Source organism: Centroberyx affinis, unplaced genomic scaffold (genome assembly GCF_046629955.1).
Source record: "Centroberyx affinis isolate AG114_WGS23_722 - 3 ecotype Tasmania unplaced genomic scaffold, CSIRO-AGI_Caff_v1 ptg002520l_1, whole genome shotgun sequence".
Taxonomy (NCBI): Eukaryota; Metazoa; Chordata; class Actinopteri; order Beryciformes; family Berycidae; genus Centroberyx; species Centroberyx affinis.
The window spans coordinates 1-118,391 of NW_027280741.1; the positions used below are offsets into that span (position 1 = coordinate 1).

The 118,391-nt window shown below is 42.1% G+C and overlaps 14 protein-coding genes, 12 non-coding genes and 2 pseudogenes across 28 annotated transcripts; 13 read left to right on the forward strand and 15 right to left on the reverse strand.

Annotated features, from left to right (window-relative positions):
• Positions 1 to 681: 681 nt before the first annotated feature.
• btg4 (B-cell translocation gene 4) lies at positions 682 to 2,951 on the forward strand (the record flags this gene model as incomplete). Its single annotated transcript, XM_071534323.1, is given in 5 exon segments — positions 682 to 746; positions 749 to 821; positions 1,939 to 2,059; positions 2,061 to 2,222; positions 2,739 to 2,951. Coding segments are annotated over 5 exon segments (634 nt in total), but the record flags the coding sequence as incomplete, so codon positions are not given.
• Positions 2,952 to 9,514: 6,563 nt separating this feature from the next.
• LOC139656707 (heterogeneous nuclear ribonucleoprotein A/B-like) lies at positions 9,515 to 19,801 on the forward strand. 2 transcript variants are annotated; one of them, XM_071534324.1, is made up of 9 exons: positions 9,515 to 9,586; positions 11,370 to 11,564; positions 13,357 to 13,525; positions 14,546 to 14,704; positions 15,229 to 15,360; positions 15,562 to 15,664; positions 16,142 to 16,291; positions 17,153 to 17,243; positions 18,599 to 19,801. In XM_071534324.1, the coding sequence occupies exons 2-8, from the start codon at positions 11,395 to 11,397 to the stop codon at positions 17,224 to 17,226; spliced, it is 957 nt and encodes a 318-aa protein (XP_071390425.1). In that variant the 5' UTR covers positions 9,515 to 9,586; positions 11,370 to 11,394; the 3' UTR covers positions 17,227 to 17,243; positions 18,599 to 19,801. The 2 variants fall into 2 exon arrangements, with proteins under 2 accessions (XP_071390425.1, XP_071390426.1); XM_071534325.1 differs by having other exon boundaries at positions 17,156 to 17,243.
• Positions 19,802 to 22,402: 2,601 nt separating this feature from the next.
• On the forward strand, positions 22,403 to 22,475 carry trnav-cac (transfer RNA valine (anticodon CAC)). Its single transcript has one exon. It is a non-coding gene; the product is annotated as a tRNA-Val (tRNA).
• Positions 22,476 to 25,508: 3,033 nt separating this feature from the next.
• trnav-cac (transfer RNA valine (anticodon CAC)) lies at positions 25,509 to 25,581 on the reverse strand. Its single transcript has one exon. It is a non-coding gene; the product is annotated as a tRNA-Val (tRNA).
• Positions 25,582 to 26,728: 1,147 nt separating this feature from the next.
• On the reverse strand, positions 26,729 to 78,772 carry LOC139656713 (uncharacterized; annotated as a pseudogene).
• Positions 28,147 to 28,471, reverse strand: LOC139656718 (histone H4). Its single transcript, XM_071534337.1, has one exon. It carries the CDS (start codon positions 28,456 to 28,458, stop codon positions 28,147 to 28,149), a length of 312 nt encoding a protein of 103 aa, XP_071390438.1. The 5' UTR covers positions 28,459 to 28,471.
• Positions 31,621 to 32,049, reverse strand: LOC139656710 (histone H3). The gene has a single exon (XM_071534330.1). It carries the CDS (start codon positions 32,029 to 32,031, stop codon positions 31,621 to 31,623), a length of 411 nt encoding a protein of 136 aa, XP_071390431.1. The 5' UTR covers positions 32,032 to 32,049.
• LOC139656714 (histone H1-like) lies at positions 33,859 to 34,482 on the reverse strand. The gene has a single exon (XM_071534332.1). The coding sequence runs from the start codon at positions 34,480 to 34,482 to the stop codon at positions 33,859 to 33,861; it is 624 nt and encodes a 207-aa protein (XP_071390433.1).
• Positions 40,599 to 40,671, reverse strand: trnav-aac (transfer RNA valine (anticodon AAC)). The gene has a single exon. It is a non-coding gene; the product is annotated as a tRNA-Val (tRNA).
• On the forward strand, positions 43,258 to 63,677 carry LOC139656712 (uncharacterized; annotated as a pseudogene).
• Positions 45,683 to 46,397, forward strand: LOC139656717 (histone H4). Its single transcript, XM_071534336.1, has one exon. It carries the CDS (start codon positions 45,683 to 45,685, stop codon positions 45,992 to 45,994), a length of 312 nt encoding a protein of 103 aa, XP_071390437.1. The 3' UTR covers positions 45,995 to 46,397.
• LOC139656716 (histone H2B) lies at positions 47,011 to 47,385 on the forward strand. The gene has a single exon (XM_071534335.1). It carries the CDS (start codon positions 47,011 to 47,013, stop codon positions 47,383 to 47,385), a length of 375 nt encoding a protein of 124 aa, XP_071390436.1.
• Positions 48,172 to 48,243, reverse strand: trnad-guc (transfer RNA aspartic acid (anticodon GUC)). The gene has a single exon. It is a non-coding gene; the product is annotated as a tRNA-Asp (tRNA).
• On the reverse strand, positions 55,113 to 55,185 carry trnav-aac (transfer RNA valine (anticodon AAC)). The gene has a single exon. It is a non-coding gene; the product is annotated as a tRNA-Val (tRNA).
• Positions 58,658 to 59,281, forward strand: LOC139656708 (histone H1-like). Of its 2 annotated transcripts, XM_071534328.1 has the most exons (2): positions 58,658 to 59,215; positions 59,258 to 59,281. In XM_071534328.1, exons 1-2 carry the CDS (start codon positions 58,658 to 58,660, stop codon positions 59,279 to 59,281), a joined length of 582 nt encoding a protein of 193 aa, XP_071390429.1. The 2 variants fall into 2 exon arrangements, with proteins under 2 accessions (XP_071390429.1, XP_071390427.1); XM_071534326.1 differs by having other exon boundaries at positions 58,658 to 59,281.
• trnaq-cug (transfer RNA glutamine (anticodon CUG)) lies at positions 62,607 to 62,678 on the forward strand. The gene has a single exon. It is a non-coding gene; the product is annotated as a tRNA-Gln (tRNA).
• Positions 64,631 to 64,702, reverse strand: trnad-guc (transfer RNA aspartic acid (anticodon GUC)). The gene has a single exon. It is a non-coding gene; the product is annotated as a tRNA-Asp (tRNA).
• trnav-cac (transfer RNA valine (anticodon CAC)) lies at positions 65,219 to 65,291 on the reverse strand. The gene has a single exon. It is a non-coding gene; the product is annotated as a tRNA-Val (tRNA).
• On the forward strand, positions 70,125 to 70,436 carry LOC139656720 (histone H4). Its single transcript, XM_071534339.1, has one exon. It carries the CDS (start codon positions 70,125 to 70,127, stop codon positions 70,434 to 70,436), a length of 312 nt encoding a protein of 103 aa, XP_071390440.1.
• Positions 74,487 to 74,559, forward strand: trnav-aac (transfer RNA valine (anticodon AAC)). Its single transcript has one exon. It is a non-coding gene; the product is annotated as a tRNA-Val (tRNA).
• On the forward strand, positions 75,039 to 75,110 carry trnad-guc (transfer RNA aspartic acid (anticodon GUC)). The gene has a single exon. It is a non-coding gene; the product is annotated as a tRNA-Asp (tRNA).
• LOC139656715 (histone H2B 1/2) lies at positions 75,509 to 75,883 on the reverse strand. Its single transcript, XM_071534334.1, has one exon. The coding sequence runs from the start codon at positions 75,881 to 75,883 to the stop codon at positions 75,509 to 75,511; it is 375 nt and encodes a 124-aa protein (XP_071390435.1).
• On the reverse strand, positions 77,203 to 77,514 carry LOC139656721 (histone H4). The gene has a single exon (XM_071534340.1). It carries the CDS (start codon positions 77,512 to 77,514, stop codon positions 77,203 to 77,205), a length of 312 nt encoding a protein of 103 aa, XP_071390441.1.
• Positions 78,773 to 80,272: 1,500 nt separating the features above from the next.
• Positions 80,273 to 80,683, reverse strand: LOC139656711 (histone H3). The gene has a single exon (XM_071534331.1). The coding sequence runs from the start codon at positions 80,681 to 80,683 to the stop codon at positions 80,273 to 80,275; it is 411 nt and encodes a 136-aa protein (XP_071390432.1).
• Positions 80,684 to 97,003: 16,320 nt separating this feature from the next.
• On the forward strand, positions 97,004 to 97,076 carry trnav-aac (transfer RNA valine (anticodon AAC)). Its single transcript has one exon. It is a non-coding gene; the product is annotated as a tRNA-Val (tRNA).
• Positions 97,077 to 97,614: 538 nt separating this feature from the next.
• Positions 97,615 to 97,686, forward strand: trnad-guc (transfer RNA aspartic acid (anticodon GUC)). Its single transcript has one exon. It is a non-coding gene; the product is annotated as a tRNA-Asp (tRNA).
• Positions 97,687 to 99,973: 2,287 nt separating this feature from the next.
• LOC139656709 (histone H2B) lies at positions 99,974 to 100,348 on the reverse strand. The gene has a single exon (XM_071534329.1). The coding sequence runs from the start codon at positions 100,346 to 100,348 to the stop codon at positions 99,974 to 99,976; it is 375 nt and encodes a 124-aa protein (XP_071390430.1).
• Positions 100,349 to 101,934: 1,586 nt separating this feature from the next.
• Positions 101,935 to 102,261, reverse strand: LOC139656719 (histone H4). The gene has a single exon (XM_071534338.1). It carries the CDS (start codon positions 102,259 to 102,261, stop codon positions 101,950 to 101,952), a length of 312 nt encoding a protein of 103 aa, XP_071390439.1. The 3' UTR covers positions 101,935 to 101,949.
• Between the last annotated feature and the right edge of the window lie 16,130 nt (positions 102,262 to 118,391).

A 118,391-nucleotide genomic window follows, 5' to 3' on the forward strand; every position in this document is an offset into this window, starting at 1 on the left:
GTTAGTGTGAAAAAAGAGTGACTCTTGTTCTAAACTGGAGCATGAATTATGGTTTTAATATAATGGTTTGCAGTGGTGAAGTGTACAAATGTACTGCTAGAGTAGAAATTAGGAATATGCTGTTGGGATATTTAAGTCTATTTAAATTTCTGAAAGTGTTGATGTATTTCCTGTATGTACTGCAGTGCAGTAAAAAAGGATATCAAATATAGAGCTGCAACGATTAATCGATTAGTTGTCAACTATTAAATTAATCGCCAACTATTTTGATAATCGGTTTGAGTACTTTTTTAAGAAAAATAAGTCAAAATTCTCAGATTCCAGCTTCTTTAAATGTGAATATTTTCTGGTTTCTTTCCTCCTCTATGACAGTAAACTGAATATCTTTGGGTTGTGGACAAAACAAGACATTTGAGGACGTCATCTTGGGCTTTGGGGGAAACACTGATCCACATTTTTCACCGTTTTCTGACATTTTATAGACCAAACAACTAATCGATTAATCAAGAAAATAATCGACAGATTAATCGACAATGAAAATAATCGTTAGTTGCAGCCCTAATCTAATATAACGTCTTTGAGTTTCAGCTCCCTGTCTCCTGCAGTGTGACTCAGCTGTACTCAGACTGAAGCTGAAGTGTTTTCCTCCCTCATGCTGTGTTGTGGCTCCTCGTGTTCCAGGTGTCTGCGTATGAACCGTGTGCAGCTCAGGGACCCGGTCCTGCAGCAGGCCTGTGTCCCGCGCAGCCGGTGCGGTACGAAGACCTGGGTCTGCCCAGAGAGCTGACGGTGTGGGTCGACCCAGGAGAGGTGTCCTGCAGGTCAGACGGCTCCACCCCCCCCCCCCCCCCCCTTTCTAGTGCATACCTTAATCTTAATATCTTAATCTTCTTAATCCTCTCTAGCTCGTCTTCAATTGGTGCAAAATGCAGCGGCTAGGCTGTTAACAAAAACTAGTCATCGGTCCCACATCAATCCAATTCCTCCCTTCATTGGCTTCCAGTAAAACATAGAATTGATTTTAAAGTTTTACTAATTACATACAAGGCCTTGCATGGCCTGGCCCCTGCATATATAGCAGTATGTAGGTATGTTTGTATACTTGCATTTGTATGTGTGTATTTTATATGTGAAGCACTTTGTAACAGTGTGTTTTAAAAAGTGTTTTTAAAAAGTGCTATACAATTAATAATAATAATAATATAAAGCAGAAAAACAAGGCTCTTCCCCAATGTGTGCCACTTTGTGCAGCCCGATGTTTAACTGCTCCAGCACACTAGGTGGCGCTGTAGTAGCTGCTAACAGGGAACCACATCAGGCTAAATGGTAGCAGGAGCTAAATCTCTACCTTCACCTGCTCAAATGTCTTTGTAACAAACCTGGTAGTTCAATCTGACGGCCGACTTTTCACCATGCAAATGTGTTTTGGTCTCTGTAAGCCTTTATGGAATTTTTATAGACCTCGGGAAAATCTTTTGAGATTTTTTTCCTCCATTTTGGACCGGCAGCTGTACAGTCACATACCGGCCTACAGTAGTCGGCACACGGCGGGTTCAAAGTTCAACAAGTTTGAACTTTCGGCATAATCGGCGCAGAACTGTAGCCTGCAAAAAACTTACAGTCAAAAAGTTGAGTAATAAGTTGAGTCAGTGCGCTCTGTCACATGTGTTTCTGCATGAAGTATGAAGCAGCCTACATGGTTACTTCCCAAATGGAAAATATTGTATCTTTGACTGGCTGCTTTTTGAGCAGAGTTTTTCTGAAGTTGAGAAAAGTTAAACAGGATGCTGACCCCTTACTGTTTCTATTAGCAGCTACTCTAGCTGGTCACTATGGAAACAAATTTGCTTTTCATTAACCGCACAAAATGTGGCTAAGGGACAGTTTTTTAGAATAACTTCCCTGTGATAAGCGGATGAATGGATCCTTCCCCTGCAGGTACGGTGAACACAGCACTCCGTTCTGCGTCTCGGTGGTGGACCGCTGTCGCCGTGGAGACGGGGAGTTTTCCCGCCGCATCCAGAACGCCGTGGAGCGGGCCGGCCTGGACGTCCAATCGGGGAGCCTCTTCGGACGAGGAGGAGGGCGGGGACAACAGCATGAGCAGCAGCAGCAGCAGCAGTAGCGGCAGCCTATCAGCTCTCTGCCCCGCTCCGGCCCCGCCCACCAACCCAGAGCCCAAAACCATCCCGACTGTCAGCAACCCCAACAGTGTCTACCAGGTAGGCTGGGAGATGTATTTTTACCTCCACCAAGGAGGTTATGTTTTCGGTGCTGTTTGTCTGTCTGTTAGCAGGATTACGGAAAAGCTACTGGCCCGATTTTCATGAAGCTTTGTGGAAGGGTGTAGCATGGGCCATGGAAGAACCCATTAAATTTTGGAGCGGATCCGGATCCGACTCACGAACAAGCAATAATAGCACGAACCTTGGCAGAGGTCTGCGCTCTCTGAGTGCCCTTCTAGTATTAAATATAAGATATGATCCACCTCTGACCACATCTAGAGAAAAAGTCTGGAAAGTCTGGAAAATAATTCAGTACTGTTTCTTGTAAATGAATTCTTTGTTTAAAGGCCTAATCTGTTATTCTGGGTTTCAGTGAAGAGTTTTAGTGTCCCATGATGCTCTAAATGTTTCAGAGGCTTTCCACCCTGATAAGAAGAAAAGTAACTGACTACTTTTTTGGGCATAAAAATGGTCAAATTCAAAGTTACTGAATATCTGCTCCTCTCTCCTCAGTTCAGTGAGTTTGCTCCCGGCGCCCCTCAGACCTGGGTGACGTACCCGAAGAGGAAAGCCTTTTCTGGGGATGGGTTTGCGCCTCACGCCCCCCCGCCTGGAGGCCCGAGCTCCCAGTTCTCCGGACAGAAGGGCTTCAAGCCGTACCGGCCCTCCTTCACCTTCACCGGGCCGCGGGTTGACAAGTACCACTGGGTCAGCAAGACCCGCTAGACCCAGCAGCCAATCAGGTTACTGCTCAGGACCGGCTCAAGATGGCGGCAAACACGGCAGCCATGATGCCAGATCTGATGATCATAGAACCTGTTTTCACGGGAAAAAAGAAACAATTCTACCCCCCCCCCCCCCCTAAAATGACGACAGTTTATGTATTTTAAAGGTTAAAAGTTTAATGATATATTTGTGAAATGGTTTAAAAGTAATAATGATTTAAATAATGCTGTTTAAGCATGTTTTTAAACTTTCAGTAACATATTTTAAATAAAACCTCCTTCTAAGTGTTGCGTTTTAAACTAAAATGAAAGTGTAACTGTGAATAAAGTAACATTGAACTGTCATTGGAAAAAAACAAAAGTGTCATGTTTTGTGTCTTTATCCCTGTTCTCCTGCTCATCTTGTGTTTCTTGTCATTAATGTGCCGGTGTTTGGGTTCCACATCCAGCCAGGTTCTGTCCCACTTCTGGTTCTACTGCAGGAACATCTAAACATCAGAATACTTTTTGTTAGATGGGGACATTTGGCTAAATATTACTGTCTTAATTTTCTATTATCTCTATTGGTATTTTAATCTTTATTTATTTGTCTAATCAAAGTTACAAAGTGCTTTATAATCAAGATAAATAAGGTGGAATAACTGACTGATCAATGAAAGAAAAGGACAATGAGCAGGGATGAAAGAGAAGTTAATAAATGGTTCCAGCTGCAAGGACACAACGAATGGAATAAATAAGACAAGACAAATAAAATAAAGTAATTTGTAAAATGTAAAGAGACTAATAAATGTAATGTGTACCTCTGTAATTGTTTACAGAGGAAAAAAAGGACAACACAAAAACAGGACAATAATAAATTAGTTGATAATGAATAATGACAAACACATTTTTTTTTTATTTTTTTTTTACAGAAAATGATTTCATAAAAATGGGTTTTAGGTAGAGATTTAAAAGACTGAACAGACTTTCTAACCTTAGTGATTTCTTCACAGTGAGGAAATTCATTCACAGAAACACTACTTCACTAAAAACACCTTTCTCAAAACTCCTCTTCTCATTGGACACTGAAGAGAAAACTGCAAAGTGCTCTAGACGCTTTATTTCTGGGTCCATAACTACATGAACTTTGGACAAACTCCACATCTGTATTTAAATGTAATGACATTTGTAATATCCCAGTGTTTAGGTGAGACTTCAGCCTATTTTCCTGTCGGCCAAAAGGCAGAACGTGGTGCTCGTGTGGCGGAGCGGCTGTGTGAGGCGGAGCGGCTGTGTGTGGCGGGGCGGCTGTGTGTGGCGGTGGTTGTACTGGTGGTGTTGTTAGTGATTGGTGTGTCAGAACAATCAGCTAACAACACTGCCTGCACAGCAACCCCATCAGAAACACGGGGAACACACAGGAATCAGTCTTGGTGATAGCTAACCACAGAACGGTTCTTCCACTCTTTGTCCTGCTAATTTGGCTCGTGCAGCATAAAATGGCGACTATGGAATTTTACGTGTTAGTTGCTATGGCGACAACACAAGTCTGGACATTAAAGGCCCATTCACACCTAGAGCGATAACTATAAAGATAACTATAAACTATAACAATACATTGTTGCTCAAGCATTCACACTACAGCAATATTGTCATATTTTCATGCCGAGTAATCGGAGCAATATATATTCAGAGGATGATTACTTTACAGATGATATCATTGTAGTGTGAATGCTTGAGCAACAATGTATCATTGTAGCTTATAGTTATCTTTATCTTTAGCTCTAGGTGTGAATGGGCCTTAAGGCTGTAAAGTCTGTCACACTGTGAAAACTGAGCAGATGAGTCTGTTAGCAAACTGTCAAAACTCAACTGGAAGCTAACGTTAGCGACGAGGCTAACGTAGCTTTATCACAGACTGGACTTCTCTCTCTAGCTCTTCTAGTCAACATTAACATGTTAGCAATCCATGGCAGCAAGGAGACAGAGAAGCTGCTTTGGTTCTTGCTGTAAAACCTCTCAGCTCAGTGACTTGCTGCAAGTCGCTTTATACAGAAGCAAAATGGCCGCTGCTCCGACCGTCCAGGAAAGTTGATTTGAATGGGAATGACCATTCTATTCATTCAAGTTCTGTGCAGCTAACATAGTACAGTACTGACTCAGATGCACATACAGTGTAAAGGGACAGTGAGAGACTGTGCTGTATCACTTTAAATAAATCCATCTAAAACGCAGTCACTTGTGTTTACAGTTTCTATGGGGATTTAGCTGTGACTGTGTTAGGCTTATAATTACTCTAAAGGCCCAATCACATCTAGAACAATAACTGTAAACTATAATGATACACAGTTGCTCAATTATTCACACTACAACGATATCTGCGATCAGTTCCTGAGCTGCCAAAGCGGATCATGTTACTGATTCAAATTTTGATGAGGAAACCGGTAACTGTCATGGACCCAACCAGCCTGCTGCTGCAGAGCTTCAGACCGGATCTGTGACTTTAGCAGCGTCTTCTTCCTACTAGATTTCCTGTTGGACTCAATGGGGAAATCGGTAGGACTTGATTTATCTGGAGGAGGTTTTGCTGAGCTCCATTCTCTTTTTCAGACCCGTCCTAACAGTCGCACAGCTCCTGCCTGGTAGAGCTGCGGTCTTCAGGGGTTTTGGGGTTAAAGCGTCTTGCTCAACGGCACGTCAGCAGAAACTGTTGAGAGAAGGGAGAGCGTTAGGGATTCAGTTTCTCAGTCCAGAGAATCGAACCATCGAACCCTCCAGTCACAGCCGGCTCCTCCAGCCTCTCGCCTCTCTCACACTGCGAGCCACAGGGTCGATGGGTCGCTCTGTTCTGACAGATTGTGGGCGGGGCCAGAGCTGCAACGTTTTGAACAGGCAAACCAGGTATTTTCTCTGCTCTGGTATTACCTTTCATAATGTTATGTTGTTTTAACGAGGTAACAGTCAGCTGGCACCTGCTAATTCATGAAAAATAAATAGAAAAAACTTAGAGCTTACCATCGACCCCGATGATGGACGCACCCGTTCTCCAAGCATCGTTTCATTTCCTGTCGTCTTTCATATAAAAGCTGTAGAAAACTGAGGAGCTTTGAATGTCTGGAATCAACTTCTCCGTCTTACACTTACCGAGTGGCACTGTTGTTCACGAAAAACAAGAAGCAGAAATCTGATTGGCTGTTGACGGCCGACGTCCATGGAAACTTTTCTCAGCTTGTTGAGCGTCCGCACATCGGCTGAGTTTCCCCGGTGGCTCAGCTGTGAGAGAGATGAATGTGTTTCAGTGCTGCTCAGTGTGAACACAGTGTGAACACAGTGTGAACACAGGCTCGGTACCAGCAGTATGATGATTCTAGTCTTGACTCGGCCTGTCCTCCTGTGTTAAACCTGAACAAAGTGCTGTCTGTCTGTCTGGAGGAAGAGTGTTGTGTTCCTACCTGCTGCAGCTTGACCACTCTGTTTACAACTGACCGCTACTGAGGAAACACAACCGTCTCCACAGTTACACTGTACTCTGTGTGTACTGTGTGTGTGTGTGTGTGTGTGTGTGTGTGTGTGTGTGTGTGTGTGTGTGTGTGTGTGTGACCTGTGCCCGTGCCTCAGGTCATGCCCAGACTTGCCCCTGGCAGCAGGTAGTTGATGTTTCCAGGGTGAAGCAGTCAGCAGCAGTAAACACTGTAGAGCTGCAGATCCAACCAAGGTATTTCTGTCCCTGCTTTGTTTTAATCAGACTGCATTTACTCAGCTTGGTCCCACATGACCACATCACTGGTGTGTTTTAATGAGTTAAAATGAGAGATAAGACCAATTTCGCAATAGAAATAAACATGGAAATGAGAAGAACTACAGAGTCATCAGGATCTAGATCTGTGCGACTGGACAGATTTCCCAGTATAACAACAGCTCACTAAGAAACCACCACATGTTTAACACCTTTAAAACCAGAGGTGTGACCAAGCCAACTTTGCTCGAGTCCCAAGTCAGTCTCAAGTCTTGAGGCACAAGTCTCAAGTCAAGTCCCAAGTCTAAATGTAGATTACCAAGTCAAGACCAAGTGAAGTCCATGTCATTAATGTCAAGTCTCAAGTCTAAATGTAGAACAGCAAGTCAAGTCAGAACAAATCAAGAGTCCAGTATCAATTTAATATCTTAAAGAAAACTAAATATCTAGGACTTTTCAATGCAATATGGTTTTAATAGGATAAAAACTTGGTAAGAGCATCATGAGTTTGATTTCTATAATCAGTTTCAACTTCAATAAATTCAATCATTCCATACAAATTCAGTAAACAGAATTTAAATTCAGTCGTCTGCTGGAACAAATCTCATCACTTTCAATCTGAGTCATTTACACAAACACAAGATCTCAAGTCAAGACTTTAGAAACCTTTTCAAGTCATCAGAGCACAAGTCAGAGTCAAGTCCCAAGTCACCAGAACCCAAGTCAAGTCCAGTCTCAAGTCTTCTCTTCATGTATCAAGTCAGTCAAGCAATTAAAATTGTGACTCGAGTCCAAGTCGTGACTCGAGTCCCCCCCTCTGTTTAAAACCAAATATAGGACTACTATAGGACTTGGGTTTAGAGAATATACCTTTTCAGGACCTACAGACAATCTTTCAGTCTACTTCTCTTCCCATTGTCTCATGTTTCTGTAATTAATCTCTGTGTTTATTGTGATTATGTGTTTAAGACATGGCTCTTTTTGGCTGAGGCCCTTGAAGCCCTCATTAAGCTCATGTCACTTTGTATTTAATAATAATAATAATAATAATAATAATAATAATAACTTTATTTGTATAGCACCTTTTAACAAGAATGTTTACAAAGTACAGAATAAAAAGGCATAAAAAACAAAGAAATAAAAGGAGTAAAACAATAAAAACAATAGTAAAAAGGACAACAAAAGATACAATTTAAATACACAGAAGTAAAAGAAAAAAAAGACACTAAATACATGTAAACCAATTTACCACCACCTAATTAAAAGCAATGGTAAAAAAATGTTTGAATTTAATTTATTACATTTTATTTTGATATCCATGCAGTATGTTATAGTACATTTTTTTCAGAACATTTTGCCTGGGGCCTCCAGCGGTTTAGAGCCGGCCCTGCTGCTGCTTCTCCTCAGCTGATATAATGCTGACTCCAGTGATAACTTCATAACATCACATCACCATAGTCTTTTTTTTTTTTTTTGTTAATATATTTTATTTTGCGGTTTAACAATAGACATACAGACGTGTAAGAAAATAAAAAAATACATGACAGTACAAGAAAAAAGAAAAGAAAAAATACATATGTATAAATAAATACAAAAAAATAGAAAAGGGTGTAACATGGGCTGACAAATCAAATTATGGATTATAAATACACATTTACAATTTGCAGATACATTAAAAAAACATCACCATAGTCACCTGGCATTAGAGCTGGGCGACATGGTTGAAATCAACATCTTGATAATCATAAGGATTTTTTTCTGATATGGATATAGCCTATATCATGATATGGCTCCCGTATGCAAAATCACATGTTAAATAATCAAATTAATGTTCATCCCATTGAACTGAATGGTGATGTTAGGATGTGGTGTCAAACAAAACTTAAATTTTCAAATAACATTCCTTAAAAATGTTTCATACCTCATTTTGTCCGTTTTTAAATACAATTTGCTTGTTCTCTTCAGTTCAGACAACAGAATTGTGTCGTGATTTCCCAAAATCACCATATTATCACCATATGATTCATTGAAAGACAATGAACCAGAAGATTGAATTATCGGCCAGCTCTTCCTGACATAAACATATCAGTTACTTTGTAAGATCCATGCAGCCTGACTGTGGGCCAACATGACTGCTGATCAGTGACTTTAGTTTTTAAGAATGCTGTGTGTGTTCATCTGATTAAAATATATTCCTGTACGTTTAATTTAGTTGATGATTAAATTGAATCTGATTCATGTAGCTGTCTTATTTTTTACAGAGAGAACCTAAGTCTAACCCTCAGTCTGACTCCCTCATGTAAACTGGTTTCTTAAACTGTGGCCCAGGACATAAAACTGATGCACACTGGTCTATATATGACTTCAACTTCAATCCCATGATAAGAGACTAAATGTTAACTTGGCTCCCGGCTGTTCACTGCAGGCTGAGAGTCGGCGCTACATGAAAACTGCGCACACTTGAAGCCCCAGGTACAAAAACAGTTTCACTTTTGATGCAACGGAGGAAGTTTTTCTATTTTACTGAACAAAATGAATCCACAGAAATGAAGCCATTGCCGATATAAGACTATATAATATCATATCATATATAATATCACCGCATCGATTACAATCACATGCAAAAGAACAGACGGAAAGTCACATAACGCTATTGTGCAAGTGCGAAGGACTGAGTGAGGAGAACAGGAAGGAGGAAGGACTTTGTTGTATTTGTTTTTTTTGTAAGTGTGTGCAACCAGCCAATGGGGAGGCTCCTTTATCGATGCACGGGATCAGACTGGCCAATCACAGCCGTTGTCATTACGACGTCCCCTGCTGCTCGGTCACATCCGGTCGTATATATTTTGCCACGAGTTAGCGGCGAATTTGGAGAGTGTCCATTTTGACCAGCGAGTCACCGTCTCCTGCATTTATATAAAGTAAGCGCATGTTTTTGTTGTATCTGTGTATTGAAATATACGCCATTGTGTTCAGCACTGCTCGCTGATTCGTCTCATTATGTTTCCCGTCAGCTGCTTTTCCGTATTATCTCACTAATAGTAAAACTAGCCAGCTGCCTGTTGTGATTAGCTAGAAAGCGGCGCTAGCTAAGCTAACGGTTGTGGACAGAGTGAATGGGCCGCAGCGTGATTAGCGTAGAAGTTACCTGATAAGATTTTTGTAGATTCAAATCATCACCCTGTGTTTAGAAAGACGTTTAGCTCAATCTGGAAGTCTGCTGTAGTTTTCGTGATGCGACCCGGTCGCGGTGTGGCTAAGCTAACGGCTAGCCGGGCCTGCATCCTGCGGTGAGCGGTAACGGAGCAAAGCGCGCTCGACTTGAATACTCAACATGGAGATTAGCCCGGTGTGTCCCCTTGTCTCTAATGTGGATTCACCGTGAGGCCACACGCCGTTAAGACGCGCGGCGGTCCACCGCGGCCTTGCTGATCGGCGACATGGCTCAAGACGCTTTTTGCGTGTGTTTCTGGCAGCGGCGCTTTGTTTATTTTAATCCAAATTTAACCTTTTATGATCTGTTCACTCTGCTCGCTGCCTTCCATCATGGCGTATTTTGCCTTTTTTTAGAAGACTGCGGGAATACATGGCGAGCTAATTCTTAAATCCTAAAGTGTTAAGTCTTGTTTTACGAGGTATTTTGCCGAGAAGCAAAACTAAATTAAACGGATTTTTGAATGGAGTTTCGCGTCTTTCCATACGAGGGAACGGATCGGGACCAAATTCATACCAATCCCGCTAAATATTCAAATTTGAAGCCAAACTCACGTTTCGTTTGTCAAAGTCAATTTTAATATAATGTACAACAGTGTTAAAACTTGAATCCTCCCTGTGGGGGAACGGGGCAACTGGCTCAGCAAATTGTAATTGGATACAACATAGAAACATTTTTTTTTTTACAATTAAAGTATTTTAAGAACATACTATTTATATAAAGTATGAATGAAAAGTGAGGGGGGTGGGAATCAGCATTATGCAGCTGTGCAAAATAAAACTGCAATGGAGCTTAGTGAGACGAACAGAAAATATGAAAATGTGCTAAAATGATATTTACAATTGAAAGTACATGCAGAAAACACAGGCTAGATGCAGCTTATATACACGATGAATGCTGAATGTTTAATGTCTTAAATGTTGATGTATATTGTGGTATTTAAATCAATTTTAAAACACAAAAAATACACGAACCAGAGACGCCAAAGCATCATTCAATGTAGAAAATGGAGCCTGATGGTCATTTTTCATTTAGTAGAGATGTGAAATTGTTATCAGTATAACATGTTTCAACACCGCTCTAAGGGTGTATATAAAATAAAACGTGAAAAACCTGTATAAATTAACCTGTTTACCATCTGTCCCATTGATTTTGAGTCCATGTTTATACATTCAGTCAGAGTAATGGGAAAAAACATGGTAGTAGATTGTAAGTGTAAGATATCAATTCGGTTCATAAAGTGGAGATTTTAGTAATTTTTTTTTATTGTTTTTTTTTAAAGCCATCTCCTGTTCATTTCTTTTGAGGAACAAATGTCTCTTCCTCTCCCTTCATTCCCACAAGGCAAATATTCACCAAACCAGATTCTGATGGCACACCTAGGCTCCTCTGCACCTTGATCTGGTTTCACTTCATGTGTTCTAGTGTATGTAATCTTCAGCTGCGTTGGTTCACAAATGATTTTAAGTGTCTCCTGTCCCCGTCTCAAGTCTCTTGGAAGAGCCGACCGTCAGCATGGCAGACGCTGAGAACCAGTTCATGGAGACGTCAGAGGAGAACGGCAACGAGGGCGCCGAGGAGGAGCAGAACGGGGCGGAGCAGGAGTTCGTCGCCGCGGAGGAGGCGCAGGACGACAGCGGAGACGGAGGCAAGATCAACGCCAGCAAAGGAGAAGATGACGCTGGGTGAGGAAGAGGAGGAGGAGGAGGAGGGGGGCTGTGGAGCAAGGCACTAACACTGCAGGGTTAGGGGTTCAACTCCTAACCCTGCACTAGTGTTTGTATGAGACTGAAGTAGGGCCGGGCGATAATTCAATATTAACGTTTATTGTCTTTCAGTAGAATCATATCGTGATGATATGAAGATATTTTGATATCGTGACACATTTCTGCTGTCTGAATTAATGATGACAAGCAAATTTTACTTAAAAACTCTCATAAAATGCGATATGGTAGGAATATTATTTAAATATTTCAGTTTTGTTTGACATCACACCTAACATTACCATTCGGTTCAATGAGATGAACATTAATTTGATTATTTAATGTGATTTTTGCATACATGAACCATATCGTGATATATATTGATATTGCAAAAAATCCTTAAGATTATCATGATATTGATTTCAACCTTATCGCCCAGCCCTAGACTATAGGGTATGTTTGGTTAAAAAAAAAAAAAAACTATATTAGTGATGGGACAATCTGCTTATCGTACGATTCAATACACAATGTGAGGTTCAGGATTCAATGCAACACAATACAAAGTCTTAAATAGAACTTAAGTGACAACAAAGTCTGAATTCTGTTTATTTCTGAGACTCAAATCTTTCTAGCGATGCCATTGGCTGCTAGAATGTAAACAACAATTTAAAAATGTCATTACAAAGTGACAATAATACAATTTGGATGGAGAGCTTGTGATAAACTGTGATGGTCAAGAGTCTCATCAGTGATTACTACAGCAGAATAACATGGAGCTGATATGTCACATTGATATATTGCTAATGCGGTGGAGCGGTTTTGGTTCCATGTCAGTCTTGGTGTTTGGTTGCAGGGTTTGTAGGTTTCACTGCTGAAGTTCATATTAGTGACGACACACAATTTTACAATGCAAAAAATTTGACGTTGTGGAGCTGGGAAGAAGTTTGTGATTTCAGCTGCGTTCTAATATGAGAAATGTCGTTCAGAACGGTCTTATTTCTTCCTCGTCGCTTGAACACCAGCTGACTTCACTGATGTGTAGAAACAGAAGGAGGCGAGACGGACTCAGCAGACTGAAAACTAGATGGAGTAAAGTTTGGCCTGTGTGCCGCCATTTTGGCTTTCCAATTAAGGAAGAAGACAACTGACAAGATGAAGACTGATAGCAAGTATTTATATCATAAGAGATGGAGCAGGTCAGACTGGCACCATGCTGCACCAAACCTGCCGTCTCCCTGTTGAGATGCACTGATGTTTTTGTTTCCCCTCAGAAATAAAAGGATTTTTTAAAGTCGTAATTGTCTTCATTTAGAAAAAAAATACCAAAATAATAGCAAAATACTGTGATATTGAACCTGGGGCTGCAACTAACGATTATTTTCATTGTCGATTAATCTGTTGATTATTTTCTCGATTAGTTGTTTGGTCTATAAAATGTCAGAAAATGGTGAAAAATGTGGATCAGTGTTTCCCAAAGCCCAAGATGACGTCCTCAAATGTCTTGTTTTGTCCACAACCCAAAGATATTCAGTTTACTGTCATAGAGGAGGAAAGAAACCAGAAAATATTCACATTTAAGAAGCTGGAATCAGAATTTTGACTTATTTTTCTTAAAAAAAGTACTCAAACGGATTAATCGATTATCAAAATAGTTGGCGATTAATTTAATAGTTGACAACTAATCGATGAATCGTTCCAGCTCTAATTGAACCATGACTGGGTGTTTGTTGAACTGAGCTTTGACCACCATGTCCCGTCTGTCTCGTCCCTGCAGGAAGATGTTTGTTGGCGGCCTCAGCTGGGACACGAGTAAAAAAGACCTGAAGGATTACTTCACCAAGTTCGGCGAGGTGTCGGACTGCACCATCAAGATGGACTCCAACACCGGCCGCTCCCGAGGCTTCGGCTTCGTTCTCTTCAAAGACTCTGCCAGTGTAGACAAGGTGGGTCCGCTCAGTGTTCGGCTGCTACAGTTTATTTAAAACATGAACCTGATTTCTCCAGCGCTCTCTCTTCAGTGAGGCCGGTCCAGAGGCCTGGTGACCTCTGACCTTTACTAGTTCAGACGGTGGCTGGTTGGCATGTTTCCAACCACTTTACTGCTGATTAATTGTTGAACGTCTCTTATCACCATTATTACACAGCTTTGTTGAATACTCTATTCTGATTGGCCAATGGAGGCATTCTGGCGTCTATTTCTGAATATCAGACTGCTGTTTCACATCGCTCTGGTCAAGAAGTCCACTCCATTTTTAGATTTAAAATCATTAAGTGGCTCCACCTTGTGGCAAAATGCATTACTGCAGACAAACACTCTGCTAACTGAGGGTAGAAAACATGGAATAATTTTCCACTATTCATTTATTCAGAGAAAGAAACTTGTGATTGCTGATTAGAGGCAATCTTAACAGATTGTGTTTACGTCGCTATGGTTACAGTTCTGCCACCGTGTTGCCATTGATGCCATCTGCGGACATTTCTATGGTTACTGTTCTGCTAAACTATTTAGATTTCGCGTTTTTTTAATTCCTTAAGCTTTTAATAAAATCATTTCAGTGAATATTTGGTGTCAGATGAGTAATGTCTTTTGTAAGCAGCGATACTGTACAGCAGACTGCTTCCTGTTGGCCTCGACTCACCTGGTTAAAACTTATTTTGTGACAATGAACGGCCGTCTGCACAGTGTCCTTGTGTTTTGTCAGATTAGGGAAAGCTGTCATTGTGTAGAAAAAACATTTTGTACAAATGAAGTCTTTATTGAGCAGAATCTAAGTAGAAATGTTTAAGTTGCATTGTGGAAATTTATCTTGTACATCTTATTTTAGACCTGACTTTAAACTCCCGCAATCCTCTTTGTATGTAAATGAATTAAAATTACATCACATAGTTGTCTTTGAGTTCTGCCATACAGCGTTGTAGACTGACTGGTGTGTGTGTGTGTGTGTGTGTGTGTGTGTGTGCAGGTGCTGGAGCAGAAGGAGCACAGACTGGACGGGCGTCAGATCGACCCCAAGAGAGCCATGGCCATGAAGAAGGAGGCAGTGAAGAAGATCTTCGTCGGGGGTTTGAACCCCGAGGCGTCCGAGGACACCATCAGGGAATACTTCGGAGCGTTCGGAGAGGTCCGCTATGCCACATAGACCCACAGTAGACCGGATAGACCCACAATAGACCACAGACCTTTAGAATATCAAATGAAAGGATTTATTTATTTTTTTTCTCCTCAACCCATTTTTCAAAAAATGTGTAAATGCTGAAAAAGAACTGTACACAAAGCTAGTCCACATGTATTAACAGTTCAAACTACAATATTCCAAAAACATTAGTGAAATGGGAGCAGTGTGTGTCCCAACCTTGGGTTTGAGTCTGTTAGATGGGACGGAACGTAAATGATCCCGGTGGGGAAACTGGGTCGGTTCAGCAGCAAAAATAGACGAATGGGAATGAAGCAAATGGGGTACAAACACCAGCACACGTGTACAAATATGAGAATAAAGAGTTTCAGCATGCAGGCCGGGCAGAATCACAACAGGGGGAATTATCGAGGCAAAGAAGATGAATGGAAAATGTTTCAGAAATATCTAAACAAAAGGGGGGAAATGTGAAAATACTGAACTGCTCTCCTCCCCCTCCCTCCCCTTTCCAGATTGAAACCATTGAGCTTCCCATCGACCCGAAATCGAGGAAGAGGAGGGGTTTCATCTTCATCACATACAAAGACGAGGCCAGTGTCAAGAAGTGTCTGGAGAAGAAGTTCCACACCGTCGAGGGCAGCAAGGTACACACACACACACACACACATGCTGCACACACACACACAGAGAGAGAGAGACTGAAGTGTTGATAAGAAATGCTGCAAAGAAACATAATTAAAAGCAACTAAGAACAAGGCCAGTGTCTAGAATTGAGCATTTGTAGGGAAATAAAACTCTGGATTGAGACTTGAGTGTGTGTGTGTGTGTGTGTGTCTTCTCCGCAGTGTGAGCTGAAGATCGCCCAGCCGAAGGAGGTGTACCAGCAGCAGCAGTATGGAGGAGGCCGGGGGGCTTATGGAGGCAGCCGGGGGGGGCGGGGCCGCGGAGGTGAGGAGGAGTCTACACCTTTCATCTCTCTCTTCATCCCTGTAGTTCTTGGACCCACAGACAGTATTGTCTCTTGCTACTAACAATGAGTCCAAACTGACTTTGGAGATGTTTCACCGCACTTAGGCTCATTGTTTGGCAGCAGGAAGGAATGGAGCTCGCTGTTGAACTAGAGCTGAAAGATATTGCTGCGATTCATATCATCACACGTTCTTCTTGTCATTAATTATTTACAACTTTTAAATTGTTTATAAAAAAGAGGTTTTGGTTAAAAAAAATAAAAAATAGATGTGAGTGTGCAGATTTACTGACTCTGAGTCTGATGAAAGGTTTTGATTCTAAAACTTCTTGTTCACAAATACAGTTTGGACCAAACTCTCTGAAGAAATTAACTGCAGACAAATTAAATGTAAAGTTTTTTTTTTATTGAAGCAACTGTGATGGACTCTCCAGGTTAACTGTGTGTGTGTTTGTCAGGTCAGGGTCAGGGCTGGAACCAGGGATACGGAAACTACTGGAACCAGGGATACGGTAACCAAGGATACGGAGGATACGGCAGCTATGGCAACTACGGCAACTACGACTACTCTTCTGGTTACTACGGATACGGTGGTGGATATGACTACAGTAAGTTGAGCGTGTGCACACACACACACACTAGGGATGCACCATACTCGTATGGCATGCTGGGTAAATCTGACACCCTGTTGTAGCCTGAGACCAGAACCTGATACAACAGCCTGATGGAACCTGGGTGTTCGCGTCAGTCTGAAATTATCTGTTGGCTGGTAACACAAATAAAATGACACCTCCTGAGGATGGTTTTTAACGGTGTGACGACCCACTTTTACTTTGGCGTATGTCTCCCCTCATTACTTCCTTGAGCCGGGTTGTAACAACGGACAAAATAATTTGACATTTGCCATAGAAAATGGATTTATCCATTTTTGTCCAATAAAGCCAAAACCAAAGGTTTATATTGAGTGGTAGTTTGTATTGGGGTTTGACCAATATGGGTTCTTGAATATATGATATATTTCTGAATCAAATTTGCTGATAGCCAATGACTTGTGCCGATATTTAATATCGTTAAATTTGAGCCTTTTCTTTTTTGTGCCATAAATCATGAGGAATCAGTGTTTCCTCCCTGAACTTTCTTCTGGTCAGGGTGGAAAAGCTCTGAAACAGAGTTTACACCATCAGGGACACAAACTCTCCATTCAAACCAAGACAGCTGTAGGCAACGTTGACCAATATACAGATTTTACTAAAAGGTTTGTCGGCCCCATATGTCACACCAGTACATTGGTCTAACCCTGCTTTGTCTTGTACTGGGTGTTTCATCTACAGATCACACTGATAATGGAGCCAGCAGTGATGCTGCGTCCCTGGTGTAAACTTGATGCAAGCTGAGTGTGTAGCTGGATGGAAACCTGTCTGTCTGTCAGTCTGTCTCTGTCTGACTTGTCCCTCTTCCACTTCTTGCAGCAGACCAGGGCAACGCCAGCTACGGGAAAACTCCCAGACGGGGGGGTCACCAGACCAGCTACAAGCCATACTGATCACATTGGAGTGCAAGGTATGACATGTTCTGGTCCAGACCCGCTGCTTCATCCTGGAGCCACAAAAAACAAAACTACAGGAAGGGGCATGGTTCAGTGTCAGAGGTGTGACCAAGTCAACTTTGTTCGAGTCTCAAGTCAAGTCCCAAATCTAAATGTAGAACAGCAACTCACGTTAGAACAAATCAAGTTGATCAATCGAGTCCAGTATCAATTTAATATCTTAAAGAAAACTAAATATCTAGGACTTTTCAATGCAATATGGTTTTAATTGGGGCTGGGAATTGATTTTAATAAAAAATTAACTAAAAGCAGTTTTCTGTGATTAATCACGATAATCGCTTTTTTTTTTTTCTTAAGACTGATGCTTGTAATCAGATATTTAAACATAGAATGACCACTAAATCATCAAAGTAATGTAGAATCAGCACAAAAATAATGTAGAATCAGCACAAAGGAAGTATATTTGAAATCAAATGCTATTGTTTAATGGCATCTTTTTAATTGAAAACAGTCTCCCCTGTGAACTACAGATCAGCCATTTCTATCAAAACCATCCAGATTAAGCTTGAAAGCCATTTTTCTTTATATTCACTAACTGAAATAATTTCTCTACAAGCGCAGCTGAAACTTCCAGCCTAAAACTCCATCCTGTCCTCTATCATTAGCCAGGATGACTTGGCTGGTCCGCTGCTACCGAAAAAACTCCCAAAAAAACAAAACAAAGCACAGCTCCTGTACAGTAGCAGGCTCACGGCGCCCTCTAGAGGCTGTTAAACTGGACGGCAGACAGACGGCAATAACCAGCAGACCAGCAGCTGTGTATTCAATCCATTGACCAACTTTTATTTTGCCTGTGCATGGGAAACGCCGTGCAAAAAAGTCAATGCTGCGTCAATTGCGGACATTTTTTTAGCGCGTTAACAATCTTTGCGATTAATTTGAATTGTTTATTTTTCCCAGCCCAGTTTTAATAGGATAAAACCTTGAATTTTACACGGTTCCCATGGGCCTCAGAAGTCTTGAAAGTGTGTTTGATAAAACAAAGTGTGGGGATCCAGTTTCCATTAGTACTGCCTTTTGAAAATGCGTCTGCCTGGAAAAACTGAAGTTTCCGTTCAGGTTCTGCAAAATTAGACGCTGTCCAAAATTTCCCAAGTATGGCTTCAACCCCTGATGGGAGGTCACCGAAGATCATTAACAATTCTCTCTCTCTCTCTCTCTCTCTCTCTCTCTCTCTCTCTCTCTCTCTCTCTCTCTCTCTCTCTCTCTCTCTCTCTCTCTCTCTCTCCCCCCCCCCCCTCTCTCTCTCTCTCTCTCTCTCTCTCTCTCTCTCTCTCTCTCTCTCTCTCTCCCCCCCCCCCTCCCTCAGGACTCAAGTGATCCGGTGGGACTGTCGGCTGGAGGAGCGACACACTGGGCTTGACTCAACCTCTTTTATGACAGAAGACCATTTGTACAGAAACCATCAGAATAAAATGTAACTTTTCCACGTGTTTTTTTTTTTTTTTTGTTTTGTTTTTTTTATCCTATTGTTTTTAGGTTTTATTTCATTTTTTCCCGTTAGTGTGTGTTTCTTTTTTTTTTTTTTTCTTTTTCCGTTTTTTTTTTTTCCCTCCACATTTCCAGCGATGGAAGTGTAATTTTTACTGTACTTTTTGGTACCTGTTTTGATTCTAATGTATTGTAAGGGTTGTATTTTACATGTTTGCTGGCTTTACAGGAGAAACCTTGACGCTGTAAAGGAGCTTTTTTTGAAAAATAAAACAGTTTTCAGTAATTTTTCGTTCTGGTGCTTCCAGACTCTGGGGTCGCAGTTTAAAAAAAACAAACAAAACAAAAACTAAACTTAAAAGTCGTCACTAAATGGCCATAGGATTGAGATTCAGCTTCCTGGTTTATGGTTTATTAATGGACCGGAGGGATACTGCAAGAGGCACCATTACCCAGTGAGCCAGTTAACAGAAAAATGAATTTGTCAAATGTAACGTGGATATTGGTCTGTCATTATGAAGAATGTGAATTTCACTAACTATGTCAAAAGTCGACTGGCTAACTGGATAATCGTGCGTCTTCACATCCCTCTAGGTGGTAGATTGGTGATTTTTTTTTAAAATGTGGGATCCAGTGTACCGAGAAGGGATTTTATTTTGAGTGATAACTCCTTTAAACCTGAAGAGACTGTCTGCCTCCTGCCCACAGCCTGCGGGCTTCGCTCCTTCAGGATGCGTTGAATTAACCTGGATCTGTCATTTCTAGACGCATGCAGATGTGTGGGATGTAATGGAAAAACGGGTTTTTAATAGCAATGCAGCGGTCTTAAGCGCATGTTGTTGGGGACAACAGATCCTGCTATTTCAATGCATCATTTAAAAAAAAAAAAAAAAAAAAAAAGCTAATTGTTTTAGTTTCTATGCTGACTTTAATTTGTGTTGGTAAAGTGCCATTGGTCTTAGAAATTACCGTTCTGAAGTTTAATGTCTGCTAAGTTTCTCTGCAGCGAGCTCCGGCCCTCCGGAGTCTCCTCAGCTAGTGTCTTTGGCAATTTATTAGTAATAAACATTCTGGTTTATAATGATCTGTGTATTTCTAATGCTTAATGTTACTGTTAATGATAATCTGTGAATACTGAAGATTAATGGTTTGGGTCCTTTTAGTTTAAATTCACAAATCTTTTGGCATTTAAAGGCACTTGAGTTACTGTTGTCAGGACTTTTGTTTTGGCACAGACATTTAAACTTGGTGTCCAATATTCCCTCTTTCTGTGAGTTATACATGTAATAAATAAACTCTGGTAGGGAAAAAAAGAAAAGGTTACCAATGTAAGAACCTTAACTGTAAAAACAAATCTACAACTTGGATTTTGTTTGCCACAAAGGCCTGAAGAATTAATTTGATAATTACCAGGTTTTGGAAAGTTACTTGCAGAAAAATCTGGAGCAATGATGAAAACGAATCGCCTCTATACACAAAACACATTGTATGAAGCTGTAAACTGTCACTGAGGAGAGATTTTAGTGAAGTGTGGAGTGATGTGGTCCAGTTCAGTCATATTGGTTGTAATATCTTCAGCTGTAGTCTGATGGCCTAGTTGACCGTGTGATGCAGCCGGTCTGCCTTCAGCCTCAATGATCTGATCAATGCTCTAACCCTAATGCAGAAGGTCCTGGTCTCCAGTCAGGGTTTACTGTCCTGTCTGCTGCATGTGGTCTGCATGACTGAGAACAGACACTCAGGTTCCTCAGGGATCTGTTCAGTTCCTCAGGTTCTCCTCAGGGTAGGGCTGCAACTAATGATTATTTTCATTGTCGATTATTTTCTCGATTAATCGATTAGTTGTTTGGTCTATAAAATGTCAGAAAATGGTGAAAAATGTGGATCAGTGTTTCCCAAAGCCCAAGATGACGTCCTCAAATGTCTTGTTTTGTCCACAACCCAAAGATATTCAGTTTACTGTCATAGAGGAGTAAAGAAACCAGAAAATATTCACATTTAAGAAGCTGGAATCAGAGAAATTTGACTTATTTTTCTTAAAAAAGTACTCAAACCGATTAATCGATTATCAAAATAGTTGGCGATGAATTTAATAGTTGACAACTAATCGATTAATTGTTGCAGCTCTACATCAGGGGTCAGCTAAGTTCCTCAGGTTCTCAGGGATCCGTTGGGTTCCTCAGGTTCTCCTCAGGGATCAGTTGGGTTCCTCAGGTTCTCCTCAGGGATCACTTTGGTTCCTCGAGGATCAGTTAGGTTCCTCAGGTTCCCCTCAGAGGTCAGTTAGGTTCCCCAGGTTCTCCTCAGGGATCAGTTGGGTTCCTCAAGTTCTCAGGGATCAGTTGGGTTCCTCAAGTTCTCAGGGATCAGTTGGGTTCCCCAGGTTGTCCTCAAGGTTCAGTTAGGTTCCTCTAACTTGCCTGAAAGTGTAGGGTTTGGGCCTGGAGAACATGCAGGGAGCCCACACCTTTCTGACAGCAACACATCCAAACTGTTCAATCAGATGTTGGTACATGATTCTCCTACATGATGTATGAAGAGGCTCAGGCTGTAAATGAAGGAATGAAGGAAACTGTCAAAACCTACTGGTGAAGAACAAGTGGTAGGTTTAATTTCTTAAGCATTCACACCCTGCAGTGACTGAGAACAACATCAGCCATGTTTCTCTGTGAGAAGGTTTGTGGTGGAAACAGAACCTCCTGACACCCAGCAGGAAAATGGTTTTACAGTTGTGATTATTTTTACATGTTTGGTTATAAAAACAGAGTTTAAACACACAGTGAGTCAGGTGTCCACTATGTGTTCAGTAAGAAATAGCCTATTGCACATTCCTGAAAATCCACTTAGCTGTTGCTAAAATACCTATCTTCATAAAACAATTTGATAATACCTTTAAAAACATTAGACAGTTGAAGTCTCTTTAAGTCCAGTAGATTTTGTTTGTCTTCTTACCTGGATGACTGAAGTGAATCCGCACAGACGGATAACGTGCCTGTACTGATTTCGGCCATTTTGAAGAGGAGAAAACATGATTGCCATGGTTACAGCCCCACGTGACGGACGTCTCGCTCTCTAAAAGCCAGTTTAGACCAAAGATTCGCGACGAGACGAGTTGAAACTTGCAACCACTTGCAGTGCTCCGGGTCTGCGACGCTCTGAAACCTGCCAGTTTACACCAATGCGACTAGACGAGACGGTGTATCGTTTCCATAGCAACGACTCTCTGTACTTCCGTTCTTACTGCCGGTTTTTCAGGCTTTTTTTTGCAGCTGGATAATTTGTAGCGTCTTAACATATGAATGAGGATAGTGACAGTGAGTTACTTGCTACAGCTGCAGTTCTAGTATTGATGAAACGGCGTAAAAAACGAGAGGGTGAAGAATTTGGAGCCGTCCATGGGTGCTTCAACGGAATACCCAGGGGGCTTATGCAAATTCATGCCGTGAATTTGAGACAGGAGATCTGCCCTCTTTTGTCACTTTCTCCCGTCTATTCCCGGAGCAGTTCCGTCGTTCAGAGGAGTTGGTGCGAATCTTTGGTCTAAACTGGCCTTTAACCTGCATCGGATTTTAACAGAGTCATGAGGGCTTTACTTCTAATACTAACCAGAGACCGACGTGATGTCCACTGCCTCATGATGTGACATTCATGTATATGTCATCGGGTGGTGCAATTGATATCAGTTTCCGTAGTGTAGTGGTTATCACGTTCGCCTCACACGCGAAAGGTCCCCGGTTCGAAACCGGGCGGAAACACTCTTTATGTTTCAGTCAGGTCCGACTTCTTTTCTCCACACATGTAGAAATAACTCAGACTGTCACGTCTGCATGGACAGTGCAGTACTTTACAGTCACTGGTGGAGCAGAGAGCTCCAGCAGCCATGTTGACTACCGTGACCCAGGAAAACACGGACACTTTCGTAAGGGATCAACATCGTATTTCCGCTATTTCCACTTGGAGACCACGGAAGTATCGCGAGATCCCGGTGTTTCCCCGAGACTCAGAGTTTAGGCTAATTTCTATGTCAAAATTAACACGAAAAGACTTCAATCCTGTCTGTCTGGATGTATTGTTTGGTTTTTACAAATTATAGGAAAGAATTAGAAAATGATTTTTTTCTGTGTAATCTCATCATATTGCTGGCCAAGTTTTATATCCATGAATGTAAGGTGTTAAAAACTAAACCCTTTTTTTTGTACCTTTAAAAAGGAAGCAGAGTCCTACAGTAGAACATGATCTACCTCATGCAATAGAAAAGCTGTGAAAACCTTAAATTTGTGCTCCAAATGTAACATCTTGATATAATTTTTACTGCACCATTTTCATTTTGTATTTGTTTGTGTCAAGCTTTGTTTGTAACCCCTGACGTTGTATATTTATATGTCTGTTATTCTTTGTTACTGTTCTGTTACTCCATTTATGCTTTTGAATAATTTTGTATATCTGATGCTGATGATGATAAAAAAAAAATCCTGTCTGCCTGTCTGTGGCCCAATCCCAGTGCCCCCCCTAAGCCCTGAACCCTGAGACTTAATTGACGTCACCTGTGTGCGCAGCTGTAGAGTGTGAGAAGTCATGAGGCTCGAAATGGTTCAGGAGGAATGGGACGGCACTTTGTGGCATCACTGTTGCCTTGACAACGTCAGACGTTACTATCCCCCATCAATTAATCCATTTGTAATTTACTCTTTGTTTGCGCTTTTGTCTAAACAGCATTATTAAGCTAAAATGAAAAAAATGTTGATGAATAATGTTAAATAGGCCTAGGTATATGTTTTGCAACATTGCAAAGTTTATACTGTGCTAATGGATGTAGAAAATACATTTCATTCTACTAGAGGTTAATCTGCACTACATCATTACAATATGAAAAATATGTACAAAAAAAAAAAAAGATTACAAAAAAGAAACAGTAGGAGGTACATTGAAAACAAAAGGTACTTTTAATAAAGCTTAATGAGCACAAATAAGCACATAAAGGCAATATTACATGCTGCTTATATTAGCGGCATCTAACATCCTTCTTAAACGTTTAGGAAAACTTAATTTTCTTTTTTCTCAAATGAACTGTTTATTCTGTTTATTCTGTTTTAATGTTGCAATGTTTTCTCTTTTAACTGTATCTTGCATGTAGTTTCACCCTTTCATTCCTGTTTGTTTTTTTTGTGTTTTTTCCTTAATTATGTTTTTTTTCTTTTGTATCGGTTGTATTGGCTGATATATATATATATATATTTTTTTTTTTTCCTTAGTTTTTTATTTTTTTTATTTTTTTATTGTCAGCATCAGATATACAAAGTTATCCAAAAACATAAGCCTATACATGAATATTAACGTCACACACGCTATGAACTGTGGGTAATCCCCTCAGGCAAAGTCTGCAGAAATGCGGATTTACGGAAAGTCTGCATAAAGGACCCATAAAGTCCGCCAGTGAGCCCTCGCGCACTCACCGATTTCACAGTGGGACAGTCCTGAACCCTCGTGGACTTGTCGGGAACGCGCGTCAAAGTCCGTGAGTCTGTGAGTGTGGACATTGATTGGGCCTGTCTGTCACGCTTCGGGCTAACATGGCGCCCGGCCTGCTGTCCTCCATCTTGTAGTCCGTCGTCATAGCAACAGTTCTGTTCAGTAGAGTTTTATTCTGTTTTAGCTTCCTGTTGGTCAGCAGCTTCAGTTTCCCCACGGAGTCACAGTCCATCTGGTCCGGCAGAAACTCGCATGTTTATATATTCGTATCGGATTCCGTCCAAGGTGATGTGTGTGCGGGTTTCTGTGCTGTTGTGGTTCGTTTCCTCGCGAAATAGATAGATAGATAATTTTGAAAACCGCGTGCTTTATTGTCCACTCTACGAACCACTAATCCCTTAAATAACCTGCATTTCCATTACTACATTAATTCAGCCCTTAATTCGTGCAAAATCCCCTGGGAGTTATTAATGGAGGAGATTAATCGAAACCTCCTTAAAGTCCCCCTTAATCTCGACTCCTTACTTTCCAATTTAAAAGTAAAATTCAGGGAGACTGAACTTTTCCATTATTTTCCACTTAACCTGTAAACCTGCACAAAAGACTTGGAAAATCCCTTAATTTCTAGTGTCTCTGTGAATCAACCCATGAATAAATCCCTTACAAACTCATGATACTAACCTTACTTTATAATGGAGATATTAAGGACATTTCAGGGATACATGTGTGTGAAATAAATGTGACAGTAAATTTATGAAAGGAGTTATTATTTCATATAGTTTATCATTACAGTCTAGACGCTCTAGGCTTGCAGTGTACTGTGATTCATAAAATATATTAGTTGGCTAGAAACTCTTCTCTAAGACCGACAGAAACAAATCTATAGCTGCTAAAAACAAGTGGGTCCATGTCTGGTTTATAGTTTATAGTTCATAGTGTCTCGTGCTGTCTGTCCTGACCTTCACAGTTCCAACAGATCAAATTCTGACGCGTGTCGCCCTCTGCTGGTTGATTTAAAGACTTGATTACTGAGCCTCGCCTGTTGCGGGAGAATTTAATTAGTCTGAGAAGCTCCAGTCACTCAAATAATCCAGATAAAGATCCATATTATCTGCACAGTTCTAAGATTATAATGATTCGTTCAGGATTAAGACATGTTTATCATTTGACTATTAAACATAAAGTTAAACCAATGACTTTTGATGTGTTTTATTTGTTGTAATTGTTGCAGGTGTTTTTGAAGAGTCTTTGCAGAAGCTGCAGGTTGTAAACTGGACTGAACAGTTTTGTTGAAGGCGGCTGTTAATAGAAATAGAAAGTGTTTCCGCCCGGTTTCGAACCGGGGACCTTTCGCGTGTGAGGCGAACGTGATAACCACTACACTACGGAAACTGACACGAGGAACCTTCCGGAGCCCCGCTGCTGTCTGTGTTCAGAGGATCATCACATGTAGAAGAGTGAGGTTCTACTCTTACGGTGGAAAGGAGTCTGGCTCAAGGAATCAGACTATCACAGGTGGTGTGTCCATTAAAACACAGGAGCAATGAGTCCGTTTGTCCTTTTAATGTAGATTGAGTCCATACAATGATATAGGATAATGCTTGCAGTAGTTGAATGAATTGTTGGTTTCTATAATAACAAACCAGAAACACCACATATTATAAAGTGTACATTAATATATTTAAATAACATAGCCTACTACAAAGCATAATAAGCTAGACACTTGACTTACGTTAATATATAATACAAAAATATACCGTTTCTGTGCTCTGAACACAATTACAAGTGACGTCATCATTTCATTCATAAATATCGGCGTACGTGTAATGTGTTACACTGGGTTTAGCGGCGCCGATTGGCAACAACTTAGAACAATTTAATCATCATACAAATAAGCTTAACTTACATTAATCACAAATAAGCTTAACTTACATTAATCACTGTATAATGTATGGACCTGATTAATCAAGGCCCAGCGCGCACCACAACGCGCACCACAACGCGCGTGACCGTCAGAGCTGGCGCGCTGCGGCGCAGTGGAAGGGCGCGCTGAAGTCCCGAGATTTTCCACATATGTCTGTATCAACAGAAAATATTACTAAGAGCAATATTACAAACTAAATGAGCGGGCCATCTGTACTGACAGACACTGCTGAGCTCATGAACACATGATGCAGCCTACACACTAGTTTTCAAATAGAGTTGCATTTACCATTATTATTTGGTTTATGTGCTACATTATTCCAGCATCAATGGGTGTACTTTGTATTGGAAACAAGTAACATGAAAAACACAATATCACTAAAAAAAACATTATGACGAGTAAAGCGAGAGTACAGCAGTTTTACATGAAGTGAATTCACTCTCTGGTGAAGTATTAGTGTATTAGCGTGTATTATGTGCAACTCACAAAATGTAGGCTAATTTATACCCCCCCCCCCCCCCAGAAAAAGTACTTAATTAAAAACCTATACCATAAGAAGATTAATCAGCTCTTAATTGAAGTAGTGTGTGGCCCTTAAAAGGACCTTTGGGTGGATGTGTCTCCAGGCGGTTTACTTGGAGCTGGTGTACTTGGTGACCGCCTTAGTGCCCTCGGACACGGCGTGCTTGGCCAGCTCACCGGGCAGCAGCAGGCGGACGGCGGTCTGGATCTCCCTGGAGGTGATGGTGGAGCGCTTGTTGTAGTGAGCCAGGCGAGACGCCTCACCGGCGATGCGCTCGAAGATGTCGTTGACGAAGGAGTTCATGATGCCCATGGCCTTGGAGGAGATGCCGGTGTCGGGATGGACCTGCTTCAGCACCTTGTACACGTAGATGGCGTAGCTCTCCTTCCTGGTCTTTCTGCGCTTCTTGCCGCCCTTGCCGGCGGTCTTGGTCACGGCTTTCTTGGAGCCCTTCTTGGGCGCTGACTTGGCGGGTTCAGGCATGACGAGATCTCGGTACTTTACAGTAGAGAATGAGCTGAGAGGAGCAGAGCGGATGGCTTTTGAGGCAGCTGATGCAAATGAAGCTGTGCTGTTCCTCCTATACGATTGGTTGAGTTTTGCAATCACTCTGGGCATGCGCTGAACAAGGAACCCTCTCCCACAGAACTAGAATGGGTAGAACTGATATGCCCAGTCAAGTAACTAGGCATACGACCGTGTAGTTGTTCGGCTGTTGAAGCATTTGAGCATGAAATTCATAAAGTCTTTGCGTTTTCATGATGAAATCATCAGTTTGTTGAACATGTCAGTGTCAGTTAAACGTCACACCTTTCTGAGTCTCACACACTGAAGAGAAAGTCCAAACAGTACTCATCATTGCAACATGATGAAAGATCAAACTTCTGATTTATGCTAGAGATTACTATGATAAATCAGTAACATGCCTTTCCATCTACGATATTTCTGCGTCTCAAAAGACTTTGTGACTGCCCTTCAGAGTCCAGAGTGCTATTTACACCATGGAGCCACAACACACTGAACCTGCTGCCAGCTGGAAGGATTTCATGTGGCACCACAGACTTACTGAGATCGCCACTGTCATTCAGTGTATAGCCTTTATTCAGTAAGAATTGCGAGATGGGAGGATGACATGCTGGAGCATGGGAGGATTTCATGTGGCTATTACTATTATCGCTGTCGATAGCGTATCTTACCTTTAATACGAATCACATAAGCAGATGTGATGGTGACTCCACATACTGGGAACTGAAATGGGATGATGGATAATCAGTGCAGAGGGGCTGAACAGTGTTCTTTTATCTCGGGTTTTCTCTGTGTATGAACGTGTAATTTAACAAAACTTCATGTTTGGGTGTTTTGAACCACAGCTGAGAAAATTGTAGAAACATCCAGAATATTTAAGACTTTTTGCATTGGAGCTGAAAGTGTAAATACGGATCGACTCTTTTTAAAGCAGTGGTTGGCTCTTAAAAGAGCCTTTGTGTTTGGTGTTGTCCGGTAAATGGCGTTAACCTCCGAAGCCGTACAGAGTGCGGCCCTGCCTCTTCAGAGCATACACCACATCCATGGCGGTGACGGTCTTTCTCTTGGCGTGCTCGGTGTAGGTGACGGCATCACGGATGACGTTCTCCAGGAAGACCTTGAGCACCCCGCGGGTCTCCTCGTAGATGAGACCGGAGATGCGCTTGACTCCGCCGCGGCGAGCCAGACGGCGGATGGCGGGTTTGGTGATTCCCTGGATGTTATCACGGAGAACTTTCCGGTGCCGCTTGGCGCCTCCTTTACCGAGTCCCTTTCCTCCCTTTCCGCGGCCGCTCATTTTCGATACGTTTTCTTTCGAAGCAGAAAGAAACTGAGACAGAATTCCAGAAAGCTTCAGTACTTAAACCTTCTTTGCGGACCTAAATGAGGAAGGCCAAACTCCCTCAAACGGTCCTTCCCCACATTTTTTTCAAAGGAACTTCAGCTGTGGCAAGTTAGCAGAGACTATCAGCAATCGCGTTTCCGGTTATGCGACTTTGCCTTGAAAAGTAAAATTCTAACCAATAAAACTAATAACCAATAAAATAACCAATTTTATGACTTGGTGTTTGTTATCGTGTCTAAATGTGTCTAAATCTTAATGTTTAATCAACAGTTACATGGAGGAAGTTGTAGCTGAGTCATCAGGGCAAACTGACTTTTTCAAAGTTGAAAAAAGAGTAACTAAACATGAGGTGTCCGGAACAACAAAAATCATATGAAAAAACTCAGTGGAATAATTACATTAAATATGAAGTGAAACTGGATAGATGGCATCTTAAAGAAAGCAACACTGTTGAAACCAGTGGTTCACAATCTGTCTTTACATTCTGTCTCTAATGAATCACTTTCTGACTGCAGAACTTATGACTTCAACATAACATGGTGACAAATTATTATTTTCAGAAAGATAGCAAAGACAACACAACACAACACATTTTTGGTGTGTCTGACATGATTTCTCCTCTTAATGTTTCAACACTAAAAACACACAACTTGGTTCAACATAACCTTTCAACAAAACATTAGAAAATGTGACTTGAGTATATTTGTTTAACTTAACTATATTTGAATAATTAATTAATTAATGATTAATGCAATTAATTAATTGCATTAATAATTGCAATAATAAATGCAATTAATTGCATTAATGTGATTAATGCGATTATTGACTGGAGGGCTTTCACCCACAAACAACAAAACTGACACAATTGCTTCACACTGCAACTCAGAGTAAAGTTATACGGTTATAACCTGAAATTGTATCTTAAAAAGGCTTGAATTAGTATAATTATGATAAAGCCTGAAACATATCTAACATGCAGACACAAGAATCATGACATTTTCAGCATGCTGAAATAACCTGAAATAGTGTGCAGCATGTTTAAATCATCCCACAATATTATATTTGATTGTTGCTTTATGTTTATTTCATTGATGTTGTAGTTGTGTAAAAAACGTTTAAAACGCGGGATATTTTAAATTTGAATGATGTATGACGTCAAATTGGCGTCAGGAGACAAAGCAACAGAGTTTGGGCTCTAATGGTCCCTCATTCCCGTTTTAAATGTGGAGCTCAAAGCAGTTTTGTCTGTGCATATCCCACATTACACAATGTTAAACATCAACCTTGTTTCTCGTGAGCTGAAGCTGTATAGTTAAAGTAAGGCCAGCGTTTTTGAAAATTAGATAAGACATAGTACCTAACGCATAACAGCTTTGTAATAGTGAATATGTTAAAAGTGAAATGTGTACGCGGCTTTAGATAAAAGCGTCTACCAAATGGGAAAATGTAAAATTGACATCACAAACGTCGATAAGACAACTAACAAGGAGAACTCTTTGAAGTGTTTGTGTGGCTCTTAAAAGAGCCTTTGTCTCGGTGTGGAGAAGCTGGTCTAGTTTACTTCTTGGCGGGCTTCTCGGTCTTCTTGGGCAGCAGCACCGCCTGGATGTTGGGCAGCACGCCGCCCTGAGCGATGGTGACTCCGCCCAGCAGCTTGTTGAGCTCCTCGTCGTTGCGGACGGCCAGCTGCAGGTGACGGGGGATGATACGGGTCTTCTTGTTGTCGCGAGCGGCGTTGCCGGCCAACTCCAGGATCTCAGCGGTCAGGTACTCGAGCACCGCCGCCAGATACACCGGGGCTCCGGCACCGACGCGCTCGGCGTAGTTTCCTTTGCGCAGCAGCCTGTGAACACGGCCGACCGGGAACTGAAGACCGGCACGAGAGGAGCGGGTCTTTGCCTTGGCACGAGCCTTGCCGCCGGTTTTACCACGACCAGACATTTTAGTTATTTTTTGTGATTAGAGAATCAATGGTCTAAAGTTCTTGAGAACCGGTTTATATGTCCCTCGAGCCGCTTGTTCATTGGTCAGTTGGAGCTTCAAAATCGTCGCCCAATCAGAAAACTGCTGGTGTCAAGTTAACACAGCAAATAACACTTCCGCTGTGGAGCTTCTTGGATTTTCAAAATAAAACGTCTCGTGACAAACTGAAGTTTAAAGAGAGGATTAGAGCCACATGAACAATTTATTTGTTATTCATTTATTTGATTTCTGAGATTAATCTCTGAGTTTAAAGTCACATTTCCGAGATAAAAGTCATATTAAACTTATATAGTCATATATTAAACTTTTTACTGTCATAAACATGGTTTATTTTATCAGATATATAATATCCTCCACACTGGGCATCACAATACAAAAATAGCACGTTCACAATTTATAGTGAACAGAGGCTGTTTAATTCAAATGTAGGACATCTGTGTTGTTTCAGGTCGTAGGAAATAAATGGGTGAGACTACAATAAAGAGCAAAGAGAAGCCAATTCAGAGTTCAGGAGTTTAGTTTTGCAACCGTATGCCAAGTATTAAACAGATTACACACACACACCTGCAAAACTCCAGCTGTTGTCTATCCTTAGCCCCCCCCCCACACACACACACACACCACACACACACCTACCTTTCATACTTCTCTTGAAAAACTAAAATAATGAAATACATGAAATATAACCAGACCGCAATATTGTGTTGTAAGAGAAATTGTTCAACAATATACATTATAGCTGTTTTAAACTCCCTTGTCTTTGAATTGCCTTCTGAAACAGCTTTTACAGTGGTTATATTAAGTAACTGTTGAAATAAATATGTATTTCTCACCAGGTGTTGATAGGAAAATGACAGGTGATTAATGAGTGTCGGCCAGTGAGCTGTGTAGATGGTTAAGAACCATGTTGGTAAGAAGGGCACGTGACATGATGGAAAAACTGCGGTTGTATATATTGTGTTGATATTATTGTAGTTCCCTATGAAGTGTTAAAAATACACATGATTTTTGTGAGATCAGTGGCTATATCAGCCGTCACTGTAATGATTTTGTTGCAGTGGAATAAACTCTTGTAGTGAACATGGAGGTGGCTCTTAAAAGAGCCGTTGTGTCTGTAGTCTCCAGGGGGGTTTAAGCTCGCTCTCCGCGGATGCGGCGGGCCAGCTGTATGTCCTTGGGCATGATGGTGACCCTCTTGGCGTGTATGGCGCACAGGTTGGTGTCCTCAAAGAGGCCGACCAGGTAAGCCTCGCTGGCCTCCTGCAGAGCCATGACAGCGGAGCTCTGGAAGCGCAGGTCGGTCTTGAAATCCTGAGCGATTTCTCTGACCAGGCGCTGGAAGGGCAGCTTGCGGATGAGCAGCTCAGTGGATTTCTGGTAGCGCCGGATCTCTCTGAGAGCCACGGTACCGGGCCTGTAACGGTGGGGCTTCTTGACGCCGCCGGTGGCCGGGGCGCTTTTCCTGGCAGCCTTGGTGGCGAGCTGCTTCCTGGGAGCTTTTCCTCCGGTGGATTTACGGGCGGTCTGCTTGGTTCTGGCCATGGCTCAAAGCTCAGCTCTTCCTTCTTTACGGCAGAAGAAAATAAGTCTCTTTAAACTGAATGTCGGCTTTATATAGTCGACGCTGCAGCGCTGCTACACGCTGATTGGCCTGCCCGAGGAGAGGCGCGAGCCTCAGCAGATCGCCTATTGGCGCTCATGGAAAGCCCGCCTCAAGTTCAAACTGAACCACTCCTCCACAGCAGCTGAGTCTCACAGACTGAAAGGCTTTTACTGAAAAGGAAGAAGAGTTTGGCCGTGAGGATCAGACAGAGCTTCGCTTACAGTTTTTTCTGAACGCTTAAACACTAACAGTGATTCTTGAAGCTCTATCTCTGAAACCGTTAACACTTGTAGCCGATGCATTTACCAAGTGTGCCAAACTGAACGCACGTTCTCTGCTTTACACTCAGTTTGTCATTTTATAACACACTTTTTGCAAAACTGTAAACACAACTCACTGCTTTACACTCAGTTTGCAATTCACAGTAATACATAACACACTTCTAGCAACACTGTAAACTTATGGCCAGACCCACAAAGAAGGCGAGATTTAGCCTATTTATTCTGTTCTTTTTTTTCTAGCACAAATGTTTTTGTTGCACATTTGTTGTTTGAGGAGTGTTACTGTAGAACATTTTGAGAAAAAAAGTAATGTAAATAACTTTTTTCCCCTTTGGATACCTGTGTGTTTACTACATGTATGACAAAACTTTATTGCAAACTGCTCTGCCCTGCACACAGAAAAAGCAAAAGCCACAAGTGTTTTTCGTTTATACTATCAGTGTGTAGTTGGTGCTTGGTGTGTTTATTCAAATGACGGTTTGTGTGAACTGTATTGACGCAAAAACACAGTTTTTTAAAAGAGTTTGGAGAGTTTTGCAAGAATTGTTTGCTTTTGCAAGAGATGTATAATGTTTTGCTGGTTTGGTGTAAGGTTTTGTGGTTAGTGTGTAGAGTTTTGCAAAAATAGCCTATAGTTTCAAAGATAGTGCCTAAGCATTGAGAAAAAACTGTAAACACATGAACTCAGTAAACCTCCCTGGGTACATCATTCTTCTCTTTGTGGATGAAACCCACAGGCTTATTAACAGCAGCCTAAATGTTTGAAGAATCAAACACTACGAGCAGATGCAGTGAAGCAAGTGACTTTCATTGTGAAATATTAACCGGCCAAATGAAGGTAAATAATTAGGCCTACATCAAATTAAATATTGATGAATAAAATATTTTGCTCGTGTAAGTGGGCCGTCTTCAGAAATGGATGCAACAATATATATATACAATATATACTAACATTATATAGACACACAATAATTGTATGATATATGCACAAAAACGACATATTGTAATTTAAACCTGAGTAATCACATTGAACTGACATTTTCCACTATTCTGCTGCAAGTGTGGGTTTGGATATTAAACTCAGTTTATGCAAACTACTGTCTCACTCAGACAGATACATTTTATTTGGCCTAAAAGAGTGTTTGTTGAAAAGTAATGCCTGGATGGTTTCCTGTTCTTTGGACTGTCTGCTTATGCCCAGTCTCTCCTGATATGCTGTCCGCTTTTGACACAAAACAATCAGAGTGCCCAGTGTAGTTCCATTAATGTGAAGAATAAAGTTGACCTTATTACTACCTTCAGCCTGACAGTACTGAAGACAAAGTGTAGCTTCCAGATACAGCTGTCTTGGCCACTGCATGACCTTGGTGCGAGTGGACATTGAATAAAATCGATATAGGCTATATTTAGTAAAGATGCTCTTTGACTGGAATGTGTGGGTGGCTCTTAAAAGAGCCTTTTTTGTGTTACGTGTCACTTGGACGTTTACTTCTTCTTCGGTGCTGCTTTCTTAGCTGCAGTCTTGACTTTGGGCTTGGCAGTGTTCTTCTTGGCAGGTTTGTTGGCAGCAGCGGGCTTCTTCGCCACCTTCTTGGGACTCTTGGTCGGCTTCTTGGGGCTCTTGGCTGCTTTCTTGGCCGCTGCGGGCTTCACCTCCTTCTTGGAGGATTTCTTAGCGGGTAGTTTCTTTTTAGCTGCAGCCTTCTTGGCTACAAGCTTCTTCTTCGGGCTCTTGGCGAGTTTCTTAGCAGCGGGCTTCTTTGCTTTCGGAGCTGCTTTCTTGGCAGCCGGCTTCTTGGCCTTTTCTGCCTTCTTGGCGACCTTGAAGGAGCCGGAGGCCCCGGTCCCCTTGGTCTGGACCAAATCGCCTTTTTCCACCAGCTTCTTGATGGCGATCTTGACGCGGGTCTTGTTCTTGTCCACGTCGTAGCCTCCGGCAGCCAGGCTCTTCTTGACGGCGGCCAGAGACACGCCGCTCCGCTCCTTGGAGGCGGACACGGCTTTAACGATCAGCTCACCGACGCTGGGGCCGCTCTTCTTCGGCCTGGGAGCCTTCTTCTTCGCGGCTTTAGCCGGGGCCGGGGCGGGTGCTGGAGCGGCTTCTGCCATTTCGTCTTCTCTCTCTCTCTCGGTCTGCTTCTCACAGCTCTACAGAGTCTGACTGGACTGTTTGTCGACGCAGAGCAAGAGGCGGGACTTATACACAGCATGAGGACCGTGTAGACTCAACACACACAGCCGCTCTGTCTGTCCTGTTGAAATGTGGCGACACTTGTGTTTTCTCTTCCACATTTTAGGGATAAAAGACGCAGATCGGAGCACTTTTCAAGTGGAACTGTTATTGGAGCAGTGACGAAACTTCTTTCCTCTCGGGATGACGTCATGTTTAGCGCTGAGGAGACTTTCGTTTTATTCAGGGAAGCTTCAAACCTCTCTGATACACCGGCACAGTGTTCGGCTCGCAGCGGGTTTTCTTCACATTTCGTCTCGTAAAATGGTTTAATATGCTTCACATTCCAAACAGCACTAGTTGTCCAGTAAGCAGAAATGTCTGACGAGGGAATAAAAGTGAAAGTACTGCATTGGTGTGATTAGTTTTGTTTTAATCGGCGGATTGTTTGGTGTCAGTAAACACACTGATCTGCCGGTGACTTCCTGTGAGAGATTGTTCCTGAGGCGTTTTCTTTCTGGCTCCGGTGAATGCTGCAGTCATGATTAATGACACTGAAAATATATTTTGTTAAAGTTTGTCATATTCTCTTATTTTACATGACAGTAGGCCAAACATTTATTTTGTCGAATGGACACAAATGTCATGATTGTCTAATATAAACCTTTAATTCACTGTGGTTCAACTTGCTGTGTTATCTGGTTTAAGTCCATTAGGATGAAATATCATTTTGTGTTTATCTTTTTTTATTATTATTATTGTGTGGCAAACTACATTTTAAACCTCATCAGTGTTTACTCTGTGATTAATGAAACAGCAGTTGCTCGGATATATCAATATTGGTTCCACATTGATTCCTGTTTTCATGCCAGTACTGAACAGGTTACAGCGTCTGTTTGAAACGTAATCATAATTAAAAACTTGCGATTCTCAGATTCTCTTGTCAACTTTGGAACTACACTATTTTTTGTCTAACTGTGGAAAATCGTGTTCTTGTTTCTTGCTGAATAAATTACAACTTAAATGTTAATATTACGTTAATATTAATGTCTCTTCCAGGTGTCCATTGTTAGAATATTCTGATAGCCTATAAGAAAATGTCTTCAAAGTTTATTAATAACTTTCTTTTGAAACATCTTTTTTTTTCCCTCCTGTAAATAAATAAATCTGATTCTTCAAAGGTTCTTAGTGGTGCGATATAGTACCACCATTATACAAAGAACCATTATTGTCTCCCCCATCACGCTGAAGCTTTGAAGGCACAAATGCAGACAACAAACTCAATGAAATAAAACCAAAGAAGAAGCTTTTTATTTAGGTGGGATATCCTACACCATAAGCCCCTTCGTTTTTCTTTATTCTCACCTGCACAACTGGCTCTCATTTGCTGTATTGCTCGCTTCTTCTGTTTCAATGTGCAGACAAATAACATAAAAATAAATGAAATAAATAAAAATATGCATTGTCTCGGTCTATGTAGCAGTTGGAAATGTGATGAAGCTGTCATTTTGCTGAACATTGCACAACAGTTGAGTTAATTATTTAAACTTTTTGATTTTTTTTTCAACATCCATTTTACTCTTTCATATTTCATAATGGTTTGTATATATTTCCACATTAAAGAGGCTTATTAGCCTTCAACTCTGGAGACCTGGGCGCTTACTGGAAGTCCAGGTACGACCTTAGAAAGTCCATCAGGGCCAAAAGGATCTACAGGGTCAAGGTGGAGTCCAACTACCATGGCTCTGACCTCAGACGCATGTGGTTTGGACTACGCACAATCACAGACTATAAAGGGAGAGGCCACAGGGATGGTCAGTCTCCTTCTCTCCTCCCAGACGAGCTTAACGCCTTCTATGCTCACTTTGAGGGGAACAACACCACCCCCGCAGTGAGGTCACCTGAGGCCCAGGCTGATGACGCCTCCAGCTAACCGTGGCCGATGTGAAAAGATCCCTGAAAAAAGTAAACTCCCACAAGGCACCAGGGCCGGATGGCATCCCAGGCGGTGTCCTCAAAGCCTGCGCTGACCAGCTAGCAGAGGTCCTTACCAGCATTTTCAACCTCTCTCTCTTAACCAGTCTGTGATCCCCACTTGCCTAAAGAAGACCACCATCATCCCGGTCCCCAAGAAACCAATATCCACCTGCCTTAATGACTATCGCCCTGTTGCACTGACCTCAGTCATCATGAAGTGCTTCGAGCGGTTAGTCAAGACACACATCTGCTCCTCCCTACCCATTAGTGTTGTAGTCGAGACCACCTAAACCGAGACCGAGTCAAGACCAGATCATATCAAGTCAAGACCAAGACTTTGAGGGGGGCGAGACCGAGTCAAGGCCAAGGCTGAAGGGGGGCAAGACCGAGACCAGACCAATGCGAGTCCATTTTCAAGACCATGTAATCAGAGTGATGGCTCCACATTTACACCATTTGTCTGCTAAAATTCAAAAAGAGAGAAAGCATTATTTAGGAATTTAAGTAAAATACAAATGGATTTACAGTATGTGACAGAAGGCAATCCTTTGATATGAAACACTGCAATTCGATTAAGGGTTAAGGGTTAATAAACGTTCGAACTTAAAATAAGCAAAGTTATTGGTTGCAATTTGAAGGGGGAAGTTTTACATCCAATCACAGTAAAAAATAAATAAATCAGACAATGCACCGGCAGGTAATGATGTTACTGCAATTGTGGTCTCGACTGGTCTTGAAATAAAATTCTGAGTCCTCTTTGTCCGAGACCGAGTCAAGACCTAGTAAAAATGCAGTCGATTCCGACACGAGACAGAGACCTTCAAAATGTGGTCATAAGACCGGTCTTGAGACCAAGACCGATATCGAGTACTCAACACTACTACCCATCACCATAGATCTTCTCCAATTCGCCTACAGATCAAACAGATCCACGGATCTCTCCCACCTGGATAAGCGGGATGCATATGTGAGAATGCTGTTCATTGACTACAGCTCAGCATTCAACACTCCCGCCGAACTCATCACTGAGCTCAATGACCTAGGGTTGAGCCCCTCACTCTGCAACTGGGTCCTGGGCTTCCTGACGGGCAGACCCCAGGTGGTGAGAATCGGCAGCCACACCTCCTCCACACTGATCCTGAACACTGGCGCCCCCCAGGGCTGCGTACTCAGCCCCCTCCTGTTCTCCCTGTTTACCCCGCGATTGCATGGCCACGCGATGCTCCAACACCATCATTAAGATTGTGGATGACACCACCATCCTAGGCCTCATCACAGGTGGCGATGAGACAGCATACAGAGAGGAGGTTAGAGCTTTGGCAGTAGTAGACTACAGGAGACTGCAGGGGGGCAGACACACCCCCATTCACATCAATGGAACTGAAGAGGAAAGGGTCAGCTGCTTCAGGTTCCTCCATGTGAACATCACAGATGACCTCACCTGGACCACCCACACAGACACGTTGGTCAGATCTGCTCAGAATTGACTCCCAACATCCTCATAAACTTCTCCAGGTGCACCATCGAGAGCATCCTGTCTGGCTGCATCACTACCTGGTTCGGCAGTTGCTCTGTGCAGGACCTCCAGAGGGTGGTGAAAACTGCAGAGCACATCATAGGCCACCAGCTCCTCGCCCTGCAGGACCTTTATCACACCCGCTGCCTGAAGAAGGCACACAAAATAATCACTATTGCATTCTGGAATATATTCCATAACTTCCTATTTAGCACACCCAGGTGTCCTCACCTTAAGCTTCTTGACATCACTGCACACTATTCCTTATCCATATTACTGCTATGCTTGTACTTGAATTGCACTTGATTGCACATTCGTATTATACTTGAATTGCACTTCCGTATCCCATCTCATATTCAAAGTCATATTATCATTATTATTATTATTACCATGGTTATTATTCATTATCTTGTATGGTTCACCTTAGTTCTTTTAGTGCTATCTTCTTTCTACCACTGAGTAACATTGTTCTTCTTGTGTATCTTATCCTATTTTATTTCTATTGTTATGCTACAAAGTTGCTAGTCACAAGCATTTCATTGTCCAGACTGACCCCGTGTTATACTGCACATATGACAATAAAAAACACTTTGACACTTTTTAGTATCTCCCTGGCAGGCAAAAGAGGGAACAGCGCCACCAGCACATAGACTCCCACGTTGTGGCCAAAAATATATTGCATCCGTAGTGTTTTAGAACTCCCATAGAGAATGAATGCAAATGGTTTAGGGGAGTTTCAGCTAGAGCATGGCAGCAGAAATAACACGTGATTTTGTTCTGGTATCACGCGCCTCTCCTTGTTAGTATGGAATTAATGGGTCTTCTTTGAATACATTCATGCTGTGAAGACAAATTGGTTTATTTACACAAGACACAGAGACTGGACCTTCAGGTTACTGTGCTTTATTCTTGGGCACGATAGGCATGAGCATTTGGGACTGGGTGTTTATGTGTGTGTGTGGTTCTATAAACACAGAAAACAGATGCATGACGTTAGTCAAGGCTCAAAGTACAATAAACAATATAAGTAGCCTATGCACCAACGCATTAACATAAAGCAGCAAATGTATAAAACATATAAACATCATAATCAATCTTCAGAATATATATAAAGTGACCATTGTATAAGACAGTATTAACAATGTACTTTAAACGTATAGTGGCATATCACCCATACAGAGCAAACTACCATAACTTAGAACCTGCACTAAGGTCATCAGGCCCTTCAGTGTAGCTGAAGCCACATTACACAGTTTCGATGCGCCCTCTAGCGGCATAACAGTGTACCGCATTTAACGTTCTGGCACCACTTAACAGGTGGAACAATTAAATAATAATAAAATAAATAAATTAACTGCTCTGTAGTAATTAGCACACAATAACTAGCCTAGTTGCATTATATGTAAAAATTACTACAAAATGCCTACACATTATTCCATAGCATGAATGATAATATAAATATCACAACTGAAATTATAGTGTTTTCATATTCTGTTGCCAACAATAAACTAAACTTACATACAAATATTAAACATTACTATTGGGCAGTCAATAGTTGCACTGGAATTCAGTATGAACAACATACACTCCATATGGCTCTGTACTGGGCTTTAAAGGACTCAATTAAACATCAAAGGCAGGCTCCGACAACTGCCGCTCGGAAATATGTACAAGGAATAAGTAAACAGTTTAGCTGTAAACACATAAGACACATAATACCTGAGTATTCCGAACTGGCTAAAACACCGAAGTGAGGGAAAGGGCTTATGCCTTTTCAGTCATTAATCAAGTTTGCATTCACCTAGCCAGAAAATTAATCTCTCACTGGAAGTGACCCGCCCTCACCTTCAGCATCAGTGTGTTTACCGACAATGATGAACATGGAAGAAGTAAATCAGCTCTTTCATGAAGCCTAGGCTAATGTGTGGGCCATGAATGGGCCTTCATGTTAATGGTCTTTTTTGCAGAAATTATACAGGCGGGATACTCACTATACTATCAACGAGATACTAGGGCCAGGTCAGAAGTCAATCAAACTATAGTTGCCACTCAGACATTAGACTAGCTACTGAAAAAACAATAGATCTGATTTATTTTTTTACTCTTTAATTTATCTTTTATTTTTTTTATTTTTTTTTACTAGTAATACTAGAGACCTTCATGATTAAGTATATTATATATATATATATATATATATGTTAAAAAATTAAGCTATCATGATTATATGAAAATTACCTTTTTTTGGGAGGTTTTGCACTTAAGTGCCTCCAGGAAGTACCGCCAGGAAGAACAACATCACGTGACAGGAAAAAAGTTTGATTATCTTTTTTATCATTATTATTTTTATTTGTTTGTTTTCTTGCGGGATATCACAATAAAAAAAAACAGAAACATTTAAAGCATGAAAAAAAAAAGATAAATGATTATTTATCAAGTAACTACAGTTGCCAATAGGCTTACAATTTTCAATCTGCAGATTCGACTGTACCTGCTTTGCTTTTATTTTATTCAGAGAGTTAGTTGGCTGTCCAGATTCAAAGCTCCTGTAGGAGGAAATAAAGTTGTTTCCGCCCGGTCTCGAACCGGGGACCTTTCGCGTGTTAGGCGAACGTGATAACCACTACACTACGGAAACTGCTCCTGTACTACACAGAAGCCGGGTGTCTCTCCATGTCCAGACCCGATTATATCATGTTGTATGTGAGGTTTTAACTCTGTTTTTTTTAAGTATCCATAGATGTTTCATTTAAGAACATGAAAATTCTTTCTTTCTTTCTTTCTTACTTAATTTCTTTCTTTCAGCAGTGAAAGGAAATAAACATGCTGTATTGAAAATTTCTTGAATGGTATCACATTCTTGAATAAGACTTTTCAAGAGAAAAAAATAAAAACATGTAAAATAAAATACCCCTCACAGAAAACTTTTCTGATAGCTGGGTTTCTTCATATATTGTTTACAGTAATTCTTCTTTACAGGAAGTCACACTTGGGTAGTGGCCATTACGAAGTTGTGAATAGTGAATTGCTGAATGTATTTTATTTACATACAGATCTCTTTAACTAGGAATTAACATTATTTTGTATGTTTTTATTCTTTTTTTTTGTTCACAAGCCTTAACAGAACCACATTGTCTGTTTGTCTGTCTGTTTGACCAATCTTCTCTAAAGGAGTAAGCATGTACTGGACGTACTGTGGCCTGACAGTGAGGTAATCTGTGATCCAGTCCATGAGGTTGTGGTCTACCTGCATCTCTGAGAGCTTCTCTGCCAGCAGGAGGGGCTGGATGGTGTTGAAGGCACTGGAGAAGTCAAAGAACATGATTCTCACAGCGCCCCCTGGCCTCTCCAGGTGCGAGTAAGCCCTGTGGAGCAGGTAGATGATGGCGTCCAGGGAACCGCCCACCAGGGGCCTGAGGTGCTGCAGAACCAGTCTCTTCAAGGTCTTCATGACGTGTGAGGTCAGAGCGGCTGGTCTGCAGTCATTGAGAGCGCTGGGACGTCCTTTCTTGGGCACCGGGACAATGCGGGAGGTATTCCACAGCTGAGGCACCTTCTTCAGCCTCAGAGAGAGGTTGAAGAGATGCTGGAACACTCCTACAAGCTTTGGAACATTGCTTAGTTGCAGTAAAAGATTGTGCCACTGGGTGGCGCTCCTTGTTTTACTGAGAGTTACAGCAACAGGTATTGAGTTCTACTCCCAGTCTGTCTTCCGACCAGTCACTTTAAGCCTCTTCAGTAATGACTTGGTATGTGTTACACTATATTAATCTACACATGTACGTTTGGAGAATATAGTGTGGTAGAGACCAGGCATTGTATGGTTGACAAGTATAGGCTAATTGAATAAAGCGGTATATGTGAAAATCTCAATCATGATGTCGTCTGGCTCTGTCAAGCTATCCAGGAGAATTTTACTAAAGCTAATATAAGCCAAGACAAGACCAAGCACGTTATAATAGACAGCATGGTTTTATTTCAGTCATAGAGTTTGTTAGCATCATTACTGCCTGTCTTGATCATTCAAAACTTCTATGTGATGACACAAGGATGTTTATGCCCGGTTTCAAACCAGGGACCTTTCACCTGTTAGGTGAACATGACAGCCAATCCATAGTATTCCTATAGTGTCACATGCATTTCCTATAGTGCTTTACAATATACACAGCTCATTGGCTGTGGCTGTCATTTGATTTTAATCACCTGTTAATTTATTACAATCATACGTTATTTTCCTACCAAGATGGCCAAGTCTTGATATAACAGAATACTATGAATACATTGCAGAAACTGATGCAGCAAGTTGTCAATGTGTCTGGCCATTTATATACATGTGAGAACTGGTGTGTATGTGTGTGTTCATACCTGTTTACATGTACACCATAGAGGTTATAACTGGGAGTGGTAATTTTGCATCATTTTGTATGACATATATTAACATCTCGACCATTTGGTGTGTAGTCCAAAATTCCTATGGGGGAGACTGAAGAGGTTAGTTTTCTACACAGTAAAAAAGATAAATGCAAAATTATGTTTCAGCCTAAAATGAGAGAATATTACAAACTTAAACATATCTTTTCAGTTTCATTAATCAGATCAAGAAAGTCAACGCCTCAGGAACAATCTCTCACAGGAAGTCAAGGTGATCCGCCCTAAATCACCGCCAGCATCAGTGTGTTTACCAAAACCAAAAGATCAGCCGATTAAAACAAAACAAGCACCACAGAACTTTTACTTTTATTCCCTCGTCAGACATCTCTGCTTGCTGGACAACTAGTGTTGTTTGGAATGTAAAGCATATGAAACCATTTCAGGAGTGAACAAATCCTGCTGCAAGCTGAATACTGTGACGGTGTACTGGAGAAGTTTGAAGCTTCCCTGAATAAAATTAGTCTTTTCATCGCTGAAAGACTTAATCCCACAAGGATCACAGGTCTAATAATAAATAGCCTAGTTAACTCATTTTTTTCCCACATGTTAACTTCTCTTCTACATAATAGTTGGTTTGTCTTGAGAAGTTTTATTTTGAAAATCCCAGTCACTGCAGAGCGGAAGTTCTATAGTTGCTATCTGAAATTGACACCAGCAGTTAGGACCGCCTCTTCTTTTTCGGTATTGGGCGATGATTTTGACGCTCCAACTGACCAATGAAGAAGCAGCTCGATAGATATAAACCGGGTTCCCTACGAGTACAACACGTTCTCTGATTTTGCAGTGTTGAAAAATGTCTGGAAGAGGCAAAACCGGCGGCAAGGCTCGTGCCAAGGCAAAGACCCGCTCCTCTCGTGCCGGTCTTCAGTTCCCGGTCGGCCGTGTTCACAGGCTGCTACGCAAAGGAAACTACGCCCAGCGCGTCGGTGCCGGAGCCCCGGTGTATCTGGCGGCGGTGCTCGAGTACCTGACCGCTGAGATCCTGGAGTTGGCCGGCAACGCCGCTCGCGACAACAAGAAGACCCGTATCATCCCCCGTCACCTGCAGCTGGCCGTCCGCAACGACGAGGAGCTCAACAAGCTGCTGGGCGGAGTCACCATCGCTCAGGGCGGCGTGCTGCCCAACATCCAGGCGGTGCTGCTGCCCAAGAAGACCGAGAAGCCCGCCAAGAAGTAAACTCACCGGCTTCTCCACACCGAAACAAAGGCTCTTTTAAGAGCCACACACTCACTTCAAAGAGTTCTCCTTACTACTAATGTCACTTGTGTCAACCGTTATTATTCAAAGGCTTTTTTGGGGACCGATGTCTGAACTCATTTTCAAGAACGCTGCCATTTCAACTACAAAGATTAAGCTCATTTATATCAATCATGTTTTTCAACATTGTATCATGTGGAATATGCTCAGGCTTTTGAGCTCTGAATTTAAAGTGGGAATGAGTGACCTGAGAGCCCCAACTGTGTTTCTTTGTCTCCTGGCCGCCAATTTGACGTCACATCATTCACATTCAAATTATCCCGCGTTTTTAAACGTTCTTTACACAACTAGAACATGAATGAAATAAAGCAACAATCAAATGTAATCTTGTGGGATGATATAAACATGCTGCAGACTATATCAGGTTATTTCAGCAGCTGAAAATTATTATTATGTCTGCATGTTAGTAGATATGTTTGAGGGTTTATCATCTCCTAATTCAAGCCTTTTTAACATACAATTTCAGGCCATAAACTCAGAACTGAGTTTCTGTGTGAAGCAACTTTGTAAGTTTTGTTGTTTGTGGGGCAAAAGCCCTCCAATCAGTAATTGCATTAACATTTGTAGTGAAGTTAAACACATACATGCATGTAAACTCACCGGCTTTTCATCACCGAAACAAAGGCTCTTTTAAGAGCCACCCACTCACTTCAAAAGAGTTCTCCTTAGTTATCTTGACAACTTTTGTGATGTCAATTTTCACTATTAAAAAGCTGTTATGGGTCAGGTACTATGTCTGATCTAATTTCCTAAAGGCCTTATTTCAACCATAGAGCTTAAGCTCACTAGAAACAATTATGTTTATCATTGTTAAATGTGGGATATGCACAGACAAAACTGCTTTGAGCTCCACATTTAAAAGGGAATGAGTGACCTTGAGACCCCAAGTGTGTTGCTTTGTCTTCTGACCGCCAATTTGACGTCAGACATCATTCAAATTTAAAATACCCCGCGTTTAAACGTTCTACACACAACTAGAACATGAATGAAATAAACAATCACATATAATATTGTGGGATGATTTAAACATGCTGCACACTATTTCAGGTTATTTCAGCATGCTGAAAATGTCATGATTCTTGTGTCTGCATGTTAGATATGTTTCAGGCTTTATCATATACTAATTCAAGCCTTTTTAAGATACAATTTCAGGTTATAACCGTAGAACTTTACGCTGAGTTGCAGTGTGAAGCAATTGTGTCAGTTTTGTTGTTTGTGGGTGAAAGCCCTCCAGTCAATAATTGAATTAATCACATTAATGCAATTAATTGCATTTATTATTGCAATTATTAATGCAATTAATTAATTGCATTAATAATTAATTCATTAATTATTCAAATGTAGTTAAGTTAAACCCATTATGCTCAAGTCGTATTTTCAAATGTTTTGTTGAAAGGTTATGTTGAACCAAGTTGTGTGTTTTTAGTGTTGAAACATTAAGAGGAGAAATCATGTCAGACACACCAAAAATGTGTTGTCTTTGCTATCTTTTTGAAAATAATAATTTGTCACCATGTCATGTTGTTTTTTCATATGATTATGGTTGTTCCGGACACCTCATGTTTAGTTACTCTTTTTTCAAGTTTGAAAATGTCAGTTTGCCCTGATGACTCAGCTACAACTTCCTCCATTAAACATTATGATTTAGACACATTTAGACACGATAACAAAACCAAGTCATAGAATTGGTTATTTTATTGGTTATTGGTTTTATTGGTTAGAATTTTATTTTGAAGGCAAAGTCGCATAACCGGAAACGCGATTGCTGATAGTCTCTGCTAACTTGTTCCTGAAGTTCCTTTGAAAAAATGTGGGGAAGGACTGTTTGACGCGGTTTGGGGCCGCCCAGCTAAGCGCGCTCTTTCCTTCCTCATTTAGGTCCGCAAAGAAGGTTTAAGTACTGAAGCTTTCTGGAATTCTTCATCAGTTGCTTTTTGCTGTGAAAGAAAACATATTGAAAATGAGCGGAAGAGGCAAAGGAGGAAAGGGACTCGGTAAAGGAGGCGCCAAGCGGCACCGGAAAGTTCTCCGTGATAACATCCAGGGAATCACCAAACCCGCCATCCGCCGTCTGGCTCGCCGCGGCGGAGTCAAGCGCATCTCCGGTCTCATCTACGAGGAGACCCGCGGGGTGCTCAAGGTCTTCCTGGAGAACGTCATCCGTGATGCCGTCACCTACACCGAGCACGCCAAGAGAAAGACCGTCACCGCCATGGATGTGGTGTATGCTCTGAAGAGGCAGGGCCGCACTCTGTACGGCTTCGGAGGTTAACGCCATTTACCGGACAACATCAAACGCAAAGGCTCTTTTAAGAGCCAAACACTTCTTTTTGAAGAGTAATTCCCTAATTTTATACTATCATTCATTTTTTTTATTGTTTACAAAGTAAAATATCTCGCCTCAGCCGTGTTTCAAAAAAATGAACATAAATGCTGTTGTAGATGTGTTAGTGGTGTGCAGACCATGTTCTGACCATTCTTCCGGGCAGTGCAACATTAACTAAATCGGTATGTATTTATAACACATTCATTTCAACCCATGTGCACTGATGATTCACCATTCAAATCACGGTGGGACCTGGTTCATGTGAAATTTGTTAAACACACTGTGTATTGATGTGCGCATGTGCAAAAATAAAACATCCGCAGACTAATAATGCTTGTATAGCTTGCAAATAAACTACTTTTCAAATGTGTATATTATGTGAAATGGGTCTTTGAAGCTGGAAGGAATGGACGGGGTGGGGGTTGTGGAATCCCGCGCGCGGTTTGCAGTCACGAAGTCTTTGTGTGGAATTGAATGAGGAGAGACAGAAATAGAATACATAGACACTAACATTGCTGAATCTCTGGCATAAAGCCAGCATAAATTTGATGTCTTATCGTGTTGCCATGAAAAAAAGTAAAAGTAGCATTTAGTTTATCTACAGTGTGTGAGACTCAGAAAGTTAAAATGTTTAACTGACAATGAGATGTTCAACAAAATTATGCTTTCATCATGAAAACGCATTCACCAATGTTGCGTTTTAAACGTTTATGTAGTCTTTTTTGTAATCTTTACTGTACCGGGCCAGTAAACAACACAGCAACACAATCATAGGCACATCAGATCTATCCATTCTATTTCTGTGGAAGAGAGTTCCTTGTATGGCGCATGCCCAGTGTGGCTGCAAAACTCAACCAATCTATACGAGGGACAGCACAGCTTCATTTGCATCAGCTGTCTACAAAAATATCAGCACTGTTCCCCTGAGCTCATTCTCTACTGTGAAGTACCGAGATCTCGTCATGCCTGAACCCGCCAAGTCAGCGCCCAAGAAGGGCTCCAAGAAAGCCGTGACCAAGACCGCTGGTAAGGGCGGCAAAAAGCGCAGAAAGACCAGGAAGGAGAGCTACGCCATCTACGTGTACAAGGTGCTGAAGCAGGTCCATCCCGACACCGGCATCTCGTCCAAGGCCATGGGCATCATGAACTCTTTTGTCAACGACATCTTCGAGCGCATCGCCGGTGAGTCGTCTCGCCTGGCTCACTACAACAAGCGCTCCACCATCACCTCCAGGGAGATCCAGACCGCCGTCCGCCTGCTGCTGCCCGGTGAGCTGGCCAAGCACGCCGTGTCCGAGGGCACTAAGGCGGTCACCAAGTACACCAGCTCCAAGTAAACCGCCTGGAACTACATCCACCCAAAGGTCCTTTTAAGGGCCACACACTACTTCAATTAAGAGCTCGTATACTCACATTATTTGTTATAGGAAAATCTGTTCTCTGAAGTTTTGTTGCGTTGGTTTTAATGCAACACTGAGTAGGATATATCAAAGCAATCCAGCTGTTGTGACACATTTTTGCTGCTGGAAACATTTATCCATTGAGGGGATCTTCTATTTACCTTCCAGCTCTGTATAGTGTATGTGTACACACATATATATTTATATACATTTGCAGATTATAAACTACAGATTTCATGACGCATCTGTCTTGTGAAGGGACCATTCTATGCAATTCTAACTAAACACATCTGATATGACAGTAATATATATCACGCTGTATATGAAAGCATGACAAGCTCCAGCAAAGATAGCATGGTCAGTTTGTGTTGTGGTGGCCAGACAATGTGGCCTTAAGAGCCACATTATCTGTAATTGTTCAAGCTGTTGTTTCACAGTCCAGAAAGCATTTTGTTTTTATTCCGAAGAAGCATTTGTTGTATTTCGCTTAGACGTTGCCTTCTAACAGCTTGACTTGGTTGACTTGCCAGTTCAGCTACTGTAGCTTTACCTTTCTATAATTAACTATGGCTCTAATTTCAGTCAGGGAAAGGATTTCTTGAGTTGGACTATAACAGAGTACATTTATCCGTTCATATCCTCCTTCCCTCCAGCTGAATCTCCATCAGTCTGAGCTCAGATTCCTCTCTGCCTCCATAAAGCTCTGAGAGAGAAAACAGATTTCTCCCCGTCGGGGAATTGAACCCCGGTCTCCCGCGTGACAGGCGGGGATACTCACCACTATACTAACGAGGAGAGGTGCTGGAAGACAGGACCATGTCACGTGGTAGAGACACTTGCGGGAGCACTTCCTATGGAAGTTCTAAAACACTACGGATGCGATATATTTTTGGCCACAACGGGAGTCTATGTGCTCGTGGCGCTGTTCCCTCTTTTGGCGTCTAGTTGGGAGTTAGGTGCTTCTTGACTAGTTAGAGAAACACTAGGCCTCTGTAATATGGGAATATGACAATGAAATATGTAAATACAAAAAAAGGATAATTTGAACCAGGAGGACACACCTGGCTTCCACTTTTTCCATCCAACCATTAATCTGCTTATCCATCCTTCATGGAGCAGAACAGGCTGTTGTGGCCTCATCATCTCTTCATGACGGTATATGACAGTGAATCAGAATCTACTGCGACTGCTTTCATTTTACTCTTGCTTCTTCACATCATTCAAAGCTCCTACAGGATCAAATAAAGATCATGATCAGATCAGATGAGACACAAAGGCTGAAAACTTTAGTTAAAACTGTCTAAACCATTTGCATTCAGTCTCTATGGATAACAGAAGATAGACTTTATTGTCCTGAAGGAAATTTGTCTTGGTCACATACAGTGCATGCTGTATAAAAACAATCAGCAAATAACATACATACGTATACATACATACATACATAGGCTACATATATACATACATACACAAACTGTCACCACTCCGCAGTTTCACACTGCCCATCATACAACACACCTATACACAACATGAAAAGTACATGCATACCATCAGACCCTGGCTTGGTTATTATTTAGGGCTTTAATGGACAGGGGGACAAAGGAGTTCTTAAAGTGGTTGAGCCGCACTGGGGGACTCTAAAGCGTCTGCCTGAGGGAAGAAGCTGGTACTCAGGGTGGAGGACATGGGTGGGGTCTGAAATAATCTTCTGGACCATGATTGTTTAATCAAAGACGCTGAGAGGCCATATCGCAGGATGCTCTCAACTACAGCATGGTAGAAGAGGAGCAACACTTTCTGGTTGACGCCAAAGACCCTCAGCCTACGAAGGATGATGAGATGAGATGAGGAAGTGCTTGTCGCACCACTGAACCACGTTCTCAATCTCATGTTTGTATATTGCGATGTCTGAGTTGTCAAACATGAGACCCAGGATGGCTGTATCATCAGAAAACATTATCGGCAGTGCTGGATGTGCATTTATTAGTTTACAGGGTGAACAGGGCCGGTGAACTGACGCACCCCTCGGGGGGGAAAAAATTAAAATATAGCCTAGGCCTATCTAAAAAAGTAATTAGGCCTACATGGTATGTCGTAATAATATGTTTAATAATAATAATATGTTTATTTATATAGCACCTTTCAAGAACAGACGTCACAAAGTGCTTCACAACAACACAAAGAACAAAGAAAGCAAAAGTAATAAACAGAGCAGCAGACAGTAATTGCAGACATCCAGCTAAAAACACAAGACATCACAGAAAAGGATAAAGAAAAATTAAACAAAAGCAAGTCTAAACAAATGGGTCTTGAGCTGCTTTTTAAAAGTGTCCACAGTGTCCACTGATCTTAAGACCAGTGGGAGAGAGTTCCAGAGTTTAGGAGCTACAACCTCAAAAGCACGGTCACCCTTTGTCTTAAGCCTGGAGCGAGGAACAAACAACAAACCCTGGTTAGAGGACCTCAGAGTCCTACTGGTACTATGAGGCTGCAGCAGCTCTTTAATGTAAGCAGGTGCCTGATCATGCAAGGCTCTGTACGTGATAACAAGAATCTTGAACTGGATTCTAAATCTGATGGGAAGCCAGTGTAAGGACATCAGGATTGGTGTTACAAGAGACCTTTTGGAGGACTAGGTAAGAAGCTTGGCAGCAGCATTTTGGACCACTTGTAAACGGTTTAGGGACGTGTTGCTAAGACAGGTGAAAAGAGAATTGCAGTAATCAAGACGGGAGGAAATAAACGCATGTATAATCATCTCCATCTCAGTTATGGACAGAATGGACCTGAGTTTGGCAATGTTTCTCAGCTGGTAGAAACAAGAACGAACCAAACAATTTACATGTTGGTCAAGACTCAAAGCCTGGCCCATGGAAACGCCTAGATTACGGAGGGTAGGTTTAACAGAAGAGGATAAAGAGCCAAGACTGTCCATCACCTTCGGGACAACATCATCTGGGGCAGAAACAAGAACTTCTGTTTTGTCAGTATTTAGCTGAAGAAAATTATCTGCCATCCAAACTTTTATAGAGGTGAGGCACTTCAGTAGAACAGACAGTTTAGAGACATTTTGTGGGTTAAATGAAATATATAATTGAATATCGTCTGCATAGCAATGGAAGGAGATGTCTTTAAAATTTCTAATTATCTGCCCGAGAGGGAGCAAGTATAATGCAAACAGCAGGGGGCCCAGGACCGAACCTTGGGGAACACTACATAACAGAGATTCAGTTGATGAGACATATTTATGAACTGTGACTGAGAAAGACCTGTCTGACAGGTACGAGGAGAACCAATCCAATGCTGAACCAGAGATACCCACCCACTGCCTGAGCCTCTCAACCAATATGCGGTGGTCCAGAGTGTCAAAAGCGGCACTGAGATCTAGTAGTACCAGAACAGAACATTCTCCTGCATCACCCTGCATTAGCAGATCGTTTGAGACTCTGAGAAGAGCAGTTTCTGTTGAATGCAACCGACGGAAACCAGACTGAAACTTATCAAAAATGTTGTGCTCATCTAAGACAGCTGTAAGCTGTTTAGCAACCACTTTTTCTAATACCTTAGCTATAAAAGGTAATTTGGAAATAGGCCTGTAGTTCTGGGGCAGAGAAGGGTCCAAATTTGTTTTTTTGAGAAGTGGTTGAACAGCGGCTTGTTTGAAATAGGCTGGGACATGACCAGATGCCAACGAGTTATTGATTATTAAGAGCAAACATGGACCAATGGAATCAAAAACAGTTTTTAAGAATGAAGTAGGAACAATGTCAAGGGGACTAGAGGGGGTTTTCATTGTACTGACCAGATTTGTGAGCTCTTGTAGTGAGATTGGGGAAAAACTATCCAGGATTGTTGGCCGGGTAGGGCAAGGAATTGGGGGGGAAAAAGAGGGAATGATGTTTGCTCGTATGTCATTTATCTTACCAACAAAGAAGGAGAGAAAGTTGTTACACTCATCAACTGAAGAAATTGGAACAGCAGGTGATGTAGGAGAGACAATGTTACTGATGGTTTCAAATAGGATTTTGAGATTACGCCGGCTATGGGATACAAGGTTAGAAAAGTATGTTGCTCTGGCCTCCTTAACCATGTTATGAAAATCTGTTAAAAGTTCTTTTAAATGCTGATGGTGAACTTGTAGACGTGTGGATTTCCATAAACGCTCTATTTTACGACAGGTTCGTTTAAGAGAGCGAATACTGTCATTCATCCAGGGGGAGGAATTAATCAGAGGAGCGAATCTCGTCTTTGTCGGAGCAACTTTATCCAGGACAGAAAGGCAGTGCTCATTAAAAGACTGTACTTGGGAATCGACATCACTATTAGGCATAATAACAGGGCTGTTATCAAAGGCAGCGGAAAACTTTGCGGCAGAGAGATGGTTTAGGATGCGAGAATTAATTTCACGACGACAAGGTAAAGTATCCAAATTAAAAGACAAATCAAATAGAACACAGTTATGATCTGAAATGAACATATCCTCAGTAAAAACAGAATCGACATTTAAACCAAGAGTAAAAACAAGGTCCAGAGTATGCCCTCTGACGTGTGTAGGGCCTGTTACATGTTGAGCGAGATTAAAAGACTGAGTGATATTAATAAAACTAGAAGCAAATTTATCAGACGCATTGTCGATATGAATGTTAAAATCACCAAGAAGCACAAATCTAGAAAGCTTGAGAATAGACGATAAAAAATCACTAAAATCATTTAAAAATGAGGTGTTTGGGCTGGGTGGACGATAAATTAAAATGCCATAAAACGGATTAGTACGTCCAACTTTAATTATTTGTAATTCAAAAGAAGAGAAGGACCCAGTGCTCACCAACCTACAAGAAAAACAGTTTCTGAACACGGCAGCAAGACCTCCACCGTGGCCAGAAATTCTAGGCAAGCTGATAAAATTGTAATCCTTCGGACACAGCTCAATGAGGGGGGCATGTTCCATATTCCTCTGCCAGGTTTCGGTCACAAACAAAAAGTCTAACTTCTTAGACTGGATGATATCCTTCAGTACAAAAGTTTTGTTAGATATGGAGCGAGCATACTGAGAGGAACAGGATAATGCCCAGATGAGGAAACCAGAGTCACTGGAATTAAATTTTTTGGGCTTCTGCAATTATTCAGAAAATTCATAGCAGCAGATGGACTGTTGGATCTGTCAGAGATTCTGACTGGAATGGCCATGGGTGTGGGAGAGGGAGGCTTAGGCCTAATAGTAGAAACAGCTATTGTGGTCTGGCTGGGGCGTTGGACATTTACAGCAGGGAGAGACCTGTAGGGGGAGCTCTCATGGGGAGCAGTATGCTGCAGTTGTGGCTAGAGGAAGAGGGAGTATCCGGGGTGTGTGTGTGAGATGTAAACAGTCAGTCACATGGGAGGGACTGCATCGCATGCTGCAAGTTAGCCGATAGCATTTGGCTACCCCGTTTGTTGGGATGAATCCCGTCTCTATTGAAAAGAGAGGGACGTATACTATCATCTTTTTTTTCTGACGAGTGGAAATGATCAATCAATCAATCAATCAACCATTCTTTAAATATATAGCACATTTTGAATGCGCAATGCACTTAACATTAGAGGTAAAAAAAATGATGTATACAAATAATGATATGCATAAAAATACAAACAAAGGGGAATTTAACAATAAAAACATTAGACACAATAAAACCAGAAATGGAATAACAGAATAAAGAGGAACAATAAAAGATTTAAAAACTACATCCTTCCAATCCATATATACCACAGTCATATATTATTTACAAAGAAAACTGCAATGAAATCAAAGTATTTATCTTCAGGAAGATTTTCCTCCACTGACTTTACCATCTTACTACAGTACAATGTAAACTACTGCTGACACCTCGTGGTCAAACAGTGTAATTACAGCATAATGTAAACTACTGCTGACACCTCGTGGTCAAACAGTGTAATTACAGCATAATGTAAACTACTGCTGACACCTGGTGCAATGAAACAAAGATGAACTTGGAGTTAGTCATGCTTTTTGTGGTTAATTAGTCAAAGGAGAGAACAGATGTTATATTTAATCCACTGCCCTTTTTAGAAATCAGGTTAGTGAAAGGTAAATATTTCCAACGTCTAACAACAAAATTAATCCTTTGGTGTTGGCTGCTAATCCAAGTTGGTTGGTAGATGAAGGCGTTTTTTTCTGAACAGAGATCTTTCTTAAAGTAAACGTATGAAAATTATGAACATGGAACAAGTGAATCAGCTCTTTGATAAGTAATGTGTGGCCCATGAATGGACCTTAATGTTAATGGTATTTTTTGGCAGAAATTATAATGGCGGGATACTCACTATAGTATCAATGAGAGACACATGAAGCTAGGGCCAGGTCAGAAGTCAGAGGTAAATCGTAGCGGACAAAATTCAGTGTGAGCATTCTTTAGCTAAAACTCCCTAAACCTGTTTGCCTTCACTCTCTATAGGAGTTCTGAAGCATACACTACCAATGCAATATATATATGCAATATATGTTTGGTCACAGCGTTTGAGTCTATGGGATGGTGGTGCTGTTCCCACTTTTACCTGCCAGGGAGAAACACTTGGGTGATCAGGGGACACCCAAGTGTTTCTCCCTGGCAGGTAAAAGTGTGAACTGGCTGGTCATGTTCCACCTGCTCTAAAAACTGCTGTCATCAGACCTCTTCTCAAGAAGCCCACCCTAGACGCAGAAGTTCTTGCCAATTACAGGCCCATTTCCAACCTCCCATTTCTGTCCAAGGTGGTGGAAAAAGTTGTTGCTGCTCAGCTTCAAGACCATCTAAAACTCAACAACCTCTTTTCCAGTTCCAGTCTGGCTTCCGTTCTGCTCACAGCACTGAAAACAGCTCTGGTCAGGGTTACAAACGACCTCCTGATGGCGGCTGATGCTTGCTCCCCATCTCTCCTGATCCTCCTTGATCTGACTTCCGCATTCGATACTGACGATCATGACATCGTCCTTAAGCGCCTCCACTGCATCATCAGACTCTCTGGCTTTGTCCTGAACTGGTTTCAGTCCTACCTGTCTGGAAGAACTGAATATGTCTCTTTGGGAGATGCAAAGTCCCAGACACACCCCGCCACCTGTGGTGTCCCTCAAGGGTCGGTTCTCTGCCCCTTCCTGTTCTCCCTTTACATACTCCCCCTCGGCCGTGTCATTAGCCGGCATGGAATATCATTCCACTGCTACGCAGATGACACACAACTATACCTAAAAACTGTCCCAACCCCGTCTACAGCTTCATCATCATCATCATCATCATCATCATCACTAACCACCTGCCTTGAGGAGATAAGGGCCTGGATGACACATAACTTTCTGCAGCTAAACAGCTCCAAAGCTGAGGCTATTTTAGTTGGCACCTCACACCAGTTCCAGTTTTCTCCCTTAACTCACATCACCTTTTCTGGCAAAGACATTTCCCTCTCCTATCATTCTCCAACCGGGGCGTTGACACCCACATCAAATATCTGGGCAGCACCTCCTTCTACCACCTCAGGAATATTGCAACACACTTCTCATTGGGTCTACTAGCAGCAGCCTTCAGAAGCTCCAATACATCCAGAACAGCCCTGCTAGGATCCTGATGAGAGTGCGAAAACATGAAGATATCACAGCCATCCTACACTCACTACACTGGCTCAAGATGAAATAAGGCTGTTTCCGCCCGGTTTCGAACCGGGGACCTTTCGCGTGTTAGGCGAACGTGATAACCACTACACTACGGAAACTATTTATACAGACCGGGGTGCTGCACTTATGATTGATGACACTCAACCCTCCGATTATGGTAAAATTCACAGAAATCTCTTATGTTTGGGGTCAAATTGACCCCAGCGATTTAAACCTACAAAAGATAATTGTAACTGAAAGTGTTACCCAAGTTTACACTTCAGAACATCAGCAGGTAACACAAAGCAGTTAGTCAATAATGAAAAAAACACCAATACAAAGTAAATTAGTCACCAAAACAGTCTTTTAGAGAGCTGACAGGAGCTCACTGACACAACAACTTCAGGTGAGATAAAACTCTCTGAAAACTTGATAAATCTACGTGTCTTATGTTAGGGCCCTAAAGCATGGGAATGTTTTTTAAAGATCAAAAATTGCATGGGAAAGTTCCCATGCAAATTATATAGTCTGACGGAGGCGCGTGTCTCTCCGTGTCCAGACAGACTTGATCAATTCAGATGCGACATAAATTAATGTTTTTTTTTTTTTTACTACTGAGCAATAAACATCCTGTATTGAAAATGACTTGAATGGTTAACATTTAGAATAAAACTCTTGGTTTTTAATTAAAAATTAAATTATAAAAATTAAAAAATTTAAAAAAGATAGGAAGAAAAAAAATATTGTGTAGGTATAAATATAGTCTAGATCTTTTTTGTGGAAATTATCAATCAATCAATCAATCAATCAATCATCAATCAACCAATCTTTAATAACACATTTTGAATGCAGTGCAATGCACTTAACATAAGAGATTAAAAATTATGCATAAAAAGAGTGATATGCATAAAAAGACAAGTAAAGGGGAATTTAACAATAAAAACATGATAAACAATAAAAACAGAAATGGAATAACATTCACTCCATTTATGCCTTGCAGCAGGATTCTAAATTCCATTGGGTTTGTGGTTCTTGCTCCATTGAAATCTATGAGAGAATCAGGGAAAACTCAGTTTTAAGCAAAAGGAAACTTTTTTTTTTTTTTTTTTTTTTAAGAATATTTGTAGTTTGGATTATATGTAGCCTGAACTAATGCTACTCCTAATATTTCTAGTTTACAGCTGCAAATGGTTTCCTTTGCTTAAATCATGTTGTTAACTGTTTGTCTATCAGTAACGGGTGACATCTATCATAACAAATTAACAAAGAAACAAAAAGGTGTTGAATGTAATCACACTATTTTAACACAGAATTGACTGTTCCACCCAGGGTATAATCTATTCAAGCAGAAACAGTTAATCTTTTAGGAAATAGCTAGATTTTGTTAATTTTGATTTGTTATTATAGATACAAATCGCAATTATAGATAACAAATTAAAAAAACAAAACTTTGGTTTCACTAAGAGTTTGTTGGTTCATTGGTGCCTCTCTTGATCATTCAAAGCTTCTCTGTGATGTAATGGTGTTGCACCACTAAGAACCATTTAAGAACCAGAATTATTCTGTCTGTAAATAAATTAAATTAAACAGATGTTTGTAAAGACAGTAGATAATACATGTTAACACACTTTATCACAGATTTCAAACAATGGACGCTTGAAACAAACACATTTATCTTGTCTGATTTGTGGCAGAGAAAATTCCCAAGTTGTCTTTTCTCTGTTCCTATTAAAATATTCAGCAAGAAACAGGTCCATCTGAGATAGATAAGTAATAGAAAAAAAAAGTGTATTTCCAAAGTTGTGAAGAGCTGAGAATCACACATTTTTAATTAAGTTTCAAACAGAAGCACTGTGACTTGCAGTAGATTCACTACTGGGATAAAATCAAGGACGATGGAACCAAAACTCAAATGATCTCCAAGCAGCTGCTGTTTAATAAATTCACAGAGTAAAGAGGCTGAAGTGGTTTAAAAGGTACATGGAATGAGGCTGAAGAGCTGCTTTTCTTACCAGGTATCAAATAAGTTGATCTTTGGAGTCAAGGTTTACATGAGATAAGATATAAGTTAGTACTGTATTGATCCCTTTGGGGAAATTCAGGAAGAAGGCTGATCTCTCCAAAAGAAGAGTCCAAGGCACACTCCTTTGAAAGAAGTGTTTCAAAGAAGAATAGTCCAATTTTGGGGAGATCAGCCTTCTTAACCATAAACAATGAGCTTCATTCCCCTTTTTACCCGTTGGTTTAAAATTTAGTTTTCCATGACAAAAACAGATAAATACAGAATGACATTTCAGTCTAATGGACTTAAACTAGAGAGCACAGCAGGTTGGATCACAGTGCATTAGAAGTTTAGCCTATATTATATAGTCAGGTTGTTTGTGTCCATTGGAGAAAATAGATATTCTCTGATCTTACTTTCATGTAAAATCAGAGAATATCACAAACTTTAACAAAATAACCCTCCTATTATGTTTGGGGTCATTTTGACCATTCAACACTTAACGTCTCTAAAAACATGATTAGCATTATTTTTTCAGCTTTATACTCGATTACTTTTCCTAATGCGGAAAACTGGTAAACATAAAGTGTAACATGATGACATGTTTTCAAGGTCCTGTACATATTTTGTATACAAGAGTGTTGTATACAAAATGTATATAAAAAAAACGTATAAATACTTATAGAGAAAATATAAAAGTTTTACACATATTTTCTTCCTCTTTGTTTTGACTGATAACTGAGGGAACTTTCCCATGCAATTTTTGATCTTTAAAAAACATTCCCATACTTTAGGGCCCTAACATAAGATGTAGATTTATCAAGTTTTTATAGGGTTTTATCTCACCTGAAGTTGTTGTGCCAGTGAGCTCCTGTCGGCTCTCTAAAAGACTGTTTTGGTGACTAATTTACTTTTTATTGGTGTTTTTTCATTACTGACTAACTGCTATGTGTTACCTGCTGATGCTGCATGAAGTGTAAACTTGGGTAACACTTTCAGTTACAATTATTTTTGTAGGTTTAAATTGCTGGGGTCAATTTGAGGAAGTCACCGGCAGATCAGTGTGTTTACTGACACCAAACAACCTGCCGATTAAAACAAAACTAATCATACCAATGCAGTACTTTCACTTTTATTCCCTCGTCAGACATTTCTGCTTACTGGACAACTAGTGCTGTTTGGAATGTGAAGCATATTAAACCATTTTACGAGACGAAATGTGAAGAAAACCCGCTGCGAGCCGAACACTGTGCCGGTGTATCAGAGAGGTTTGAAGCTTCCCTGAATAAAACGAAAGTCTCCTCAGCGCTAAACATGACGTCATCCCGAGAGGAAAGAAGTTTCGTCACTGCTCCAATAACAGTTCCACTTGAAAAGTGCTCCGATCTGCGTCTTTTATCCCTAAAATGTGGAAGAGAAAACACAAGTGTCGCCACATTTCAACAGGACAGACAGAGCGGCTGTGTGTGTTGAGTCTACACGGTCCTCATGCTGTGTATAAGTCCCGCCTCTTGCTCTGCGTCGACAAACAGTCCAGTCAGACTCTGTAGAGCTGTGAGAAGCAGACCGAGAGAGAGAGAGAAGACGAAATGGCAGAAGCCGCTCCAGCACCCGCCCCCGCCCCGGCTAAAGCCGCGAAGAAGAAGGCTCCCAGGCCGAAGAAGAGCGGCCCCAGCGTCGGTGAGCTGATCGTTAAAGCCGTGTCCGCCTCCAAGGAGCGGAGCGGCGTGTCTCTGGTCGCCGTCAAGAAGAGCCTGGCTGCCGAAGGCTACGACGTGGACAAGAACAAGACCCGCGTCAAGATCGCCATCAAGAAACTGGTGGAAAAAGGCGATCTGGTCCAGACCAAAGGGACCGGCGCCTCCGGCTCCTTCAAGGTCGCCAAGAAGGCTGAGAAGGCCAAGAAGCCGGCTGCCAAGAAAGCAGCTCCGAAAGCAAAGAAGCCCGCTGCTAACAAAGTCACCAAGAGCCCGAAGAAGAAGCCTGTAGCCAAGAAGGCTGCAGCTAAAAAGACACTACCCGCTAAGAAATCCCCGAAGAAGGCGAAGAAGCCCGCAGCGGTCAAGAAAGCAGCTAAGAGCCCCAAGAAGCCGACCAAGAGTCCCAAGAAGGTGGCGAAGAAGCCCGCTGCTGCCAACAAACCTGCCGTGAAGAAGACTGTCAAGCCCAAAGTCAAGACTGCAGCTAAGAAAGCAGCACCGAAGAAGAAGTAAACGTCCAAGTGACACGTGACCTACAAAAGGCTCTTTTAAGAGCCACCCACACATTCCAGTCAAAGAGCATCTTTACTAAATATAGCCTATATCTATTTTATTATATGTCCACTCGCACCAAGGTCATGCAGTGGCCAAGACGGCTAATAAGGTCAACTTTATTCTTCACATTAATGGAACTACACTGGGCACTCTGATTGTTTTCTAAATATTCAGCAACAAACAGGTCCATCTGAGACTAAATCAATAACAGAAACTGGATGTTATTAAGTTGTGAAGAGCTGAGAATACAAGTTTTTAGTTAGGATCAAGTTTCAAACAGAAACACTGTGACTTGCAGTACATTCAGTACTGGGATCAAATCACAGACAAATGTGGAACCAAAACTCAAATGATCTCTAATAAATAGCAAATAACTTCATCTTTGGAGTCAAGGTTTACAAGAGGTAAGATAGAAGATTGTACTTTATTCATCCCCTTGAGGAAATTCAGGAAGAAGGCTTTATTGGGAACTTCATTGCTCACTTGAATGGAACTACACTGGGCACTCTGATTGTTTTGTGTCAAAAGCGGACAGCATGTCAGGAGAGACTGGGCATAAGCAGACAGTCCAAAGAACAGGAAAGCATCCAGGCATTACTTTTCAACCAAACACTCTTTTAGACCAAATAAAATGTATCTGTCTGAGTGAGACAGTAGTTTGCATAAACTGAGTTTAATATCCAAACCCACACTTGCAGCAGAATAGTGGAAAATGTCAGTTCAGTGTGATTACTCAGGTTTAAATTACAATATGTCGTTTCTGTGCATATATCATACAATTATTGTGTGTCTATATAAAGTTAATATATATTATATTGTTGCATCCATTTCTGAAGACGGCCCACTTACACGAGCAAAATATTTTATTCATCAATTTTGATTTGATGTAGGCCTAATTATTTACCTTAATTTGGCCGGTTAATATTTTACAATGAAAGTCACTTGCTTCACTGCATCTGTTGTAGTGTTTGATTCTTCAAACATTTAGGCTGCTGTTAATAAGCCTGTGGGTTTCATCCACAAAGAGAAGAATAATGTACCCAGGAAACTATAGGCTATTTTTGCAAAACTCTACACACTAACCACAAAAGCTTACACCAAACCAGCAAAACATGGCACAATTTGAATGAAACAGCTTCTCTTCACTAAAAATTGTGAACGTGATATTTTTGTGTTGTGATGCCCAGTGTGGAGGATGTTATGGCAATCTGATAAAAGAAACCATGTTTATGACAGTAAAAAGTTTAATTGGCCAGATTTTACGTGACATGAGAGTTAATCCATCACATGCGAAACATGTTTTTGAGTTCTGAGAATCTTTATGACTTTTATCTCAGAAATTTGACTTTAAACTCAGAGATTAATCTCAGAAATCAAATTAATTGTTCATGTGGCTCTAATCCTCTGTGTAAATTTTAGTCAGTTTGTCAAGAGACATTTATTTTGAAAATCCAAGACGCTCCACAGCGGAAGTGTTATTTGTTGTGTTAACTTGACACCAGCAGTTTTCTGATTGGGCGACGATTTTGAAGCTCCAACTGACCAATGAACAAGCAGCTCGATAGATATATAAACCGGGTTCTCTGCGACTACAACACATTCTCTGATTTTGCGTTGTTGAAAAATGTCTGGACGTGGTAAAACCGGCGGCAAGGCTCGTGCCAAGGCAAAGACCCGCTCCTCTCGTGCCGGTCTTCAGTTCCCGGTCGGCCGTGTTCACAGGCTGCTGCGCAAAGGAAACTACGCCCAGCGCGTCGGTGCCGGAGCCCCGGTGTATCTGGCGGCGGTGCTCGAGTACCTGACCGCTGAGATCCTGGAGTTGGCCGGCAACGCCGCTCGCGACAACAAGAAGACCCGTATCATCCCCCGTCACCTGCAGCTGGCCGTCCGCAACGACGAGGAGCTCAACAAGCTGCTGGGCGGAGTCACCATCGCTCAGGGCGGCGTGCTGCCCAACATCCAGGCGGTGCTGCTGCCCAAGAAGACCGAGAAGCCCGCCAAGAAGTAAACTCACCAGCTTCTCCACACCGAAACAAAGGCTCTTTTAAGAGCCACACACTCACTTCAAAGAGTTTTCCTTACTACTAATGTCACTTGTGTCAACCGTAATTATTCAAAGGCTTTTTTGGGGACCGATGTCTGAACTAACTTTCAAGAACGCTGCCATTTCAACTACAAAGATTAAGCTCATTTATATCAATCATGTTTTTCAACATTGTATCATGTGGAATATGCTCAGGCAAAACGGCTTTTGAGCTCCAAATTTAAAGTGGGAATGAGAGCCCCAACTGTGTTTCTTTGTCTCCTGGCCGCCAATTTAACGTCACATCATTCACATTCAAATTATCCCGCGTTTTTAAACCTTCTTTACACAACTAGAACATGAATGAAATAAAGCAACAATCAAATGTAATCTTGTGGGATGATTTAAACATGCTGCAGACTATATCAGGTTATTTCAGCAGCTGAAAATTATTATGTCTGCATGTTAGTAGATATGTTTGAGGGTTTATCATCTCCTAATTCAAGCCTTTTTAATATACAATTTCAGGCCATAAACTCAGAACTGAGTTTCTGTGTGAAGCAACTTTGTCAGTTTTGTTGTTTGTGGGGCAAAAGCCCTCCAATCAGTAATTGCATTAACATTTGTAGTGAAGTTAAACACATACATGCTCAAGTGATATTTTCTAATATGTTGTGATGAAAGATTGTTGAAACAAGTTGTGTATTTTTAGTGTTGAGAAAATAAAGAGGAGAAATCATGTTGAACAAAGTCTTGCATTGTTATCCTTTTGAAAATAATAATTTGTCACCATGTCATGTTGATCCTTTACTTACACTTTCAGTTCTCATGCAAAATAATCTTTATACATCCTGAATGTGTCTACAACTTCCTCAGCTGTGGTTCAAAACGCCCAAACATGAAGAGAAAAATGTGCTTGTTTCTCATTATGTAGAGGTATCACCGTGTTTTTCCTCTTCCGCACTGTCCAACAGTGAATCAGGTTTTTGAGTCACTTAAATTACATTTTCATACAGAGAACAAACGGCGTATCTGCTCCAATTCAAACAATCATTTATTTATACATATGGATGAACGCCAACACCAGAGATCAGCCCCTCTGCACTGATTCACCATTCATGCTGTTCCAGTTCCCAGTATTGTGGAGTCGCCATCCCATCTGCTACACTACTATACAAGCTACACTATCAACAGCAATAATAATAACAATATGCCATATGGAATCCTCCAGATCCAGCAGGCACACGTACAGTATGTTGTGGTTCCATGGTGTAATGGTTAGCACTCTGGACTCTGAATCCAGCGATCCGAGTTCAAATCTCGGTGGAACCTGATTTTCAGTTTAGTTGAGTTAGTATGAATCTGAATCTAGAATCTCAATCCCTTTGGTGCAGGAATACCGATTATGCGTCAAGTCTTTGTGTGGAATTGAATGATTTGAGACATAGAAATATAATAGATAGAAAGGTATGTTACTGATTTATAGTAGCCTAATTACTAGCATGAAACAGAAGCTTGATCTGTCATCATGTTGCCATGAAAATGAGTAGCTCAGTTTGTCTTCAGAGTGTGAGACTCAGAAAGTTGAAATGTTTAACTGACACTGACATGTTCAACAAACTCATGATTTCATCATGGAAACTCATAGACTTTATGAATTTCACACATGCACAAATGCTGCATTTCAAAAAGTTTTTACAGTCTTTTTCTCTAGTATTCAGTGTACCAGGCCAGCCAACAACATAGCACACAGTCATATTTGAATGGAGATATCAGATCTATCCATTCTATTTCTGTGGGACAGAGGCGCTTGTTCAGCGCATGTCCAGCGTGGCTGCAAAACTCAACCAATCGTATAGGAGGAACAGCACAGCTTCATTTGCATCAGCTGCCTCCAAAACCATCCGCTCTGCTCCTCTCAGCTCATTCTCTGCTGTAAAGTACCGAGATCTCGTCATGCCTGAACCCGCCAAGTCAGCGCCCAAGAAGGGCTCCAAGAAAGCCGTGACCAAGACCGCCGGCAAGGGCGGCAAGAAGCGCAGAAAGACCAGGAAGGAGAGCTACGCCATCTACGTGTACAAGGTGCTGAAGCAGGTCCATCCCGACACCGGCATCTCGTCCAAGGCCATGGGCATCATGAACTCCTTCGTCAACGACATCTTCGAGCGCATCGCCGGTGAGGCGTCTCGCCTGGCTCACTACAACAAGCGCTCCACCATCACCTCCAGGGAGATCCAGACCGCCGTCCGCCTGCTGCTGCCCGGTGAGCTGGCCAAGCACGCCGTGTCCGAGGGCACTAAGGCGGTCACCAAGTACACCAGCTCCAAGTAAACCGCCTGGAACCACATCCACCCAAAGGTCCTTTTAAGGGCCACACACTACTTCAACAAAGAGCTGATTCACTTATATTTGGTATGGGGAAGTCTTTCCCTAAATCTGAAATTGTGTTTCTCTTTACACTCATTACGATACACATCAAAGCATTTCGAGGTGTAAACACATTTTTCATGGTGACACATTTTGCTGCTGGAAACCCGTTTTCTTCCCACCTCTATTCAGTGTTCTGTTACATCACCACACGACCATGTTGGAAAGTAACAGGTGATTGTAATAAATTAATAGCTGATTACAAACAAACGACAAACACAGCCAATGAGCTGTGTGTATTGTAAAAATTAATTTTGGTAGGAAATGCATGTGACATCATGGGAATAGTATGAATAGATTTGTTTTGTCTAAATTTAGTCTCCATCATTTACAATAAATCACATGTCTGTATTAACATTTGCAGATTAGAAGCTCCATAGATTTCATGTCTTCTGTCTTTTCCACGCCACAGTATGTGAAGGGACCATTCCTTATGCAATTCTTACTAAACACATCTGATATGACAGTAATATATATCACGCTGTATATGAAAGCATGACAAGCTCCAGCAAAGATAGCAGGGTCAGTTTGTGTTGTGGTGGCCAGACAATGTGGCCTTAAGAGCCACATTATCTGTCATTGTTCAAGCTGTTGTTTCACAGTCCAGAAAGCATTTTGTTTTTATTCCGAAGACTTGATGATTTACCAGTTTAGCTACTGTCGCTTTACCGTTCTATAATTAACTATGGCTCTAATTTCTGTCAGGTCAAGGATTTCTAGAGTTGGACTATAACAGAGTCCATTAATCCGTCCATACCCCCCTCCTTCCTTCCAGCTGAATGATCCTCAGTGTCTCCATCAGTCTGAGCTCAGATTCCTCTCTGCCTCCATAAAGCTCTGAGAGAGAAAACAGATTCCTCCCCGTCGGGGAATTGAACCCCGGTCTCCCGCGTGACAGGCGGGGATACTCACCACTATACTAACGAGGATTGAAAACACGCAGCTCGTGAGGACAAACACCCTTCAATTCCAAAGCACCTGAAACACTGTTGCTCTTTTAATTTTCTGTTGATACAGACATGTATTGATTATTCTGACAATTATTATCATTACTACTACGCTTCCCTAGTAGATATTAACCTGAGTGACAGATTTACAGATATGAAACAGTATTAACACTATTCTGTTCCATTTGACTCTATATTATTTATACCGCTAGAGTCTCAGTTCTCAGTTCTGTTGTATTTGAGCAGTGAGCTGCGCCTGTCAGCTTCATACAAGAAGTGAAGTGCAAATGATAAAAAAAACATCAGATATCATGAACACAGAATGGAGGCTTCACTCAGACAGACAGCAGCTTTTAACTCTGTCCACAGGCAGAGAGCGAGTTGTGTCTTTATCCATCAGAGCAGAACAGACTCCTTCAGACTCTACTCTGTTTCTATTCTCCCTGACTTCTCTTCAGCTGCTGTCTGAATCAGATTCTCCACAGGATGAAATAAAGATGTTTCCGCCCGGTTTCGAACCGGGGACCTTTCGCGTGTGAGGCGAACGTGATAACCACTACACTACGGAAACCGATGTCATGTATCAGCTGTTTGCTGACAGAAGTGACGTCAACAACCTACGTAAGGATGAACGTCTGTATGTTCGAACTGTTTCCATCACCCAACTGATCAACTTGTGTTTTCAGCCTCTGTGTCTCATCTGGTCTGATCCTCTGAACACAGACAGCAGCGGGACCGTCATATCAGATGTGTTTAGTAAGAATTGGAATGGTCTCTTCACATACTGGGGAGTGGAAAAGACAGATGCATCATGAAATCTATGGAGCTTCTTATCTGCAAATGTTACAGTAATTAATTCCGGTCTGTTGTCCACTGACACAAAATACTAAGCACAACTTCCCATCCCCCATAACACTGCCATCACTGTGTCTGTGTATTGTGTGAAAAAAATGCACTTTAATTATAAAGCCCTGCAAAAATACTACAGTCTCTTAGAAAACTAGGCTACTAGTACACTTTTCCGCATTGAGCCGCACATTCATATCTGTTATTGTGATGTTTGGCCTTTTTTCCCGCAGGGACGGCGCGACGATTTCACTTTTGGATAGCCAAAGTTATTTTGGCTGGGACTTTCAATTACAGAAGTTAACACTGTTTGCCTCCATTTGCCGGTTCCCAACTGGTGGTCTCGCTAAAACAGACATGCCTGCTATCATGCTGTGGAAGGCAACTGCCGTCTGATGATTCATGACACTTTTTATATCTTTTTTTACAACATTTTCAATGCCGCGATCACTTATTGTTTACCCTCTACAGTTTGTATTTATTACACGCTCAAACCAAAACATAGCCTACTATTCTGTCTATCATCTTAATGTTCTGCTGTGGATTGTGTAGACCGTTACATCCACTCATTTCACTTACAGCTATTTACACTACTGCTATTTAAGGAAATACCATCTTCTCTGGATGCTCTGCCTGGATTTCTATACATTTGTTTATGTTGCTTGCAGGGAGACGGCGGCTCGCCTGCTGGGTGCCTTTTACCAACAGAGCGCCACACTGCGCTGTTAATTCATAAACTTGTCTCAACAGAAACGGTCTATGCTTTAAGGCAATACAGAAACAAGCAGGTCTGGCAGGCGTCTTCAGCTCTACCTCCCGTCTTGCCTACATTGTTTTGGAATATTTCCAGTCTCAATAGCACATGGCTTTGCAGCTATGCCATTACACACTCATTACATCTACGCCTGAATAAAAACGCGTGCCGAACCAAATCCGTTAATTACAGATGCCGTATTTATTTACAACTCTCACAGACACAGTGACTTATTTTTTTTATTTGCCTTTTGGTCATACTTATGTTCTTCCGGTCATTTGGGATGAGCCAGTAAGTGGGCGGGCCCGGGACAGTTAGGCCCACCCGCAACAAACAATGCCAGGCCCATCGGCGCCCGCTACAAACTCACATCGCATGCCCACCAGCGCTATAAAGCTGCGCGCGAATTTAGGTTTGCTCGTACTCTTCCTGATCACCGCGTCTTCCACTCTGACATTCAAACATCGCTTTCCTGCAATGTCTCACGGCATGCCATCCCCCACGGAACTGCCAAGGCCGGACTCCTTGGAAGTGGCGAGGTTGCGTGAGAAGTTCGAGCTCCTCACGGTAAGTAAAGTCCAGACTCCAGAATAATACATTATTTAAATGTGTGCATCTTATAGATAGACTTTTGCCTTGTTTCCTTACAAACGCCGTGTCCAACATGTCTTTCTCTTTTTTACAGTATGTTTGTGGCGATGAGTCTGTGAGCCGCGTCGCACTGGCCGGCCGCATCGTTTCTGCTGGGAGCATCGTCATGGACGTTGCTGACCGGGTGCAGCGCCAGAGGATGGCGGCCATCAACCGCGCCAACTTCCTCCAGGAGCTCGTCCACCAACTGGAGAGGAAACTGACGGAGACAACGGCCCGCCTGGAATGCCTGGAGTCGGCACCCTATCTAAAGAATGGTGGGTGAGAAACACTTTATATTGAATGCTCAGTGATAAATGTTTGCTTGTGGGCCTAATGAACATTGTTTTTTTTTTATCTCTTTCAGACGATATGGATGACGTCATGCACCCTACCGCCTAAGCCGCTGTCGTCATGCCCCGCACGGACACCGCGAGGCTGCAGGCTGTGGAGCGAGAAGAGGCGCTTTCCTGATTTTTAGTGTGTATAGCTGTTTGTTTACTGTTTTTGTGCTTTTTTTTTTTTTTTTTTTTTGCAAATTTTCAATAAAAAACCCAGCTGTTGCTTAAAAGTCTTGCTACTGTGGCCTATTATTCTTGTTTCTGGGTTATGCATGGACTTGATCAGTTTTTCTGTCCTATTCACTTCATGGGCTACGTATATCTGAAACAAACACAATGACCACGTACACTCTACTGATTTAAATCTACTAGCCTACTAAAATATTTCACTACTTTCATCCTCGCCTAGTAGCCTATAGGCTATCATCGGTAGAAACGTCAGTAACTACAACCTGCCGTGTTTTGCCGCAAATAACATAAGCCTTGGTGAAATGTTTGAGCAGGACCATAGCTTTTTGTCTGTATGCCTGTAAAAAAAACATTTTGCCTGCTGCTTTTCCCCGGAAATGGCGAACGTTGTATCGTTCCAATTGTGTGGTGCGTTTAGGGTCATTGGAAAGCTCGGATTTTCTAGTTTCCAGCGAAACCAAGCATGTTACTGCAGACTGCCGCGAAAATTATCCCAAATCTTTTGCTCACAATTTGCTCTTATATTTACGAAGTTTATATTTGTACGCCTTCAATGTTTATATACTTTGTAAAAACACATAGTTTGGTCAACATACAATTGCCTTACAGATTCTGACAGCTGAAGACCCCATATTTTCAAAACAGTATAACATTCATATATTCTATAGATGACCAACTTCAATCGCGATTTTGCTGCATGATGGCTCAGCTGCCCCCACGATGTATCGATTTCCACCGCTAAACCAAAGTCAGAGTTGCCTCCACCATCTCAACACCTTTCACCCCTCAAGCAGGAGTTCCTCAGGGTGCAGTTTTGAGCCCCCTTCTCTCTTTCTTTTGTACATTTCTGACATATAGCCTACTACCCCCTCAGCCACCATAGCCAAAGTCTCGCAGTTCGCAGACGACCTCTGCTACTGGTCTAGCTCCAAATGTCCAGAACTAGCAGTTAAAAAACAAACAAACACGAATGCATAAATGAAATAGAAAACTGGTCACATTATGTGGAGAATCAAACTGAACCCTGCCAAGACAATGCGTCCTCTTCACTAAAAACCCACACCTGCAGCCCAACAACAGTGTCAACTTAACACTATACAACCAGAAAATCAATATCAGCAAAGAAGCAACATTCCTCGGTGTAACATTCCAAAACAACATGACAACAAGGCAAACAACAGACTCAACCATCTCAAAGCCCTCTGTGGAAAGCATGGCGCATCACCCCCTACAGTCATCAAACTCCATACTCGCCATACATCCGACCACGCTTTGAATACTCTACTCTAATGTGTCATTTTGATTCTTACAATGCTGAGAAGAGCCAAAAATGATTGCTTGATAACCAATACTCACTGCATAACTGATCAATCATTTTTATAAATATCCCATAGTTTGTTTCAGTAAAGAGATTTATTTTTTTATATTCATATTTAGCCTACATCAGTTATGATAACCCAAATGATTTGCAGTTTTTTTGCTTCAGCAAACATGTCAGACGTTGTTTACAATTAGCTTAGATTCAACTTGAATGATTCCCATCAGGACCACTGCAGTAGCAAACATTGTAGATCAAAGAAGGAAAGTGGCAGAATAGAGTAAATGGTGGTAATATCAACATACTAAACAGACAACTCCAATACTCACACACACACACACACACACAATAGATACAAATAAATTAAAATGTGAAAAAAATACTGTTTTTTTGGGGGGGGTTTTATCACTCCCCCTGTCTCTCAATGTGTTGCAGACTCTCAGGTGAGATTTGAACCGAGCTTGTGACTGCAGAGTGAAGGCTCTTAACCTCTATACTATCTCTAAAATTGTAATTTACACAGTATCTCAGAGACAGACTCATATGTAATTCCTCTTTTTTTTTTTAAGAGTTTCTGTTGTATTGCCGTGGTGGCTCGAAACCTTGAACATCAGCCAATACAGCCAGACGAACCTGATATCTCTGCTATTAACTGAAAAGACACTGGAATTTTAGTTTAATGTAGAACAGCTAAGTTGGTCCACAAATGCCATTCCTCTCCATCAAGTTAATCTTTTAACAGCTACTCTTTAACTCCCAAAGAAGCTCCAGTAACCACTTAAAATAAATACCCCCTTAATCTTGACTCCTTATTTTCTAATAAAATAAAATAAAAAATCATAAAGACAGAAACTTTTCCATTAATTTCCACAAAAGTCATGACAGATCACATAATTATGTTTCTGTGAATCATGAATAATAATAAACCCATGATACCAACCTTACTTTTTTAAGGCTATATTATTTTGAGTGAATAAGTAATAATAAATAATAATAAGTTGATAACTATTTTTTATGTAATAGGGAAATTGAGGACATTTCAGGGACACAGTTAAGGGGTTTGGTTTCGTATTGTATGGTTTCAGTCTTCTGCAAAAAGGGGATGAGAGCAGACAGTCAGCAGGTCAAACTGTAAAGTGTTTTGTTGTTTTCATATTCATGATGTGAACTGATCGTGCGGTGTCTCTTTAAGCTGCAGGAGAGGCCGCCCCGCCCCGCCCCGCACAGCGCGCGCCTCCTGCTTCACTCACGTCCTCAGATCAGCTTGATATACGAGCTCGGTGGAGCGGTCGGTATCATTGTTTGTTGACTTTGAAAAGCAACAAGATGAGCGGAAGAGGCAAAGGAGGAAAGGGACTCGGTAAAGGAGGCGCCAAGCGGCACCGGAAAGTTCTCCGTGATAACATCCAGGGAATCACCAAACCCGCCATCCGCCGTCTGGCTCGCCGCGGCGGAGTCAAGCGCATCTCCGGTCTCATCTACGAGGAGACCCGCGGGGTGCTCAAGGTCTTCCTGGAGAACGTCATCCGTGATGCCGTCACCTACACCGAGCACGCCAAGAGAAAGACCGTCACCGCCATGGATGTGGTGTATGCTCTGAAGAGGCAGGGCCGCACTCTGTACGGCTTCGGAGGTTAACGCCATTTACCGGACAACATCAAACACAAAGGCTCTTTTAAGAGCCAAACACTGCTTTAAAAAGAGTCGATCCGTATTTACACTTTCAGTTCTCATGCTAGAAAATCTGAATATATTTTTAATGTGTCTTCAACTTTCTCAGCTGTAGTTCAAAACCCATAAATATGAAGAGAAAAATATGCTTGTTTCTCATTATGTAGAGGTATCACACCGTGTTTGTCTTTTTCCACACTGTCCAACAGTGAATCAGGTTTTTGAGTCACTTAAATTACATTTTCATACAGAGAACAAACGGCGTATCTGCTCCAATTCAAACAATCATTTATTTATACATATGGATGAACGCCAACACCAGAGATCAGCCCCTCTGCACTGATTCACCATTCATGCTGTTCCAGTTCCCAGTATGTGGAGTCACCATCCCATCTGCGATACTACTATACAAGCTACACTATCAACAGCAATAATAATAATATATCATGCCATATGAAATCGTCCCAGCTCCAGCAGGTACAGTGTGTTTTGGTTCTATGGTGTAATGGTTAGTACTCTGGAATCCACTCTCTGAATCCACCCACTTACTTCAAAAGAGTTGTCCTTATTTATTGTAACATCAGTTGTGATTATTTTAAGTTGCCTACAGTTTTCTACAGCATGACTGACAGCTAATATGTAACGAAGACCCTTCATTATTTAAAAAGCCTTTATGGCCTAATTTGGTATGGTTTTCTTTCCCTTAGATCCCGTTAACATCAGTTTAATGTTGTGCATGTCTTTGTATTTGCTGACATCCAATGTGCTCAACGTTAATATCAAGTACATAAACGGGGTTAGGGTTAAAAACAAAAGCACTGAGCGCCAAATTTAAATGAGAAGAGTACAGTGTGCTTTGTCTTCTGACCGCCACTTTAATGTCAAACGTTATTCAAATTTGAAGTGTCCCGCGTTTTTAAACAAGTCCATATGAAAGTAATAAATAGACCAACAGTAATAAACTAATAATAATAATACTAATAACAATATCAGGTTATATCAGCATGCTAAAGATATAGGGGAATTATGTTTGTCTAAATGGAAGTAATAATACAAATAATGTATTGCATTTTATTTGTACGGCACTTTTGATTCACAGTGAATCAAAGTGCTACAGAGTTTTAAAAAAATGTACACCAAAATAAAGAAAATAATCACTTAAAAGCCTTCCTGGATAGAAAGGTTTTTAGGCCTGTGAAAAGTTTATGGTCTGCGCTGCCCTAGCGAGGCTGTTCCACAAGCCTGGTGCAACAGAGCTGAAGGCCAGATCCCGGGTGCAGAGCTTGGTACTGGGAGACCGGATGAGCAAGCTGTCAGCCAGATCTGAGAGTGCATCAGTTATTTTAGATAGGGAGGTCCATAGGTGTAGTGCTGCAACTTTTAAGTTAAGCAGGGAGGCCCCATTTTTGAAAGAAAGAAATGAAGCTAATCTAACATATGTGTACAGAGCTCTTCATCCTTATGGGTCGGATTCTAAGGCAAAAACACGTAGAATCTATGTTTCCTGTCATTTTTGGCATGTACAATATGGTACCATCTCCAGATGCTGTAGACTCTAAAACCCTTGAATGCCTTGAATGTTTTAATAGACCAAAAACGTGGTAAGCGCATCATGAGTTTGATTTCTATAATCAGTATCTATTGAAACGTAGGAAGGTTGTTGGCCTGTCATAGCTGATTCTTAGGATGGACATTCGCTCCGGTGCATCGGTCAGAATGCATTTGACAGGACCCCAGTATTCCTTCACTGTACTTTATTAACTTAGTTGAAGGCACAGCAAAGAAAACGGCACTTATCCACAATGGAGAACTTAGTTAGATTTGTGAACCTGTGGTTCTGTAAACAGAAAATTAAATCACAGAGTTGAGAGCATATATTAACAATAAGTAAGTAGGCTTCACATACTATGATTGACCCAAGTTAAAATGATACACATTCATAACTGGACAAATTATGTAAATTACTCAATTTAACTTAATATCAAAGGCTTATACATTTACAAAGGCTGCCATCAACAAACATAAACACCAATATAATATTTAAACACAATAGGCAGCAATTAAGGCAGAGAGATAGCGCCACTGATTATTCTACAGAGTGAGGTAAATCAAACTCCCATTGCCTACAGTCCTGTTAGATTGGTAACGAGCGCCCTCTATTGGCGGAAAATTTACCATAAATTACCTTACAAGACGGGCTTTAAATTGCCCCATCGTCAATTAAACAATTAATCTCACAAACTAAGCACCCTAACAACGGGGAATACCAAGCAATATACAGACACTAATAACAATCATTTCTACAATTAGTAGACCGCATGGGTTATCAAGAGCAGAAACGGGACCGCACCATACATAGTATGTAAATATGAAACTGTATTACAGAGGCACACTTCACCAACCAAACTATGAAAGGGGATAATTATTCAGCACTTACGTTATCATGGACACACATGAACACAAATAAAGTCCACACAGGATTAATCCACAGGGTTTGTGCGTCTTCCCACTAGAAAGAATCATATCATCATATATCATAGGGCTGCTGCTTATAATTTCTGGGCCTTTTTGTACATCTATAATCTATAATGTAATCTTCAGTGTAGCTGAAAATGATCAGCTGAGCAAGTGTCACTTTGGCAAGTGTTGCATAGTTGTTTGCAGAGGGACACACTGTCAGCATTCTTTCAGCGACAACTTTAACATTATCCATGTGAGAGTCCGAAATTTGACGTCTTCAGTGAAAGGTAGAATCTGTGGTGCATTCCACTTTGACTCTCTCAGAGTGGTTGTTGCGCCTCTAGTAATCGATCCCTTCCATCTGAATTTTTTAATGGTCTTGAATTCTCGAGCGAATTCTACAAGGCTCCAGTCTCTGTTGACTGTGGGCAAATTATCACTCTCTACAAGCTCAGAGATTATACCCAGGCTGTTGCCAATTTTGAGGGCTAAGGAAGGTGTGCAGAACGTATTGTTCTCCGGATTGTACCCAGCCGACTCTTTCACTGCAGATATCACATGATTGAAGTTTGCAGGACTGATGAGGTCCTCTGCCTTCCGGATACGAGTATTCTTCTGAGCCACAAGTAATAGTTGCCCAAGTTCTCCAAATCTTTGCCTTATGTAGTCATGTCTGTTCTTTCTTGACCCGTTTAGATCAAACAGGTGTTGTCCAAACTGCAAGGGAAGTTTGTCATTTTGGCTCATCTGAGTGACCTCATCATAGGTCATGCAGGATATCACACTCTTCAAGCCCTCACTAATCTCACGCTCATGGCAGTTTTAAGGGCACACTTGGATCAAACTCGCCCCTTCCCAATGCTGGATTCATCACCGTTTTTTTCTTAGCTGGGCAGATTTTCATGTGCTTCCACAATGTTTTCTTGGCATAGAGTCCTTGACAATGAAAACAATGAATAAAATCAATGGCACGTCTACACTCTCATGGTCTGTAGCAGGCCTCCAGCTGTCCAGCTCCCTCCCTCAAAACTTTGGCATTGTGGGCAAATTTTCCACGGCTTCTAAGGATTCTCAATTTATTGTGTCTCTCTTTTGAATTCTTTGGATATTGAAATACTACAGCAACCTCTGCTACATTCCCATCTACAGCTTCCAGGTATCGTGCAATTTTTGATGTGGGCTTGAGGCAAAAGAGACAGTAGTTCCTCTGGTTATACACTCCACAAGTTTCAGACTTTGAGGGAGGCAATATTCGGATTGAGTCACAAACTTGTTGGATTCTGCTTTTCTTTGGAGTGTTTGAGTTGCTCTTTAGTAGACTGGGGGAGGAGATCTGTCTCTTCCTTGGAGTGTCACTATATAGTAAAAATGGAAAGGCGTCCCCAATGTACTGGTTTGTGTGCTGACGAAAGTCCTCAATTTTGGCTTAAGTAAACACACACGCACGCTCGCGCGCAGGCACACACACGTCCATGTGAATCCACACGTGACAATCAGCTGAATAATAGTATACATGTAAGCAGGTTTGAACACACACTCTTAGGTACCTAAGCAGCAGTTTCCGTAGTGTAGTGGTTATCACGTTCGCCTAACACGCGAAAGGTCCCCGGTTCGAGACCGGGCGGAAACAACCTTATTTAATTCTGAATGATCTGAACAGGCGGTGAAGAAATAAAAAAACGTTCTCAATTAAACAATAAACAGATCCAGACACTGTAGAGTCTGATTCACTCTGTCCTACCGCCATGAAGAGAGGATGTTCTGCTCTATGATGGATTAATGTTTAGATGGAAAGATGGGAGCAATAAAGTTTCTCCTCCTGGTTCATGGAAAATCTCCTTTTCTCTCCCGTCTGATCTCTACAACAGCTTTATTTCCAGCTGAGTTGAGCTGAGCTGAGTTAGACATTTAAACTTACATTTTTTGAAGTCTCTCCCTGGTCAGTAAAAGTGTGAACAGCGACAACCGCCCATAGACGCCAACTTTGTGGCCAAAAATATATTGCATCCATAGTGTTTTAGAACTCCCATAGAGAATTAATGGAAACAGGTGTAGAGAGGTCGCAAGTGTCGCTATGAAATGACCTTGTCCGAACTTATCAAGCACCTCTCCTCGTTAGTATAGTGGTGAGTATCCCCGCCTGTCACGCGGGAGACCGGGGTTCAATTCCCCGACGGGGAGAAATCTGTTTTCTCTCTCAGCTTTATGGAGGCAGAGATGAAGCTTCAACTGGAAGGAATTAATGAACGAACGAGTGTGTAGGCACACAGAACGCCCGGAAGACCAGATAGCTCAATCTAAGAAAAAATGTTGATGAATTTAAATGGACGGACTCAAAATGACATGACTAAAATGACTAATCAACAAGAAGACTGACAGAAGCCTCGAACTTCCCAACACAAATAGATGGAGCTCACAGCAGCAGCAAAAGTAGTTGTAATTGATTTGATAGAAAACACATGAAATAAATAACAAAGAAATGACTGTATACGCCATACCAAAAGTGAGTAAATGTGCTCTTAGTTGAAGTAGTGTGTGGCCCTTAAAAGGACCTTTGGGTGGATGTGGCTCCAGGCGGTTTACTTGGAGCTGGTGTACTTGGTGACCGCCTTAGTGCCCTCGGACACGGCGTGCTTGGCCAGCTCACCGGGCAGCAGCAGGCGGACGGCGGTCTGGATCTCCCTGGAGGTGATGGTGGAGCGCTTGTTGTAGTGAGCCAGGCGAGACGCCTCACCGGCGATACGCTCGAAGATGTCGTTGACGAAGGAGTTCATGATGCCCATGGCCTTGGACGAGATGCCGGTGTCGGGATGGACCTGCTTCAGCACCTTGTACACGTAGATGGCGTAGCTCTCCTTCCTGGTCTTTCTGCGCTTCTTGCCGCCCTTGCCGGCGGTCTTGGTCACGGCTTTCTTGGAGCCCTTCTTGGGCGCTGACTTGGCGGGTTCAGGCATGACGAGATCTCGCTACTTTACAGCAGAAAATGAGCTGAGAGGAGCAGAGCGGATGGTTTTGCAGGCAGCTGATGCAAATGAAGCTGTGCTGTTCCTCCTATACGATTGGTTGAGTTTTGCAGCCACACTGGGCATGCGCTGAACAAGCGCCTCTGTCCCACAGAAATAGAATGGATAGATCTGATATCTCCATTCAAATATGACTGTGTGCTATGTTGTTGGCTGGCTTGGTACACTGAATGCTACAGAAAAAGACTGTAAAAACTTTTTGAAATGCAGCATTTGTGCATGTGTGAAATTCATAAAGTCTATGAGTTTCCATGATGAAATCATGAGTTTGTTGAACATGTCAGTGTCAGTTAAACATTTCAACTTTCTGAGTCTCACACTCGGAAGACAAACTGAGCTACTCATTTTCATGGCAACATGATGAAAGATCAAGCTTCTGTTTCATGCTAGTAATTAGGCTACTATAAATCAGTAACATACCTTTCTATCTATTATATTTCTACGTCTCAATTCCAGTTCCACACAAAGACTTGATGCCTAATCGCTATTCATGCACCAAAGGGATTGAGTTTATAGATTCACATCCATGAACTAACTGATCCTGAAAAACAGGTTCGCTGGACTCAGAGTCCAGAGTGCTAACCATTACACCATGGAGCCACTCTGATGGAACAATTGATTATTTCACATGGCATAATATATAAGACCTATTGCCACTGCTTTTTATAAGATAATGTCTATAGCCTCTATTTAGTAAGAATTGCATAAGGCGGATGGGAGGGTGACTCCATAACAGGAACGGGCGGAGGAATGGTGAATAATCAGTGCACAGGGGTTGAAATGCGTTATAAATACATTCAATTAATATGAATGAGACAGCAATTTATTTGAAGTGAAATTGTTTCTCTGGTGTTGAGGTTCATCCACAGCGTTTCAACACGTTTTAACACAAGATGAGTGGGAGCAGAAAGTCGCTTTGTTCTCTGTATGAAGCTCAGAACTGGCTCTTCTTCAGGGGTTTTAGCACAAAATGTCTTCGGCTATCACAGTGTGACTTTTGGAAAAGCTTATTAAATAATGATTCACTGTGGAACATAAACAGCCATTATATTAAGTATAACGGTAGGTTAAATTGTTCCTCAGGTTTACGGCGTGTTGTATTGAATTACAACGAAGGCAAAACTTTTATACTTCTGCATAATACTGAAGTCAAAATCAAGATTATGAACGCACACAAAGATTTACTCTTCAAAAGGAAGTGTTTGGCTCTTAAAAGAGCCTTTGTGTTTGATGTTGTCCGGTAAATGGCGTTAACCTCCGAAGCCGTACAGAGTGCGGCCCTGCCTCTTCAGAGCATACACCACATCCATGGCGGTGACAGTCTTTCTCTTGGCGTGCTCGGTGTAGGTGACGGCATCACGGATGACGTTCTCCAGGAAGACCTTGAGCACCCCGCGGGTCTCCTCGTAGATGAGACCGGAGATGCGCTTGACTCCGCCGCGGCGAGCCAGACGGCGGATGGCGGGTTTGGTGATTCCCTGGATGTTATCACGGAGAACTTTCCGGTGCCGCTTGGCGCCTCCTTTACCGAGTCCCTTTCCTCCTTTGCCTCTTCCGCTCATGTTGCTACTTTTCAAAGTCAAGAAACAATGATATCGACCGCTCCGCCGAGCTCGTATATCAAGCTGATCTGAGGACGTGAGTGAAGCAGGAGGCGCGCGCTGTGCGGGGCGGGGCGGGGCGGCCTCTCCTGCAGCTTAAAGAGACACCGCACGATCAGTTCACATCATGAATATGAATACAACAAATTACAATTTTAGAGATAGTATAGAGGTTAAGAGCCTTCACTCTGCAGTCACAAGCTCGGTTCAAATCTCACCTGAGAGTCTGCAACACACTGAGAGACAGGGGGAGTGATCAAAAGAAAAGAAAAAACAGTATTTTTTTCACATTTGAATTTATTTATATTTATTGTGTGTGTGTGTGTGTGTGTGTGTGTGTGTGTGTGTGTGAGAGAGTATTGGAGTTGTCTGTTTAGTATGTTGATATTACCACCATTTACTCTATTCTGCCACTTTCCTTCTTTGATCTATACTATTTGCTACTGCAGTGGTCCTGATGGGAATCATTCAAGTTGAATCTAAGCTAATTGTAAACAACGTCTGACATGTTTGCTGAAGCAAAAAAACTGCAAATCATTTTGGTTATCATAACTGATGTAAACATGAATACCTTTACTGAAACAAACTATGGGATTTTGGCGGGATGTTTATAAAAATGATTGATCAGTTATGCAGTGAGTATTGGTTATCTAGCAATCATTTTTGGCTCTTATCAGAATTCTAAGGATCAAACTGACACATTTTGTTCCAGTATGAAAAAGGCCGACGTGCAGGGACAACTGATGTTAAAATAAACATGATTAAGGAAAAGTCTTTGAAGTGAGTGTGTGGCTCTTAAAAGAGCCTTTGTTTCGGTGTGGAGAAGCCGGTGAGTTTACTTCTTGGCGGGCTTCTCGGTCTTCTTGGGCAGCAGCACCGCCTGGATGTTGGGCAGCACGCCGCCCTGAGCGATGGTGACTCCGCCCAGCAGCTTGTTGAGCTCCTCGTCGTTGCGGACGGCCAGCTGCAGGTGACGGGGGATGATACGGGTCTTCTTGTTGTCGCGAGCGGCGTTGCCGGCCAACTCCAGGATCTCAGCGGTCAGGTACTCGAGCACCGCCGCCAGATACACCGGGGCTCCGGCACCGACGCGCTGAGCGTAGTTTCCTTTGCGCAGCAGCCTGTGAACACGGCCGACCGGGAACTGAAGACCGGCACGAGATGAGCGGGTCTTTGCCTTGGCACGAGCCTTGCCGCCGGTTTTACCACGTCCAGACATTTTATGTTATTTCTTGGCGACTTCAGAAGCAGAGAATGAGTCGAAACTCTCGGGAACCGGTTTATATGTCCCTCGAGCTGCTTGTTCATTGGTCAGTTGCAGCTTCAAAATCGTCGTCCAATCAGAAAACTGCTGGTGTCAAGTTAACGCAACAAATAACACTTCCGCTGTGGAGCGTCTTGGATTTTCAAAATAAAACGTCTCATGACAAACTGTAAAGTTTACAGAAGAGGATTAGAGCCACGTGACATTTTTGAGATACAAGTCATGAAGATTCTCAGAACTCAAATACATGTTTCACATGTGATGGATTAAAGGAATAGTTCACCCAAAAATGAAAATTCTGTCATCATCTCCTCCCCCTCATGCCAGTTGAAACTCAGGTGAAGTTTGTCCATATAACACACAGGGAGGCTGCCAGCACAACTCCATAGCAGCCTTCTCCAAAACAACTGAAGTCAGTGGGGACCAGTTCTTCAGAGTTCCACAAAGACCTACAGTATATTTACACCATCATTTAGTGCAAATCTGAACTACAGCTGATTGATTTGCAACAAATAATGGTGTATAGGTCTTTCTATTCACAGTGTGACTGTTTGGCTGTTTTTGTTTTGGAGCTCTAAAGAACAGGTCCCCATTGACTTCAGTTGTTTTGGAGAAGGCTGCTACCAAGTTGTGCTGCAGCCTCCCTGTGTGTTATATGGACTAACACATTTCACCTGTATTTCATTTGGCATGAGGGGGAGGAGATGATGAAAGGATTTTAATATATTCCTTTAACTCTCATGTTACCTCAAATCTGACCAATTTAAAACTTTTTACTTCTTTTTTACTGCTTCCTTTTATCAGATTGCCATAAAATCCTCCACACTGGGCATGACAACACAAAAATATCACGTTCACAATTTTGTGAGAAGAGAAACTGTTTAATTCAAATTTAGGACATCTGTGTTGTTTCAGGGTTTTTTTTATGGCATTTTGCACCTAATTAGTGGCTAATATACTTCACTAGAGTGAATTCACTTTATGTAAAACTACTTTCATTTAAATGTTTTTGTTTTTTTTTGTGATCTTGTTTTAAAATAAGACGCCAATATTGTGTATTTAAGCTCCACACTGGTGATGTGTTGATCAATTTTTCACCTATTCCTCACAGCTTTTAAATAATTGACATGTATTTAATCTAAAATACTTTTATCTTCCACTTATTAAACTGTTGGAAGAATATATTCTGTTGCATCGCCACATGGCAGGAAAAGGTGATTATGATCAAATGTCACAGACAATGAGCTGGGTATATGGTAAATATTAGTTGGAAATACAAGTGACATGGTGAGAATAGTTAGTTGTGTGTGTTATACCATTTAGACATAAATACTGGGAATTAAGTTATCATGGATTGGCTGTCACCGTAATGTTTTTGTTGCAGTGGAATAAACTCTTAGAGTAAATATGGAGGTGGCTCTTAAAAGAGCCGTTGTGTCTGGTCTCCAGGGGGGTTTAAGCTCGCTCTCCGCGGATGCGGCGGGCCAGCTGTATGTCCTTGGGCATGATGGTGACCCTCTTGGCGTGTATGGCGCACAGGTTGGTGTCCTCAAAGAGGCCGACCAGGTAAGCCTCGCTGGCCTCCTGCAGAGCCATGACAGCGGAGCTCTGGAAGCGCAGGTCGGTCTTGAAATCCTGAGCGATTTCTCTGACCAGGCGCTGGAAGGGCAGCTTGCGGATGAGCAGCTCTGTGGATTTCTGGTAGCGCCGGATCTCTCTGAGAGCCACGGTACCGGGCCTGTAACGGTGGGGCTTCTTGACGCCGCCGGTGGCCGGGGCGCTTTTCCTGGCAGCCTTGGTGGCGAGCTGCTTCCTGGGAGCTTTTCCTCCGGTGGATTTACGGGCGGTCTGCTTGGTTCTGGCCATGCTTCAAAGTTCAGTTCTTCCTTCTTTACGGCAGAAGAAAATATGTCGCTTGAGACTGAATGTCGGCTTTATATAGCCGACGCCGGAGCGCTGCTACACGCTGATTGGCCTGCCCGAGCGGAGGCGCGAGCTTCATCAGATCAACTCGGCCTATTGGAGGAAAGGCGCTTTGGAAAGCCCGCCCAAAATTCAAACTAAACCACTAAACCACAATTCAAAGCTCCTCCACAGCAGCTGAGTCCAGCCACAGGAAGGCTTTTTATTGCAATTGCTGGAATTCCTATTAGTATTTTTTCCTTTATTTTGCCCAATAACTTGGACATGCATTGATACCTTTTTGTCCATTTTGATAGATAGTCCATACAGTACGTATCCACAGAACTGTGTGTCTGCAGTTATGTTTTCTACAATCCACAAAGAAATAAACAGCAGTTAACAGAAAAGTAGTGAACATTCTGGAACATTGAAAATGTAACTGAAAAACTACATTAACAACCTCAGTTACATCAGTTGTAATAGGCTAATAGTTTGTCATGAAAAAAAAAAAAGTTGCTCTTTCATGAAAGTTGTGGTATTGGCTCAATCATGGAGAAGATCACGTGGCTTTATTTCGACTTTGAAGGTTACAGGTATTTCTCTGTGTAAGTGCAGGATGTGTGTGTGGCCTGGAAATAAGGCAAATTAATACTATATTACTAAGTGGTCCACATTATTTAGTAATAAACCAACAATAATAATTATATTACAACACTAATTTTACAAGGGCTAAACAGCTAAAACCACATTCACTGAAGTTAGGAAATCAATCTACCAACTCTAATATGACATAGGCATATTACAGGGTTAATAAGCCAAAACACAAATAAAAGCGAAAGACAATTATGTCTACACAAGCATACAATCCAACTGCAGTGTTAGACATAGACACATGTAAAAGCAGCTGCCAATTAACCAAATCAATTAAGCAGACAGGGGTTGCCGAGACAGAAGCCTCATTAAAATGTTGAAATCCAAACTGCCAGTATCTCCACAAATACAAAGATAATGAACATTCCTGAGAACTATGAGCATTAAAACAACATGTGAAAGGACTTAACGTGGTTTCATGAACGCACACACTAAACTTGAAGAAAGGTAAGTCCACTTGGAAGGCTTCTCACTGCAGGAAACAGTCAATTAACTGCGGAGCTCCCGATGCGCGAGTCCGTGGCTCTGACGTCATGCCGGGAACGCGGACAGGCTTTTGTACAATGGGGATAATTTAAAAATAAACTGCAACCAGTGAAAATGTCTGTAAAGAGGTCCAATCAAGTCATCAAACATTATACATATGTAGTATTCACATGCGTTCACATAAATGTCGAAAAGGATTGGAGATCCTTGTAAGACAGCAACATTCAATTCTGTTTTCTTACATCAGTGTCTAAACACTCAGCCTAGATTTAGATTTTAGAATTTCTACATGATTGCACAAATATGAATTAGCAACAACAGTAATGACATCAGCAGGTTGATGTTTCTGCACTGATGTGATGCAAATCAACCATCAGCAATGTGTTTATGAGTGATGGACTCAACACTGAAACTATCAGAAGCGGCTGGTCTGTCCGGTAGAGAAAACTGTTTCTGCACGGTTTCGAACCTCAGACCAAACTCTCTTAACTTTTTCAAATCATTCTCTATGGTAGTTCTTATCACTACGGATGTAATATATTTTTGGCCACAAGCGGGTTTTTGGTGGCGCTGTTTCCACATTTTGGATAAGAGTAAGTAGGCTATGGAAGCATTCACTTGAGAAAAAAATGTTTTTCTCAATTAACGAGATAATTATCTTAGAATTCTGAGAAAAATTTTCATGGAAAAAAAAAATGTTTTTCTGAGATAATTATCTTAGAATTCTGAGAAAAATTTTCATGGAAAAAAAAAATGTTTTTCTGAGATAATTATCTCGTTAACTGAGGAAAAACAGCATTTAAAAAAAATAATAATTCTGCTCTGTTTTTCTGAGATAATTATCTCGTTAATTCAGAAAAACAGGGCAATTTTTTCTCAAGTGAATGCATTAGCTTCCGTAATTACGACACTCCGTTTACAGAGTGAAGAGAGTGACACAGACAGAGCAGCGGCAGCATCGAGCAAGTGGTTTTGCGACACATTTTACCACGACAACAACAACAACAACAAAACGTCAAACTTATCAAACGTAAGTCGCGCCGATTAAATTAATGTTAGGCTACTGCGTAATTCAACCTAAGCAATGTTGTCTTAGCCTTGACAGGTTGTAACTCTATTTGTTATTAGGTAGTAGGCCTACATTAACGTTAGGTGAGTATATATCACGTTAGCCTCAACAGAGACTAAGATTATGTAGTATAAAATTATGTTACCTATGAATGTAATTCTGTCATTTTTATTATTATTATTATGAAGGTCTCTTTCATGAAGGGTCCATCGGGCCATCTACGGCAGGACCCCTCTGATGAGGCCATGAGGATCAAAAATAATCCTGCACTTCAGGACAGGTCTCCCCCTCAGAAACATGACATTGTGAAGACTGATGCTCTCACTGTGGTCCTTCAGCGGGGAGGGGATGTGTCTGACCGACAGGAGGTGATGGGGCAGTATGTACTACAGTTTGGTAAGTACAAGGGGAAATCATTCCGCTGGCTCCTGGAGAATGATGTTGGCTACACCATCTACCTCATCAATAAGGTAGACGAGATGGAAGATTCAACCCCCAGGGACACAGCAAGGACAGCCTTCTCTCATTTCTGGACTATGCCAGGAGCTTCCAGGAAATTGAAGACCTTAGGAAGTACCTACTCTCCAGACAGCCTGCAGCACCAGTGGCCTCAGAGGCCGACAATCTTGTTGGATTTGGAACCAGGACCGAGGACACCTGGAGGCAGATCTGGGAGAGCAGGGCAGACGGATATGCTGCCTTCGTTTTAGGAGTCAAGTGCATCAAAAACAGCGAGATGTACAACCTGCAGCAGTACCTGCTCAAGCAGCAGAGGGCTGAGTCCTGTCCACCACCTGCAGAAGCCTCCACTACATCAGCTGCCTCCACACCTTGTCATGGTTGTGACTTTCTGCCTTTGTTCATTGTCTAGGTTGTGCATTTCTTTGTGTATTATGTTTCCCTATCTAGTTCTTTTTAGTTCTACGTATACCATGTTTCCTGTCTGCCCCAGCTGTGTCTCATTTGTAATCACCCCCCATGTGTATATTACTCTTGTTCCCCAGTCAATCTTGGTCAGATCATTGCTTTCTGTTACATGTGTCAGTTTATGTGTGAAGAGCTCTCGTCTTTGGTTTCCTGTCACCTGCAACCTGTCACATTAAACACCCGGTCTTGGGGTTTAATCATCACCTGCCTCGCTGTCCTGCATTTGAGTCCTCACCACACCTCCATGTAACACACCTACATCTGGAACTCTAGGTGAGCTCACATAAATATGCAAACATGTGTTGTATGTGAACATTTAATGTACTTAACACATTCATGTTATTGTTTAATCTCCTAGCGATGGATGAGGAGCTGGAGAGACAGATGTTAAATCTGTCTCCATCTAAATTTGTCACTGAACTACGTAGGTGGATCTAATTTATAGTAACAAACTAAGGAAGTTGTAAAAAAAAAAAAAAAAGTACTGTACATGATAAAAGTCTAATGTTACCTGTGCTTTCAGGGTGGCCGTCCCCAGGGCCACAGCTGTGTCTCCAGCAACAGGTTTTTCTCCATGAGTGTGGAAGGAGGATTCTGTTTTCACCAGAATTCACCTGCCATTACTAGTCTCAGTCAGCTAGTTTGTTATTTTGGCCTGTTCTGGCCTGTTCTAATGCTCGTGTTCTTTTGTTCTCCCACTAACCTAAGGAATTAACGATAATTAATGTCAGCGGTGATGGTAAGTGTTTTTCTTTTTTTTTACATGCTTTTAAGCTGTTCAAGGATTTGGCATGTGAAATACCATGGTGGCTCAGAAAAACTAGGTTAGATATTGGTTAACATGCTACATCTTTAATTGACAGCCAGTATTTTTAGTTTATATTGTTTCTGTACTTTACCTGTTTTCAAGAGGTTAAAGACCTGTTTTCTATTTCAAATAAATAGTGACTCAAAAAAAAAAAAAAAAAAAACCTGGTTATTTTCATCTTGTACTACTACCACAGACAACAGGTAAAGACAGATGCCTAGGCCTAAACAGATGCATGGAGTATAACAAACTTGAATGTGTGGGGAAAATTACACTGAATTTCAACAGCTACTGTTTCCTGACCTGCTGAGCCTGAGGGCCCCACTGTGACCATTTCTTCTGTGAAAGGTGTAGCGGTACCAGAGAGATGTTTGGAGAAAGCCCACAACCTTTCTGTTGCTTTCTTGAATCAACACCAAATGGCCTATCACAACAAGCGGCCATAAAGGTGTCTATTTGACACAATCCACAGCTCCAAAAGAGTGGAGTCTGCTAGCAAGACATGTCTCCCCAAAAGCTCTTGGGGATTAACAACAGGATACTACCCTGGCAAAGAGGTTTGAAACACTCTCACACATTCCACAGTTGATGACCTTTTATTTTTCAGCCATCAGGAGGAGAAGGACTCAGGAACTCAGGAATACTAATGAACTATACAATCACACACCCATACTTTTCACACATCTGAATATAGGGAATCATCCTCCTTTTCACACATCTGAATATAGGGAATCATCCTCCTTTTCACACATCTGAATATAGGGAATCATCCTCCTTTTCACACGTCTGAATATAGGGAATCATCCTCCTTTCTTCATTTGGAGTACCAGACTGCTCTGATTAATCAAAAGGGGCAGTCACCATTGGGTGAGAACAGGAATACACAGTGTCAGTACAAAGGAACAAAAGACTGCTGTTGACACTTGCCAGAGTTTCATCACTACCCCCTCTCTGAAACAGGACAATCATAAATCTTCCCTTTTCACATTCTTTTAAAACCTACTTGCAACTATATTTTCCAAATGTCTTTAATGAATTTATTATCTAGTTTGAAGTATACTAGATGTGTTAACTATAGGCCCATATATGTTGAAGATGTGAAGATGATCAATAGTAAAGTTGCATGCATATACAATGATGTGTTAAATGATTGAAGTTGTATCAGATTCACACAGAAACTCATTTTCATGGTACTACACTGCCACCTTGTGGTCATTTATAGCAACGACATGTAAAATGTCAGTGTGTTTGAATGTATTAAATGGTCAAATTGTCTTCATATTAATCATGCAGTTAGAAACACACGTTGCATACGAGTAAACTTGGTGAAGACTTTATAGCCACAGATCAGACCATGAAGGTTTATTTGATGTCCTTATATTGATGTGCTATGCAAGTTCACAGGTTTTTATTATTTCAATCAATTGACAACAGTAATTGGTGGAGATGTAAAATACTGGCGTATTATTTTAAAAGACATCTCTATTAAGATCACTTAGTAATGGATCCCAAAATAAAATGGACTAGAGGAATGGTTCCTCTTGCATTCAGGATTATACGGCCAGAGAACCATCACTGGGCTCCTCAGACAGACACCCCTGCTCCATTTGGTGGATACTCTGATGCTGATGGCTGGTGTGGAGTATCCATTTCTTCACACTACCTGGTCGACTGCCTGATCCATGAATATCAGCGGCAGGAGCAGCTCCTGACTCTGCTGCTACAGGGGACTTTTGGTCGGACCTAGATCTGATCACACCTGCAAAGGGGCTAGGAAGGTTGTCTTGTCGTCTGGCACCATGTCATCGTACGCCATCATGAATGAGAACTGGATGATCCTGTCCTGGGTGATGCTGCAGTCAGAGTGTGATCGGTCTCTTCATCCCATGTATGAGGATCTGGCTCAACGGTGCTCCGCTGCTGGAGTGGAGAAGGCAGGCTACCAGTGGGTGGACAGGTATACATAACAAGTTTTAATTCAAAACTCTGATTTTTACGTATTTAACCTGTTGTGCTCTCTTTGTTAACTGACATTATATAGTTTGTTTTATTGTTAGATGATATGTTTTCAGGCCACAGGCTTTTTTTAATCTCATTATTGTGTAATCTGCTCCTTGTTTGTAATTTTGTTATTTATTGGTTATATATAGTTGGACTACAAATTCATACAATAAGACTCATTTTGTACAAAATATGTTGTGAGTAAGATCTTTCCCAGCTGTAACAATTTTTTAATGTTGTATGGACTGCTGTGCTGCCTTCGAGGTCCTGGACGCTGGGTAGACCACAGGCTATAGTGGCGGGGGCGACCTCTGGATCCCTGGCTCTAACAGCAGTGCCTCAAGGACCAAGTTTAACAAAGACATATCTGTTACGTTAGACTTGTTCCACTGCATGTGCTTTACCAGGGAGTGCGTCTCAGAACATCATCCTCTCTACAGCTCTTTCTGCCAGTTCCTCTCTGACCTTCTGGAGGTCACTCTGGTCCACAACAACGAATGCTGCAAAGAGGCATACAACTTCTGTGGAATCTCTCTGTGCTACAGAGCTCTCTTATGTGCTGCTTGGTGGGATTTGCCAAAGATACCACAGCCCAGAGAACTGCTGCAGAGAGTTGAAGACGTCCTACATCACTTCCACCTGGCAAAGGACTCCAATGATGTGCTCCTCTTCATGGCCTCCATGTTGAAGATGTGGTGGATTTAGCATATCCACATCCTGAGAGGCTGCCTGAGTGACCCTGAGGTGGGCGAGGGGGCTGCTGTACCTATCTGGATCCCTGTGAGAGACACCTCAGCAGGAGGGCTTCCACTTTCACCAAGCCCAGTGGGAAAAGGGCAACCGGGTATCTAGTGAACTTTTCCAGCCCCAGGCAATGACTGGAGTGGTGTGTTGGAACTTCCAGAGGCTGGTGGACCTGAAGCAGCCTGGTGTGGAGCTGCCAGCTGTGTTTGACCCTCTGTTAATCACGGATCTGAACATGTCCTCTTTAAAGGTGACAGGGAAGGCAAAATATCCAACTCTGCAGGTTTCAAACAGGGACGGGGGAGATATTTCCACTGGAGTATGTGGAGCCAGGCTGTCATCCTGTTTTTAACTGGGACAAGCACAAGGCACAGGATGACATCTCAGCTGCTGTAGCCATGGAGACACAGCAGCAGCCCTCTGCCCAGGAGGAAGTGCATCAATGCCCAGCTGCTGCAGGGGGCACGGACTCTCAGGTAATCCAGACTGATTACTCGCTGTCATTAACTGACTGACCAACAGACTGACTCACTAAATCACTTTATTTGATTCTATATTTCAGAAGAGCAGTGGCACTCTCCAAGACGATCCACTTGGACCAGTATTGATCCTGTCTTCCCAGCAGTGCTCTGCAGCAGTTTCCCAGTCCCAGCCTCCCTTGACACCAGTGTCTGCCACAGCCGAAGCAGAGTCTCAGGCCTTCATGAATACAGGTCACTTTCACTATAGCGCCCAAGAGTGCCTGTCATTTTTAAATAGTTTAAAATGTACCAAAAACTGAAAATCAATTTATTAGCTTTGTTTTATATATACTTCAAGTTGTCATCGAGGAACCGGAAAATTTATCTGACACTGAGACGTCTGATTTCCCCGGCTTTAGTCGTCCTCCACCGATGGATCTAAAAATGGCTTCGCCGGCTAAGTGTCACGCTTTTAAAACCTTCTGGCTGTCAGATTGTGCTGTGAGACAGAACCTGACCTGCCATATGTAGTGGAAAATTACGAGGACGTTGTGAGTTGAAGTCTTTTGATCGAAATCGCTTGTTCTTGCTCGATAAAACAAGACACAAGATCACCTTCACTAAACAGCGGGACCTACCTGGCTCTCACCGCCGCAGACGGACGCTGTTTTCCGGGAGGCAGTACGCCGAAGAGTCAGTAGGATGACTGACCCAGTTGCGGCGACTTTTATCCATATTTGTTTGGCGACTATTACTGTATGATCTTATCAGTGTGAGTTGAGGCGCTGGAGGCTTTGTATGGATTTTGAAAGCTCATCGTTAGCCAAGATAGGAAGGATCTGTTTTGTTGCCATACTGAAGTAAGGAAATGCCCTGAATCCTTGCCATGTATTTGGTACCAAATTAAGGGAAAGTTTTTATTTTAAATGGAAAAACTTGTGATTGTCAATTTATTTTATTTTTGAGATATAGCTGTTTGTTTAGAATGAGCAAGAAAATGCTGAAAGTAAGAATTCCCAGTGAACTGCAGCAACATTCTACTGGGGTCTAGAGGGTTAATATTTTTTCAACTGGTAAGAGTTGAATTTCCTGGAAAAGAAACTGACCAGATGATCAATACCATCAGCACCCATCTGCAAGAGTACAGCTCCAGCTCCCAAATTGCTGGCATCTACCTGTAACTGGAACGGTTGACCAAGACGGGGAGCTGCCAAGACAGGAGCAGATGAAATCAGACTTTTTGCATTTTCAAAAGCACATTGACACTGAGGAGACCAGTCAAACTTGACCTTTGAACTCAACAGGTTAGTAAGAGGTGCAACTACCATGGAGAAATTTCTGCAAAACCCTCGGTAGTACCCTACCATGCCTAAAAAGTGCATAAGTTCTTTCTTAGTGGTGGGAGTTGGGAACTGATCAATAAAAAGAACCTTTGCTCTAACCGGGTGAACCTGACCCTGGCCAACTACCTTCCCTAAATAGGTGACAGTACCCTGGGCAAACTCACATTTAGCCAGATTTACAGTGAGATTGGCCCATGCCAGAGGGTCAAACAGAGCTCTGATGCAGTGTACATGCTCTTCCCAAGTCTCACTATAGATGACAATATCATCTAAATACACTGTGCATCCCTCTAACCCCGCCACTACCTTATTCATCAACCGTTGAAAGGTAGCTGGTGCATTTCGCAACCCGAATGGCATTACCTTGTAGGAATAAAGGCCTGAGGGTGTGATAAATGCTGCAATCTCTCGAGCCCGTTTGGACAGGGGCACCTGCCAGTAACCCTTCAAAAGGTCAAACTTGCTTACAAATTTTGCTGTGCCCACCTGATCAACACAATCCTCCATATGGGGAAGTGGATAAGAGTCTGGCTTTCAATCAACGTCATGTTCTATAAGATGGGTTTGAGAATAGAGTGTCTGAAAACAAAGAAGGAAATGACAAAATGAGGTTTGATAATTCCTTCTTCTTAACATCAGGCAAGTGACTCAACAACTTATTCAGGTGACTCAGTGACTCTGCATTTTTGAGCCGGCCTTGCATAACACAGTCATCTGGGGCATTTACTGCCTCTTCACCACCTTCCTCCCCCAAAGAAGGAGAAGACACTGCTCCCACAGAAGCCACCAGAGCCACTGGCTTTATTTCCCCTGCAGATTTCACCCCACTGGAACGAGGAAAATAGGGTTTTAACATGTTTACATTACATAACTGGGTGGATTTCCGCCGGTCAGAAGTGGAAATCAGATAGTTCAAATCTGAGACCTGTCGAAGAACAGAGTAGGGGCCTGAAAAGGGGAACCCAGCACTGGGAGCAGTGCTAGAACCTGATCACCCGGGCTAAAAACATGCACTTCAGCTTGGCAATCGTACAAGCGTTTCATTTTCCCTTGAGAATTTTCCAGATTCGTTTTTGCCATTTTACCTGCCTCATACAAAAGTCTTTTGAACCCAGTGACATAGTCTGTTAGATTTGTTGGAGGAGGAGGCTTCTTCCAGTCAGCCTGTAACTCAGCTAATGGACCACAAACAGCATGACCAAATACAATATTGTTAGGGCTAAAACCACTACTCTCTTGTGTTACCTCGCGAGCAGCTAGCATTAGCCAGGGCAATCCTTCCTCCCAGTCACGACCCAGCTCAGTACAATAAGAACGCAAAAGCGCCTTAAGAGTCTGATGGAACCGCTCGATAGCTCCCTGGCTTTCTGGATGATAAGCAGTTGACTGGGCATGTTTGATACGAAGCTCCTTCAGAATGCCTGCAAACATGCCTAAGGTAAAAATTTGTTCCCTGATCACTTTGGATGAGCTTGGGAATGCCGAAGACAGAAATGAACTGGGTTAAGGCTTTCATGATAGACTTGGTGGTTATGTTGTGCAAGGGGTAAGCTGCAGGGTATCTGGTAGTTTGACACATCACAGTGAAAAGATACATACTACCCGATTTGGACTTGGGCAGTGGGCCAACACAGTCAATTAGCAAATGCTCAAAAGGTTGACCAACTGCTGGTATGGGATGCAATGGAGTAGGTTTAATGGACTGATTTGGTTTTCCTGTGAGCTGACAAGTGTGACAGGTTTTGATGTAGGCTGAAATGTCTTTTTTCAACCGAGGCCAATAATAGTAATGGAAAATCTTGTCATATGTCTTTTTAACCCCCAAATGCCCGGCCACCATGTCATGAGCAGTTCTCAGAATCCCAGTTCTAAGTTTAGTTGGAACCACAATCTGGTAAGTGGCATCACCAACAAACTTGTCACCTTGAGGCAGCCATTTCCTCACCAACATGCCATCCTCTAGGAAGTACCCATGTGCCACACTTTCCATCTCTTCCACTGGCCGTACCTGCTGAAACAGCTCTCTTAGGTTAGAGTCCTCCTGCTGCTCCTGTATCAAGTCAGGGTGAGACACAGAAGGGAAAGTCATGCAAGGGAAACACAACATTTAGAGCAAATTTTTTCACACTTTTCTCTTCTAGCTTATTTTTGTCTGAAAAAGCCTGAGCCCTGGTGACAACACATGCTGGAAAAACCTGTGGATGATCTTTGTCCTCAACCTCAGCAGAAGAAAATCAGGGCCGGCTTTGTTTTAACGCACGCACATTTGGTCGCGCGCGTGCACGTGGTGTGTGCGTTATAGTGTGTACTTTTGGTTGTGTGTGTGTCTGCGGAGGGAAGGGGGGCTGTGCCCATGTGGAGACTTTGTGCACGTGAGTGGGGGTGTGTGCCTCTGTGTCAGTCGTGGGTGTGTGAGAGAAAGGGGGGGGTGCTTGTAGGAAGTTTAGGTATGTGTCTGTGTGACTTTTATAATTTATAATTTAACATTTGCCACCGACTCCGTCCGTTTGTCATCGTATGTGTTGTTATAATTACTTGTTTCGATAGTGTGTGTATCCTATGCCTTGGTATCTGTCAGTTGGGAGTCGGCGGGAGGTGAAAGGGGGGTGTGTCAGTCGGGAGTGTGCGTGTGAAGTTGTCTGTGTGTCGCTGTCCTGTCATCATAAAGCCTCCCATTTGGTCCGCGTGGGATGGATGTGTCTGTGAGTATTCTATAAATAGTCTACCTACGGGTTGCTCTGCCAGGACGGGGATCGCTAGTTGAATCGCCTAAAACGGGAACATGTCTAGTTACGTTAATTGGAGAAACAGATATAATATAATAGAAAAAACTGACAGTATATTGATCAGAACTAGGTTCCTGACGGTCTACAACAAATCAGATCTGATTTGTTGTAGACCGTCAGGAACCTAGTTCTGGTCAATATTGTCTGTTCTTTTATTTTATTCTGACAATAACATCCGCACAAACATTGTCTGTGTAGGAGGCTTAGAAGTAGGGGGTTCACAACCTTACGTCATCTCCTCGGGTAGATAATTAAAGATAGAAGAATTTGTCTATTGACAGCTGTCCTGTCATAAAGTCCCGTTTGGGGAAGTGTCTCAACACGTTTTTTTTTTTTCATTGACCCCGTTTGGGGTTGTGTCTCGACATGTTTTTATGGTCTTTATTTAAATTTTGGGGTGTTCTAGGAGTGGCCTATTTAAAGTGTGAGTGCTTCTTCGATGCCCAGACAACACAGAATCAACGCCGACCTGCTGTAGGACTCACCGCTCTCTGTTGCACTGACCGGACTGTTTTCTTAATTTAATTCCAGCGCCTTCCGTCGTTGCGACCTCATCTGTAACCCTATCGTATTTCCCGGCTACGTGCATCACGATGGAAAACACAGGTACGACCTCTAACGCTTCAACACCGTTTCGTAGAGTGGACATAGTTGATGCTGCGTTAATTATGGCCCCCAAAAAGAAAAGGAGTGTTCCTAAAACCATGGCATGTTTTCTAGACCAGAAAGCATGGGCTCCGCTATATGAGTGGAATATGGATGATGGGCGTGTCTCTGGGTATCTGTTTGAGAAAGGACAAGTATGTCTTTATACAAGAGAGGCTGATGAGATTTTTTTGAAAGAAGTTACTCCACACATTCGGTTTTTTTTTAAAAAGACTGGAGTGTGATTAGAGATAAAATATGCCCGGGGCTAAATAACACTCGAGGACTGTACGAGGCCCAATGGGACGGGTCAGCGGAAGGTGAAACCTACCGGGTGGAAACGGATATAGCCATCAAGGACCCTGAATCCTACATCTTTTTCAGAAAATGTCTGGATGACTCCGTTATCCACAATGCACGGCGTGGCACCCCTGATGAGGACAAGTTATACCCCCTCACTGCTGAACAATGGGGGTCATGGTTTACTACAGGATTTCTAATCTGCTGGAGTGATTGGGAGAGAACACAAGATGTTTTCTCTCATATCAATGTTTTGTTCAAGTGGTATGAGACCTACAAATCCTACAAAGGCCTCAAAAAAATACTTTTCCAAGACCCGCTGGAGAAAAAAAGTTTCTCCCTTTCTGATGTAGACCGGGATGGGGATTTTGAATCTGCTGGAATGTTTGGGAAATGTGTTTATATCGTACTAAAAGGTTTCTAAAAATCTGTATACTGTATATGTTTGTACAGGTATGCAGGAGAGCGCAACTTATGACATGCCTGCTTATTTCACAAGCTCCCAGGGTGAAGACAACAACGATAATTGGGTAGTCCGATTCGGCGAGGAGTTGGGGAAGAGAAATCTGACATTTCTGGACCAGGAAAAAGTAGACATACAGAATACTTCTTTGGAAGAACATACAGACTCTTCGGATGATGATGATAATGATGTTGCGGAAGACACAACCGTCACACCTTCTATGTGGAATGTTGTAAAGGTAACTATTGGACATTTTTTGTACAAAATTATTACTCTAAAAGTGAGAAGTGCTTGTGCAACCTGTCAATCTCCATACTATGGTCTTATTACTATCCACTCAAGGCCATATCACTCATGTATTGACAAATTACCTCCATTTTATTTTGACGAATGTTTTCAAGAAATTACAAATGAGCTTTTTAATGAAAATTACACAAGAGCTCAAGCGTATGTTCTGGACTGTCTCGGGATTGTGCCGCCATCTTTGTCAAAAATTCAAGACATTGCAGCGGCCGTTGTGCACGAGCTAACGGAGAGTCGATACATCATTCCAAAACTGAGGCAAATAAAAGAACAGTATGGTACCAAAAGACTTAACGTTATAGTCAAACAGTCTTTCCACATTTGGAGGAAAAAGTGAAGCGGTTTGACAAAAATGGGGAATACAGATAGTTCTCTGGCGGATTATGCTACAGACCAGAGTGTGTTGTATAAGCTTACAATGTTGATGTGTGAAACTGTTGATAATGAACTACATGATGTTGACAATAACGTCAATGCTTACAGATCTCAACAATACCAGGGGTTTAAAACACAAATGATGTTTGTTAGACTTGTGGCAAATGATTTACCTGGTATAGATTGGGCCAGCATGATGCTTCTAGGGGCAAACAAATATATACAGATGTAAAAACTGTTCTCACAACAATTGTAAATTGTTTTCCTTTAAGCGATGACCGTATTAGAATTGGACATGTTGCTTGTTTTTGTACTTTTGGTGTTGATCTGTGTGTTTTTAAAATCAACAGAAAAGAAAATGTAGAAGTTTATAACGTGATGAAAAATCTAGCAGAATTGTTAGTTAAAAAAAAACGAGATGCATGTGTAAATTTTCTTAATCTAGTTAATCATTGATTTTGATGTTTTCTGTAATGATGATAATAATGATATTTGTGAGGCAATCATGTTTTAACAATAAAGACTGTTAAACTTGACAACAAGTGTTCATTCATTATATACAACACCATGGCAGAGATCATGAAAAAGATATACTATGCTCCAGAGAGCTCAGGGGGGTATGGTGGTAGACAAAGACTTAAAAAGGCTGCGTTTGACAGTACAGGCAGACAATGTCTAGACTCAGAAATAGAAAATTGGCTTCTTAAACAAGATGCATACACTCTTCACAAAAGCGCTCCTATACATTTTAAAAGAAATAGGGTATTGGAAAAGGTATAGATTGGCAGTTTCAGGCAGACCTAGTTTATATGAGTATTTATTCTAAAGAAAATGATGGGGTGCGTTATCTGATAACATGTATAGATGAAGCTACTCCATGCTTACCGCTTCAACTACACTCTCCTCCTCCCTCTGTCCCTCGGCCCTGTCATGCTCACTCTGTCCCTCCTCGGCTTCTCTGTCACACGTCTGCTCCTCTGCTCCTCTGCCTGGCAGTGGCCATGGCCAGCCACCTCTCCTCCTTCAAGTTCCACCTGTTGCTGCACAATGTCAGGTACTGTAGATATTGAAGCTACTGCAGCCCCTGCAGCAAACATGTCTGTTGTTTTTGCACATTTGGCGGCATCCGCCTCTAGATTTTTTTTTTTTTTTGCCCGCAACTTCTCAGAATCCCCCTTTGCGCTTTCGTTTATCCATTTTGACGGCAAAGGGGGAGGGGTGGGGCCTAGTAGATGTGATTGGGCCAGCCCAGTGTCAGTATAGAAAATGAACCAATGGGCCGCTGTCCCTGCTTTATGGGCCGGTTATTGGCCAATTTTTTTTATTTTTTATTTTTTTATTAAAAATTATAAATTAAATGATATCATCCCAAGGTGCGTCCAAGGTGTGTCGGCCCACCGGGAAAATGCCCGGTATGCCAGATTACCAGTCCACCTCTGCCTTCAACTAAGAAATGTATCAAAAATCAAGTCATTTTTATTGCATGCTGATTTAGAGAAGGTAATTCATGCTTTTATTTAATCTCGTCTAGACTATTGCAACACTCTGTATACCTGCCTCAGTCAAAAATCAGTCTCACGTCTCCAGCTTGTTCAAAATGCTGCAGCTAGAATTTTAACTGGCACTAAACGTAGAGATCATATTACCCCAGTCTTAGCACATCTGCACTGGCTACCAGTAAGATTTAGAATTGATTTTAAGATTTTACTGATTACATTTAAAGCACCGAAAGGTCTAGCCCCTAGCTATATTGCTGACCTTTTAACTCTTTATGAGCCGGACCACAGCCTTCAATAGTCCTAGTCCATTTATAAAAACAGCTGCAAAAAAAGACCTAGCCCAAGCCAAAACAATATCTCTACCTTGATTGAGAGTAACACTGGGAGAAGTGGAACTGGAAGAAGTGGCCGGAAGTGAAGATGTAAGTCTCTGGTGCCTCATGGCTGTCTTCACCTGTTGCCTCAGTGGTCGACTCAGCAGAGTCATCTTTATCACTTGACATGTCCTGATCTTGTGAGGAATCAACTTTTTCTGAAGAGAAAATGTAAAAAGAGGAGAGAAAAAAGGCACAGCCTCAGCAATCGTAGCCTTAAGACAAAGATCCAACAAGTCCATTCTGAATGGATTGCCCACATGATTGCAGTTGCACATTAAATCAAAATAATTTGGCATATGAATGTTACACATACACAACATTTACTATGGGGAAAAATATGTAAACAATACTTCACCTGACAGACTGTACATTTTGAAACAGACTGATAAGGTTCTAGACTTCAATTACCAAATACAGCATAAAGAGTACCTTACTGTTAATGAGTGCTGATGATGCATTTCTCATGAGACAATAAACATGGGTTGCCCCAGCATCTGAACTAAATATATCATACTAATATACACACATATATCCATACCTTCAGGGTCAATCTCAATGTCATCAAGGGTTTGACCTTTATACTGTGAGAGAGTCCCCTTCTCCACTGCCAACAGCACTTTGCTCATTTTGGCGAGCTGAAGTGTTCCCCGGGGCAGGCGGTAATACTGCCTGTGTACGTGAACGTCATGACCCGGAAAGTCGGCTTCATTTTCTTGAAGATTAAGGCTTTGAGGGAGGCAATACTCGGATTAAGTCACAAACTTGTTGGATTCTGCTTTTCTTTGGAGTGTTTGAGTTGCTCTTTAGTAGACTGGGAGAGGAGATCTGTCTCTTCCTTGGAGTGTCACTATATAGTAAAAATGAAAAGGTGTCCCCAATGTACTGGTGTGTGTGCTGACGAAAGTCCTCAATTTTGACTTAACACACACACACATACGCACACATCCATGTGTATCCACACGTGACAATTAGCTGAATAATAGTAGACATGTAAGCAGGTTTAAATACACACTCTTACACATACACATATACATGCATAGGCAGCAGTTTCCGTAGTGTAGTGGTTATCACGTTCGCCTAACACGCGAAAGGTCCCCGGTTCGAGACCGGGCGGAAACAATCTTATTTAATTCTGTAGGAGATCTGAATGATCTGAACAGGCAATGAAGGAATCAAAAACTTCCTCAATTAAGCATTAAAACCGATCCAGACACTGTAGAATCTGATTCACTCTGTCCTACCGTCATGAAGAGAGGATGTTCTGCTCTATGATGGATTAATGTTTAGATGGAAAGATGGGAGCAATAAAGTTTCTCCTCCTGGTTCATGGAAAATCTCCTTTTCTCTCCCGTCTGATCTCTACAACAGCTTTATTTCCATCTAAGATCAGAGTTTACGAAGCCCAACCCTAAAATAGGAGACACATTCACATTTGGACGTTCCAGTAACAGCTGAGTTAGACATTTAAACTTTTTGAAGTCTCTCCCTGGTCAGTAAAAGTGTGAACAGCGACAACCGCCCATAGACGCCAACTTAATGGCCAAAAATATATTGCATCCATAGTGTTTTAGAACTCCCATAGAGAATGAATGGAACCAGGTCTAGATAGGTCGCAAGTGTCACTACCACATGACCTGGTCCAACTGTTGAGCACCTCTCCTCGTTAGTATAGTGGTGAGTATCCCCGCCTGTCACGCGGGAGACCGGGGTTCAATTCCCCGACGGGGAGGAATCTGTTTTCTCTCTCAGAGCTTTATGGAGGCAGAGAGGAACCTGAGCTCAGACTGATGGAGGCACCGAGGAACATTCAGCTGGAAGGAAGGAAGATATTAATGGAAAGAAACAAACACACCTCCATTTCATCTGAACAGACAACAGGAAAGACACGCTTTCACCTCTGACCTATGACTAGTTAACTACCCGCCCCCTTGCTTGACGGACAGCATGCAGCTCCTTCTACATAGCCTACCCTAATGTTCTGAAGATCAATGTGGGTTCAGGCCTTTCAGAAGTTTGTTTTGGGCGGAAGCAGTTTGGTTGAATATATCCAAGCCTTTAGTTTTCTTCACCGCCTGTTCAGATCATTCAGATCTCCTACAGGAGTGTATGACAACAGGATTAAATAAGGTGACCTTTCGTGTGTTAGGCGAACGTGAGGAAACTGTTATCTACATAACCAGTGTGCCAAACCTGTTTAAATTTAGGTTACTATTCAGGTGAAGCAGTCACGTGTGGAATCACATAAAGATGGATATACAAGGTTTTCACACGACAACAGCTGTTTGCTAACAACTGTGTGTGTGTGTGTGAGTGAGTGTGGCTATTTTTGTTTTATTTATTATTTTGTGTTTTATTTTATTTCACTGTTGAAAGAAAAATAAAAGACTAAAATCACAGCCACAGAATGGTACAGCTACAGTAGCTTAAGTGTCAACCAATCGTGAAGCTGTTTCCGAACTGTAAATATGAAACAAGTGTATGAGATATTATAGTCAAAGTAGCAGGGGCAAATAAGTGTGTGTGGTTCTGAAACAGCAGAAACAGAAGGATACAGAGTAATTAGTTACATAGAACGAGCTACAGAGACAGCAAAGATACCTAATTACTTATATGCATATACTAAGTTAACAGTTAGCATACGGAAGCTAACCGCTAATAATAACAGCGTTGTGAACTAGCAGTAACAGCAAATAGCAAGGCACTTGAATAAACATTCAACTACACCACCTATAAAGGACAGTCACTGTAACTTAAACCAGCTAACTGACATTTGTTTTCCAACTCTATAACAACCCATAATAGAAACAGAAATATAGAGAAACAGTAGCTAGCAGAATACAGTAGCACAACTGGCACAGGTATTACAGGCTAACGGCTAACTCTGAATCACGTCAGGTAACCGGACAGTAATTAACAACAATTCGGTGAAATACACTCATGACTAATAGTAAACAATAACAGTGTGCAACATAAACATGAAAGAAGAACTGACTTGAAGTTTCATGGACGCACACACGAAAAAAGATATTCAGCGGACATCACCGTGGTTCTTGGCAGGTGAGTTCCAGCAGTTACCTGCCGTGTCTCTCACTCGCTCCCACGTTCAGGGGCACGCGCAGTTTAGGCACGCTCTGTACACATGCGCAGAGCGTGACCGTGCATAGGAGGCATGGAGGGAAACATGAATGGACTGCATGACCGTTTTTACAACAAGCTTTAGAAGGCGAAGCCTATGCGAAATACAACAAATGGTTATTTGGAATAAAACAAAATGCTTTCTGGACTGTGAAACATCTTGAACATTGACAGATAACGTGGCTCTTGAGGCCACATTGTCTGGCCACCACAACACAAACTGGCACTATCTTTGCTGGAGCTTGTTGTGCTTTCATATACAGCGTGATATATATTACTGTCATATCAGATGTGTTTAGTAAGAATTGCATAAGGAATGGTCCCTTCACATATTGGAGAGTGGAAAAGACAGATTCATCATGAAATCTATAGAGCTTCTACTATGTATATAGAAATGTGAATACAGACGAGATTTATTGTAAGTTATGGAGTTAGGTTTACACGAAAAAACTAAACAAAAAAAAAACTTGGGGGTAAATGTAAGATGCAATGGATAGATATTTCAAGCAGCAAAATGTATCAAGACAGCTTAAATTGCTTTGATGTGTATCGTTAAGTTTTATAAAGCAAGGAATCTCGAGAACCGTTCGTCCGATCGACTTCACACTTGGCGGGAGTATTGCTGGGGACCCATGGAAGTGCAGTGTCGGATTTGGTGCAATTTGGACACGCGACACGTTCAATATTAATAAACTTTGAATAAACAAGCGAACAGCGCTCTGTACAGCAGTGGCGCGAACAGGTACTGCACTAGTTAAAACCAATAGACAACATTTTACATAACAGATTTCCCCATTCCTAATGTGTGAGTAAATGTGCTCTTAGTTGAAGTAGTGTGTGGCCCTTAAAAGGACCTTTGAGTGGATGTAGTTCCAGGCGGTTTACTTGGAGCTGGTGTACTTGGTGACCGCCTTAGTGCCCTCGGACACGGCGTGCTTGGCCAGCTCACCGGGCAGCAGTAGGCGGACGGCGGTCTGGATCTCCCTGGAGGTGATGGTGGAGCGCTTGTTGTAGTGAGCCAGGCGAGACGACTCACCGGCGATGCGCTCGAAGATGTCGTTGACGAAGGAGTTCATGATGCCCATGGCCTTGGACGAGATGCCGGTGTCGGGATGGACCTGCTTCAGCACCTTGTACACGTAGATGGCGTAGCTCTCCTTCCTGGTCTTTCTGCGCTTCTTGCCGCCCTTGCCGGCGGTCTTGGTCACGGCTTTCTTGGAGCCCTTCTTGGGCGCTGACTTGGCGGGTTCAGGCATGACGAGATCTCGGTACTTTACAGCAGAGAATGAGCTGAGAGGAGCAGAGCGGATGGTTTTGGAGGCAGCTGATGCAAATGAAGCTGTGCTGTTCCTCCTATACGATTGGTAGAGTTTTACAGCCACACTGGGCATGCGCTGAACAAGGACCTCTCTCCCACAGGACTAGAATGGGTAGAACTGATATGCCCAGTCAAATAAATCCCTTATATGTTAATTGTTAACGTGTATGATAATAACAACAATAATAATAATAATTAAATTATTGAATTTATACATGTTCTTATTCATTAAATATTACTACAAAAACGTTTGAAACGCAGCATTGGTACACTGATGTTTAGAAAGTCTATGTGTTTCCATGATAAAATTATCATTTTGTTGAACATCTCAGTCAGTTAAACATTACAACTTTCTGAGTCTCACACACTGAAGACAAACTCCAAACGCTTAATTTTCAGCAGGCACCATCTGTTTATGCAGCAAAGGGATTGATTCTAGATTCATGAACTAAACTGATCCTGAAAATCAGGTCCCACCGAGATTTGAACTCGGATCGCTGGATTCAGAGTCCAGAGTGCTAACCATTACACCATGGAACCACAACACGCTGAACCCCCTGTCTGCTGGAAGATGTGGGGGTTTCATGTTACTGATTTTGTTATTAGATCGTGTATAGCTATCTAGTATATATTTAGCACGAATTGCCTAAGCAGATGGGATGGTGACTAGATAAATACTTTATTGATGCTGAAGTAAATTCTGGTGTACAGTAGCTTCCAACGTGTACATTACAAGATAGGAAGGTACAATAAAATAATTATTAAAAAGCAAAGTAAGAGACTAAAACAAATAGAAGTAAACAGAGATAAAAAACAGTCCTGGACTGGAGAAGAAAGAAAGAAAGTGCCTATGCAATCTGCAATATGCATATACAATCGAATGAATGGTGAATAATAAAGAGGAAATTAAAGACCTATCTTTTTAATCTGGCTTTTAATTTGGAGTAATGTTATAGCCTTAGTTTTTAAGTGGTTTTTACGTTCATGCCTGGTGTTTATTTTATTGTATTTTATTTTATTGACTCTTATTTATTGATTTTTTTTTTATACTTTATTGTTTTATTGTTGTAATTTTGCTATGTGAAGCACTTTGGGCTGCATGCTTGTATGAAACGTGCTATATAAATCAAGTTGTTAATCAGAGATTCAGTTGATATGAAATGGGACTGCGCCTTATTCCTAAAGTGAGTTTGTTCTCTGCATGAGGCTCAGAACAGAACTGGCAGTCTCTTCTGCAGGGGTTTTAGCATTAAATGTTATTGACTAAAGTGTTTTAAGATAAGAGACTGAATAAACCGGTACTGATTCACTGTCGGACAGTCCGGAAGAGGAAAAACACGGTGTGAGACCTGTGCACTGACTATATTTAATCTTCAGTTTTGGGTGTTTGAGCCACAGCTGAGACAAATCACACACACAAGGCACATGTAGAATACTTATAATAGACACATGAGAGTGTAAATAAAGGATTTACTCTTCAAAATGAAGTGGGCGGCTCTTAAAAGAGCCTTTGTGTTTGATGTTGTCCGGTAAATGGCGTTAACCTCCGAAGCCGTACAGAGTGCGGCCCTGCCTCTTCAGAGCATACACCACATCCATGGCGGTGACGGTCTTTCTCTTGGCGTGCTCGGTGTAGGTGACGGCATCACGGATGACGTTCTCCAGGAAGACCTTGAGCACCCCGCGGGTCTCCTCGTAGATGAGACCGGAGATGCGCTTGACTCCGCCGCGGCGAGCCAGACGGCGGATGGCGGGTTTGGTGATTCCCTGGATGTTATCACGGAGAACTTTCCGGTGCCGCTTGGCGCCTCCTTTACCGAGTCCCTTTCCTCCTTTGCCTCTTCCGCTCATCTTGTAGCTTTTCAAAGTCAAAAAAGACTGATATCAACCGCTCCACCGAGCTCGTATATAAAGCTGATCTGAGGACGTGAGTGAAGCAGGAGGCGCGCGCTGTGCGGGGCGGGGCGGGGCGGCCTCTCCTGCAGCTTAAAGAGACACCGCACACAACAATCACGTCCACGTCCCTTGGTACAACCGCCACATATATTTTAAAGGACAAAGACTTTATGGTTATTACTCTTTTTATACATTTCATAATAATAGTGGGGCAATCCTGCAGTGTTTCATTTATTGTTCATAGCTCTTTTATTTCTTATTTTTATCACTTTTGATAAGCTACTAATGACACTTTTATTTGTTTTATCCATTTCTATTTTTTGATATTAATAAAGTTGTTAAAGAAAAAAGAGAAAAAAAGGGAAAAAAGAAAAGAAAAAAAAAATGATGAATGAATCCCATGGGTGAGCGGACTGATGGTGAACTTGAAAACCTCCTTTTCCCACTCCTTCCCCCCGGACTCACTTCAGTTGGAAAACAGACTGAAGAGGACTGCCAGTCCTGAGCTGTCCCTACAGGAACCATTCTGTTCTGTTCTCAATCCCGTCCGGTGTTCTACCGTATTTGGTGACCCATCAGATTCTGTGACCTGCAGTGTTGGTTAGGTTTAGGCATGAGGAGTGAGATGGTTGGGGTTAGGGTAAGAATATGGGGGTCACCCCTGGGTCACCAAATTTGGTGTAACACTGGTCTTTGATCCGTTCACATCATCAATATGAAAACAACAAAAAGCAGCTGACTGTCTGCTCTCCAGACCCTCTGAGTCTTACAGCCGGTGTGAACATGTGACGTTTTCCAGTTTCTCTGAAGTAACTTACATTTTTTCAGACTCATATTCACATTATTTGACAGTGGGACAAGTGGACCAACACACTTGTGTCAACTGTATTGTATTAACACTACATTTATATCATTGAAAACAACTTAAAAAAACAAACGTTACTTTTCCAGTTTCTGGCTTTAGTGTTGCACATTCACAAGTACTGACTGAACTGTCCTGGGACACAGGAAGAACATGTGAATTCTTAAAATGGATGGCATTCAGTTTTAAGTTGGTGAGAGACAAATGTGGGACAAATTGAGAGAACATTCACATATCAAATAGGTTGGCTATGTTTATTATGATTTTATTTTTTTTTTTTTCAAGATTTACACAGATGGTTCTAAAGATCCTAAGACAGGGAGAACATCAGTAGCATTGGCAGAATCAGGTTTATTGCCAAGTAAGTTTTCACAATTTGCCTTGGTATGAAGGTGCATACAATAAACATAAACATGGAGAAAAATAATAGGGATAGGTTAGGGTTGGGGGGGGGGGAAGTACTGCAAGTCAAGAAAGTCAAGAAACATAAATAATACAGAATATGAAAAAAATATAATAAAAAGTATGTGCAATATATCTGTTTTTTAAAGTGAAATGAAAAAGCTGTACAGTTTGTGCAGGAATGTGCAAAATATTGACCAGAGAATGTGCAAAGGTTAACAGTATGGAGTATAGAGAATATGTTCACTGTACAGAGATCAAAAAGATGTCCAAAAAGATTGAGTCAGATGTGGAGACTGTACATTAATGTAGCGTGTAGTGTCTATGGGGGGAGGGGATAAGGGTCCGTGTCAGTGGGGGTCCCGGGGCTTGTTGATGAGGGCAGCTGCAGACGGGAAGAAACTATTCTTGTGGCGTGAGGTTTTGGTCCTGATGGACCTCAGCCTCCTGCCAGAGGGGAGCGTTTCAAATAGTTTGTGTCCAGGGTGGGAGGGGTCGGCCACAATCTTTCCTGCTCGCCTCAGGGTCCTGGAGGCGTACAGGTCCTGGAGGGAAGGAAGATTGCAGCCAATCACCTTCTCAGCGGAGCGAATTATACGCTGCAGTCTGCCCTTGTCCTTGGCAGTGGCAGCAGCGTACCAGATGGTGATGGAGGAGGTGAGGATGGACTCAGTGATGGAGGTGTAGAAGTGCACCATCATCGTCTTTGGCAGGTTGAACTTCCTCAGCTGCTGCAGGAAGTACATCCTCTGTTGTGCCTTTTTGGTGAGGGAGCTGATGTTCAGCTCCCACTTGAGGTCCTGGGTAATGATGGAGCCCAGGGAGCGGAAGGACTCCACAATGTCAACTGGGGAGTCTCTCAGGGTGATGGGGGGTGAGTGGGGCTGGGTTCTTCCTGAAGTCCACAACCATCTCCACTGTCTTTACAGTGTTGAGCTCAAGGTTGTTCAATCCGCACCAGGACACCAGGCGGTCGATCTCCTGCCTGTAGGCCGACTCATCCCCACCAGAGATGAGCCCAATGAGGGTGGTGTCGTCCGCGAACTTCAGGAGCTTGACAGACTGATGAGTGGAGGTGCAGCTGTTGCTGTACAGGGAGAAGAGTAGAGGGGAAAGAACGCAGCCTTGAGGGGAACCGGTGCTGATGGTCCGGGAGTCAGAGACGTGTTTTCTCAGCTTCACGTGCTGCTTCCTGTCCGACAGGAAGTCTGTGATACACCTGCAGGTGGAGTCAGGCACACTCAGGTGGGAGAGCTTGTCCTGTAGCAGAGCCGGGATGATCGTGTTAAAGGCAGAGCTGAAGTCCACAAACAGGATCCTGGCGTAGGTTCCTGAGGAGTCCAGGTGCTGGAGGATGAAGTGGAGGGCCATGTTTACTGCGTCGTCTACAGACCTGTTGGCTCTGTAGGTGAACTGCAGGGGGTCCAGGAGTGGGTCAGTGATGTATGTGAGGTGTGACAGCACAAGGCGTTTAAATGACTTCATCACCACAGAGGTCAGGGCGACGGGTCTGTAGTCGTTAAGTCCTGTGGTCCTTGGCTTTTTGGGGACGGGGATGATGGTGGAGGTCTTGAAGCAGGCTGGTACGTGGCATGTCTCCAGTGAGGTGTTGAAAATGTCTGTGAACACCGGAGTCAGCCGATCGGCACGGTGCTTCAGGGTGGGTGGAGTCTGGCCCTGCTGCTTTGCGGGGGTTCTGTCTCTTGAAAAGCCTGTTAACGTCCCTGTCCAGGATGGAGAAAGTCGTCACTGTGGTAGGGGGGGAGGGGGGCTCTGAGGTGGGCAGCTGTGGAGAGGTGTCAGGACTGTCCCATTGTCTTTCAAAGTGGAAGCAGAACTCATTCAAGTTGTTGGCCAGGCGCAAGTCGTTAGCAGAGTGGGGGGCTCTAGGTTTGTAGTCTGTGATCTGTGTGAGCCCTTTCCAGACAGAAGCAGAGTCGTTGGCTGAGAACTGGTGTTGGAGTTTCTCAGAGTACAGTCGCTTAGCTTCTCTCACCTCTCACCGCCTTGCTAAACCTGTACTTTGACTCTATAAACCTGACTCTGTCCCCACTCCTAAACCCGTCTTCCTTCTCCGACCTTAGCTGTCTGAGTTTGGCTGTGAACCAGGGTTTGTCGTTGTTGTACCTCACCGTGGTGCGTGATGGTACACAACTGTGTCTGTTTATTAATATAATAATATATAATATGATTATTATTATTGATTATCACTTTAACATAACATCTGACTTTTGGTGTACAGTATGTTTTCAGTGGTAACAGCCAGGAAATCAGTGGCAGTGTGAGGCGTTTTAAGAGGAAACTTAAAACTTTTTTAGCATTACTTTTACTTGAGTTGCAGCTTCTATGTTTTTCTTTTCTTTTTTTTGCACACTTACCTCATCTGTCTTGTTTCTCTTATTTCAGTTTTTTTTTTTTTTCTGTATAACGCTTTCTATTGCACTTTACTGTAAAGAATGTGCTATATAAATACACTTTGATCATTACAATATGTTTTTAGTATGAGAGGCCCCACTGGGAATAGATCTCCTAACCATGACAGTGTCATTGTCCTGCACAGGAAATGAATGAATCAATCAATCAATCAATCAATCAATCAATCAATCAATCAGTCAGTCAGTCAGTCAGTCAGTCACTCAGTCAATCAATCAACAAGTCAATCAAACACCAAACAACATTCTAAAATCATTTATTTAACCACTGCACCAAACACCAAGTATAAATCAATATCTGTGACAAATATTTTTACATTCAGATGACACACACATCATGTTTCTCTCTCAGTTTTCTGGACAGAAAGCCCAGTCACTAAGCTGCTGATCATCATGGAGTCTTTCACATTTACATACAGTGAGTTAACCTTCAGTGAAGTCATAATGATCACATTAATCTCTGTCTGCAAGGGGAAAGAGCGACTCAACGTTCAAATAAAACAGGGATCACAACACTTTCTGTTTCAGTGACACAAGGCAAAGTCTGATGATGTGAGAGAGTGTGTGTGTGTGTGTGTGTGTGTGTGCACGCATGTGTGTGTGTGTGTGTGTGTGTGTGTGAACGCACGTGCGCGTGTGTCAGAAAATATTTCAAGCAGACATCATCTCTTTGTGTTGTTTTGAGCAGAAGAGAAAAGAGAACTGCCTTACAGCGATCAATAAAGTATCACTGGCAGACCAGGGGGTGTGCGGTCATCGATCAGAATAATATAGTCATACGGCTCCATGTTCAGTCATAATAGGAAAAAAAAAAAAAAAAAACAACAACAAAAACTGTACACACCTGGTGTTACACAAACAAGTGACACTGAAATGTTAAAGGTGCACCGCAGGTTCCTCAGTGAAACAACAGTTCATAACCTGTGGTGAATAATTTAAAGATCCTGTAAAGGCTGCAGCCATTATCAGTCATACTGACTGTATTCAGTCCATGTTATTGTTTAATATACAACAAGCTTACAACACCAGTGTTTGTCTGCAAAGGAAAGTGAAAAGGAATGTGTTTACATGTACAATAATAATCGAAAGGTTAATAATCTTAACCTGGTGAAGGCCGCACTCCAACTACAGCAAATTTCAAGTCATAACCCGATTAACACACCAACATTTCTGCATTTTTTTTTTTTTTTTTTTTTGGGTGGTTTCATTCTTTTTTTGTGTTTTTATTATTTATTTATTTTTTCTAATGTGCCCATGTGTCAAAGTTGACCCGGATGCAGTAGCTGTGTGTTTGTTTACAAACAAGAACCACGTTGACAGCCACATACACATACTGTGTGCTGCGTCTTCAGTGAGAATCACTCTGCTTTCATGATGGTTTTCTGTAAACACACGATTTCTGCCTGGTATATCAGACGATCAGATAAATCCGTGTAAATCTGGTTTATTGGGAAATTGAATTACTTTAAACCAAGTAAATGTCGTAATCTGATTATTAACAGTAGCCAGATTCTTGTTTCTGGCAGTGAAGTAAAGTAAACACTGTGCATTTACTCAGGTGAATAATGTCTTTGTAATCATTCAGTGATCCAGTGAAGTAAGTCTGAAGGTGTTTGTTTTAAGAGAGAATTTAAAACGTACCTTAGCATTACTTTTACTTGAGTTGTGGCTTTTATGTTTTTCTTATTTTTTTCAATTTTTTGCACACTTATCTTGTTTTATTTATTTTATTATTGGTCTTTTCTCTTTTCTTATTTCTGTAAAGCACTTTATATTGCACTTTAGTGTACAAAATGTGCTATATAAATAAACTTTGATTGACTGAGTGATTGATTGATTGATTTATTTCCTATGTGCTACCCTCCATTTTGTAGCCAGGGTCACATGGACCCAGCATTCACGTGCTATTGGATAACTCAGAAAAACAGATTTCCTACTTTAATTTCAGTTGAACGATGAAGCAGGAAAGTTCATGTTTGGTGTCTGTCAACGGTAAGAAACAGTTATATATACACATGCACCTTTATCAAACATTTGTAGTTAACCAGGCAACAAACAGTTTGTTAAATTAGCCTGTTAAGATGCAAGACGTCCATGTTTGTTTAGCGTTTTTCTTCCAGATTTGATTTTCCAACAAAATAGCATGTGAACACACCGCTGTTTAGCAGCCGAAGTGACGCATGTGGGACCGTCCCACCTGCTGAACACAGGGACTCTACATGTTAGACTCCATTTTGTAGCCGGGTCACATGCTGTATGAGCTGTACACGTCCTCCATTTTGTTGTCTGTGCGTCATTGTGGCAGCATGCCGGAGGCTGCCTGCAGTCTGTCTGCGATACAGAACATCTCCAGCAGTCAACATCAGTAGAAAGATTCACTCCTCTCTGCAGCCAGTTGTCTCCCAGACAGGCAGTGGAGACCATCCAGAGACTGGAAGCTCACAGGTTCGATCCCCATGGCAGCCAGTATCCATCCAGGTCAGTGTGTCTGAGACCCTGAACACACTTCCTGATGCAAAATGATCTGCAGACGCCTCTCAGTTCTCTGGTGAAGTCTGTGTGTGTCCATGGGGGGTTGTGAGAACAAAACCCTGGATTACACTGTGTAATATGGCGACTAGATGTTCCAAAATTTCAAATGAATGTATGTGCTCCTCCTTTCAGAGCCCGGTGTCCTGCAGTGTACAGAGTGTGCTGTGCTGCTTCACAGATATCATGTAGTTTTCTACAACATGTCATGTAGTACAAACCTTATAGAACTAAAGGCAGTGGGCAGACCGCTAACCTCTGACTACACTGCCATTCTCGCTTTTCTCACAGATAATCATTCTGTCCTGGACTATCATAACACTGCTGCACACTTCACCCAGTGGTGTGAGCGTAATTACCTTCATCTCAATGTCAGGAAAACAAAAGAAATAGTAATAGGTACCCCGTCACCCCAGCATCCCATCCTCATCAACAACGAAACCGTTGAAATAGTTGACAGCTTCAAATATCTCGGAATGACACTGGACAATAAACTCAGCTTTGACCAGCAGACAAAGGACATTCAAAAAAGGAGCCATCAAAGACTATCAGCCATCCGTAAACTCAAAGGACTCTATGTCACCCCCCATCTCCTCCTACTGCTGTACCAAAGTATTGTCCAACCCATCCTCCTCTACTGCTCCACCTGTCTCTTTAACATGCTCTCTGTCACAAACCGGGTTAAACTCACACACATAACCAACAACTGCTGCCAAGATAACAGGTCTCCCCACTCCCAACCTCTCAGAGCTCAACTGTAAGGCCATCACACGCATTGCAAATACAACAGCACAGGACATCACACACTGAGGGAACTATGAGTCTTGTCTTTTTATGTTGTTTTTGCCCGCCACTATTATGTGCTGCTGTGTTATACTTTACGTATTGTTACTGCCTGGTATCGTTGTGTGATGATGTGTGTAAAGTGTATTGTTGGTTCTCCTTGTGATGTACAGTTTTGTGGAAAAGAATTTCCCCCAGGGACAATAAACTAACTAACTAACTAACTAACTAACTAACTAACTAACTAACTAACCATCTAACCAACTAACTAACTAACTAGCTAACTAACTAACTAACTAACTAACCTCCGCCAATGTCAAACGGTTCTCCAACTAAGCAACGCTGCAGCCGGCGTTAAGGTTTAAGTTTGTTTATCATTTGTCTTCTGGGTTTGATTTTATGCAAAGTTGTTTGGCAGCGGCTTTGGAAGTCCCAGATGTCGGACTTTTCCACCAGCACATGAACAAAGCGTAATACTTAGTATGGCTAAAAAACAAAAAATAGTCTAATGGTGGAAATTCCAGATCCAGATCATCACCAAAATCTGATCAACTGATCCGCGGAGTGATCTGTCCACCAAATTTCAGGCAAATCAGTTTCTAACTTTTTGAGTAAATATCCTGGTACTGTTGAATTATTTTTTGCCACAAATCCATTTTTTTTCCCACTGCTTTCTCAATACCATCTTTATCAGCTCCCATTCAAATGTCTGCTTGGTGCATAATTCAATTACCTAGCTCCATTCCTGCACAGATCACAAGAATATTTCTAAACTGTTTGTGCAAATACCTGACATGCTGTATAACACTACACAATATCTGTTAATTAGGCTATAGAAGGTAGTGTAGCACACACACACACACACACACACACACACACACACACACAACTGTAAAATGGCTAGAGAATGGAGTGCTTGGACTTAAAAGTGCTGGCCACAGGCTCACAAACAGGTACAATTTGAACGTCTAAATGTCTCACTAGCTTTTCCCCAGGAGCGGATCCCCAGTATATGCTGCCATGATTCACATACATGAGTTGATTTCATTATTGAACTCCATTGTCCATCATGGTTACACTGTTATCAGTGGTACAAAGACCAGTCAAAGGCTTAGATCAGTCTTAAACCAAGTTTCTGCAGCTGGTCCCAGGGTTGGAGAGGTGGCTGATTTGAGCTCTGCCACCTGTCATATTTGTATTATAACTTATAACTCTTATTCAGGTTGATATGTACTGGGAGTCAGTCAGCTTTCAGTAGCCCCAGTGGGAATGAACCCCCAAGCCTTGGCAGTGTTGGTGTCATGCTCTACCAAAATTCCTTTGTCCATTCTTTCCACGTCTTTTCAAACTCCACATGAAAGGGGAAAAGCCTGCTGACTCACTGTGGCAGCGATCGCCCGGTCAAAGCTCGGCGTGGCGGTGAGGGCAGGAAGAAGGTGTGGAGACGGTCGCATGGTGGAAATTCCTCTCGAGTCCTGAGGAAGCAAGTCCTTCTCCAGAGGTACAGCGTGCGAGTTAGACTGATCCCAGTTACGTTTCACCCACACAAAGAGCTCCGCCGGTCACAGTTTGGACTCCGGTTTTCCCTTGGTGGCGGCGTGCTGCTCAGCCTCTCTGTTTCCGCTCTTTCCGTTCACCAACACGCCCGCCCCCGACCCCGTCCCGACCCTTAACCCTGGCCCGCCGAGCTTAGCCAGGGGGGACACTGGCTTCCCCCTCCCTCTTCCTGCAGCCCCCGCCGCCCCTCCAGCCCCGGGGAGAGCCCCCCGGTGGGCCGTGGGACCGGGGAAGGGGCTGCTGGGCATCGAGGAGGCGGAGGACGAGGACCCCCCTCTGGTCCAGGGGGAGGGGCCCAGGCGGGACGCCACGCAGCGGGGGCTGGGGTTGACGGAGGACAGGGTCTGCTGGCTGCCGTTCAGGAAGGAGGAGTTGTTGGATCCCTGATGGGAGCGGTAGTTGTAGTAAGCCTGCCAGCCCTGCTTCTTCTTCTTCCACTGGCAGCGCAGGATCCGGATGAAGGCCTAAAGAGACACAAAGAGATCAAATCCAAAAGAAAATATCGACCAAACAGCAGTGTGGCATCGGATCTGAGGAAATAAGCTGGTGGAATGACAATAAAACATACGATGAACAGGGGGTTGGACAAGCCCCCCCGCCTAGACCAGTGATTCTCAACATTTTCCATATCAAGGACCCCTAATTTAGTCCACATTAGGACCACAGACCCCCATTTGATGAGATTTTATCTCTTGGACCTAAATCTGAGAATATGTTTTTTTGTCAGATATGATTTTGTCCAGAATTCCATGACTATCTGCATTAGAGAGATAACAGTGAAACTATGATCAAAACAGTAATTCTTCTACATTCTCTAATTGTGTTAACTTCTTGTAAATGAAATAATGGTGAAGTTTAACAACGCATCAATTTGCTGGGGACCCCCTGGAACCCCCTCAAGGACCCCTGGTGGTCCACGGACCCCACGTTGAGAACCACTGGCCTAGACCTAACTAATCAAAAATGAGTGGTAGTAGTACTAGTAGGAGCAGTAGTAGTAGAACTAGTATAATAGTAGTAGTACCTGTTTGAATTCCCGGCTGTAGCAGGGGTAGATGATGGGGTTCAGGCAGCTGTTGAAGTATCCCAGCCAGAAAATCACCTTGAAGAAAGTTTCAGGCGGACGCAGGTTGGCGTTGAACGATCCTGAGGGAGACAGAGACTTCAGATCAGACAGGAAGACCGGTGTTTCAGACTGTGGAGTTTGTGGAATCAAAACAAATCTGATTTCAATCTCTTCTTCTCTGGTGTTCATACCAGTTAAGCTAGGCTTTCTGTCTCCTTCTACCCATAATCCCTTGTGTTTCGGGGTGGTTTCCTGTAGTTGGTTGGATTAATGAACCTCACCGCAGTTCTCTTGTTTAGAGGACTGAGACTCTCGGTGCCGTTATTTGGTGCCACCAGAGTTCAAAGGTAATTGTTCTCACCTGGAAAAAACAACCAACTGAAGCAGTAAGCACTTAAGAGTCCAAATAAACTGATCTGAACATGATGGGTATGAACCAGTTAGTATGTTAGCGGTCTGTTGTCCTGGTCCTGTGTGTCAGTATGTACTGTAAAACTCTGGAAGGTGTCAGCATGCCTCCACATCAATTGCAAGACACAATCCTGTACATTTATTGCACCTGGTGAATAGAGTGATTCTGCTTCAAATAAAACAAGAGAGCAAAGGCCTGCAATCATAACCATTCAAGTAAAGAATAAGGCTAAATAATCTTGAAGAGCTGTGATGCAGCAGAGCGCCAAAATTCAATGTTCAATGTTGTGCTGCTGCTTGCTGGTTTTCGTTATACCAGCAGGTGGCAGTGTTTACCCGGCAATAAAGAGGAAGTGTGTGTGTGTGCAGTGTGTGTGTGTGTGTGTGCAGTGTGTGGTGCAGGATGCAAAACCTGAAGCTTAACTGCAGATGAAACACAAGTTACTGTGAGTTCAGGACGCTCTCCCTGTTGAGTTTTAGTATATTAGAAGGAGCTTATGCTGGGGCTGTGATGTGTTTGTTGTTTTTTTTTTTGTTTTGTTTCTTTAATTCAAGGTGAGCTGAACTGAACTAAATCAAAGAAGAACTAACAGGTTTGTATGCAGCAGAGGTGGTAGAAGTACACAAATTCCCTACTCAAGTAAAAGTGCAAATACTCATTTAAAAATATACTCTGGTAGAAGTTGAAGTATCATTTCAAATCCTTTACTCAAGTCAAAGTATAAAAGTCCGTGGACTTAAATTTACTTAAAGTATAAAAGTAAAAGTGGTTCTCTAAAAAAGTCATTTCTAATGTTCTGAACTGGTTTTCTGCTGAGCGTTCCTCTGAATCCCAGATGAGAAAGAGTCTGCAGCTCAGATCAGGAACCTGAACCCTAGCAGCTGAATTCACTAACGTTAATTCTCTCTCTTGTTGCTTCTCTCTTCTTCCTGTTGCTTCTCTCTCTCTCTCCCTTTCCCTAATTTTTGGTGTCGCTTTGCTGAACAAGCAGCCAATCACATCTGGCTCTTGATCAGCTGCTTCTGGGATGGAAGCTGTCTGATGCTGAAAATATATATATTTTTTTAGAAAATCAGTTGATGATTTCCTGAGAGTAACGAGTCTGTTTTGAAAATGTAGTGTAGTAGAAAGTACAGATTTTTCTTTTGAAATGTAGTGAGTAAAAATAAAAAGTCTTCAGTGAAAGAAAAACTTGAGTAAAGTGCAGATACTTGAAAATCCTACTTAAGTACAGTAATGAAGTATTTTTACTTTGTTACATCCCACCTCTGGTATGCAGCATTGTGCCCGAGACAAATTTCCCTTCTGGGGCAATAAAGTATATTCTGTTCTATTCTATTCTATTCTATTCTATTCTATTCTATTCTATTGAACTGATCTGCAGTCCCTGGTGCTGCTGAGAGCCTAAGAGTCTAATCCATTGCCACTGTTTTCCAGACAGTAACCTTTCAAGATGAGTGGAGGCCTGTCATGAACCCCAGTGTACCCCCGGGGATAATGTATTTATCTATGTTTTGTCAACCACTCTGCTTAAAAAATGAAAACAAAATGAAGATAAAAATGCATTCATGTAAGCAGAACAGTGTCATTAAACAAATGGGATTTCATGAAACCCGGCCTCCACCGGTGCACTTTCATAACACAGCTTCTTTCTAGACGTTCTTAAAATAAGTCTATTAATTTGAGTGAAAATGTTAAAAATGCTGGTAGCTGGACTTTTTTTTTTTTTTTTTTTTTTTCTGTCCATCTGTTTCAGCGGAGGATCGTAAAGAGACTGCTGGGTCTCCGGCCGCGCCTACGACTCCCCAGTGACGGTTATTCTGGTGCCGCCAGTCCCCATAGTTATTATTTATTAATAAATGTTCAGATTATGTTTGAGGGTTTTGTGCTACATGGAGGCACCCCAACCCCCTCCCCCCCCCCCACTGTGTGACCAGGACACCCGCTTTAAAGGTCATCTGATTTAGGAACTGCAACAACACTGACAGATCAGTGGCACGGCGTACGGTGGCCTGTGATCAGTGTTGGGCGAGTTACTCAGGAAATTATTATTATTATTACTCATTTAAAACTCAGTAATTAGTTCCAGTCCTCGTTCCATTCCTCTGTGTTTCATTGGCAGAAGCTGGAGGTTGGAAGTCTGCATCTCTTAAGAATTAAGAATTAGAATTAGAATATCTTTACTGTCATTGTACAAGTTCAACGAGATTAAGTTTGCAGCTTCCGTACTCGACGCAATAAAAGAACGATAAATAGGTAAAAATAGAACAATAAATAAGAAAAAAAAAAAAAACGCAATAAGGTAGCAGTAAAGTAACAACAGTATAAACCGTGTCTGGCAGTAGTAGTAAATAGAACGACAGCTCGGATGTAAGATACATGTGAGGAAAGAACAGACAGGGACTTTGAAGCAACAGAGTGTTACTGGGATCAGTAACTGTAATGGAATTACTGAATTTGAAATTGTAATTCCTTGTGTTACTGAAAAAAGTAATCACATTACTGTACAACCCAACTCTGCCTGTGATCAATTTTGCTAATAGACGTTATTGAATACGTAATGCCCCCCCGTCAAAGATCACAGCCATCCCTCCTTTCACTCTCCTCTCCTCCTCTCTCTCTCTCTCCTCGCCTCTCCTCTCTCTTCCTCTCCTCCTGCTCCTCTCTCTCTCCCCCTTTCCTCACTCTCTTCCTCTCCTCTCTCTCTCTCCTCTCCTCTCTTCTCTCCTCTTCTTCTCTCATTTCCTCTCCTCTCCTCTCCTCTTCTCCTCTCCTCCTCTCCTCCTCTCCTCTCCTCTCCTCTCTCTTCCTCCCCTCTCCTCTCCTCTCCTCCTGCTCCTCTCTCTCTCCCCCTTTCCTCACTCTCTTCCTCTCCTCTCTCTCTCTCCTCTCCTCTCTTCTCTCCTCTTCTTCTCTCATTTCCTCTCCTCTCCTCTCCTCTTCTCCTCTCCTCCTCTCCTCCTCTCCTCTCCTCTCCTCTCTCCTCCTCTCCTCTCCTCTCCTAAACCTCACATCCCCTTTTTTGGCCTGTTTTATCCCGCTGGCTGTCCTGGAGCGAGTCGGACTGTTCTGGTATTTTCTCTGCCACATCGAACCGCCGGCTGAAATCTGAAATCCAGTCTGACAGGGACAGAATGCATTTCACTGATTTAGGAGAGAGAGAGGAGGAGGAGGAGGAGGAGCAGGAGGTGGAGAAGGTGGGGGAGAGAAAGACATAGACAGATAGATAGATAGATAGATAGATAGATAGATAGATAGAGAAAATGGTTTAATCAAATGTTAAACAGAGAAATTAAATTGCCCAAATACCTGAGCAGCCATCAAAATAAACAAAGACTAAATATAGACCTGAGGACCGTAAGCTGGATATTTAAAAAGGGAAGGCACTTAAGAACCTGGCAACCCAAAGAGCAGAGGCTCTGCGAACACTGAAGAAAAGCACTTTCTGTTCTCATGTCCAAAATATGACAAGATAAGGGAAACTTGTGACCTTACATTTAAAGAAATACCAACTAACAACCAATAAGCCTGGGTGAGGATGAAGATATGTAACAGTAAACCACAGGGAGGGAAGTCTGCTCCCCCGTTATTTTGTTGTATATTTCTAGTTAAGAGTTAAGTTATCTGAATATAAACATATGAATTGTTGTAATAAAGTCACTGTATAATCCTGTTCCTATATTATATTAAATGTCCCTTATTGTGTGTTCATTTGTTGGTTGTCATATTATTGATGACACAAATGTTACAGCTGTTAGTGTAACATTAATGTAACAATAATGCCTATCTGTAATAATCCTGTTATGTAACCCATTTCCCATTCATGTTATAAAGGTTACCGTAATGGAACAACTTTCCTGTTAACATAATGATTATTACATGATTGGGTTTTATTACATTAACAGAAGGGTTGAAACTCTAAAATCAATTTAGAACAGTGGTTCTCAACGTGGGGTCCGGGGACCACCAGGGATCCTAGGGAGATCCAGGGGGTCCCCGGCAAATTGATCAATTGTTAAACTTCACCATTACTTCATTTACAAGAAGTTAACACAATTAGAGAATGTAGAAGAATGACTATTTTGATCATAGTTTCTCTGTTATCTGTCCACCTACAATACAGACAGTCATGGGATTCTGGACAAAATCATATCTGACAATAAAAATATTCTTAGATTTGAGGGTCAGTTGGGGGTCTGTGGCTCTATTGTGGACTAAATTAGGGTCCTTGATATGAAAAAGGTTGAGAATCACTGATTTAGAATAATCATCAAAGACTCTTCCATACTAGTTTTGACTGTTATTAGATTTTCAGCTCAGTTATTTCACTTTGAAAACTCAAATTTCAAACCCAATAATACAGGCCTTATAACTTATTACGTTTACAGGAAAAAAGTTATGACTTTTATTACAGAGGTGGGAAATGCATTAGCCTACAATCACAGGATTATTACACTATTAAATGTAAATTATTACATTAATGGTTTATTATGTTTATAGAAATTATATGAACAATTTGCTGTTGTGAAAACCCAACATTTTGGGAGATTTTCTTGTTTTAACACCAACTGAAGGATTAGCCTTCATGATCCACTACAGGTTGAAAAAATCTCCTCTTGGGTTTATAAAACAATTTAAAAACACAATAGAAAGATACAATGGATGGTTTTCACCCGACGGCGACGACACAGATGTCCTGCCAATAAAACTTATGTGAACCTGAGCTTGAGACAGACAGAAATTAAAGAGAGAGCTGGAGAAAAGAGGAAATAACTGAGGTGGAGAGGAAGTGTGTGATGAAGCGAGGGACAGAGAGAGTGATGGGAAGATGGTGAAGGAGAGAGAGAGAGAGAGAGAGAGAGAGAGAGAGAGAGAGAGATGGAGGGCGGGCGTGCCAAGGTCCAGAGTTATTGCGTTGTGTTTTGAGAACCGAGTCACAGCTCAAATCAAACTTTTAATAAGTAAAGGACACACAGGCCGTCTCTCACCCCACGGACCGCCATTTTATAACCTTCTCCCTCTCTCACGATGCAGCGGCTCAGCGGTTCTCCATGCTATGGTCCGGGACCCCCGAAACGGGTCGTGGGTTGATTTTTAGTGGGTCCCTACATAATAAAAGTCATAATCTGTCTTCATGAGCCCGGCTCGCAGGGAGGAGAGACTGTAATATTTTCTCATTTGTGTCTCTGGCCGGCTGGAAAGGTTTAAAAGTCTCTGCAGTGCCGTTTGAAACTGAGTGGGAGACTTGAATAACACTGAAGACTGCAGGCTTCACTACAGTAACACTGTGTAGCTTATCTACAGTCTGCCACTACTAATGCTTCATGCTGAAATAACTAGCTTTGTTGATGATACATGATTTAGAGGAGAGGAGAGGAGGAGAGGAGGAGAGGAGGAGATGAGAGGAGAGGAGAGGAGAGGAGAGGAGAGGAGGAGAGGAGAGGAGAGGAGGGGAGGGGAGGAGATGAGATGAGAGAGGAGAGGAGAGGAGGGGAGGAGAGGAGATGAGAGGAGAGGAGAGGAGAGGAGAGGAAATGAGAGGAGGAGAAGAGAGGAGAGGAGAGGAGGAGAGGAGATGAGGAGAGGAGAGGAGAGGAGAGGAGAGGAGGAGATGAGGGGATGGGAGGAGATGAGAGAGGAGAGGAGAGAAGTGTTGTCTACCTCTCTCCTCCTCCTCGTCCTCGTCCTCCAACCCGGTCTCACGGCAATGGGTCACGTAATTTACTCTATTGATTTGTGTTCATGGACACGATTTTTCCATTTTTTTCGTGTCACTCAGCACGACTTTCAAACTAATGTATTTCAGTTGGAAGTATCTTTCCTGCCTGCACCACGTTTATTTTCTGTCAGTCGGGACTCAATAGATTAAATTACGTGACTATTTCACGACCTGCCGTGAGACCGGGTTGCGTCCTCGTCTATTCCTGTCTCCTCTCCGCTCCTCTCCTCCTTTCCTCTCTCCTCTCCTCCTTTCCTCTCTCCTCTTCTCCTTTCATCTCTCCTCTCCTCCTTGGGGAGACTTGAATAACACTGAAGACTGCA

What these genes read in the sequence shown, in the direction of transcription:
- LOC139656711 (XM_071534331.1), bottom strand. Translation starts at nt 80,683, where the DNA reads ATGGCCAGAACCAAGCAGACCGCCCGTAAATCCACCGGAGGAAAAGCT.
- LOC139656707 (XM_071534324.1), top strand. Translation starts at nt 11,395, where the DNA reads ATGGCAGACGCTGAGAACCAGTTCATGGAGACGTCAGAGGAGAACGGC. An exon ending in ACTCTGCCAGTGTAGACAAG is followed by an intron (nt 13,526 to 14,545) that starts GTGGGTCCGCTC and finishes GTGTGTGTGCAG; the next exon opens with GTGCTGGAGCAGAAGGAGCA. An exon ending in ACACCGTCGAGGGCAGCAAG is followed by an intron (nt 15,361 to 15,561) that starts GTACACACACAC and finishes TCTTCTCCGCAG; the next exon opens with TGTGAGCTGAAGATCGCCCA.
- LOC139656714 (XM_071534332.1), bottom strand. Translation starts at nt 34,482, where the DNA reads ATGGCAGAAGCCGCTCCAGCACCCGCCCCGGCCCCGGCTAAAGCCGCG.
- LOC139656710 (XM_071534330.1), bottom strand. Translation starts at nt 32,031, where the DNA reads ATGGCCAGAACCAAGCAGACCGCCCGTAAATCCACCGGAGGAAAAGCT.
- LOC139656718 (XM_071534337.1), bottom strand. Translation starts at nt 28,458, where the DNA reads ATGAGCGGCCGCGGAAAGGGAGGAAAGGGACTCGGTAAAGGAGGCGCC.
- LOC139656709 (XM_071534329.1), bottom strand. Translation starts at nt 100,348, where the DNA reads ATGCCTGAACCCGCCAAGTCAGCGCCCAAGAAGGGCTCCAAGAAAGCC.
- LOC139656719 (XM_071534338.1), bottom strand. Translation starts at nt 102,261, where the DNA reads ATGAGCGGAAGAGGCAAAGGAGGAAAGGGACTCGGTAAAGGAGGCGCC.
- LOC139656717 (XM_071534336.1), top strand. Translation starts at nt 45,683, where the DNA reads ATGAGCGGAAGAGGCAAAGGAGGAAAGGGACTCGGTAAAGGAGGCGCC.
- LOC139656715 (XM_071534334.1), bottom strand. Translation starts at nt 75,883, where the DNA reads ATGCCTGAACCCGCCAAGTCAGCGCCCAAGAAGGGCTCCAAGAAAGCC.
- LOC139656720 (XM_071534339.1), top strand. Translation starts at nt 70,125, where the DNA reads ATGAGCGGAAGAGGCAAAGGAGGAAAGGGACTCGGTAAAGGAGGCGCC.
- LOC139656721 (XM_071534340.1), bottom strand. Translation starts at nt 77,514, where the DNA reads ATGAGCGGAAGAGGCAAAGGAGGAAAGGGACTCGGTAAAGGAGGCGCC.
- LOC139656716 (XM_071534335.1), top strand. Translation starts at nt 47,011, where the DNA reads ATGCCTGAACCCGCCAAGTCAGCGCCCAAGAAGGGCTCCAAGAAAGCC.
- LOC139656708 (XM_071534326.1), top strand. Translation starts at nt 58,658, where the DNA reads ATGGCAGAAGCCGCTCCAGCACCCGCCCCCGCCCCGGCTAAAGCCGCG.